Raw genomic sequence first — 139861 nt, forward strand, 5'->3', positions numbered from 1 at the left:
AGGATTGAAATTTTCTATTCTGAGTAGAAAATCCTAAGTATTTCATACCACATCTGCTTATTCTTATACTGATGAAGGTTATTACAGAACCACGTTTTGTGCGCAAGGAAACTATATCCTATGTGGTGTGGTACCACTTAATACTGCTGCCGATGAATCGCTTATTGGATTGCTATTTGTTTAAAGTGTAGTGGCAAATATTTCATGCCGTGATTTTCAGGGCTAGAAACAATTATCAATAAATCATTCAAATAGAAGTTTATGCTCAATACCTTGGGGGTAGAAAGTGTGTCTTTCATCATTTGGGTACCTACAGACCACTCAAAGAAATGTTGCAAGGATATGGTAATTAGCAGAGACTTAAATACATGGCTGCGTATATAAACATGCCGCAATAGCCAAACGGGTGCCAACTTTTAGCATCAGTTTTTCTGCAGATGGAAAAGTACAGAGATTAACATGTTTCTACACTCTGGTCAACTCTTGAGTTTCCAACAGTTTGGAGACATAGTCCTCGAGGGTAGTTTCCGCCCAGTAGCCAGTGCTTCAGTATTGACAGTATTCAAACATTTCATACCATAATTGATCAGAAAATTCGGATGTAAATCGTAGATATGGATCCCTTAACATTCATGTAACAACGATTGCAAAGTTTCATTTTCAAAAAGAAAACTCGCATTTTGAAACTTCGGTCAACAGACGTTTAAAACCCTTTTTTGATTGGATAAAACTAAACCGACATATACATGTAATTTGTACAGTTTTATATGCATTTTCCTATCTTTACAGCATTCAGAATAATAATTATAAAATCGTTTTCATTCTATATCAAGTAGGACCAGATACTAGCTTATTCTAGATTCAAGACGTAAACAATTACAGGTTAGATAAACGGAACCATATCTTAAACAAATACCTTCTCAAAACTAGAAACCTAGAAAATCGAAAATGATAAAGGCAATAAAATTGACAGAAGATTGTTCCATCATCAATAACTCTTATGAGTTAATGGCTCTATTATTTTTAAATAAAATGTCTTGAACGATATTATCGCTGACTACATAACTGTTTTTATAATCATTCCGTACAAGATATAAGCCACATGGCTCGTCTTCATGCTAACTCAGTATGACGTATTAGATGCACCAGTTAAGCTGAAAAGTTTGATTATAAGGAGAGATCCTCGAAAATAGACTTTCATATTAGCAGAACTGACAGTTTTTATCTGATCAATAATTTGTAAAATAATTTTAAGATGACAAGTTATTGATATGTAGAATGAAGCTGTGGTACCGAAATGATGAGCAGATACGAACCGTTCTCATTCGGTTAAGTAATTTTCACAACAATGCGTCTACTTTAAAAAAACTAAAAACGTTTTAGTACTACAAGATAGAACATAAATATTTCTGGAATAACAACTTTTTTGCAACTATTTTTTTTAAATTTAATAAATTGCGTAAAGCGGTGTTATGCACACATGTTACATTTAACACAATTGGCAATTTCCAATAAAGATAAACTTAAGTCAGTGAGTGCTTACATGTACGTGCTATTGATTCTGATAAGGATGCGGCGTAATGTCACTTAATCCATTAACGGACTTAGAAACCAAAGCAATGGACCAGTCCTTATACTGCGGTTCTTCATCCCAAAGTTACAGTGCAAATAATGCATACTATTAATGGCATCATTTAGATATTTAAAGGACTATCCTTTTATGAGTGGTAATATACACATCCTTACATCATATGATGTAAACATGAACTACCAGTTAAACAAAAGTCTACCGAAAACAAACAAAATAGACACCGGATATAGAAATGAGAAGATGCGGTATGATTGTCAATTAAACAACTCTCCACCAGAGACAAAATAATATAGAAGTTTACAGCTATAGGTCACCGTACAGCCTTCAACAATGAGCAAAACCCATACCGCATAGTCACCCATAAAAGTCCCCGAAATGACAAATGGAAAAACAATTCAAACGGAGCCTTGCATAGCTTACTATACGGTTTTTGGTTTTGCTCATTATTGAAGGCCGTACGATGACCTATTGTTGTTTACATCTACGTCGTTTGGTCTCTGATGGATAGTTGTCTCATTCACAAGCATATCACATCTCCTTATTTTTATATGTACAGGTCAACATACTGTCCCCAATAATAGACAAGTGTCAATATAATATGTTCAGTTCTAAGTGCTACAAATGTAAATACCAACGAGTTTAGAAAAATGTGAAATATTTAAAAAAGGACTATAAAAGATATGTTCCAACACCAGGTTCCCTAAATGAAAAAAAAAACCCAATACATTGAGATATACTGTATATACACTGAGATATACTTAATTGAGACAACCACTGACAAGTTTTTGATTATTGACCGACAGGTAAACAACACAAGCTATGTTTGCTTCCCCATTTTCTTCTAATCTCTATCAATGGAATAACCAAAGATGCATGGATGAATGTACAATAGCACTTATTCAAGAAAAGGCACTTAATTGTGGTGATATCGTTAAAATAGATAACTAAAACATCTATTAAACATAATAGCATATCAAAGAATTCCCCCATATTATTAAAGCTAGCTTCAATTGAAGTTATTAAAAGCAAGCTCCGATTGAAGTTATCAAAAGCAAGCTTTAATTGAAGTTATTAAAAGATACTCAAATCAAGCTAAACATAATGAGTAACCTGGTGATATAGAAAACTCTAATACCGGCAGTTATTTTCTGCAGAAAAAAATATAACTAAAGAAAGAAGATAAGACCTTGTGCAATACCCAGAATGCATTTGTTCTAAGTTGAAATGGAGCCATCCGTTATCAGGGCAAAATTGTATGAAATTTTGGCTGCCCAGGACAGCATCTTATGAAAGCATTTGTTTCCGTAAATATAACCGGAAGAAAAGTGACATTGGGAAATGCTAATCGATTGAAGAAGTATCTCGACCCTAAGAATCGCCCCACAAACCCACCCGATGAAGTTAATGAAGATCACGACCTAAACCCAGAGGAACTCATGGACATGCCTGAAATCCTTGACAGAGTCAATGACACAATTATCAATCATACACAAAATCAAGTAGGGAAAAATAATCAAAATGGTCAAGAACACTTAAACAAAGATAACCAACCGTCACAAAATACAAACAATCAACAGGACATGTATGATGTCGAAAGAATACTTAAGTGTAGAAAACGAGGCAACATTAAACAATATCTTATAAAATGGCGAGGTTATAGTAGTTCACAAAATACATGGGAACCATCAAACTACATACCCAATCATTTAATCCAACACTTTCATGCTCAGAGTCAAAGTAAAAATAAGCGAAAACGACATGGATAACTTTAAAAATAAACAAGACCAAAATTATTTTTTCAGTACATGTTTTTTTTTCGAGTCTTGTTAATCAACTGAATGAGAAAAGTCTATTTTTGTTTTCATTTTCACATTAAGAATCTATTCTATCAAGAACACTTCATTATTCTAAGATGAATATTATATTATTCTGAGATATTTTTCACTGGCAGTAAGAAACCACCAAGAAATCGAGCTAAAGTCTGTGTATCCTTGTTGTATCATAGAACCTAGTGTATTACACAAGTGAAGGTTGTAACTTTGAACAAAGATCACTGACTATAGTATACCAAATAACCACAATTATTGTTTAGTTGTCGTTATTATTTAGTTCATTTCACGCAACATGCTATAAGTAGTTGAATTTACACGTGTGAGCTGCCTTTTACATACATAGATTATCAGTGGTCTATCAAATCATTTTAGATTACCAATTTTGGTCCGAAACAGGAGTGCAGGATGGACTCGTCACCTGTCTTGTGATCTTGTTTCCAATGGGTGTAATGGAGTGACGACCTGTATACTACATGTCAGAAAATTACATTATGATGTTTGATCAAAACCTGTTTACAAGGTACAAATATAGCCACTGATAATCTGATAATCGGTTAAAATTCTGGATAGTGTTTTCGAAAACCTTCAAATATAGTGTAGTTTTTGTTAGAATCATAAACGGGCCAATGATCATTATTGCCCCCCCCCCCCCCCCCTTTTAAATCAATTCCTTGAATACTTAGTCCTACTTTTATGATTACGATAAAAGCACCCCATTTGTTGTTTATATATCTATACATATAATGGAGTCATGTACCTTTTGAATTATGAAGGTGAAATAGATATTTTAGTATATTTATGTCAGGAGTCCCCCTCCTCAGAATGTTTTAGTATATTTATGTTAGTCCCCTCCTCAGAATATTTCAGTGTATTTATGTTAGTCACCCTACTCAGAATGTTTTAGTATATATTTGTGTTAGTCCCCCTCCTCATACCCCTTTGTATATTTATTAAAGGTCCAAAATGTGCATTTTCTATGTTCGTGATGCTTTCAGTATGTACACACTTTCAGCAACCAGAAAGATGAGTTACCCAAAGACGAATTACCCACAGATGGATTAATATTACCAACACTAATACGAAACGTAATAATTTGTGCTCGGGACGAGCACTTCGGGGAAGTAGTGGAGAATATAACCGGAAGAAAAGTGACATTGGGAACTTTTACCATAATTCGAAAAGTGCTTTATATGAACTCTCGTTTTAGATGCAATATTTATATGAACTCTCGTTTTAGATTGGATATTTCTATGAACTCTCGTTTTAGTTTTAAATTGAACATTTCTTGTTTTAAAATGTTTCTTTATTCTTAAATATAATGTTTCTTTATTTCAAATACCCAAAGAGATTATAGATTTACTATTTTACAACTTAATCCGATGGCTGTCAAAAGTGCTAAAGATAATACATGTATCTAACACTCGAACTACAAAAGAAGCAATTATCGCTATTTTACCAAGTTTAGCCGGAGGACAATAATCCGATTTATGATTACATAAGATTAGACAATGACAGATATATTTCATGAGAACCTTTTATAATGTTTTTAAGATCCTTAACTTGAGATTAATGAATTATTGTGTGTTTTGTAAACTGTTGCTTGGGCAGTCTTCCCCTAGCTCCCAAGCTGTACACATGTGAATAAATTTGTATATATTGTATATGGTCTTGCGTTTAAAGCAGCCACAGTGTCGATTATAGACCTACAGACTTTAATGTAACCCGTGCCGAAATTCACGGAGTTATACCGAAATTCACGGGGTTATATATACAACTAGAGTTAATATCCATTTTAATAGTCATTGTCTGTTTTACTCATTTTGTTGTTTTTTCATATTCTTTCTTTTTTGAAGTTCCTGCTATTGGCGACCTGTAGATTTCTGTATCATTAAATAGAAATAATATTCTATTGAAAAAGATTACACTTTCTATTTACATTGAGAGATAAAAGGTATTGTATTAATAGCCCATGACATATAAATATGATCTTTCCTTAGGTATGTTTAATTGATGGAATTATTACGATCATCTGATGCATTGACATTTCAAGGTTTCATGTTTCCCAGTTTTTTTTTGCTTAAACAAAAATCGCGTTAAAATTCGCATGACAAAAAAAAATCGCATTGACACATATAAAAAATAAATGCATTTAAACTATTTTGTTTTTGTGTTCTTCCAAAAAGCATGCTTTTTGCGTACGGAAGCTTTCGCGAGTTGGTTGTCTATTTGTGTATTATTTAAGACCTTATTATGACCTCTGCATGGGTTTCTTTTGTTTACTCGTATCATTGACGCATATTTCACACCTCTGTTTATTTATTGTATCCAATTTTCAGAGTCAAGTATGACCACTTGTATACTCCATTTGTCGTAGCCACAGTCTTATTATCCTATTCTTAATTTTAGTTGTTAAAATCGTCTCAACGGGTGCCACTTAGAATAACTGTTATTTGGTTCTTTGCCTGGTGTTCTTTTTTTTCCCCTATAGTGTTGTCTATTCTTTGAGGTACGAGTCAGGATTCCCCCTTTATAGACAAAAACGAATACAACTTAAGCAAACAACTACATTTATAGCAAAGTTGATCGCGAAACCGGAAGAGGATGATACGTGTACCACTCCCCTTACAACTGAATGGGATTTGTACTATATTTTGTTGGCCAAAGTTCATTATCGCCACTTTACTTAGAATTGAGATAATATTTTGAAGGAAAATTGAAAGAACGAAAGTTTTATGATGGCAATGATAAAAAACCTTCAATCCTTTAAGCAATTTTGCAAACATACAATAAAAAATTAAATATTGTATTTGAAAATCGGTTTGGCAGTAAACAGACATTTCGAACTATAAAACCACATTGATGCTCGCAAAAATAAATATTGTTTTTCAAAAGCGATTTTGTAGTACATTGACATTTTGTACTACAAAACATACTTGATGCCCGCAAATGCAATACTGTTTCCATATTGTATCTCATTTCAAAGTTACTGAAAAAAACCACTTTTAATACGTATTCATTATAAAATTTGTCATATGATATCTGCACACACAGGAGCAACAGTCGTTGAATTGATGCCTTGGAACTTATCCAGTTAAATTGAACGTTTCAAACAGTGTTGCATAATACTTAGAGATGTAAAGCGCGAGAAGGAATTAACTTTTTACGTTAAATGAAGTTGAGTGTTTCGATAGTAAAACAATACAGAAGATGTAAGTAATTTCGAAAGTACACCAGAATGATTGAATATTGCAATCTTAGTATAAAACACATCATTATCAATAAGTAATACTAAATCATTTATAATTTCAAACTATTTTAAGAATATAAAAATAAGGAGATGTGGTATGATTGCCAATGAGACAACCATTCACCACAGTTCAAATGAAGTGGATGTAAGCAATTAAAGCCAACCGTACGGCCTTCAACAATGAAAAAAACCCATACTGTATAGTCGGCTTTAAAAGGCCCCTAGTTGAAAAATATGAAACAATTCAAATGAGAAAACTAACGGCCAAATTTATAACGAAACAAATTTGAAAAACAAACATGACAGACATGAACCAAAGACAACCACAAAAATACATACAGGCTCCTGACTTGGAACAGGCACATAAAGATTGTGGCAGGGTTAAACAGGTTTAAAGGCGCCACTTAAGTCATGCTGTGTTACATAATTTATCATTTGGAGACTTTATGCATATTTGGATGAATAGTTGTTAACCTTACAATCGTTTTAGCGAGTATGTCTTGCAAATTGCGTTTGTTTTAAGTAAAAAGACGGTAGAAATTTCGTAGAAATTGGCATAAAAGTCTCGTGTTTTCTGACTTTCTACTTTTTGTTATAAAAATGCGAACATTGTGCTAGTACAACAATATTATTCATTTTAAAAGAAATGAAGGCATAATCATCTTTCAATTAAGCTTTCTCATACTTCAAAAACGGATAAAAGCCCATAAAACAAAATATCGGAAAAAATGATGACTTTAAATTTTTACATTCATTTGCAATTTACATTTTAAAATTTTTTAAATTTGCAGTTTGAATCAACACAAGTGTTATACATTTGGCTTCTCACACTTTTTGCCTCGACGCCACCTGATAGAGTATGTAAAAACTACTTCAGAAAAACTGAATCATGTCTTCTCTCCGACTATTTCATTCTTACAATAAAACAGATGTAAGACATGACCTTTTCAGAAGAATAAATAAATAAGACTAGCTCTAAGTTCCATAGTTTGTTTAAATTAAGTCTATTCACTGGATTATTTAAAGTCTGATGTGTATGTTCATAGTATTTATTACTTGGACTTAAAATAAGTGACACCACTGAAATATATAGATCTGCGTTATACCTCGTCTTAACCCATTAAATTAAGGGTACGAGTCTTTTTAGAAGGTAACTGTCCACTTTGCTGCTTATTAAATCACAGAATTCGACATATCAGTGGTCATTGTCATAACGTAATAGCTGATGCTATTGTGTTGTGGTTCACGTTCATCAGTCTGTAGATTTGTGTGTAGTGTTTTATGCACTGTTGTCAATTTTTTGTCTTGTTTCTTTTGTTTAATGATGTCTTTCTCTCATCATCTTTTCTTAAGTATAAATGATGTCTTTCTCTCGTCATCTTTTGTTAAGTATAAATGATGTCTTTCTCTCGTCATCTTTTGTTAAGTATAAATGATGTCTTTCTCTCGTCATCTTTTGTTAAGTATAAATGATGTCTTTCTCTCGTCATTTTATGACTTTTACGAGACATATTCTATACAGGTCTCTACCTCTACACTTTCTGCAATACATATTGATTGTTGGTTGCTTAACGTCCAGTGGCAAATATTTCATACATGTTCAGGACGATTCTGCTATACAGATGATGTCCTCGAATTGAATAATTCAAAGTTTTAATATATGTGTTGATCTTAATATCTTTCCATTGGACTTGAAATAATAGATACCACAGAAACAAGTAAATCTGCTTCATATTGAATTTACATCTATACAAATCAGATGACTTTTAATTTTCCCATTTTATGTAGCAACATTACAGGAACATCTCCAATTGGATAAGATATTCCAGGTTTTGAGTTTCTGGTCATGATTGCCGTGATATATAGTTGTTTTTGGCTATAGAGCTATAGATAAATGGTTCAATGTTGAAGTCCACTCTTCTAACGTGTCACGGAAACCCTTACAATTAGATTGACCCTTTCCCACGATGATAACGAATTCTTTTTAATTCTAGTAATATCAATGCCGCTCTCAGTTCCTCATTTGTGACATCAAGTATAGCTGATTGTTGTTTAACATACATTGTTTTATTAAATATCAGACTAAATATAAAGTGGGGAAAAGAGAAGTAACTCTGTTTTACTATACGCGTAATATATAAAGCAACTGCTGCTGTTGCTAACGTTGCTTGAAGACTGATTCATACTATTTTTGTGACATACCCCGGACATTATGCCGAAGTTCGTGTTGTCATTATGAAGTTCATTAAATATGAAATATATATGTAACACTTTAACTAGAGGCTCTTAAGAGCCTGTGTCGCTCACCTGTATCTACTGTGGTTTTGGAAATCATGTAAAATAAGGTTAAAATCATAATAAATAGTATTAGATACACGATATAATGATTGAGACCAAGTTTGGTTTAATTTGGCCCAGTAGTTAAATTAAAAGCAGGTCATCCAATTGTAGTCTTACAATAGTTACTGAAATTTAAATTAGTTTTCAAGTTGTGACCATTTGAAATTGTTTTTTTACAATTTTCCCATAGACTTCTATAGTAAACCCCTATGTTCTATTTTTAGCCATGGCGGCCATTTTGGTTAATTGGTGGGGTCATCGGATACAATTTTTAAACTAGATACCCAAAGATAACTAAGGCCAAGTTTAGTTTAGTTTGGCCCAGTAGTTTCAGAGGAGAAGATTTTTGTAAAAGATTACAAAAATTTACAAAAAATTGTGAAAAATTGACCTTAAAGGGCAATAACTCCTTACGGTGTCAATTGACAATTTTAGTTATGTTAATTTATTTGTAGATCTTACTTTGCTGAACAATTTTGCTGTTTACAATTTATCTCTATCTATTATAATATTCAAGATAATAACCAAAAACTGCAAAATTTCCTTAAAATTACCAATTCAGGGGCAGCAACCCAACAACAGGTTGTCTGATGCGTATGAAAATTTCAGGGCAGATAGATCTTGACCTGATGAACATGTTTTGCGAAAATAATCAGCACAGAGGAAATGTTACTGAAAACAATCACAGGAAATGTTACCGGAAACAATCAGCACACAGGAAATGTTACTGAAAACCATCAGCACAGAGGAAATGTTACCGAAAACAATCACAGGAAATGTTACCGGAAACAATCAGCACACAGGAAATGTTACCGGTAACAATCAGCACACAGGAAATGTTACCGAAAACAATCAGCACACAGGAAATGTTACCGGAAACAATCAGCACAGTGGAAATGTTACCGAAAACAATCAGCACTCAGGAAATGTTACCGAAAACAATCAGCACAGAGGAAATGTTAAACAATCAGCACAGAGGAAATGTTACCGAAAACAATCAGCACACAAGAAATGTTACCGAAAACAATCAGCACACAGGAAATGTTACCGAAAACAATCAGCACACAGGAAATGTTACCGAAAACAATCAGCACACAGGAAATGTTACCGAAAACAATCAGCACACAGGAAATGTTACTGAAAACAATCAGCACAGAGGAAATGTTACCGAAAACAATCAGCACACAGGAAATGTTACCGAAAACAATCAGCACACAGGAAATGTTACCGAAAACAATCAGCACACAGGAAATGTTACCGAAAACAATCAGCACACAGGAAATGTTACCAAAAACCATCAGCACAGAGGAAATGTTACCGAAAACAATCAGCACACAGGAAATTTTACCGAAAACAATCAGCACAGAGGAAATATTAACGAGAACAATCAGCACACAGGAAATGTTACCGAAAACAATCAGCACAGTGGAAATGTTACCGAAAACAATCAGCACACAGGAAATTATATTTTTCATCTTAATTAGTATTGGAATGTATACTTTCGATACCTGGCAAATATTTTTAAAAATATTTATAGAGGGAGTTGAGAATAATGTATATGAGGCCCTTATTTACATTTTTATGTCATATAAGATGGCACTAAAAAGTAAAATCACAAAAATACTGAACTCCGAGGAAAATTCAAAAAGGAAAGTCCCCAATCAAATGGCAAAATGAAAAGCTCAAACACATCAAACGAATGGATCACAACTGTCATATTCTTGACCTGGTTCAGGCATTTCCTTATGTAGAAAATGGTGGATTGAACCTGGTTTTATAGCTAGCTAAACCTCTCACTTGTATAACAGTCGCATCAAATTCTACTAAATGCTCCCTCTTGTACGAATCCTGACACTAAATGATCCCTCTTGTACGAATCCCTGAGGTATTGTTTGTTACCTTGCTTTGCCTTCTTACTCGATTTATAAGATTTGAACATCATCATAAGACGGATGCCTTAATCTATTACAAGATTGCAACAGGTAAAACTGCATCATATAAATACTAGTATGGTTACATGAAATTGCTTTTACATGTAAAAAAAAATGTATAAAATATTTAAAGCCATATTACAAAATTGAAATAAATTTGATCAAGGTAAATTACTATTGAACTGTAAAAATGATGTTTAAGCAAGAAAATTGTGAATGGTTGCAAGAATTGCATAGTTAAAATAAACAACAGTGTTATACATATTTTAATCAATGAATTATTGATGCCATGACATATAACATTAAATGCATGACCAACATAGAGATGATGTTTATCAAATTCAGTACTAATGCTGCCTTTCTCGATAATAGTATTACTATGAAACCTATTATATATTAAGGCTTATAAGATTCTTACCTAAAACGATAATTTAGTTTTGAAAAGCTCTAGAATTCTATCTAATGCACATAAACATACATGTCATTTAGTTAGAAAACACTCATCTCGTTCCCATTTTTGCAATAAAAAGGTACGGCAAAATAACTGTAAAATATTTGCGTATCTGATCTAAGTATAAAAAAAATATAGATTTAGTGCTTAATTTGTAATAAATAAACAAAAATGAAATGCATGTAGACATTTACAAGTAAAATGTATTTAAAATATTCAGAGATACTCAAAGTATGACATGAGATAAAGCTATGTTAATAGTATCACGTATAAATCATTTAACGATAAAAGGACACGAAAGTAAAAACTTTGTTATCAAAAGCGATTTCAAACAATAAATCAACAAGTCATGTATATTCAGCTTAGTTTTTCTAATTTTCCGAACGATAATAAAAGATTTATTAAAATACTAGTATTAAAGTTCTAATGCAATTTAAGTGTTCTTAAGAATACAGTCATGTTACCCTTGATACAACGATACATAATGGATATTTACAATAATATTGCGATATTGTCTATGATAACTGTTAATCATGCTTAAATTTAATGATTGCATTTTGTCCCTGAGAGTTCTGATTCAATACATTCCATAGTATCATACGATATTTAATACTTCCAATGAAGGCCTATTTGACACATGCAGACACAGTAATTTTTGTTAAAGAATAACTTCAATATTTTCACCTCAATTCTGAAAACAAACAATTTCCGTCGTCTATCATACAATCTAACATTTAGAGACATGCCTTCATCAAATCTGTTTACAGTATATTATTGTTTCACTTCCATTCAATCAACTTTAAACCTTAGCAAACCATACACATAATGACTGTTACTATGTTAATTTAAACTGTATTCCTGACTAGCTCGTTTACTTCTCTCCCTCATCAGTAGGTAATTTAGTTGGTTTATGTGATCGCCTGTAATTTGCACTAAACTCCTCGTTTCCATCTGTAACCGGGTTAGAAGGCGATCCATATTTTCCTTTACTGGAATCATAACTAAAGAGAAACATATTTTAAATACGTTAAAAAAGACGCACACATTTTTTTCAAACTAGACATTTCAGTTTATAGAATATAACATGTTACGTGTATCCATTGCAGAAAGGGATTCATACATTGCAATCTATTTAAAAGTTTAAGATTTTGGAACTATAAATACAAATACATGCTTTTCTTAAAAAGTTTTCATAATGTCCTATTTTTAATTCCCTATTAATGAGTGTAGTGGGACATGAGCTTTCAATTGTTCATAGATTCACTTAGAAAATAAATTCTATACTTGAACTTATAATGAAGCAAACACATATGGAATTCGGAAAGAAGGTTCTGGTAGTTGTTGAAATAATACTCTTACAACCACTTCCAGAGGATCATTATTAAAAGATTCAATACTTTAATGAATAATGAAGCACACTCATTTGGAAAGGATTTTCTGGTAGGTGCTCAAGCTCAGCTCTTACAAACACTTCAGCACAATCAATTTTAGATGATTCCAAACGCAAAAGACATTTTACAAAATCAGATAAAATTTGTAAAAATTGAGTGATTTTTTGTTTGCTTCACGTTCAGTGGCAAATATTTCATATATGGTCGGACGAAAACAATTTACACAATTAATATAATAGGTAGAAGAGAGGCAAAAGATACCAAAGGGATATTCAAGCTCATAAGTTGAAAACAAACTGACAATGTCATGGCAAAAACAAAAACAAAGACGGAAAGACAAACAGCAGTCTACAAAACATAACAAAGAGAACTAAAGACTTAGCAACACTAACTCAACCAAAAACTGGGGGTGTTCTCAGGTGCTCCGGGAGGGAAAGAAGATTCTGCTCCACATTTGGCATCCGTCATGGTGCTCATGTAAGTGAAACCCCGATGATAAGTCTAATTCGGTAGGTCATATTCGAGGAAATGTAAGAGGACGGGATTGTTGTTACGACAAATGGAACATATCCGTCGTCATTTTTGAAACAGATATTCCATAACGGTCAACTAACTCCTACAATAGGGGTCACCCGGGAGGAAGGGCGGCTAATTTGGAATGCCACTGGACAATGAGGGTGTTGGATAGGGACAGAAAAGTAGCTTTGCAATAGAACATCAATCAATAAGTTGTTGAAAGGTTTTAAACATACAGGGGCGTTGAACTCTCTCTGCATAGGATTTTACGTCCCCATCCGGATCGGACGTATATCCGCAAATCTATATCCATATACAACTTATTAGACTGTTTAACACAGTTTATGTCTAGCAGAATATGGAAGCGAATAGTTTACATCTCTATTTTTAATTATGAACCAAGTGAAAGGCAGCAACGCATGCGTGTTGACAGTGACTTCAATGTATTTTAGAAGATACATAACATATTCCATCCTCATCCTGCATGGACTGTTGCATTAGAATTTCCGTATTTGCGTAAACATTTAAACAATTAATTTTATGATACAAGAAAGATAACTCATACAAAACTGTAACATAAATGTATAACACAACTGGCTGTACATCACATATGGACAGTGGTTAGTGTGCCTCCTATACATATATATGTATGTAAGACTTAAATATGTGTTACTATGTTATGATAGTTGGAGTTTAGATAATTTTTGATAGGATTTCCAGTCTTTGATTGAAATATATATTTATGTAAACAATAATGTATATTTCTACATTTGTAGAGACAATAACAACAAAACATGTCACTATATGTTTTTATTAGTACAAGTATGTTGCGTCAATAATAATCTATTCTATTAATATCAATGGTTTATTCCTTGAATGCCAACATCCTTTGATCTACCGAAAATTTACCTGTAAAATTATGTTGGCGTTCGAGGAATAGGTATAAGTAGTTATCACAACAAAAGTTCATGCTTATCAAAACAATCATACTAATAATTAAACAGATATGTAAATTGCAGGTAGTTAAATATAATTCATGTTTGTCAAGTTGTTGAAAATCATTTTTTGCTGTTACTGCTTGAACAAATATGAATTCTCTTAAAATGAAACTTTGAAAAGTGTTGCATCACAAAGTCAACATGTGCATATTGTCAGGGATTCCAGTTTTCACAAATTCTACAATAGCCTCTTTGGTCTTTGAAGCTTTTTTTCGATATTTCTATAGTTGTGTGTGCTGTAATATCCTCCAATATTACATGATGGAATTTCTTGAAACTTTGTATCTCATGTTAGATTACTATGTTTTATTTTATACAGTTTGTTCAGGATATTTTTCTTGGTTATGACTGGGACTATTATACTATGTTAGTATAATAGTCCCAGGTTATGATATCACATCTATTTTTATTGTAAGTGATTCATAAAATAATATTGTTTAGGTGTTTATTATGTTCGCAACTCATCGGAATTTTTGTTACCCTATTTTAAGGATTTTCTTGAAACTTTGTAGTGTTTCCAGCTTGGAAGTTATCAAATTTACTTATTTCTGATGCAAGGTTTTTTTAAAGTTTAATTAATTGTTCAATTGAAAACTTCATATAGTTCATATTAACTATATAATATTTAAAATGATATGGAATTTAATAAATCTCTAATATCCTTTTTTCAATTTGAAATAATTGTATTTAATTAAAATTTCTTTAATATTTCTAATATGTCTGATGTTAATAAACATTCCATTTCCAAATGTATCTTTTTTTTTAATAAAAAGTAATAAAAATGTTTTAGTTTTCTTTATTTCTTTAAAATTCATAATGATTTTAACCCTAAAGTCTTCTATTTTTTCTTAGCAAAAACTGATAAAATGTTGCATTTCTATCAAGTTCACTAATCATTTTTAACAGTTAAAAACTTATAAAAACACCTATTGTTATTATATAAACAAATATTGAATTATTTTTGTTGGCATTCAAGGAATAGGTAACATATAAAATGTTGGCATTCGAGGAAGACAACATATCAATTAATGTTTTTTTCTTTGTTTTTTTTGTGTGTTAATATTATATAAGCGCTGACACTGACAGGTGATAATTATAAAACATGTATTATATCCTTCTTTAAAAGAAAATATGCATATAATTATTGTATGAGATGAAGAAATACAAAATAAAGAATCATAAAAAAAAATGTAAAAAAAAAAACCAAACAAAAAAAACCCATACAAATTACATAGAATCCCTGTGTTGTTTAGTTCACAATACGAACACCTATAATAATCTATGTGATAAATATTGTATATTTTCACCGACACGTGTATTCATGCAAACTCTTCGTGTGACTACTTAACCGACATTCGCGATGAATTCTGGTGTTGTTACTATGTATAAACCCGACCACTTTAGTGCTTTTCCTGGTTCCTTATAATTAGCTTTTTCTGTCGTGCGAAACCGAATTAGAACTACACTTTGAGCAGAACGTTTCAATGTTTATGCGTCACCTACGTTTACAAATTTTTCAAAACATGTTCTCTCCTCTAAGTTGCAATGTGAAACACGTTTAAAATGTTTTTTTTCATCTGTTCAAACATTTTATTAATATTTTATTTATATCACTATCTCGCCTAAAGGAGGCTAAATAAAGATATATATAATCATTACATGACCATTGAAGACGAATTTTAAGGTGTCTACTGGAAAAATCACATTACACATACACGATAATCAACACAACAGGAACCCGAGAAAAGATAAAAATAGCTTCGACTGCAAATTAATTTAACGTCCGCAGATAAATCAATATACGATATTCTTGAGTAACAAAATGAAAAGTGAACTTACTCTCTAGTTCTACCAAACTTTTTGATAATAATAACAACAACTATGAGAATAACAATTACAGCAGCGACAGCAACAACAATTCCAATTATCATACCAGTATCGGCTGTTTCAACTGTATCTGTAATGCAATTAAAGACTGTCCATATATTTTTAAAGGAGGATGGTCATTGAGCCCACAATTTGGCTTCATAATTATCTAAGCTAAAGTTAAAACTACAATAAACATATTATGTGGATATTGATATACAGCGCAACTACTGGCTACAAAGATATTTCAACAATAAGTGTTTGGCAGTGCCTTCACTGTCATTAGAACTTGTCTCGGTCGGATGTAACGATATTGAGCAACTCGGCAAAACGCAGTTTGGCAATTTCTTGGGACCTGAACTTTTCTCTCTTTTGTGATATTTACATAAACTTAAAAGGTAATATTTTCCACACAATCTAACGGTGATTGGCAACTTTTTAATATTGTTGTAAAGACAAATTTCATGATCTAACAGTCTTTTTGGCATATTTCTTTCCTCATAAAGATAAACTGATACCAGGTATTAGTGTCACCACCTCAGATATATATTGTTTGTAATATAGTAGAATAATTAATAATTACCAGAACATTTGGCATTAACCGACGGAGACCATGTCTGAGAAGTCTCACTGGTTGCTGAACATCTGTATGTTTTGTCATCACCCTGTAAGTTTCCTACTCTACAACTCTTTATAGTAACTGTCTGTCCGAGTTTATAATTCGTGTCACTCTTAACACCTCGTGGAATATCTAGTAGTCCACAGGTCCTAACTACAATTTACAAATATTCAAAATGTAGCTGAACACTTACAATATATATTTTAATTGACATCAATTAATTAAAAATCAAACATTAGACTTTATCAACCAAACGAAATAAATTGAAAACAACTCTTACATTCCTGACTTGGAACTGGCATTTGCCGAGAAAATGGTAAGGGAAACCTGGTCTTAAACTAACTAACTAGCTAAACATTCCACTTCTATGACGGTTGTTTATAGTTAAATTGACAAAAATGAGTGCGCCACCCAAACAGACATAAAAGGTTAATGTGACAATAATTGGGATACAGCAGTCAAAAATGTGTGACACAGACATGCGATACAACTGACTAAACAAGTTCAAACAGCATACACATAAATCGAACAAAGACGCAAACAAAAAAGTTGTTGTAGTTGAACTCACTTTGACTGCTTTGTATTCTGACGTAAACATTATAATAGAACGTCTATGATATCCAGTTATTGCGGACAAATAGGGATCAGATGTATCACGACAACATTTAAAAAAAGTGTTCAATCCTGTTCATATTCCTAGTAAAGGGGAATTCTGATTGTGTTTAAGTCTCCTTCATTGTGTTTACGCGCTTGATCATAAGCTCTTTGGTTTTGAGCATTGCTGGCGATAATATATAAAAAAAAGGGTCCACCAAAATAAAGTATTATAATAATTGTTATTTGTAATTATAAACGGGGTATTCACACTTTATTTTATTATCTACATGAACCATGACAAATGACGTATATATATTTGGTTATTCAATAAATTAGATAAAAATAAAAAAAAATAACAGATATCATTTGAATATGATTAAAAATCACAAATTTACATATGATAACTGTTTTGCAATCAAACCAACTCAGGTGTTGCTATTCAAACTATCAGTCCGACTATTCTTTAATACAAGTAAAAATGAAAGAGGGAATATTTACCTGGAGTTAGAAAACGTCGAAGCTCATTTATTCTCATAGACTTTGATTTAGTTTTCATTGCTATTTCCTTGTCACCAGTAGCTTTATAGTCAAACATACACGGCTTATTATTGTTACATTCTTGTAGTGCTAGTCTCTTTGGTTGTTTCACTGAACAAATTGGTGGGTCATAACTTGGATCGACGTACATTGGTAATACACTGTCTTTCTTTTGTGCTGCCCCTATAAACGATATATATGAGCTAATCCGTAAAAATAAAGATACGCAACAACATAATTAATAAATACAACTGACATATCTAAATACAGGTCTCAGCTTAGAAATTGTTCATCCCTTAGTCTCTTTCGAATGTTGTGTTTTTATTATTCTTCTTAACATAGTTTCTACTTGTATCAGTGACATATCACGCTGCCTATATGCAGTTCTTTTTTTTATTTTGAATCGCCATATTAATTGAAGAAGTTAAACATCGAATAGGAGTAAGGAAAAATGAAACTAGGCATGTTAACTTTTTACACATTGTGACTTGGGTGGATAGTTGTCTCATTGGCACTCATATCACATCTTCTTATTTATATTTACTGGACACTTACATGGATATTTGAACATCTGATAAAGCGTTAAATCATCCAATGAGTTATTATCAATCTGTGCAGTAACTGTATAATTTACATTAAGTAGGTCATCTGTAGCATTTCCATTAAAGTTTCCTAGAAGACCTTGTACTTTTCCCTGCAATTATATCACATATCTGGATGTTATACAAAAAAAAAAACCAGACGTAAGTTTTCAAAATTGGTCTTCCTATCGGTTCAATGTGCTTTTCATTATTCCACTTGTTACTGTATCCAAGGACTAAAAGAGAGGCAAAAAATATCATAGGGACATTAAAACTCATAAGTCGAAAAAAACTGACAAGACCAAGGCATGAACTGTTAGTTCCAGCTGTGTTGTGTTGTGTTTTATTTGTTTTTAATTTTCCACATTTTATATTTGTATACAATTATATTTTTATGTTTACTCTGTGATAGAATCAGTCATCGTTTGGGGGTCTTTTTTTGTAGACAAAAATATTCGATCCATGGGTTGGTGTTTGGGTTACTTAAAAGAACACTTTTTAATATTTTTACACGAAATAATAAAATGTGCAATAACAAAGACCTCTCAGAGTCAAATTTTACGTTTTAAATGTAGTAGAAATCAATATGTTCTATTTTTCTATTTACATTTTAAAATGTTACTTTGACAAATCCGTTGAATTTACCTGAAGTGAAGGTGGTGCTATAACTACAACACATAATGTCCGGTCACAATCAGCTACTTGAATAGCTAGTCCATCCTTTAGATGAACAGTGAAGTTTGATTCCATACCTGTCTCATCCGTGTTCACCACCATGAAAGCTAAAAATTTGAATGGTAATATAATGACCAGCAGTCTAAAATATAATGATGCATATTCAATAGGTATTCTGATGCAAAAGACAATGTTTAGTATTTCATCTTTTCACAAGTTCAGTAATTCTCTACTTAAATTATTAATTTTAAGAAATGATTTACGATAGTATGATCAAGACATTAACGATATTCGGGAAAGGAGTCGGTTCGATTAGACCCTAAAATAGCCCCTATTTCTAGCTTAAATTTCAAATTCGGTTTAATTGAAAAATATTACAATAAATCATAGTTAAAGCAATGGCTAGGAAGGATATATACCCTTTTGTTAAATAAATTACGTATTAGCGTTCTTTTCATGATGTCACACAGCACTCATTTTGATTTTCCACGGAAATTACCATTGAATCATGGACTAGAACCATAAAGCGCATGCGAAGACAAGACAGATCTTTTAACATATAATGATTGTTACAACATTTTATGTTATTTTCGTTTACTAGCACTGCATGGATACCGCTGTTTGTGGATTGTAAGTCTGAGATGTTATACTCAGCTCTGTATTGAATGCTTCGGTAATGGCATGATGTATAGTAAACTGTTTATTATTTCTTTTTTCCGTATTAAAACCAATACTGACCTTGTAAAAATGAATTTGACTATACCTTTTTAGTAAAATAGCTCCTCATGCTTTTATGTATTTATCTATCCTTGGCTTTCACTTATTTGAATTTGAGCGTTCCTGATGAAGGTTAATCCAGAAAAGCGCTCCGGAAGCACGCCATTTATAAAGTGTTATTCTTTCTCGTGTACTACTTGAATCCGTTGATTCAAAGGTTTCTTGAATGCAGCAAACATCTATGCAAGAAATTCATCATTGGAAACACAATCGTATCAACGGGCATATATATACATACTATATGCAGATTCGGCCTGGAACTATTCAGTGAAAGGGCATACTCTATATACTAAAATGGGAAGAACACCCAGTTTTTTTTTCCATTATTCTTTCTATGAAGTGTGTCATAAAAAACAAGAGAAGTAGGCAAGAATAGTGGCATAGTTCGTTCTCCTTTAAATGTTGATTATCTGTTGAAAAATAACCTCCTTCAAACGTAACAAATATGTTGTCAGTATATCAAATCAAGCATGATCTGGTATGGGGATTTCCCTGCGGGGGAAACAACATATTTGTCATGGAGGTATGACAAATCCTTAATAACAATTGGAATTTTGAAGACAGAAGGATGCAGCACAAGTATTCACATACCCATTGAGGTTATCGATTTTGATATGTAACAGGTTTTAGCTTCCATGTCGTCCTAGAGATTTAGAAGAAGATTTGGAGTTAACAGTAATGATAATTAAAATATATAGCCAATAACGAATATTGGAAGTACAAATGTATCTTGTCGAAACAACTTCATTTAAGAATAATTCAGTATTCAGGGTCCCGAAAACAATACACACAAGATTAAGGCATAACACAAAAGAAAGATGAACCCTTTTTTGACAATGCAACTCCTATGTTTGACAGCATCGTTAAGGCTTAGTAGCTTAATATGTTAAGATGATCTGCTCGCACATAATTTGAATATTAGGTTTCCAACACGGCCTTTTATAATTTGACAAATGCAAGGTTTCTAATAGCACTGAACATATACTCACAGTTAAAGTCTTGCCAGTAAGATGGTTTATTATCAAAGAAATGATATTGCTGATTGACAAGGACATCAAGATAACGTTCACTTCTATCTGCTGTTGGTAATTTTAGTCTTATTTCTACAGTCTCTGTAGTACTACCACGAACAACACGAATGCCTACATTGGTTAACATGACGGAGGTATTTCCTCTTTCACCTTCATATAAAGAAACATATGGTAATTGGTATAACATATATATCGAAGATTTTTTGTTTACCATGAAAATAGAAAAATAGAATGGATTACAATCTTTAGTTCTTCTCTAAAGGTTTTTAATACTTCAATATCGGTGTCAACAATTGGTTAGTTTTGGCAATTAATGTGACTAACATACTTTGGTCAAGGTCGTGATTACGATGATAAGGGTATTTTTTAAATACTTTTTGGACTGTACTACCCTCGAACATTTTTAGGTTAGAACTGTTTTAAGGAAGAACTGTTCCAGAACTGTTTAGAATGGTCTTATGCCATTTAATTCTGGCAGTTCTAAAGAGTGGTTAGACTGATCCCACATGTACCCTCACATTATATATTTATGCACAACGGTTTTTCATGGTCCCATTTTTACCCTGAACTATCTGGAAAACGTGGTAAGGAACCTATACTTCTTTGGGTACTTCGGTCAGGACACTATGCGTTACATCATATTAAAAGAATCTCAACACGGATTGAATCTGGTAAAACTGTTCTTAAACAGCTAAAATTATAGTTTTGTTCGCTGTTATTGTTTATCGAATGACATTAAGCATGCTAGAGGGACAATTTAACACTTAGTACACAAATGTGTCTGGTTCATTTACCTTGGTGAAAATAATACAGTAAAACCTTATATAAATGTGTTTTAATATTGCACAATTTGTACATTGTCGGCTCTATATAGTAGTTTGGTCCGTCTTGTAGCTGTGGTGCTAAGCGTGAAGATTCATTTCACTTCTTTTTTGAATGTCCTAATTATACGAATATAAGAATCAAACTATCTAATAATCTGAACTGGTTACCAAAGAACTCTCTACTAAATTGGAACATCTTAACCTCTGGTGATTCGTCATTAACTAATGATGAAAATGAAAGAATTTTAAAGAATGTATATGAATTTATTTAAGAGCCAAAGAGGTTTCTAATTGTATAATACAGCACATTAAAGTGCATATACATGTATATTGTGTACAACCATTCACATCATCACACATCATCTTTTTACATATCCAATATATACAATGTATTGTTTGCATGCATGCTTTGTAAAAAAATATATTGTTATAAATTGTTCATGGGAGAAGACTTCATAAGTTTGATTAACTTGTGTCTCATCCTTTTTGCATATTTAAGCAAATGAAATATGTTTAAACTAAGTAGTTTGATAAAAGTTTCCATTGTGAACAATATGAATTATCACAGTTCATACAATCACACATCTATAATGAAGATAAGCTTTTGTTGCAAGATTCTCTACCTAAAATATCATAGATTTGAAGCTGACACTTTGAATGAAAGCTTGCCTAAAATATTCCATTTGGATCTATTACAATGAAACTAAAAAAAGCACTGTGTTGATTTTGTAAGTATACTATAATAGAAAAACAAAGGATATGGGGTATTCATCCATGACACAAAATCAGTACATGCGCAGCATATATGCTTACCAACAATTTTTGGGAAAACGTTTTCGTAAAATCGTCCTTGAACCGTGACAACACTAGTATCCGGTAACGTAGTATTCATCAACAGGAAATCACCATGACCACACATACGTTGATGTAACCCATCAAATGTTTCAATATGACCTTGACCAAACACCATCGCTGTTAATAAATATAAAATAATATTGATGAATAATTGGAATATCTTTTCTGTAACTTGATTGAATAAGTGCTTTATTAGTGAATTAAAAAAATGATTTTCACGCATTTAGACTCATATAATGAACTAAAATAATAGACAGACAGTAAATTCATATCATGTACATGTGATAAATTACTTAAATAGAAATGTTTTGAACTGAATAGAAAAAAAGCCAATGTTTGGGATTATGCGCAACGTTAAACATAACACTCTTAACTGTAAAATGTATGTAAAATGACGTCAAGGCGCGGAGATGCCTTTAAATATAAAAGAGATTAAAGCTAAAATTTCGACTCTACATTAAAGTTATATTCTATGCGGAAAAGCTTACATGGATTAGCAATGATAATTCTACGGATAATTTAATTGTAGCCAGTGAATGAAAATGAAACAATTTAAATATTTTTCAAGGTATAAGAAGAATCTGGGGAGACAGAATTTAAATAAGCCATTAAACAAAGCAATTGAAAAGATAAAAACAATAGCGGAAAATTATTTGTTCAAAAATATTTGCTTTTAAATTGAAATTAGAGCGTTTCTGTCTTTTAGAAAATTTAATTGGTTTTAATAATTTTTCGTAGAAATGTCAGCGTTGACATAACATGCAGTCGAGAAAGCATCATCGTTATTTGCACTTAATGAGAAAGGCAAAAATGTAATGGCCCCATCGTTATCTATACATTGAATATGAAATTAATTTCCTGTTTTTGTAAACCTAAATTGAGAAGCTTTCGATTTAAAACATTTAAAGCCAATCTCATTCAATCACATTCGTGCCAACCCTTGTTTCATATATAGAAAACAATACAAATTAGAAATATTCTTTGGCTTAATTGCACGCTGATTAATTGTCCATTTGACCCAATAATACGGTTTCATATCTAATTACAAGCAATATGACTTTACTTGATACTTTTTTATAGTAAAAAAGTGCCGGTAAATTGTTAACAAATAATTGCGCTATTATAACATTTAACTTTTTCCTGATAGAATTTTCACTGAAATACAGAAAAGGAAGCACCCCTTTTAGTGTAAAAATAAAGGCAACAGTAGTATACCGCTGTTCAATAGTCATAAATCGATTAAGCGAAAACATATTCGGGTTACAAACTAAAACCGAGGGAAACACAATATCTATAAGAGGAAAACAACAGAACAACAGAAACACTGAACTGCAACAAAACAAACGCCAACATACATAGAAACGGACTATTTGATAACAACTGCCATATTCCTGACTTGGTACAGGCCATTTTAAGAAAAAATGGTGGGTAAACCTGGTTTTACGGCTAGCCAAACCTCCCGCCCATATGACAACGTAAAAAAACACCGACAAAACGACAACACCATGTGACAGGAACACAGCACAAACAAACGCAAGAACACCCAGAACAGAGAAATACACAAATAAACAATATAATAGCACACTACAACATGCACACTACAGAACAACAACGGACACCTCCTACAAACCCACGACAGCACACCAGTACACCCAAAACGAAGCACAAACCGCGCGCCACACGAATGTATCAACGCCAAAATAAAGTGACGTATTTTTGTGACGTCCGCACCACTACAGGCAAATTTCCAAAAATAGATCAGACTTGTCGCACTGTAGACACGCAAAAGAATATAAAATTGGGACCCAGTTTGCAATGGTGCCACTTTATGTATCCTCCAACCATGACAAGAATATCAAAATGGAACTGTGTTTGTAATGGTGCTACTAGTTAGTCCGAGATTGCTCTGACGTGAAAACTGTCCAAATATGAGAAAATAAAGGGTGGCAGGTAGATGAAACTTACATAAATGAAAAGATAAATGAAAAAATAAACAAATTGAGACCCGATTTATATGGATCCAAGGCCGTCAGTCGGCTCCAGAAGCAACGAAGCGGCGCATCTATTTTCGACGGGCAAATATCCACTTTTTGATATTGGACGAGCTCTGACGTCCCACGGCCCCACTTTGTCTGGCAAAACAGCCGTCGGACGTCAGACCAATCTCGGACTATGGTGCCACTATCTGAATTTTCTAACCATGTCGGTTTTTCGTATAAATCAAAACTGTGTATAAACAAACAAATCCTGTGCATATAGTAGCTTTAAACCCAAAACCACACAAATAAAATAGCTGACTCATAACTTCAACCCCACACACATACAGAAAATAAAAACAAAACAACTGTAATATAAAGCAAGATGATGTAAGAACAAACAGTAAATACACTTGAAAACAAACGACATGAAACTGTAGACGAACTACGAGTAACTCGACTATACTGACAAAAAAGACATATGTAAAATGTATCGAAAATACAGAATGTATACCATAAACGATAAGACATAACACAATATCCGACAAGACTTACAAAAGAAACATCATAACTAAATACATGAATCTTGGATGTATAAATAACGAGACACGTCGTATAGCAATGCGAATTCACACTTGGCAAAACAGTCATATTCGGGAATAGGTCACGTTCGGTACTTAGCAGACCAGACAGTGTAGATGGTAAACCACAATCTAAGACGTGGTAAAAATGTCGTTAGTTAGTTTAGACACAGACACATCGTATATATCAACCAATTCGTGATGGTGTCCATAAAATTGTCATTTTTAATCTTTCCTCTTCATAACTCTGTTGGAGCAGTTTTTGCGTAAGGAGCACACTCCTGTATATGAAGTCAGTATAGTGTGAACATGCACAAGCATAACGTATCAATTGAGATATGTGAACATAATACGATGGGGCAGAGGGTATGTTACTGCTACGAAATGGGAAATTGATAATAGGGAAGTTGACATCATCCCGTCTGTCATAGATGTTAGTGTGAAGTCGAAAACAGAAAAACAGAATAATTATTTCAAGAGACATGACACGTGGTTTTTAGGTGTATTATTTTACATCAGGTTCAGCATGAACTTGTTTCATCTACAATTGGATTCAATGTGAGTAATCAGAAATAGACACTAAAACATTGAAATGGAAGTAGAAATCTACAGCCAAAAATGCTATAGTTGACATAATTTGCAATAATGTGGCCATAAAGGTTTCATTTATAATTCTGGTGCATATCTTGCTTGTAATTCTGATTTTGTGTTGGTCTTCGTTAAAATATCAGAATTTCGCCAGCATTAAATTGTTAAAATTGATAATATTCAATACAAAATTGAGTAACACGAACCTTACGAGAAAAAAAAACGAGAATGAAGGGTAAGGTTTCCCTTCCACACTAGTGATATATTTTGTCTTACTTCTATGGAAACAAATGGATGACCTTCTGTAAGACATCCAACAACAAAGGATTAAAGATCTTATCTAACCCTAAGACATCAGTATGTGCATTAAGAATAATAAAATATTAATATTCTACTTCTTTTAAATGGGATATGTGAAGGTTTGAAATGATAACACTGTTTTTCAGTGTATATGTAAAAAACAAAACGACAATTTATTTGATTGATAACAAACCAGGGGAATGATTAGTAAATTTTATTCATTATTGTGATAATATTTTAACATTTTTGTACCTGGTGTTGGTGGATTATATCCTTTACAGTCTCGGGTTGACCGCTGATCCATGTAATAATCACAATCCCTGTTTTCATTCCACAAACAGCATTGATAGAACGTAACAACATCTCTTACCCAGTGGGACATGTCGGGAACAAGTCCAGTTTTACCATAAGGATAAGCACCTCCAGCATGGCTTCTATCTGGTGTACTTCCTTGAAAGCTATCAGATGAATATCTGAGATTACCTTCGGCATCATAACAACACTGGTTTCCAGCACCGGTTTGTCTAACGGAAAACCAAAGAATAAGTTTAATTTCTATTATACATTAAAAGGAAAGAATTTAACAAAGAAAACGTTTCAAGAATTTTTTTCATATAAATGTCGGTGTATCAAGCTAGTAGACGCCGAATTTTGCTAGGCGTATAGTTTTTTTGTGTAATGCTGTGTTATTGTTGTTTGGATTTTTGTCATTTTATTTTTGTCAGTGATGTTGTCTGTTTTCAATGATAAAAAAACATTAGGCAGCAACAAACGAGTTTATCAAAAAGAGGATCACACATTGATCATTCCTTAATTTCAGTTTTTTCTAATTTGGTAGAGAGACTTCCATAACATACTATAACTATTAAACTATATACATACGAAGGTTGAACAGATCGCACACAATGAACAGATCCCTCGTGGTATCTACATTTACTGGTTCTATTATCATAAAGGTAACATCCAAAATCAGCAAAAAAATTTCCTATATCACTAAGTGCTTGTACCAGTGTGCAAGGACATCTCACTACTTTGTTCAGCCAACTCATATCCTGTCTGTCCTGATCATACCAAGTCTTACATTTTTGGCTCGGCCAATTGTCACCCAGATTCATGACCATGGCGTTGTTAACAAAAAATCCTAGGGCTATTACTTTACTGACTATAAATCTGAAAAAAATACAAAATTGTAATATAAGCCTTACAATGATTTCTTATAAAGTCATGGTTACATGTGTTATCGGGCAAGGAATGGACAAGACGGATCTTTGTAGGCTTACATACTTCCTTTAACCATAGTTTAGATGTAGACCGAGCGCATTTACTAATTCGTATATCAAAAAATCAAAACTGCCAGAACTACCTTCTCACTCGACCACATAGAATGATTCTGTTTAGCCGCTGCAACTTCCATGACAATACAGAGCAGTCGATCATCGAGAACGACATTGATAAGACAGAGTCATTTCCATAATCAATCGACTATCGAAACAGAATATTTAATGTATTGTAATTCATTAAAGAATCCTTCTACTTGGCTTAATTTATTTTGTTGAAAAAGTTATGTTTAGAACAGTGTACTCTAAAATTGCTTCATACCTGTAGAATGTTGCTTGTTTTATATCTTGTAGTTCAGCCATAACAATTCCAATTTCATACTCGTCACAAACAGGACCTATGCAACTTATATCATTGGTCTGAAATGTAAACTGCCCGGCTGATGCACGAACAGTTCCTATACTTCTTAGATTTGCCCAGGTTATCTGAAATTTTAAAAATATGGCATTAGGTGAAAAGGTGCTTGAAATTTCACTGAAATAACAAATATATTGCGATAACAAAACACACAGTATAGCCTGATTAGATAAGATAGAAGAAACCCGTTCGAGCTACATGTATAAACAATTTCATTTGAAAGTTATCTCGTTAAGTTAATAACATTATTAAGGGGCTCGTCATCATGTGAACAGATAAAACAAAAACCTAAAAATCTCGGTATCCAGGAGTACAAGCCTCCGTCCGATCATCAACAATAATATGATTTATGCATAACTACAATCTATTTAAACAGCTAGAATATGATATCGGAATACATTTGACTAAACTTTTCTAAGAATGTATAAACTTTTTTTTATTAAAAAAATGTTTGGACTTTCAAAAAAAAAAAAACAAAAAACCCGAGCTTTAACAAAGGAGTCAATAGGACTAATGTAATTCACGAAGTTTTAAGGAGATTTGACAACATCTTGTACACAAATGTAATCTCAATTCATTAAATCAGGACAACACATGTCATGACTCACCCCATTATTATTTTCCTTATAACCCATCAAAGAAATGTTAACATTTGCATTTTCATTATCTGTCAGCAAAGAACTGTTCCACTGCAAAGTTAACTGGGTTGTATGTGTCTCGTTCCATCCCTGTCCTTTTCCCATGTATGGTAAATGTAATTTCTCCCCCTTTGATACTCTGACAGGATGAACTGTAAAACAAATGTACGTTGAGTACTATCAACCGTGTAAATTCAAATAGCAAAACACCTACATGTATTATATATTGCAAACCTGATTAATGTGTAAGCAGAAAAGATATACGCTTCATTATATTAACCACAATATCCCTATATTAAAGAAACTTTCGCAAAGTTGACCTTAGATGGATTCGGCTATTTTTTATGTCCTTTTTAGCTCACCTGGCCCACAGAGCCAAGTGAGCTGTTCTCATCACTTGGCGTCCGTCGTCTGTCGTCCGTCGTCGTCGTCCGTTAACTTTTACAAAAATCTTCTCCTCTGAAACTACCAGGCCAAATTTAACCAAACTTGACCACAATCATCACTAGGGTATCTAGTTAAAAAAATATGTCTGATGACCCCGCTTGTCAAGATGGCCGACATGGCTAAAAATAGAACATAAGGGTAAAATGTGGTTTTTGGCTTATATCCCAGAAACTAAAGCATTTAGAGCAAATCTGACAGATGTAAAAATATTCATCAGGTTAAGATCTATCTGCCTGAAATTTTCAGATGAATCAGACAACCCGTTGTTAGGTTGCTGCCCCTGAATTGGTAATTTTAAGGAAATTTTGCAGTTTTTTGTTATTATCTTGAATATTATAAAAATAGAGATAAACTGTAAACAGCAATAATGTTCAGCAAAGTAAGATCTACAAATAAGTCAACATGACCAAAATGGCCAATTCACCCCTTTAGGAGTTATTGCCCTTTATAGTCAATTTTTAACAATTTTTCGTAAATTTTATTAATCTTTTACAAAAATCTTCTTTTCTGAAACTATTCGGCCAAATTTAACCAAATCTTGGTACACAGCATTATTGAGGTTACAAAATTTCTGACTTCATTTGTCGATTGTGACATCACGTCTTTTCGTTGTTTATATTTAATACCGTAGTGTTGTCTTTTTTATTAGACTTATTGCTTCCTTGGTGTCATTTCCCTCTTTTCCCAGTTAAATGTATGAATTGTAAGGTTTGGTTTATTTTGTTTTACTTTGTTAACGGTTTTATGTAATCAACTCCTTTTGTTTCCCCACTCCCATCTACTTCTCTAGAATACGTTTATATACATGTATATCAAAAATGTTTGTAAACACATATAATATATCGATTTGGGATATTTTAATGCAGATTATCCTGGATTGGTAAACTTAGTTACTTTTTAGAAGTTTTGGTAGTGAGAATACCTATTTTGTGTAATTAATTTTTACTATAGTTTTCAAAAGAATCATACTTTCAATAATTTTTGTATTTTAATCAAATTGAAGACTTGCGGCTCATATTGTGAATACTTAGTGATTAATTGTCAATCGCAACTTTCCTTTTTGTTTCCAATGATTTTGTCCGTTTGTCCGTTTTATCAAATATCCCCTGCGACACTAGACTTTCTTAGTTTTGCTAATTCATGAAATCATTAATGTTAATACAGCAATTTTTATTGCAATTCAGTTATTGTTTTTCTTATAACATACCTATCAATATTTTTGTTTTGTGTGAATATTGTTTGTTGTTGACTGACATTTCCACAGATATCCATCCACGTACGGACATTCTTGGTACAGAACATCGTGCTTTCATTGAATTAATCTTATAACCGTATGTGACCAAACTGTTGTCTTCTCCAAATCTACACTTAACATGTGTTCTGAGTTCGTTTAATTGCATGCATGGACCAGATATATCCAGCATTTTACCACCGAGCATTCCGGCAAATGTTGGATAAATGTTCAGGACACCTTCAAAGATAATATATGTAATATAAATTTCAAAATAGGAAATTATTCTTTTAAATGTTTATCACTTTTTATCCAAAGTGAACATGTTTTGAGCACACCTTACTTTTCTTTGTTGTTAAATTGCATGTTTTCTGTACTTTGACAACAGGAGCATATAAATAGGTATTTCACGATTTTAACAATCAAGACTTAATGTCTAAACTTCCTGATTGCATCATTGCACGTTTTCAACCTTAACGTATTTATACCAACCACTTTATAACTGATGGCCGTAAATTGTCAAAAAGAGTTAGCAAATAGTCCCAAATATCTTCATTCCTAAATTGAAATCCGTTTGAAATATGTCAATAATTATTTCGGAAAACTGACATAATATGTAAGGAAAACAAAATGATCATTCCGAATAAGTTTTAAGACTGCGATTTCTTTGCTAAATATATGGTAGGTATACCACAATGTCAAAAATCAACACTAGACGTATTTATACTTTTCGTACGCTTCACCACTTATTACAAATACTGTGTTTTAAATTCAGCCCAACAATGTTAAATCTGCAAAATTTTCGTAGGTTGTGCCTACCTAAGAGGGATTTAAATAAAGGCAACAGTAGTATACCGGTGTTCAAAAGTCTTAACCCATGCTTCTGTGACATCGTGACAAAACCGCCTGCTTTGTATCCAGCGGTCTAGAACACATGGCAAACTAGGCTATATTAAAATGTAATATAATTATAGATATATATATATTACCTCTTGTCTCGGGAGAGCATCCCCCGTGTTGTATTTTTTCCCTATCTATTCTGAAGATATACATCCCCTTCGAATCACTGCCGTAAGTATTCCAGCTATATTTCAATTTGTCAGCATTTAATGCAGTTGTATATCCCCGTCCCTCACCAGCATTAAAACCAGACTACAAAAGAATATCAAATTGTGTGATGTACTTCTATAATATGTTCTTACTCTTTCAGTAATTGTTACAGTCATCAATATTAAAAATGTACACCATACAAAAAGCATCACGCTTTTCAATCCCTTACTATTAATACAAGATAAAAGTATAGAAATCACACTATTTTACAAAAGAAAGAAAATACTTAAAGGCAGTCAAAAATACCCGAATCATAGTAAGACAGACAAAAAGAAACAACATTCTAAAACACTACATAGAAAAGTTTGAAAACATTTGAAAGGTTAGCAATTATAAGAATTCATTCAAAATATCCAAAAGCAGGAATGCACTCAAATAACTCACTATCTAGATATTACTGTAAACATTACGAGCGTATCGGACTTCATGATTCATTCCTTGCATTTTGAGATACACAATGCATGCGTTTGACGTAAAATTCTATCATCAGTAATCGACTTGATTGAACGGAATTGAAGTAACCCAGGATTAACACTTTATAAATTCTGGATAGCTGATTGATTGTACATACAAACCACCAACAGAAACGAAAAGGTAAGTCTTTTTTGTGTTGATACATGTCCTAATTTGTATGATTTACTAGAAATAAGGTGCAAAAATGTGCAGGAGGTCAGCAGATTACGAGAATAAAAAAAAACAATATCGATTTAGAAAAAGTGGTGACCACTCCCGAAGCACCTGGCGAGTGAAAAAGGTAAATAGTCTAACTATAATTAACAAATATTGCCTAATTATGCGAAAAAAAAACGGATGACGAGCATGGCAATTTTAGTTCTAGGTTGAAGTTTTGAATTTAAATAATCTAGACTGGTCTGCCTTTTCTCAGCTCTTCACCTGTAAAAAAAACTATAATGATGTCAACTTTTTGTTTTTGTCAACTTATTATGCTATGCTGACGTCACAACAACAGGCAACCATGCATCGATGTGTCATAAATATAACACATTTTTGCAGATCGTTGAAAGGAACGCTAACATCTGCCTACATATCTACATTTATTATATACTTAGTAGTAAATACAGATAAATTGTATATGTAATACAATCATTGGCAAGCGTGCTGTATCAGCCATCCGTGATGATATCGATATCAGCACGGTTGCAAAGGCTGTATCACACCTTTAATCTGTATGACGTCACGTCATCGATTGCAGTCACGGTTGCAAAGGCTTTATCAAACCCCTAATCTGTATGACGTCATGTCAAACCTATAATCTGTATGACGTCATTTCAAACCTCCTTTTCTGATTGACGTCATGTCACATAAAAAAACATCTACGTGAGATATATGTATATAGTAAAGTTTCTCTAATTCTTCGTCAATTTATCCCTTTCTGCACCCATTGTATAAAAAAAATTTAATCAACGTGTGGTTCGTTTGATCTCAGTTCTTCATTGGTTGAAATCCGATTATGACGTCGAATTTTCTTGCTTTCCTCTGAATTTCCTATTGTGACGGCATGAAAAAAGGCGACCATGCCTGATGACGTCACATAGAAAGAGCACATCTTTTTGCAGATCATTCGAAAAGAATGAATAAATTTGCCTGCGTATTGTTTGAAAATCATTAGAGAAACAGATTCCACCACCAAATCTCGTGTAATACGATATTTATCCACTCTCGACAGTTAAATTTTAAATATTTAAAACGCTCGGCGAGCCTCGCGTTTTTAAATTTGAAAATTTAACTGTCTCGAGTGGATAAATATCGTATCACACTCGATGCAGTGGTAGAATCTATATTTATATGATATGGCTTTTTCAATATCACACACCGTATCAACCCTCAACCAATATAATCCCTCGAGCAGAGCTCTTGGGATTATATTGGTGTCTCGGGTTGATACGGATGTGATATTGAAAAAGCCATATGATATTCTCTATTTATTGTACATAATATAACAGAAACAGTTTCCATCAATGAGTCTCGAGCGATATATTCTCCTTTCTCGGAAGTGTGAAATTTAAACGTTTGGAGTCGAGATATTTTTTATATATATATATAGACTCTACAGTTAATCGTTGTTAAATCTCACCTGAGTAAAACGGTCTGTTGTAATATCCATTTTCACATAATTAAATATAGCGAAACTCGAAGTACCATCGGTCAACATTGCCAATTGGAATGTATTATTCTGAAACGTAAATCGATCCGTTGCATACAAACTACATCCTCAATAATATAACATAAGATGCACTGCCAGTTTTATACTTTGGAAAAAATACAGTGTAAAGACGACTTAAAAATTCAAATTCGTGAATTTCCCGTTAATATCCATTGTCACAATGCTTAATGTTATTACGTCACAGTGAGAATGGATTGTTCAATGACGTTATTTACGCCGATTGACCTCGGGTCAACGGGTGTAAATCATTCATAACAAAGAACTCGAAATTGGTCAATTGGTTTTAAGATATAAAGACAAGCAAATATCAATTATATTTCATACAATTAAATGAAGTATCAAAAAGCTACAACATCATTTAACCGGCGTTTTTCTAAATAGTTAATGATCTTAGCTTCGATTTATTTCAGAAAAGATTGATTTTATTGCGTTTCTCTTTTCTTTTTTCTTTTACCTTTTCTGAATAAAACCAACTGTGTTTCCTGTCAACGCAAACCTATTGGAAAAGCATATTTTGTTGAACACCTAATTTTCATTCGATATCTAGCATTGTGCAACCCAACTTTACCATTAAATTGTGTGATGCACTTAAAAATCAAAATTACTGTCATATCCTGACAATAAATCATATAAGTTCAATTTACTTTTATATTTGTTCTATCTGCGAAAATTTTCCCTTGCCAAAACATATATAAAGTTGGAAACAAAGCCGGAGTTGTAACCTCGCATATTATTCATTTTTCTTGTTAGTATAAGAAGTGTTGCACATATAGGTTAAGATATGAATTACCTTGCATGGATTACAACTGTTCAAAACGTTCGTTTTAGAAATGACTTCCTTCCACGTGACCACCAAAGCATATGAAGCCTCGAACTGGTATTCTAACCCAACCATAGATTCCTGGATGATAGAGGAGTAGTTTGATAATTCCCCTAGCGGAACATCAGATCCTTCTCTATACAAAACTTGACCAGTGTATGGCTTGCCATTCAAGTTAGAACCAATGTCCTGTGCAGGAAAATAATATGGAGCAACAAAAGCCGGGTCACCTTGGGTAAGAGTGTCAGTAAATATTTCTGTTTGATGTAGAGTCCCTGGAGTAAATCCAACAAGACCATCCTTAGATACCTGCACATATACATAACATTAAATAATATAAGCAAATTCAATTCAATGTTTATCCGGTTACAAAGTATAAACTAGCACTATATATTGTGTATTTAAATTTTTTAATGATTGGCAGAAGGTGGAGGTTCGCACGTAAAACATGTTGAACCCAATCACATTTCGTTCATGTACCAAGTCAGACTTTCTGGACTATATGTTGTTCTTAATTATGTTTGTTGTTTTCGTTTGCACGTCTATTATAAGTAGGATTCAGACGCGCGTTTCCTCAACAAAAAACTCACCAGTGGCGCTCGATCGAATCAAAAAAGTTGAAAAGGCTAAAAGGCTAAAAGGCTACATACACATACACTTTGACAATAAAGTACAAACTAAGTGAAATATAATTACGAGGATATGCAAAATGATAACAACACTACGAAAACCTCATACGTCAGAATCACACCGGTACGCTGGAGGCACCCGTATCAAGAACGCCCAAAGCCAAAAACACGAAAGCTGGATCCACAAATACCGAGCCAAATCAAGGGTCATACGACCAAAATGAATATAACTAAAGGGGTAATCGTAAAGAAAACATAATGATACACAATGTCAGCACCTAGAATCTATAACTCAGAACTCTAATAATTGTGAAGTAGACACTGAATATTTATCTTTTAGGTCTTGGTACTTTCCGATGATATTTTTTTTTGAAAAAGGACAATAAGTTCTCTGACAAAACCCTGGCTCACTTTTTTTTTGCCCAGACACCGATGGCGTTTTACAAAGTCTGAGTAGCAGCTGCAAGCTCATGAATATCGTATGAAGTGAGAAATGTATACTCTATGAGCGGGTGAAATAGGAAAAGTTGCTGCTTTGGTGAGGAAAATTTCAATTTCAAAGTTTTAATCGTCTCATTTGTCGTAGATTCTGGTACTGAGATGACCGCTGTAGTCAAATTCGAGGTAAAAATGTATATGTCTAAACATGTAGCGAAGGAAACTGTATTTGTGTTTGTTTTAATGTCTAGTTTAGGACGATATATAGGTGGTACCCAATCAGAAAAAAAACTGGATTGTTAATGGAAAGAACATCATCAAAATACAGTATTAAAACCTGTACGTGAAATTAATTGTCTCGCTTCTTTGATCATCTGGTTGTTTATAATTGTCTGATGGAACGCCAACTTCTATGAAAATAAGAAAATAAGAAAAGATCGTCACGGAGAGGCACACAGGAGGTTCCCGTAGGAATGCTGACAACGAACTGGAAAATTTTACCTCCAAATTCATCAAATATGTTGTCATTGAGAAACACCAACATACTGATAATTGATCTTTGGTGTAGCTTTTTTTATGCTCGTGTTCATAATGACAAAATATGCCGAATAGTGTCCCAAAATAATAAATTTCTTGCGTATGGTACTCTTTTAGGGGGGAATCATAAAGATATTTATAATTATTTAATTAAAATTCAATACCAGCTTTTAATTTCATCAGACCTTTGTCACATATTTCTACATATAAAGGCTAATTAAAAAACAGGGATGTGCTGTACTTTCAAATTTGTTTTACAGTCCGATCTTTTAAAAGCCATGCTCCATAAAAATTGTGTATTTTACTTTTACGACATATGGCTTATATAGGCAAAAAGGATAGGTTTGGGTGCATGGTGAAATGTTTTACTTAACCACGTGACAGTACCACATCAGGCTATCTTGACCATGTGATGTTCGTTATTGTTTGTCTTTGTACGTCTTTTTGGAGGAATAATACCAAACATCCTGCCATAGCCTCTGAAATTATCTCTTAAAAAAGATGGTTTCTTTTCGAAAAAATCAGAGTATGCAATATTTTGTTATCTCCGTCCAAAACGTTTCAATACATGTTCCTACTATGGCAGAATAAGAAAAATCATATTTACCGTATTTACCGTAAAGGTACATATATCTTTAAAAATGGTAAAGTAATGAAACATACATAGAGTTTTTTGTAGATTGTTCCCATGAACGGAAACTTGATGTTAGACGGAAGTGTGACTTCGTGATTAGTGTTGTCTTCATTTCTAGTCACGTGTTGTCCAGTTTGTGGAAATATTTCTCCTTCGCCTTTAGAAACTGCAATAGAAGTAATATTGGCATCAACGAAATACATTTGACTTTAACTCGTGATATTTGTTTCTCTAATTCTAAGCCGATATATTCTTTTCCCGACCTGTTGATTATTTTTATTGAATCAATGTGTGGTTCGTTTAATACCAGTTCTAACTTCTTCATTGGTCAAAATTCAATGATAGCGTCAAATTTTCTTGCTTTCCTCTAAATTTCCTAATGTGACATCACGAAAAAAAGGCGACCATGCTTAATGACATTTCAAAGAAAGAGCACATCTTTTTGAAGACCATTGGAAAAAAAAGGATTAAGTTTGTCTGCATATCGTCTAAAATTTATTAGAGAAACATATTTTACAACAAAATCTTGTGCGATACGAAATTACTCTTCTATCTTTTAAATCTCTTTGGCAAATTTCAAACAATATAAAATTATGTAAAACATTTATTAGGCTTAGATCAGCATCTAGACAGTTTAATTTTAAATATTTAAAACGTTCTGCGAGCCTCGTGTTTTAATGCATCGAGAGTGATACGACATTTCTCCACTCGAGACAGTTAAATATGACCTGTTTAGAGAAAACTGATTGGAATAATGACCATACGAATATAATGATTTGAAAGGAAAACTTTACTGAGTAGAAATTACAAGCAGGACCAATTGAAATAGACCAGCTAGGTAAAATTCACTGAACCAATGAGACAAAAATGGATCACTCTAATCGTGCATACGATATTTCCCAACTCTCGACAGTTAGAGATCTAAATCTTAGATATTTAAAACACTCTGCGAGCCTCGAGTATTAAATTTGAAAATTTAACTGTCTCGAGTGGAGAAATGTCGTATCACACACGATGCATCGGTAGAATCTATATTTATCCGCTCCTTTTAATTCTGCTGAAAAGTGCAGTGACAAGTGAGATTTAATAAAAATAATAAATCACCCTATCTGCAGGCTAAATCATGACTCAATGTTATGGAATTCTAGTACCTAAGCATTATTTTGTACCGAGTCGTAGATTGCGGAGATGGTGCATAAAGTTTAAACATATTAAGTTGATAGCGTCTTTTGTCACTCCACTAGTACATTGTAGTAGTTGATAAACTCATATGTTGTATTGCCAATGTATCTGTCCGTCAACCCCAAAATAGTTAAACGTTTTTATCTTTACGTAAAAAATAAGGCGATGTGATGTGATTGCCAATGATACAACTACCCACAAGAGACCAAAGGACGAGGATAATTACAGGTCACCGCACGACCATCAACAATGAGCAGCAAACCAAAAATCGAATAGTAAGATTTAAAAGGCCCCAGCATGGCAAAATGGGAAAAAAATCAAAAGATAAAACCAACGGCCTTCCTTGTGATAAAACAATTAACAAAGAACAAGCATGGCAAACAGTTTTCAACGACACTCATTGAAATTGCTTCGGACTTGGCATGGTACAAGCATATAAAGAATGTGGTTTGATAAAATATGTTTGTGAGCGCCTAATGCCTAACGCCTAATGACAGTGATGTAATAGCACAACATAAGATCAAACCATACAAATCAGTCGTAAAGGCTTAAATCAAATCACATCGGTACCAAACATCTAGAACAGTTTTAGTGTTGATACATAACTTGAAATGTGTAACTCGTAATTTAACTGGAAAGCAGCAGTTAAGACAAAGTTTATAGCGATTTTCATACGCAAATGTATTAATTGTATTAATTAAACTCTATATAATGCTAATGAGTATATCAATAATTTATTCTTATATTTTACCTGCTTGTATTACATAAAACCGGAAAGGAATTTCTAACTTTTCCTATCGATAGTTACAGTTTAAAAATCGAGTTCAGGACTGAAACGGTATAGTATACTTTGAATTATTAATATCTTGTAAGAAAAAGTTTATAGCCATTTTTATACTATGCAAAATTCTGTCTAAATTAGATATACCCTCTTTTTCCGGCGGAAGTCCTCATATCACGAATTTCATCCCAATCAATCGAATTTGGATAGCGTACATTTTGTACCTATAAGATTAAAATTACTGTGTTTATTCGTCCTAAATGTGCATGAAATATTTGCCACTGGAGGGTAAGCTAAAAACAATCAATCAATCAATTGCATGCATTGTGCTGATAAATCTTTTTTTGTGACTCTGTAGAATAAAGGAGATGTGGTATGATTGCCAATGGGACAATTAATTTACAATAGCGACTTGGATTTCATGTATATGTTGTGTACAAGTTGTAATGTTGTACAAATTATAATTTGTACAGATTTTTTGTACAAGTTATCAGTTTTTTATAATCCACTTCATACAAATGGATGATGCAAGCACACAGTCTTTTGTTTCGCATATTTCTGTCACATTTCCACAACTACATGATACAGTCTAATACTGAGTATTAATACAAAAACATTATAAGAACACAAAAAGACTTTTTATGGATATGATTTTGGTATAAGGAGAAAAATAAAATTAGAATTTAAACCATTCAGGTATCCTCATTTCCAGTTTGAAGACAAAGAGAATAGCACTAAATGTTAGGTTGAAGTATATAAATTTGAATTTAAGACATTAAACTGATACATTCTAGAAGATAAACTTTTATCACCTGGTGCAAGAAGGTATGTGTCAAAAAACTTATAACTTGTACAAAAACCCTGTACAAATTATAATTTGTACAAACTTACATCTTGTACACAACATATATACTAATTCTTACATTAACATAAACCCGGAAATGAATGAGTATCTTATTATTACTTTCGATAGCAGTAGTTTAAAATCAAGTGTGAAAAGACATTGTAAAAAATCTTTTTCATTCGAAATGGTTTTGAAAGAAAATGTTTGCTTTGGACGAAAAATGAACCCAAATTATGCCACAGTTGTATAGGAATTGTTGCATTGTTTGTACAAGGAAAGTTATAACTCTTCGCGATATTAATTAAGTGCATAAATTGGTTTTATATCTGTATGTAAATTTTTTATATTGGGTGTTGTCAGGTATACATGCATTGTGATAAATTAGGGTTTTATAAAACAAAATATTAATAAACACATGTGTCTTCAGAAAAGTACCAGTATGAAATGCCAGCCATTGTGTGTATAATAGTTATATTTTGACACGTCTTATCCGACTATCAACAGATTACAATGTCTGACTGATAACCACCCATAACGGATCATTGATTTATAACACTTTGATCCATCTTACTAAACAAACACTTCTATTTATAGATAACTGGGGTAGACCATGATCTCTCATAACTCCCCCATACTTGCTCACCTTAGGATACAAGTCTAATTCTAATTTAATGATTATTAAGATAATAAAAGAGAATGTGTTTAAACAACTTAAGCTTAAGAAAATTCAAGTGATGAAATTGCATCAAGATGATTCGATTCCATTCTTATCATTTATCAGTATTCTAGTCCTGCAAATTAAAAACGTGATAGTATTGAAACTGATTAGAAATTACATCGTTAATGACCCCACTAGGACACCACGTGCCAGTAATGAACCTGATTAGAAAACATTGAATGAACATTATAAGCAATGAAGCTCATTAAGAATGTCCAAGTTATGAATCCGATGTCATGATGTCTGCTACCATTATTGATAAACGTCCAGTGACAAATAGTTCATGCATATTAAGGATGTATTCTTCTGATGTTTTAGTCTCGTTGAAATCTCGTTCGGGAATTATTTCCAAAACATGTGATACAAGTGGAAATATCAATGAATTTAAAAAATATTATAATCAAACTAAACTCTATGAAAAAAATGTGTACTTACAATAAGTAGTTTTTGAGTAATACGATTTTCAAATTTTATAACCAATCCGGTCAGTGTCATCAGCCAAAATGTTGAGAAAATAGATGAGGGGTACAATGAAATGATTTTACCAAAAGTATGTACATCCCATATCAGTTTTTTCTTTCAAAATTCTTAGATATGTATTTTTTCAATAATAAAGATGTTGAAATAATATGCTTTTTGTTCTAAAGAAAAAGAGAAAAATCCCAAATTTACAAAATTGACAGCATTGTCAATTTGACACGAAAAAGCAACATAATTTTCTAATATTAACACCAACCTTTTTTTAAGTTAAATTAATTCAGATTGGTCCACTTCATCTTTAGTGAAAGTATGAAAAAGAGTTTAATTGTAAAACTGAGATTTTTTTCATGATAATAGCCCAAAAATGGGTAAAAATTGATGAAAAATGGGAAAATCATTAAAAATGGAGTACTTTCAAGTGTCCGTAACAAAAAAAGAAGTGCACCACCATATGAATTACTTTCCTACAGTCATATAAACCCAAATATCAGGATAAGAAAACAAATTTAATTCTAGAAATGTTTGGCTCCTCAGAGGTGTACATCCTTAAGGACGAGAACAAATTAGCCGTATATTAAAATGTACGTTCCGCACAGTGGGTCGATCAGCATGAATTGTTGAATAACATTTACGATACAATTTTTTCTGCACCAGATACGCATTCCGACAATCAATGTCTCTGTAGTAATGCTCAAGGCCATTTATTTGAAAATCCAAACACTTTTTAAAAAAATGAAGAGTTTATAAACCAAATACGACAAAAAGTATAACCAAAGCCGGGCAAAGATTCAGAGCTTTGCGTGAGGGAGATATAGCCTAAGTAAGAATATTGATTGCTTAACATCCAGTGGCAAATACATCAGCCATGTTCAGGACAAGAACAAGTTAACAATAAATACAATAGGTAGGTGCTGTAATAGGGGCAGGCCGGGATGAAGATCACGAAATTTGGATTGCAACTAGAAAATTAGGGTATATTGAATAGGGACAGTAATTTTGTTTTGCAACAGGTCACCTACGGAGCCTTCACAGAATTGCTGCAAGGGTTCTTATTGTGCATAGAGCGTGACAATATCTTAACACGAGGCATCGGATTTAATGTCCCCATTCTGATTGGACGTGGATGCGTGTTTATACATCCCGCACAGCCAAACGGACGTCCCACTTCGACAAGAGTTTTACAGCCGGTCGGAAGAAGACCACGAGTGACCATTTCTAATCCCCAGTCACCCGTGGGGGTTTAATTTATAATAATTGCAAACATTTGGAAACAGCAAATGTTTATAACACAATATCCATTCTTTCATGCCAGTACCGAAATACTGGCTACTGGGCTAGTGATACCCTTGGGGACTAACAGTCCACCAGCAAAGGTATCAATCCAGTGGTACATATAGTAATAACATTAACGATACCAATTTTTCTGCACCAGATGCGCGCGTATTTCGACAATTAATGTCTCTTCATGGATGCTCGAGGTCAAAATATTTGAAAATACAAAAATGTAGGAAAATAGGTAAAAAGAGGATATGATGAATAGCATAAAATATTCACTTATAAGGACTTATCCATATTTGTTTACCTGGGTGTGTAGGAGGGAAAGGGGATCAAAATGTAGGAGGGGTGGGGTGGGTCATTTCCTTCCTGTATATAAAAAGGGGAATATTTTGTTCACAAGGTGAAATAGGAGAAATGGGAAAAGATAGAAAATTGTTTAATATGTAAAAGTGTTCATTTAATATAATAGGATAATTCAAAATATTTGTATAATGTCATATCCTGTTTTAGCATTCCTCTATGAAGTGTATCCAGTCATTTATCAACAAGACGGGCAATCCATTAATATAAGGGTTAATACGACAGGCAGAAAACGCCAGCTCGATGAGGGCAAGATACAATCGTCTCAGGCAATCTTTATTTTAAAGAATAAAGAAATGCTTAAAAATGACAGCTTAAGTAAATCATTCAAGTCACACCGGAGCAATACTGTGACATGCATTTCCTTGTTTCGTGTAAAAAGTATTTCATAATAAACAATGCTTTATTTACTATACCAATATACATTGTATTTTTATTTGAACAGAAAGAACATCAAGGGTGACCGGGGAATAGAAATATGGTCACTTTTGGTGTTCTTTCGACCAGCATTAAAAGCCTTGCCAAATTTTACCTTCTCTCTGGCTGAGCGGGATGTATAAGTTCGCAGTCACGTCCTTTCAGAATGGGAACATAAAATACAATGCCTCGTGTACAGCTAGTGCCACGCTCTCTACATTATAGGAACCCCTGCAACAACTCTTTGAAGGGTCTGTAGGTGGCATGTTACAAAGCTAAATGTCAGTCCATATCCAATATACCCTCATTTTCCGGTGGCAGTCCAAATTTCCCGACCTTCAACCTAGACGATCCTCACCATAGGACCTACGTATCGTATTAATGGTTAATGTGATCTCGTCCTGAACATGCATGAAATATTTGCCACTGGATGTTAAGCAACCAATATTTTAAATTAAAGAATATGTCTCCCTCATGCAAAACTCTGATTCTTTGCCAACTTTGGTTATACTCTTTGTCGTTTTGGATTTATAAACTTTTTAAAAGTCGTCATATCCATTATCGGAAAAAAATGGATTTAAAAAGGTAAAGGGGATAAAAAATTCCGAGGAACTTTATTGGATGATCAAATAATATCAAGACCGAATTTTCAAACCGACCACCTCCTCCCCTCCCAGGTAAAATATGGTGAATCCCAACTATCTATAGAAGTTAAATCACACTATTCATAGAAGTATATTAGGAATAAGAAGGAAAAAGTTGGGAGAAGAAGGAAAGAAAAATAATGTATGGAGGAAAGTACTTTACACAGCTAGTTCAATCTAGTTTTCTGTGTAGCGTTTTATTAACTTCGTTGTCTTTGGTCTGTGTTTAATTTTGGCAATGATGTCTGAACTAATTCGACTGAGGATGTTTGATTGCCACCTTTTTATGGTCGTTTATTGTTGGAAATTTACGAGTATCCATTATTCGCATAATTAAAAAGAGGCGATAAATACCAAACGGATAATGAATTTGAAATACAATTTTAGGATTTTATGCGAATTGGAAACATTCATACTTTTCTCTTCATTAATAACCTGAGAATTGATATTAATTGTAAAATAATTATATCAATGTTTCTTTTTTATTTGTATCTGTATTATGCACTGCCAGTTGGAATGCAACATTTCTTTGCATTATAAGTGCATCCTTCTTAACACGTACCGTAAAAACAAACCATGCACAACTAAAGTGGCGACATGCTGGTATTCGTAAACATATATATATATATATGATGAGTTTATTTACATATTATAATATTTCTGTAGCCTTTTAAAATATGACATACACCTTTGCAGAACGAGAAAATATAATATTCACAATAAACTTACATGATAAGAATAAAACAAATGCAAAAACAATCCAAGTCAAATAAATTTGAATAACCGTGGCTGTCGCCATTTTCCGGTCAAACACTAGACCGCGTCGTCATCGTGGTGATAGAAGAATTAGATAGTCCTATCTGTTTAGTTAGTGATAACAGATTGGTCACTTCACTTGGAATGTGATAAATTCAAACGTTGATTCAGACATATATGTTTTTAAGCGGGAAAGTGTTTGAATGTTTTTTTTTTTTTTTATCTTACGAAAAACATTTAATTCAAGACTGATCAAAATTTGTTAAAATGTATATTTCTGAGTAGATTTTAGATATGTAGATATTTTGCTGTAAAATTATGAAAATCAGACTGATTTAAAATCGGTTGTACTTTTACATTTCATACATTTAGCTTTAAATGCTTGATGCTTTTTTATAATTTTTATTAATATAATACTAAATCAGCTTGAATTAAATTCAAAATTCAAAATGTTTTTGATATATAATCATGACCATTTGTAATCTGCGAACTAAGATATAAAGATATCGAAGCTTAAGAATTATCTACCTTCACTTTATCTTATCTGACTTGTGAAGGTTACAACATGCCGTTAGTATGTTTACTTTATTCATTTTTTAAAATTTATAATACACCCAGAACTAATGTCGAATGACTAACTCATATGATCGATATACATTAAATCATATGTTTCAATTTAGTATCAAAATGTTCACTGGAGTGCAAACATTTTGTAAAGAGAGATTTAAATAAAAGTGTAAGGATAGAGTTGTAATTTTTTATTTCTTTCTTTATCTTTTTATATGAAAATTTTATAATAATGTATACAAAATATGTTCATATAATATAAGATTACATTCCCTAGTCTCAAATGGTGTACATAGATTTAATGTACGTTATAATTCTAAGTATGGTTATACATAATTGTCCTTACATATAATGAAACAGATAAAAATGTTAAAAGTAAAATGAAAAATAAATTTGATCAATGTACAATACAATAATAGTGAAAATATGATATTAAGAAAAAAAAGCTTTGTTAGTTGGCTACATGATGGTGGCAAGTAGTGTATGTTTAATTAAGTTTGGTTGAATATTTTAATCAATGGATCCTTGGTGCAATGATGTATTATCATGATTACATTAAATGTTTGACCAACATAGAAAAAAGTGTTTGATACAAATTCGTCACCAATGCTGCCTTTCTCGATAAAAGTATTAATTTGCAACCTATTTCAGGTTTAAAACTTCTTCTCTAAAACAATCATTGAGCCTCAAAAATATTAAATAACCGTAAATCTGTTCTTAACACATAAAAGTACATGCTATTGAGGTAGAAAATACTTGTCTTTTTTTCAAATTATTGCAATTAAAAGGATCGGAAAAATATAATTGTAAACTATTTTGCATTTTAAGAGTATAATACACTAGCTACATGAAAGTATAAAAACAACATGAAATGATAAACAAAATAAAAATGAAGTGTGTGTCAACATTTATAAGGAAGTGCAGTATGACTTATTGTACTGGAGAATATTCAGGCACACTCAAAGCTAAAATTCGATAAAGTTTTATTGATATTAACAAGTATAAATCATATAATAAAAGATAAGGAGAGAAATAATCCTAAAGAGAAGAAATTATTGTTGACAATTAACAATTCAAGTTTTCAAATACATCAAACGAAAAGAAGATTTATTAAAGGGTAAGTAATACACTGTATTGTAAATATCAAGTGTTTATTTTATCAACGTTCGTTTTTGAAGATCCGTAATTGACATTTACAATAATATATGATTTTACATAAATGCTTTCGTTTGAGAAGACATTGTGTGCATGTATTTTCTATACTACTAAATAAATGATAAGTTTGACGAACTAACGCTTACACATTGAGTTTTAGCATACATCGAACATTGTTTCATCATAATCTTGAAGTGTAATACCACCATTGATTTCCCCCTATTAGTCTTTGTTATATTTGCACTTTTCAAAAAATTGTGCAGAATTTATTTTTGTTTCAAATAAAGAAATACTTGGCATGAGTAAAGTTTAATCCTGTCCAGTGCTATGGACAAAATTTCACATAACATTTCATTGCATATAAGAAAATAACCATTTCCAAAATATTCAAAAGAAAAACCAAATAAAAAAAAATAATGGTGCTTTGAAATACCCAAGATATACGTTTGTGACCAAGAAATTTTTTACTGCAATGAAATGTAGGATTTATTACCTACAACTGTCAAATTCAAGGGAATATTTTTTTTCGACCCTTTTTCGTATGCAACCGGATGTGACGTACTATGATTTGGTGGTATTACACCTTGAAAGCAAACCATTGTTAACAACATTTAAGCAATTTAACATTTAAAGACATGCATATATAAAAGCTGTTATACTCTTTCGCTCCATTCATGCATTCAGTAGTTCATTCATTCATTCATTCATTCATTAAGCATAATGATAAAATATACAAAATAATTGTTCCTATCTCTATAAGCTGTCTTCTTGACTAGCTCGTTTTTTCTCTCCCTCACCAGTTAGTTCTGTACTTGGTTTATGTGGTCGACTATAACTTACAGTTTCCTCCTCTTTAGGAGCCCCATACTGTCCCTTACTGGAATCATACCTAAGGATGGAATTTTTTTTTTTAGATATATGATGAAAAGAAAGGTACCCATTCTTTTAAATTCGGTATTGCATTCTATATAACACAATCTTATGTTTTAACAAGTGAATTTCCGTGGCTGTCGCCATTTTCCGGTCAAACACTAGACCGCGTCGTCATCGTGGTGATAAAAGAATTAGATTTGTTTATGTCTATTCAAATGTTAAGGATTCTGGAACTTTAAATTAACTTTAATACTAATCACATGTTTTCCCCTAAATGTTCAAATCTTCTTTTCATCACTGCAAAAATAAATGGCCAAGAGGACATGTATAAATTCGTTCAGACAGGTCCATATTCTAATGATTTACAAATAATAAGGAATTCGGAAAGGAGTTGCTAGGGGTGGGTAAAACAACAACATAACAAACGCCTATAGATGATCCTTTCGTTTAATAATAAGATAGATGTCACATTTATTTTCTTTTGTCGATTTTATAGTTTTATTGTTGAATCTATTCTATCTATTGTTGGTGTTTCAGGGTTTGACATATGGGAAAACCATAAAATCATCAAAGATACCAGCATTATGTATATAGCTCATTCTATCTTTGATTGCTGTTTAATTATTTGCTGTATGAGGAAAACAATAAAGTCATCTAAGAAATCATATCCAGAAAATAGTAAGAAAGATGCGTGTTTTGTCAACAGAAGACTCATCAGAGGCTTTAATCAAGCAATTAGATAACTTTGTTTTCCAATATTTTGAACTCAGTGTGCAACGTTTAATTTTAACTATGCATTTTTCTCTCATGTGATTCATTGTGTATTTGTTTTTCTCTTCAGTGTCAATTTTTTAACTTTTAATCTCATGGAATAGAGAATGGAAATGGAGAATGTGTCAAACAGATAACAGCCCGACCAAAAAGCAGAAAACAGCACAAGGCCACCAATGGGTCTTAAAAGTAGCGAGAAAATCCCGCAACCGGAGTCGGGGCTCTGCTGGGTTTTGAAATGCCTTTTTGTGATTCTCAGTTTTGTTTTGTTTGTTTTTAACGAAACAGCAACCAAAAGGCAAACAAACACAATTCATACTAAATATACTCCGCTATAAGTATTTGTAAAACAGGAAGTGATTAATCGATGGACGATCAATGCCTGATATTTTGCCGTTTTTTGGCCACAATTTCATTTATGGGTTATAGTTATTAAAAATACTTTCGAATTCTTTGTAAAAATTACTTGTATGTTTGTTTGAATTTTTTAGTCAGTTAGTTGTTTGGCTGTGATGTCTGGTTACACAGTTATAGCTGCTGGATCCTAATAATAGTCACATTAAACGATTATGTCTGTTTGGGTTACTCATCCAGTTTTGTCAATATTATAGAACTACTGTCATATGAGCGGGAGGACTAACTAGCTATAAAACCAGGTTTAACCAACCATTTTGTTTTTGGAAAATGCCTGTACCAAGTCAGGATTATGACAGTTGTTTTCCTTTATTCCGTTGGTTGAAAAAAATCTAACGTTTGATTTTGTCAGTCTCTATAGACTTCCCCTTTTTAATTTACCTTAGAGTTCGGTATATTAATTATGTAATTAGGATGTCACATTTTGACAAATTCTGCCAATAACAAACCTCTTTATTTCTGATCTTTTAGTCTACGAAATGGCTAATAGTAAAACATACATGTTATAGTTGTAGTCATATGATGATAAAAATATCTGTATTGTTCATTACAAAATGAATAGATGACTTACTTCCTGTTCTTACGCCTTTTGACTACAACAACAATAATAGCAAGGATAATAATGAAAACAAGAACTGCAACAATAATACCCACTATCATACCAGTGTCGGCCGTCTCAACTGTATCTGTAATATAATGATACAGTTCATTCATTTTCAATGGAACAGGGGCATGAAAGACCCAATCAAAATCATACATACATGTAAAAATTAAGTAACAAATTAAATGAGCACATTATTACAATTTAGAAACGCAACGCAACTTACGACCATCAATATTTTTTTTTTGAAATTGAACTAAGTATGGCATTTCTCATACTGCCACACAAAATCGTAAACGTCAGAGGTTGCTATTTATAATTCTTATGGCATCAAATAATTTTCAATTGGTTGTGATCTTTGGCTGTTACATATCTAGTTAATCCTTCAAGGCCGAATCGAGTCCTTAATTGTTACCATCATTTTTCAATATAAACTACAGTCAACAGTTCAATACCGTTTGATGTTCTAAAATATTACATACAGAACAAAAAAATCATGGGAACGACAAAACGGAGGAAATTTGAAACACTAGGACTAAGTGATGAAATCAGTTTTAATATAAAGATTGTCATGATTCTTTTTATTTGCAATTTGTCTTAACTAGATGTTTTTTTTTATCTAGAATATGGAAATACAAGAAGAAGTTAGTAGAACTATTTTACGCGTACAAAGCGTTGTAGTAGTTGTTCGGTTCAATGAATGACGTTGCTGCATTGTTACGTGACGTTATTGTCTAATATTTTCGAGTATCAGAGCCTATCCTTTTTTATCTAAAAGATATTAAGAATAGGATCAAAGGAAAAGTGTACAGATTACAGATCACGTTTAATTATTAATATATACCTGAACATTTTGCAGTAATCGAAGGAGACCATGTCTGAGTAGTTTCACTTGTTGCAGAACATCTATATGTTGTGTCATCACCCTGTAAGTATCCCTGTCTACAACTCTCAACAGTTACTGTCTGTCCTAGTAAGTAATTCGTGTTACTCTTGAAACTACGCGGAACATTGAGAAGACCACACGACCTAACTATAGATAACAAATAAGAACAATGATAATATACATCTATAACGATATAAAAGAATTACTCATCAATAGTAAATCCTTATTTTACATGCAAGAGACTCTTACATGTATGAAATATTTGTTACGAAAACGTTTGGTTTTCCATACCGTATGATACGTAATAACCACCGATTTATCAGGATAAGTTTTCTACCTGGGTCAAATAATCGGTCATTTCTGCCACTAGAAAATAGCCGGTTTATTTGGCCTCTTTCAAATGACGTCATGAGCGTTCCTTACAACAATGGCGGACTAGGAAGATGTTTTTTTCAACGTCAAGCAAAATGACAGTGGATATAGTACATTTACATCAAACTAAAATCTGACATCAACATTAGAACATACAGAACTATAGTTTGACTAGCTTATTTATTAGATTTTGATTATGAATTCACCTTCTCTTAAGAACAACTGAACATTTTGGCACAATATACGCACTCTGGTAAAACATTCCACACAGAGGAACAAGTGATCAGTATGCTGGAGTTTCTTATTGACAACATATTTGTTGAATTTGGAGGTAGACTTTTTCAACAAATTGTCGACATTCCTATGGGAACGAACTGTGTGCCTCTTCTTGCCGATCTCTTTTTATTTTCATATGAGTAGGAGTTCCTTCAGACACTTGTCAAAAACAAGAAGATCGAAGAAGCCAGGTAATTTAATTTCACATTCAGATATATGGATGATGTTCTTTCCATTAACTTTTCTGATTGGGTTCCATTAATATATCCCCCAGAACTAAAAATTAAAGAAACAACAGACACTGCTTCCTCCACCTCATTTTTAGACTTTTACCTCGAATTTGACATACACGGTCATCTCAGTACCAGAATCCATGACAAAGGAAACGATTTTAATTTTGAAATTATCAATTTCCCCCACCTTAGTAGCAATATACCAACTTCACCTGCATATGGGATATACATTTCCCAACTTATTCGGTATTCAAGAGCTTGCAGCTGCTACTCAGACTTTGTAAAACTGTACTTATACATCCCGTTATTGTGCTATGGTAAATTTTTGTATTCTTGTCTTCCATTTTTGCTAATGTGCATTGTCTATATGCCTTTTTGTGTTTCTTTGTTAAATATGACGTGGCTCTGTACTTATACATCCCGTCATTGTGTTATTGTGCTATGGTAAAATTAGGTATTCATGTATTTCATTGTTGCTAATGTGCTTTGTCTATATGCTTTTTTGTGTTTCTTTGATACATATGACGTGGCTCTGAACTTGTACATCCCGTCATTGTGTTATTGTAATTTTTGTATTCTTGTCTTTCATTTTTGCTAATGCGCTTTGCCTATATGCCTTTTTGTGTTTCTTTGTTACATATTTATTTGTTTTTATAGTGATTAAGATTATAACACAATGTTTACTACTGTACCCCAATTGTTGACATTTTTACCTATTGTGTCTATTTGTTTTGTTCACACATCGTTGTCAATATGATGGAATTGCATGCAAATGTCATACAAGTGAGAGGTTTAGCTAGCTATAAAACCAGGTTTAATCCACCATTTTCTACATAAGAAAATGCCTGTACCAAGTCAGGAATATGACAGTTGCTATCCATTCGTTTGATGTGTTTGAGCTGTTGATTTTGCCATTTGATTAGAAACTTTCCGTTTTGAATTTTCCTCGGAGTTCAGTGTTTTTGTGATTTTACTTTTTTTCTGTCCTTATCTAATAAGTTAATAAGTTTGAATTTTGGAACAGATTGCTATTAAAAAAAAACTACTAAAGCTACAACTAGAAGATCTAGTCTTTACCTGGTGTAAGAAAATGTCGTAGTTCGTGAATTCTCATAGACATTGATTTAGTTCTTAATGCAATAGCCTTGCCACCAGTAGCACTATAGTCAAACAAACAAGGCTTATTATTGTTACATTCCTGAAGAGGTGTTCTATTAGGTTGATCTGCTGAACAAATGTGCGGGTCATAACTTGGAGAGACAAAGATTGGTAAAACGCTGTCTTTCTCCTGCGTTGCCCCTGTAAAACAATTTGAAATGTGTGGTAATGAATGAAGATTAAGCAACCTTACAAACAATTATATGTTATACACAAATGATAAATCAAAATCGATGTCATTTTTAGGATGCCAATAAGCATGTCTTTAAATTAGATTTTTTAAAAATATTTTATTTCATTTTCTTAATCCTGAGAATTGTATCTTGAGGAAGGCAAAACTAAATTAAGACTTATTCATGAGGACACATTTCATCCTATTATAAATCAGATAAAAAAAACTTGTTTGTTCAAATTTTAAGATAAAATTCATTCTTAAATGATTCTTACATGGATATTTGAAAAACTGATAAAGCGTTAAATCATCAACTTTGTCTTGTTTCATCTGTTCAGTAATTGTATAATTTACATGTAGCAAGTCATCTGTGGCATTCCCGTTAAAGTTCCCAAGCAGGCCTTGTACTTTTCCCTACAAATACAGTAAAGATCTTGACGACATATACTTGTAATTCTTCAAAATGGGATAACTAGCGGTTACGACTGATTCTGGCAATCAGTTATTCACAACTACCCATTGACATTTACAATTGTTCTGTATCTATATTATATTCAAGATATACAATTAAAAAATGCTGTTTACGTATAAACAAAATACATTTCTATCTTAGTCTGTTACTAATTCTGTTGTCTTCTGAGTACTTTTGCGGATGCACATCTTATATGAATTCATTGCATGTTTATGTTTACTGAGTATACGTAACAAAAGTTTGGTTTATACAAAAAGTCATCAAAGATACTAGGCTCATAATTAAAAACGCTAAAAGCGCGTTTTGTCTTTATCAGACTTAACAATGACACTTGGTTCAAAACATTTACATCGGCAAAAACCAATAAAAGGAGTTGATGGACTATTATTTGCTTAACATACAGCGGCAATGACATAAACGGTACCAATGTTAATACACCAGATGCACATTTCGACAATTAATGTCTCTTCAGTGATGCTCGATGCTAAAATATTTGAATATCCAAAATCTAATACAAATGTTGAATTATCTATATCTGTTTTCACTTAGGCAGACGAATAGCACTAAAAAAACGTGTGCCAACTCTTTAACGGCCATGAATGGCTAGCGGTAGGAAAAACTCACCAACGAATGCCCTGGATTTAGACTATTTATTCCTACGTTTTTAATGTAGCAGAAATAATACCTCGTTATTGAGCTAATATTTAACATTTTTGCGCTGTATAATTTATCAGACATCAAACATTCCATAATTAGTTGATATATATATATGCCTTATTGTTTGTTAAAAAAAGATATGTTTACCATGGTTTAAACATAGTATAGTCAAATCGTTTTTAACAAATCAAAAGAGTTACCTGAAATGAAGGCGGTGCCACAACTAAAACACACAATGTTTTGTCACAATCAGCAACCTGTATAGCTAGTCCATACTGCTTTAGAATAACTGTGAAGTTAGCTTCTTTACCCGTCTCGTCCGTGTTCACAACCGTAAATGCTTATTGAATGAAATAAACATATTTTGTTATCGTTTTAATTGTGTTAAATTGTGTTTTAAATCAGTCTCTCATAAGTCTTATTTTTTAGAATGGCTTATATATGCGCTGTTGTTTACCATTTGTATATGTCTATATTTTAAATATGTATACATGAGATGGGACTTTCATAAAGTATCTTGTCTGCATAGTATTTACAAATTCAGTAATCCCTTACTTAAGTAAACATTTGTTAGGAACGAAATCAATTCTTTCTATATATTTTCAGCAGTTGAATATGAAAAATAAACCTATTATTTCAGGTCGAAAATGACAAGCTTCTGCATTTTGAAACTAGATTGAAGCAGACAGCTGCCTAATTCAAGAATGGCCATGCCCAAGTCAATACGAACACAACAAAATAAAAAAAAACCCATCCACATAGAGGAAAAGATAAATACTTCTGTTTTGGTTACCTATTATACCATAATCATATAGTAACGTGCTATTCGATTACTTAGTTCCATTGCATTTCCCTTTAAATATCTTTATTTATTCCAATTTTTTTCGAAATAAAAATGGGGAGGGTTTTTAGAAGTGTCTATTTAAAAGAATATCTACTACTTCTCAGACATTGGGATATTTTGTAAAGACATCTGATTATGGTTGAATTTCATTTGTTTATCTAGACATCTTTATAGAATAAGAATGTGTGGTATAATTGCCAATGACACACCTATCCAACATATATAATCCGAATGAAGCGGATTGAAGCAATTTACGGCAATGAACAAAACCGATACCGTGTAGTCCGTCTTAAAAGGCACTGACATGATAAAATGTGAATCCATTCAAACGAAAAAAATAACAATTTATGCAAATAGGACAGACAGCAACCAACGACAAGCACTTAATTACAGGCTCTGTACTGAGACAGGCACATAACGAATGAGGCGGGGTTAACTAACAGTATATAAAGAACTTGATTGTCGTATAGAATAAACTGAAAATAACAAACATTTATACGTCCAAATCGATTTTCTGGATCAATCTTCATCAGGAACGCCAATAGCTGCTAAATATTCAAAAGTCAAGGATTTTTAAGTACCAAAAACACGTACAGATCAATATGAGGAATAGGGACCTAAATTTGTTTTGGCCAAATTCATCAATGGTCAACTTTGCCTTAGGCGGTTTGAACCTTAATTTCTTAAAAAAATTAAAGTTTATGAAAGCACAATTTTTGTTGGGTATGTTATTAATCATGCCAGTACCAAAGCACTGTCTACTGAACAAATAATACCCTCGAGAACTAATAGAACACCAGCAGCGGTATCAATAAAGAAAAAACCAAAATAAAATGCCTGGAGCGCGTTGTAACTCTATCTGTGACCTGTTTCTATGGTATTTACACCTTAAATCTGTTTCTATCTACTTTTTTTATGGCGACCATAATATGTTCGTATAGATAATATTACTTCTGGTGCACTATTACGACCAAAAATGTTTATAAGTGTTTTCTATGTTTTTTGGTAAATTATTTTGTTGTTATATAAACAGATAGATATCTGTGGACTAAATATTCTGCTATGTTAAGTCACAAGGATGTGCGAAACCTTTTCGAAGACATGGCTTTAAATTTTTGTAAGTATAAGTTGAAATGATACGTTTGATAAAAACTGTTAACACATGTTATGTAAACTACAATGAAACAACTTACAACAGTTCATATTCACAAAATACATGTATCTTAATGCACTAATACCTACACTTTATAGCAATATACATTTACTCACATTTAAAATCCTGCCAGTAGGATTGTTTAGACTCGAAAAAATGATAATGCTGATTGACGAGAACATCAAGATAACGTGCACTCCTATCTGTTGTTGGCAATTTTAGTCTTATTTCTACAGTCTCTGTAGAACCACCACGAACAACACGAATGCCTACATTGGTTAACACGACAGAGGTGTTTCCTCTTTCACCTGCATTACAAGAAACAAACTGGTTAAGTTGTATAACATCTGATTCAATAATAATGGTTTCCGCCAGAATTTCAAGAATATCATACATTTGGATATTCGCGTAACATTGGGTTTTTTTGTCGCGAATATACTAGTAGCTAAAATTAGACATATGATACATTAAAGATGTTGACATGCAATTGCGTACATTTAAAGATAGCTTTATAATCTGTGCGCATTATAGAAGATCGTGTACTCCTGTATTATTTATGGCGCTGCGGTATGTATGAAGTTCAACAGGCGATATCAGAGTGTACGGCAACATGATTTCTTTTCATATAAGCTGAGTTTTTCCAGTTTTTGAGGTCATTGTTCGACACGTTAAACTGTTGTTTATTCGTCATTTGTTTTTTTTTATTGTTTAGAGACATATTGTTTCATTAATTAAGAGTAAGTGCTTTCACAGAAATGATTTTTATAGAATGTTTAATGTGAGGTCCACAAATCCGGAGAAAATTGCGGAAGGCTGAGATCTTAATAAACTAAAATAACCACGCCACACGTGACTTTGTAAAATCAAAACCTCGTCAGTGGTTAACGTATGTCATGTCTTTTTTGTATTTCCTTTGAAAAAATGGTGGTGTTGATGGCGTCACAGTTATAATTGTACTGTTAATTAAATCAAATAGGTTTGATTTAACAGTAGAAAAACAATTTTGAAAAAGGAGGAAAATTACGACATCGTGAAATAATTTAAATCTTCACATGTGGTGCCAAAAGATTAGGCATAACAACTAATTATAAAAATAAGAAGACGTGGTATGATTGCCAATGAGACAACTCTCCACAAGAGACCAAATGACACAGAAATTAACAATTATAGGTCACCGTACGGCCCTCAACAATGAGCAAACCCCATACCGCATAGTCAGCTTCAGATCTAGACGTACTTATTTTTGACCTTTTCAAACTGGACCTGATCCCTACTTTACATACATGTAAAAATTACTCCAAATTGTTTATACATGACATTTCACCTCCCAATTCACTATTTTATGCATAAAATATAAAGAAATAAATTTGGAAGGTGCATGAACAAAATGTGCGCAAGTTATACAATGTCTGCACTAGGGACTCTATTTGTAGACAACGAAAATCAAAGGACGATAACTGTGTCCCCGGACCTAATAAAAGGCAAATACAGAATGATATAAGAATTCTTAGTAAAACCATAGAAGGGGGCAGGGATGAAATATAGAAAAAGAAATAGAACATTAGTATAATAGAATATGTAGCTATCTCACAAGGAAAAACCCTAACTGTAAAAATAAAAGGGGATAAACTACAAGCACGGGGACACACTCTACTACATCCACACATCAGAGCAGAAAAATCTATTTTCAAAATAATTCTCTGCCACAAACATGCACACGTGGCCAACGCGGACTGGAAACCAAACCTTGTGAATAAAACTAGCCCAAAATACTCCAATAAATGTATCTATTGTGATAATTATAATTAGATATGTATTATTAATGTGAATATAATAACTAAGCTTACCAACAATTTCAGGGAAAACATTTTCGTAAAATCGTCCTTGAACTGTGACAACACTATTATCCGGTAACGTAGTATTCATCAATAGGAAATCGCCATGACCACACATACGTTGATGCATCCCATCAAACGTTTCAATGTGACCTTGACCAAAAACCATCGCTGTAAATAGAAAAATTACACTAGTATATAGTTTGCTGATGTACAACACTAACAACTATGCAGACTTTGTAAAATACTCAGGAAAAGTGTATATTTAACAATATGTAGTTCCTAATTGACCATTTATCACAAAACTAATAATTGAGCAACACGAAACCAACTCGGACATGAACATACTAGGGTTCTCCAAAAGAGTAAGCTGTTAATGTAAGATGCTAAAAAGTGTTTGGTATGCTAAACACATAAAAATTGACATACAAGGGCTACAATTAACTTGATAATGTACACTTGTGGTAATAATAAGGCATATATAATACCACAACACCCCATTATACACCGCTTATTTACTACTGTAAACAGGATGTGCGTGTATACTTTTGTCAATTTAAAGATTAATGTTTGTATTTCAATTAACCGATGCCATAAACGTTAAAACTATACAAAAACCAAGAACAAAGAGTTTGGGCTCTTAAAGGACCAAACCCGGATGCATGGAGAGAGAAACGTCACACGTTGAGCATTAGATATTAACAATGCATAATGTTTGTACTGGAATTTCTGAAAAAAAAAGGCAATATAAAAACAAAAAAGCCTTAATGTGTTAATATTACTTTGTCTGTTTGTTTTGTACTTTTGATTAGTGACTGTTGACTTATGTTGTTGAAGTTTTGTCTGTTTGTTTTGTACTTTTGATTAGTGACTGTTGACTTATGATGTTGAAGTTTTCATGATTCAGAAGCCATAATATGTAATGTCACTTTGGACAATTTGAGAAATCCACTGTCCTGTATCGTGAGTTTGCATTTTATTTGACGACCTGGCAGAAACGCTATTACGGAGGCTATTTGTTGGAATGGTATCAAATATAGTTGTTCATTAGAAAAAAGTAAAATAACAAAAATACCGTCTCCTAGGAAAATTCAAAACGGAAAGTCCCTTATCAAATGGCAAAATCAAAAGCTCAAACACATCAAACGAATGGAAAACAACTGTCATATTCCTGACTTGGTACAGGCATTTCCTTATCTAGAAATGGTGGATTAAACCTGGTTTTATAGCTAGCTAAACCTCTCACTTGTATGACAGTCGCATAAAATTCCATTATATCGACAACAATGTGTGAACAAAACAAACAGACATAGTAGGTACAAATGTCAAAAATAGAGGTATAGCAGTCAACATTGTGTTATAATCTTAATCACTATAATAACAAAAAACAAATATGTCAACAACGAATAAAAAATGGCATATATACATAGCAGATAAGCAAAAACGAAAGACAAGAATACAAACAATGGCCATAGCACAATAATACAATGGCGGGATGTATAAGAACCGAGCCACGTAAAAGGATCTTACCAAAAATGGACTAAACAGTAAAGGTTAATAATGTGCAAAGACAAATACAGGAACACTATAGAAATTAAATTACATTTCCCTTAACACTGTACACCTTCAGCCTAAGAAAGCGCCGGAATAACAAAAAAAGTCTTGTAAATTATGCTCACGTTTGCTTTGATTGATAGCGTTTAATTTTGGAGTTCAGTATTTTTGTTATATTTTTCAGGAGTAAAATATTATCGTTTATCTACCTGGTGTTGGAGGATTATATCCTTTACAGTCGATGGTTGGTCGTTGGTCCATATAATAGTCACAGTCCTTGTAGTCAGTCCACATACAGCATTGAAAGAGTGAAGCAATATCTAATACCCAGTGAGACATGTCAGGAACAAGGTCAAGCCGACCAAAAGGAGCGGCACCTAAACCATGACTTTTATCTGGAGTACTTCCTCTAAAACTATCAGCTGCATACCTTAGATTACCTCTGTCATCATAGCAACACTGGTTTCCGGCACCGGATTTTCTACAGAAAAACAAAAGCAATATGTTTAAATGTGGTCCTATATTCATATAAATTTTATCAGAATTTGTAGTAAAATTTTAACGTTTTTGTAACTGGTTTTGGGGAATTATAGCATTTATAGTCCATCGTTGATCGCTGATCCATGTAATAATCACGTTCTCTGAGTTCAGTCGACAACCAGCATTGATAGTACGTCAACACATAAATAACTCAAATGGGACATGTGAGGAACACGTTCATTTCTACTCCGACAAAAAAACTTTTTTGCCTGAGTTTCAACTCGAGACTGACATATTTTGGTGTTCTCTTATATCTAAACACACGAAAATACTTCTTGTGTGACAAGGTTCAGTTTTTTGTCAAAAGTCTTGTTTCGCATTGCGAATATTGTATGTGTAGCTGATACCTAAAGATACCAAAAACACTCCATGCATTCGGTCTTGCTCTGTTTGATTGTAGTGTGGTTTCTTGGACATTTGCATCGGTTGATTATAAGTACCAAAATACTGGACAATTCAATATTCCACCCCAACACCCGTAAAACGTAAGTAAATATAAACCAAGGCAACAAACAACACATGGTCTTGATAACCTGAATTTATACAGGCGAAAATTATGGTGTGGTTTAACCAGTTTCACATGTGCACAACTGCCATGTGCTTTCAACTGTGGGTAGTATCTATAGGCTATACTCTCAATGAAATTATGAGTTCAGAACATAGATTAATTTGTGTCGACTCTTACAAAGCAGGCTATGCAACTGATTAAATGCAGTCGTGATCACATACCTGAATCCTTCATCTGATTAACAATCAGAGGTCATGCAGAGATGAATTATCAGACAATTATGGTACCGAGATATGGTGAAGTAACTACTGTTTTAATTTTGGTAATTAAGGTAATAACACTGATATATTTTGATAATACATAATTACCATTCTTACATCAACAAATATCTAATATCAATATTTTAAAATTTTTCATCCGTTTCTTCCGTAATTGATATCTACATTAGCTTTACATTTTTTCATAGACCGTTAAATTCTGGATTTTTATATGATCCTTTAGGCCATATGGTTACAGGTGAAATAAACATTGTTTTTGCAAAAAAAAGGCTATATTGGTTTTCCCGTTTGAATGGTTTTACACTAGTAATTTTTGGGACCCTTTATAGCTTGCTGTTCGGTGTGAGCCAAGGCTCCGTGTTGAAGACCGTACTTTGACCCATACTGGTTTACTTTTATAAATTTTGACTTGGATGGAGAGTTGTCTCATTGGCACTCATACCACATCTTCTTATATCTATATAAGCCTTCTACATAAAAATAAAGATACCGTTTTCGTTCTAAACTTAATTTGTAGTTATGTCATAAAATCCTCAGAAACTCTATAATTTGTTTGTAAAAGTAATTTTTAAGATCATGTTCAACATCTCATTTGATGCTAATAGATCATGAAAATGAGCATATTTGGTCTCTAATGTAAGCAACAGCTTATATATTTACGGCGTAGAACTACAATACATCAATTACATTTACTAGATGAGATATAAACGAACGTTAATAAGGAAGCAGCTAACTACTCAATGATGAAAACAACAACAAAATATCAATTAGATATAAGAAGATGTGGTATGAGTGCCATGAGACAACTCTCCATCCAAGTCAAAATTTATAAAAGTAAACCATTGTTTATTTTGTTTTATTTTGATTTCAATTTTAAACTTTAATGGAAAAGAAAGGTCAAATACACCTTAGTTCAAACATGCCTGAGGAATTGGAAATTTTAATGTAAGATTTCTAAATTTCTATAATTGTTTGTAAATTTACTTACGTAGGTTGAACAGAACGCACACAATGGACAGATCCTTCGTGGTATCTGCATTTACTGGTTCTTTTATCATACAGGTAACATCCAGCATCAGAGTAAAAACGTCCTACATCACTTAGAGCTTGTACTAGTGTACATGGACAACTCTCTACTTCATTAAGCCAGCCCATATCCTGTTTATCCTTATCATGCCACATCTTACATTTCTGACTTGGCCAATTATCACCTAGTTTCATGACCATTGCATTGTTTACAAAAAATCCTAGCGGTATTAACTTGCTTATTATGAATCTGAAATATGGCAAATATTTAATTAATATTTATTTATATATATATATAGCTCACAATAACCTTCGGAAGAAGATGAAACATTACTACCTAGACCAATCGGTCAATGCTAGCCTAATTGACATTGCTTTAATACCAAAAACACAATATCATGGTTAGAAAGAGACATTGCTATGATTTTATAAGGCTAGCCGAGCGTTTCGACTAATCCGTGACGCTGAATCAAATTAGTGAAAAGGCCCAAATAAAGTACGAAGTTTAAGAGCATTGAGGACCCAACATTTCGAAAATATTTGCCAAATACAGCTAAGGTAATCTATTCCTGAGGTTCATTCACACAATGTGGATTCTGCTATATCAAACTAATTACTATGATTATCTTTTACCAAATAACCAGCTTTAACCATGTCCTTAATATGAGTATCCAGACCTCTCAGATTAGACACCAGAGGAATAACTTGACTCTGCTACTAAAATTATTTAATGTATCACTTTATGCCTCTTTTACGTCATTACTGTATCAAGAAGCTGTCATAATTGATTTCTTGCACGTTATCTAAGTATCACTTTTCGCTACTTATAGGTCTACAACACCAACAATAAAAGCTAAAATCGTGAAAAAATCGAACTTGACCTTCATTTGGTCACAGGGAACAACATATCTAAATTTGAAAAGATTTCGACGAAGCGTTTTAAAGTTAATGCACGGACACTATTGGCCACCGCCAGCCCGGCCCCCGCCCGCCGTACATCACCAAATTAATAACCGATATTTTCCGTTAGAAATCCGGTTAAAAACCAGTTCGGATACCGAGGACCCTGCCGATACGTTGCAGTTAAAATAAAACCTAATGTACTCCGACCATCAAAGGCCCTGCATAGGCTCTTTAATTTAACGACTAATTTTTTACTATCGAAAACAAAGAAACCTCCTTAAGGCCACACCAATTTGATTAATAGTTCTTTGGATTTTCCCGCTCCTGTTTTGGAGAAATTGACTTTTCAATAAAAAAGAAAAAAAAAAAAAACACTACTGCAAATTTTTGGTCCGCATGCCGCTCCAAAATTAGTTTCTCCTTGACATTTGTTTTTACATAGACGCTTTTCTGTTGCATATAATGCTCTCATCGTTGTAAACGCACGTGTGATAAATCGATTTGTAAATAAAAGGTCAAAAATCGGGATGCCAACATGCAGTTGTGTCAGCTCATTGTCGTGGACAAGTAGTTACTGAACACAGAGTTATCCGAAATACTTATCGTTTTACCTTTAAAGACCTGTTCTAGGATGCACAAATTAAAAATATTTCACAAACACATCAATATTTGTTAGAACCATCGTCATCCCCGATGCTTGTTTCAACAGGCATAGACCTTTATATTTTTTGGATGAAATGAATAGTAAATTCCCATGAACTTTTTCAAAGAAGTATTTGATGTTGATGAAACCCCATATTCCCTTGTTAGTCTTTTGACATACAAGCAGAACTCTTCTTTTGTTAGGGGAATTTATCGTCTAATAAAGAGTTCAAACGAGACCAAGGTGATACCGTATTGTGATTGGCATGCTCATAATAATTAAGGGTGTGTAACTGATTCAACCACTTCTAGTCAAGCTAAAGAGTTTTAAATGCATTACAGCTTTTAGGAGCAAAAGGAAAGAGTATTTTGCTCAGTAAGAAAAAAGCATGTGAATGGAGTGACAGGTATTTTAAGGGAATATTTTAATACATTTGGATCTACATGTATAGCAATATACCTATCTTACTCAGGATGTTGTTTTAGTACAAAGCAAGAAATATTCATCTCACTCATTATTTTGATACTAATTATGCATAAATAGTTCCAACTGGATGACAAGCAGACAATAAATAAAGGCAACAGTAGTTTACCGCTGTTCAATAGTAATAATTCGATTAAGAAAAAACAAATCCGGGTAACAAAATAAAACCGAAGGAAACACATCAACTATAAGAGGAAAATAAAGGAACAACAGAAACACTGAATTACAACAATAAACAATCATTACCATATAATGAAAACTCAAATATCTTTCAGGGGCATTTTTTTGTGGATACATATACATATTTTAATTTTATTCAACATGTGTCATTTATCTAACCAACATACTTCTTCTTGTAAAACTGCATCTGCTATGCTTCCTAAATATATATATATGGATTTAAATGAACGATTAAATTGCCTCATACCTGTAGAACGTGGCCTGTTTTTGATCTTGTAGTTCAGCCATAACAACTCCAATTTCATACTCATCACAAATAGCACCTATACAATTTATATCACTTGTCTGAAATGTAAACTGCCCAGCTGATGCTCGAATACTTCCTATATTTCTTAGATTGTGCCAGGTTATCTAGTAAAGTAAACAAATATGAACAGATGCAGTTGTAATAATTAAAACCAAAATCTAACAAACAAATAAATCGTTGATCCTGTAAAGATTTTTTCATTACAAACAACTTAGAATATATTAATAACTTATTTGTTAAAGGTTTATAATTATATAAACTTTTTTTTTGCATTTTCTTGTATAGAGAAAAAAAAACAATTGCAAGGTAGTTGATCATTTCTAGAATAAAAATAGAAGAAATGTTAGACCGTATTTTTTGGGTTTAAAATGAACAATGATATCATGTCAGATAATGCAATTTTACGTGTAGCGGAAACATCTAATAGTTTTCAAAGAAAAATGCATTAAAATGCATTAAAATACCATAAATAACTTGATATCTGATATGTACCGAATATCAGGTTTTCTGCATATTGCTTCTGAAAAACATCAGCTGCAAGTCACAACACGAAGGTTTCAAAAAGGGATCACAGCGAACGAGTTGCAATAGACTGCATGTGTGTCCAGCAGTTGATATTCTACAGTACAAATTCGGGTCAAATGTATTTATGGCGGATCAATGTTGTTAATGCGGGGTCAAGCATATTTGACGTCACAAAGCTGTGATATGCCATTTGAATGAAGAGTAGGTTAGAAAAGAGTGGTATAGGCACAGGGAGGACCAGTAATGTAATATTATTCCGTCGTCCGTATACAAATTTCCCCATATGATTGTTTTGAAAACCTGCTCTTCTATGCGTTTATTATCTGGTTGTGATAGACATTGAAATACAAATTGCACAGTATGAAAAAACATTGTACCGAGTAAAGATATCATGACTCACCCCATTACTATTTTCCTTATACCCCATCAATGAAATATTGATGTTTGCATTTCCGTTATTTGTCAGCAAAGAACTGTTCCATTTCAAAGTTAACTGTGTTGTGACTGTCTCGTTCCAACCCTGTCCCTGTCCCATGTATGGTAACTGTAGTCTCTCCGCACCAGATACTTTGCCTGGATTAACTACAAAATTACTTTTGTTAATTTGAACTAGATTACAAATAGCAAAATGCCAGTCTAAAAGCCAATACGAGTGTCAGTAAAAATGCATATTTAAATGAGCACAATATGTCCCTGAAACTTTAGCAGATAAAACGGTTGTATGATATAACATTGTTCTAAGTCTGATAGCTTCTTAATGATGAAGTCCTTATCATCGACATAGATAAACATTTGTAAACGGCAAGTGCGCGAAGACCATTAATCGCGTGTCAATGTATGAAGTATAGTAAACTGCATACGTCAACGAGTGCTGACTACAAAACAACCCAAACAAATCGCGAAACACACACATTCATTGCAAACATGCACACAAACAAAACACATTTAAAGGTTCTCATATTTAGGTTTTACTAATTGTAATGGCTAAGTGTACTGATGTGTTATATTTTAGATAGTTTTTAAAAGTGTATGAAAATTATAAACTTAAATAAATTTTCAGTCGCTTTATTGACCCCTGGGAGTAAACGTTTTTGCTCATTCAAGTTTTATGACTTTGGAAACTGGAGTTATTCTTAATATTGCTAATTTGTCTAGATTATTAGATGTCAATTTCCTTAAATTGTGAAAGAGAGGCGGTAATACAACAGGGATATTCTGACTAATATACATTGTGAAAGAGAGGCGGTAATACAACAGGGATATTTTGACAAATATACATTGTGAAAGAGAGGCGGTAATACAACATGAATATTCTGACTAATATACATTGTGAAAGAGAGGCGGTAATACCACAGGGATATTTTGACTAATATACATTGTGAAAGAGAGGCGGTAATACAACAGGGATATTCTGACTAATATACATTGTGAAAGAGAGGCGGTAATACCACAGGGATATTTTGACTAATATACATTGTGAAAGAGAGACGGTAATACAACAGGGATATTCTGACTAATATACATTTGTACATTGTGAAAGAGAGGCGGTAATACCACAGGGATATTTTGACTAATATACATTGTGAAAGAGAGGCGGTAATACAACAGGGATATTTTGACTAATATACATTGTGAAAGAGAGGCGGTAATACAACAGGGATATTTTGACTAATATACATTGTGAAAGAGAGGCTGTAATACAACAGGAATATTTTGACTTATATACATTGTGAAAGAGAGGCGGTAATACAACAGGGATATTTTGACTAATATACATTGTGAAAGAGAGGGTGTAATACAACAGGGATATTCTGACTAATATACATTGTGAAAGAAAGGCGGTAATACAACAGAGATATTTTGACTAATATACATTGTGAAAGAGAGGCGGTAATACAACAGGGATATTCTGACTAATATACATTTTGAAAGAGAGGCGGTAATACAACAGGGATATTTTGACTAATATACATTGTGAAAGAGAGGCTGTAATACAACAGGGATATTTTGACTAATATACAAAATTCGATGGCAAACAGACAACCACACAACAGAAACAAAACAAACAACAGTATACAAAACAAAACATAATAAATTGCTTCGACGAGCGCAGCTGGATACGACCGCAGAGGTTGGGGCAAAAATGGACACAATATTCGCGCTTGATACAGGTCTGAATTTTGATTGTAATTCAATATTTGACACATTATAGGTTTCTGACACAGAATTACTGTAGTCAAAGAACTTAAATTTACCCCCCCTTTTTTCGTTTGCTTTTGTGCAATACAGTATGCTGTTGCGAATTGACCTCCCACCCCCCCCCCCCCCAAAAAAAAAAAATTTACCCTCCTTCTTTTTCAAAATAATTTTTTTTTATCCCCCCCTCCCCTTTTTTTCAAAAAAAAAAATTGAAGAAATTTTCTTTTTGATTTCTGAAATCTTGAGGAGAAAAAATTGTCCCCACCACCAATTTTTTTTCAACCTCCCCCCCTCCCCTTTTCCAAAAAAAGAATTCTTTCCTTCAAAATATGGTCAAAATCTCAATTAAAATTTCCAATGGAGTTTGCAACCATAATAACCAATTTAAATACATCATAAAAGTCCTAAAATAGAAAATGACATACATAATCATGGCTAAAATTAATATACCTTAATCAGCATTTTTAAAATTATTAAAATAGTAACTTCTAAAAATAAATTGACAGCTAATCACCTCAAGACAATACAACATTTCTTTATACATAATTTAAAATCAGTGTAAGGGAGGTAATTCAAATACAACATTGTCCATTAACCAGGACACCCTTGTTTTTTCTCACTTTTTTGCCCCTAATTACTAAACGGTTTGAGCCATAACACCCCAAAGCCAATCCTAACCATCCCTTTGTGGTATGGAAACTTGTGGTATAATTTCAGAGAGATCCATACACCGTTCCACAAGTTATTGTCTGGAAACTAGAAAAATGCTTATTTGGGCCCCTTTTTGGCCCCTAATTTTTAAACTGTTGGGATCATAACCCCCAAAATCAATCCCAAACTTCTTTTTGTGGTTATAAACTTTGTGTTTAAATTTCATAGATTTCTATTTACTAATACTAAAGTTATTGTCCGGAAACCAAATGTCTTCGGACGACGCGGACGACGTGATACCAATATACGACCGCAAACTTTTTTGCGGTCGTATAAAAACGACAGACTGAGCAACATGAACCCCATCTATTCCAGGTGCTCCTGAAGGTAAGCAGTTCCATATGGAACACCTGTTTCGTTAACAATGATCGCAAGTGAAATGTTGGGTGCACACATTTCTAATCTCCATGTTTTCAGTTATAAGCCCGGTATCGCAAATGAACGTTTTGGGTAGTCAATAAGATGCTCAAATTATTCTAACATATAAAGTACTAGTGGCAATATATATATATTTAAAACATGAACATATGTGAAGGTTTTATATACACCAATTAGACAACAACCCTGCAACACAAATACTAAAAGACATGTAGAGGGCAATACACGGTTTCAACAACAGAAATGTGCTATACTGAGGCAATACACGGTCTTCAACAACAGAAATGTGGTAAAGGCAATACACGGTCTTCAACAACAGAAATGTGCTATACTGAGGCAATACACGGTTTTCAACAACAGAAATGTGCTATACTGAGGCAATACACGGTCTTCAACGACAGAAATGTGCTAAAGGCAATACACGGTCTTCAACAACAGAAATGTGCTATACTGAGGCAATACACGGTCTTCAGCAACAGAAATGTGCTAAAGGCAATTCACGGTCTTCAACAACAGAAATGTGCTATACTGAGGCAATACACGGTCTTCAACAACAGAAATGTGCTATACTGAGGCAATACACGGTCTTCAACAACAGAAATGTGCTATAAAATATTTCAAGCGCATGTATTGAAATGGATTCTAATATGAAGTTCTACATTCGCTTTTGAAACAAAGCCATGTTCTTATTCGAATAAAACATGAGCTGCACGATATTGACGTCACAATTGAACTTGCAACGTCAGTAGTATTTTAAACAACGCCGGAGATCAAAATGGATATTTGTGTTGGTGTTGCTCGCTAGGAAATGAAATAAAATCATTCTAAAAGTAAGTTTACATGTATCTGTTCATTTTTTATCGTGAAACAGTTGATTTTCTATATCGCTTTTTGGCTTCATCAAATCAAAATGGCTGCCTTTCGAACGTGTATTATAGGTCCGCTTCAGATGATAAAAGTTCTAAATTTTCCTATTAGAATCGAAATAATTCAATGCTCTATTCTCATTTTAACATGGGTAGGCAATATACATGTCAACATTTTACACCTCGCTAACGCTCGGTTTAAAGATATTGACAAATATAATGCCTACCCATGTTCAAATAAGCATAGAGCATGGCATGACAGAATTTTTTCTTAAGTATTTCTTTTAATCTGTAAAACGTACCTATAAGTATTTGTGTACTGTGTGAATACTGTTTGTTGTCGATCGACATCTCCACAGTTATCCATCCCCGTATGGACATCCGTGGAACAGAACATCTTGCTTTCATAGAATTAACTTTATAGCCGTATGTAACTAAATCATCTTTGCCTCCAAATCTACACTTCACTATTGGTTGACGAGTGCTACGTTGCATACATGGACCAGATATATCCAGCATTTTACCACCAAGCATTCCAGCATATGTTGGGTAAATATTAAGAACACCTTAAAAGATATCAGAACATGAATACACTTCAAAGTATTATTTATTTGTTTTCAAAGGTTTAACAACTTTGATGGTAAGCTTTTTTTATTTTTAGTGAACTCGTGTGATAAATACATAAATATCGCCAAAATCTATCTCGATAGATATTTTATAATTGAATAATTTAACTATCTCGATTGGATAAATCCGATAATCCACTGGTACCAATGTAAGAATCTATATATATACAAATATTTATTTTAAATCTATATCAGATTGCTTCCGTTCACATATGATTGATCTACTGAGAAACTGAAGAAAATAACGTAATTACAAATGAACCAAACATGGGTTAAAAAAAGTAAAATAACAAAAATACCGAACTCTAAGGAAAATTCAAAACGGAAAGTCCCTTATCAAATAGCAAAATCAAAATCTCAAACACATCACACGAATGGAAAACAACTGTCATGTACCTGACTTAGTACAGGCATTTCCTTCTGTAGAAAACGGTGGATTAAATCTGGTTTTATTGCTAGCTAAACCTCTCACTTGTATGACAGTTATTTACAATTTAGTCATTTTAAAACTATACATGTTGATGAACTTTTGCTGTTTTGAGTTATATATTACCTCCACGTGTATCCATTGAGCATCCACCACGTTGTATTTGTTCTCCATCTATTTTGAAGATATACCTTCCCTTTGAATCACTTCCATAATAATTCAAGGCATATTGCAATTGTCTAGCGTTTAATGCGGTTGTGTATCCTCTCCCCTCACCAGCATTAAAACCGGACTACAAAAAAAAAGTATAAAAATTAATCTCATTATATAAAGGTTTCGTTATAAAAATAAGGAGGTGTGGTATGATTGCCAATGGGACAACTATTACCCTTGGAGCAACGAACGTGGTTAGAATGACCTATATGTAACGTGATTGCCAATGAGACAATTATTAACCATGGAGCAACGAAAGTGGGTAGAATTACCGATTTGTCACGTGATTGCCAATGAGACAACTATTAACCATGGAGCAGCGGACGTGTATAGAATGACCGATATGTCATGACGACTCATAAGATTTCTAGTATAATGGCACCCGATGTTCAAACGTTCATTTTGTACATACGAAGAAAGCATGTGGCTTCGACAAAGTAACATATTTGCGGTCGTCTGAGTCTCAGATATAAACCATGACAACGATCAATCAAATCCTTAGGTAGGATTACCGACTGTACATTAAAAAAAAACACATTACAAAAGTTTAGTATCTTTATGATTTCAGTTTCAGACAACATTTTAAAATCATGGTGTTTTGAAAAGTATTATTTGTCCCGTCCAATGCCAAATACATTTTTATCAACGTAGCTAAATTTAAATGCAGAAAATTGGACTTTTTCGTTCATTTAAATGTCAAGTCGTTATTGAAAATCTTTATCAAATTTAACAGCTGATACAGAAGACATGTTTTTAACTTTATGCCTATGAAACATATCTGATTCATTAAATGTAAATGTCTATCAAAATCATGCGTCATTTTGTTTTTAAACAAGTTTTAGGTAATTGTGACGCAAGATTTTTTTTATGGTCCTCTTATTTGCTGTTACATCAAAAGAAAAGACGTTCATATACCTATTGACATCACGTTGAAAGAAGAGAAATACTGGACCTAATTAATAACAGAACTTTGAAGTAAGCCTTCATATCGGGTTTACCCATAAAAGCAAGTCTTAGAGATTACACAAATGTATCTCACGCAATACGATATTTTATCCATTTTCGACAAATAAAAATTGTTATAAGAATGGCGACCCTCGCGATTTAAATAAATATATATGAACAATTTGAGTCTTGAGTCACTGAAATTCGTATCTCACTCGATGAAGTAAGTCTCTGTCTTAAGATATATCATGCATTAAACGAGTGAGACTATAAAAATTCTCACCTGAGTAAATTTGTCTGGTGTAATATCCATTTTAACATAGTTGAATATAGCAAAACTTGAAGTACCATCGGTCAGCATTGCTAATTGGAATGTATTAGTCTGAAAAAATGTATTCTTTGCATATAAGGTACATCTCCAACATTAAACAATAATTTGCACTGCACTATAAAAAAAGAGATGTGGTATGAGTGCCAATAAGTCAACTATCCACCAGAGTTCAAATGAAGTTTTATATAAAAAAAAAAATGATTTTATTTAAATGAGAGACAGTGGTCAGGTATTTTGTAAACAGTTGTATGTTTAATTAACATTTTCAAATATAGTGTATCATTTGTGTAACCAGAATCATGTCTACGTCTAAAAATAACTTAACTTTAAGCTATTCTAAAAATCACATTTCAAATTACCGACTTTTTTCCCTAGTTTAGTATTTTTGAAACCTTGCACTTATTTATTTAACAGTATCATAATAGAGGTACAAATATTGTTAAACAGCAGAAGTACCTTGCAGGAGCTACAACTTTTCAAAACATCAGTTTTAGATATGACTTCCTTCCACGTGACCACCAAAGCATACGAAGCCTCGAACTGGTACTCTAACCCCACCATAGACTCCTGAATGATAGAGGAGTAGTTTGATAACTCCCCTAAAGGTATATCAGATTCTCCTCTATACAAAACCTGACCAGTGTATGGCTTGCCATTCAAGTTAGAACCAATGTCCTGTGCAGAAAAATAATATGGAGCAGCAAATGCCGGGTCCTCTTTGGTTAGAGTTTCAGTAAATATTTCTGTTTGATGAAGAGTCCCTGGAGCAAATCCAACTAGACCGTCCTTAGATACCTGAATACAAAAGTATAAATACGAAAATAATAAACAATATGAACAAATTCGGTTCAATTCTAATTCGTTTACAGAGTACTAGTATAAGTTGCAACGAATTAGTCGAAATTTTATAAACCAAAGTTAATGCAGAGAGTTGAAATGGTGTTTTTAGATTCAAGCAATGTTTTTTGGAATAGGTATGTGCTTTTATTCGAAAATGAGATATTGATACTACATATGTTAATAATAACACTTGTTAACGGGATATTTTTAATTGATTTAAATAAAATTCATGCATTATTATACATTTTATAAGAAAAAATTGTTGATAACTAAAATTCTTTATTTTGGCACAGAGTTGATTTTGTTTTTCTCTCAAGGAAATCGTTTCCTTGTATGACAGTCAGGACAGCTGTTGTAAGAAGTATGCGTTGGATCCGGCAATCAATATGATGTTCGCGTGAGTAGGCGGATCTTAGCACAATATAAGTACAGCTGTTATAATTAGTATACTTTAAATCAGCCTCTTCTATTTTTGTAATAAAAATTATGTGTATATAATGAATGCAGAACATAGTTCGACAGTCAGCAAAATAATACAAAATCACCAGGAATCTAACAAACGAAATCAAAGTTACTCAATTTTGTTACGACACAATATATTGTAACAAAACATACAAACAAATATATTTCACAGAACAGGATATAAAGAATTTAACTAGGAAAAAAATGTTAGTCAGCAAATAAGCGACATACATTTGAGCTAGCCACCAAGCACTACTTTATTATATATACTTAAAATAAAAAAAAAAAAATAGTTGTAAACGGCGGGTGGGTGGGTAAATAATTCTCTCAACAATAAATTTCAAATGTGCCGCGAATCCCGAAACAAAGAAATATATAATGAGCGTCCTGCATCTAGGTAACATGCTGACCAATCAAAATAAAGAATATTCGGGATAATTTCTTTCGAGTAAATATGTACGTGGTAGTTATCATTCTTTATGATTTTAAATTTCACAAATTGACAAATATCCTTCTGATTTTATTTCAAAAATTCTTATCAGTGGAGATCAACAATCTGTGTTGTTTCTGTCCGAAAACGTTTTAATGAATGTAGATAAATTATTCTCTAGGTTTACGTTTCCCGCTATAATATAATAATAGAATATATGACATGGAATTAATTTCAATGTAAATGTATCTTTAAAAAATGGTAAGGTAATGAAACATACATAAAGATCTTCGTAGATGGTTCCCATGAACGGAAACTTGATGTTAGACGGAAGTGTGACTTTGTGATTTGTTTTGTCACCTCTAGTCACAGGTTGGCCGCCAGTTAATGGAAATATTTCTTCTCCTTTCACAACTGCAATAGAAGTAATACAATCATGAACAAGTTATATATAGCATTATTGCTGATGATGATAACTACATATGTCCACAAAAACACAGGAATGTAAACCACTACAGATATTCGTGCGGCCACGAGCATGATTTAACTCTTAACCTTTTGTCCTTTTGTTTTTTTTTCAATCCAACAGTTTTGGTCATGTGAGTTTTTTCTAAGTGCAGGCATCATGCGTCAATTTCAAGAGAAATATCTAAACTTGAAGTTTTACCCGGCCATAAATTGCAAAAATGATGCAGAACCTTTAATTTTAAGGTTAACATATTTTTTTCTTAATCTTTCAGTCTATTACTGTTGTCTTTTATGTGCTTTTATCTAATATCTGTTTGCGCCTTTTTTGAACCGGTTTAATCCACCATTTTCTACATAAGGAAATGCCTGTACCAAGTAAGGAATATGACAGTTGTTTTCCATTCGTTTGGTGTGTTTGAGCTTTTGATTTCGCCATTTGTTGAGGGACTTTCCGTTTTGAATTTTCCTTGGAGTTCGGTATTTTTGTTATTTTAATTTCGACTAGTTAGATAAATGTTGATAAGCCACACGTGTAATTACCCGCCATATTCAATCGGGATTTTGCACGCAGCATTACCAACCTTCTCTATATCATCTTTTTATCAATTCAAATTAGTTTTTAAGTTAATAGACAAAACGTGCAAAAAGCCTTTCACTCCCTAAACAATCATCTACTTGCGTGCAAATGTTCAACAATAATGTCTGTGCTATATAAATACATGCATGTATAGTAAACACTTGCCATTTAATACTGCAAAGAGAGAGACATCTTTTTGGAAAAGCTAATACTTGGTTGGTTAAAACTCGATATTAGCATTTAACTGTCATAATGCAGTCAAGTCAAGGAGAAATAAGGACGTTAAGTACGATCTAAAAATGATGCAAAATATTATCAGCATCTTATAAAACTTTTGAAACATCTTTTGTTTACATGTCCGTAGTCGGCCTGTTGCAATGGAAACCTCTGTCTCTCATTAACCAGTGGAAGTCCAAATTTTCAGCCCTGCATGAAAATCGACCTACTTTTCTGAAGCTTCATATTTGATTCAAGTTATTTGGCCTGAATATGTATTGTATATTTGCAGTTGAACGTTAAACAAACAACAATCAACCAAACAAACAAACGTGGATGTATAATTGTACTGATAACTTTTATCTAACAATGATAATGCTAAATGATCAATTTCTTCATTAAGCATAAACCCGGAAATAAATGAATATCTAAATCTATTTTTTTTTAGATCTACTGTCCTTTGGTTTTGCATTATAATTATACGTGTGAAATACGACGGGCGGATTAACAGTTAACAGTCATGCCTTTAAAAAAAAGAAATGTATTATTATTATTTTATGCAACTTTCTGTAGCTATAGTTTATAGTTATTAAAATGAAGCGAATGACGGAAACTGCATCGTTTTTGTTTTTAATTTAATCATTCATGTTTAAATGCCTCTCAAAGAAAATACATGTTTGAACCGAGAATAAAACAATATCATGCCACTGTTATATGGGATTTTTGGATTGCCTAACGTATTTCTCTTTCATGTTGTAGAATTTATTACATACAATTGATATTATGCTTGTATGCTTTTTAATATTGTGTTGTCAGGTATAATATAAGTTAGGTTTTGATAAAACACAATATTAATATTCACAATAGATATAGGAAGATGTCAGAAAATACCAATATGTAGTACCTGACATTGTTTGAACGCCGTAGCCGACTATCAACAGATTACAATATCTCAATGATAACCACCCATAACGGATCATTGATTAATAACACTTTAATCCATCTTACTAAACAAACACGCATATTTATAGATACCTGGGGTAAGCCATGATCTCTCATAACTCCCCCATACTTGCTCACCTTAGGATATATGTCTACTTTTAACATAGTGATCATTCAGAAAATTAAAGAGATTTTGTCGTTTAATTGACACAATTAAAAAGTTTATAACATGTAAGCAATGACATTGCTTTACCAGTATTGTAATCCATTCTTATTACTTTTCATTATTCAAGTCATTCTGTCAATTAAAAACGCAGAAGTAATGAAACTCGTTAGAAAATACGTTAATGAGACCACACCAGGACAGAATGTGCCAGTAATGAACCTGATTAGAAAACATAACATAGAAGGAGCAGCATCAGCAAAGAAGCTCGTTAAGAATGTGTCGATAATGAATCAGATGACGTGTTGTTGGGGACCAGCTTTGATGAACGTCCAGTGACAAATACTTCATGCATAATAATAACGAAAACAAATTAACCGGATATTCAAATTATACGTTCTGCAAAGTGGGTCGACCAGGATTAATTGTAGAAAAACAGGTAAAAAGAGGGTCACATATTTATTTTTAGGGACTTATCATTTTTAACCTGAGTATGTGTATAGGTAAAGGGGATCAAAATGGATAAGGATCAATTTGTTCTGTTAAATAAAAAAAGGAGATAGGTCTTTTTTTTAACAATATGCAATAGGATTGCCAAACTTTTGTTAATTTCAACCCAATGGAAAATGATAGAAAATTGTTAAACATGTAAACCTGTATATTTAGTATAGGATAATTTCAGATATTTGATTTATACCATATCCTGTATTTCTCAGCATCACACTAAGAATTGTTGCCCCAGTCATGTAACAGACAGTAAACGCCTGCTCGGTCAGGGCAAGATACAACTGTTTCCAGAATTTTTTTAAACTAAACTGAAGTTATAATGCAACATGCATTTTTTTTTATTCTTTAAGAAAGTATTTAATAATATAATTAACAATGCTTCATTTACTTTACTAATAACATTTTTATTGTTATATGATCGGCTGTCCGTACAGGAAAGGTTTTGAATATATTTCTTTAACTTTACAACAGTCTATGATGTTAATATCAAATAAGGAGATGTGGTATGATTCCCAAATGAGACACTTATCAAACAAAGTCAAAATGAAGAATTTAGGTTCCTGAAGGTCACCGTACGGCCTTCATCAATGAGCAAAACAATTACTGTTTAGTCAGCTATAAAAGGCCCCGACAAAACAAAATGTGAAACAATTCAAACGAGAAAACCAATGTATCAATGTTTGTAATCTGTTTCTAAAATAAACAGTGCCAATTGGAATGCAGCATTTATTTGTATTATAAATGCATCCTACTTATCAGCCGTACACAAACAATACACGATCAAAGTGCTGACATGCCGGTATGTGATTTTATATTATAATATTGGAAGTCAGAACTTTCTGTAGCATCTTAAAATATGAACTACTGATGTGCAAAATGGGAAAACAACATATTGACAATAAACTTACTTGGTAAGAATAAAACAAAAGCAAAAACAATCCTAGTCAAATAAATTTGAATTTCCGCCATTTTCCCGTCTAACCCAGGATCGCGTCTTCTTCGTGGTGATAAAAGAATGATATAGTCGTATGTTTAGTTAGTGATAACAGATCGGTCACTTCACTTGGAATGTGATAAATTCAAACGTTGACTCAGACCTTTATGTTTTTTAAGCGGGAAAGTATATGAGTGCTTAGGTTTATTTTAATTTTACGAAAACAATATTAATTTAAGACTGATCAAAAGTTGTTCAAATAGAGATTGCTGTTGTATATATATGAAAATCATAATGATGGAAAATAGTTTGTACCTTTCTATTGCATACATTCAGGTACAACTGTTTGATGATTGTATGATTTTGTTTATTAATACAATGCTAAACTGGTTTAAATTTTATTTATAATCCCAAATGTTTTTAGAATATGATCATGAACATTTATAACCTGCGAATCAATATACAAGGTAGATTAACATACCAGAGCTTAAGAATTACCTCCTTTTCTTTCTCTTATCATACTTTTAAAGGTGACGTGCAGTTATATGTTTACTTAATTCGTTGTATTTATTTGACTTTAATACACTCATATCTAATGTAGACTGACTAATTCATATTGATCGATATTAGCTAGATGACCCTGGTTTTAGATTGGGTTCGTGTTAATCAGACGTGTTTAGGTTTTTATGTTGTGTTTTGTAGACTGTTGATTATCTTTTCGTTGTTTTTCGTTTTTTGTCATGATTTTGCTAGTTTCATTGTATTGTTCAAACATACATGTTTTATTCATACCTTATAATTACGTTTAGATGTGTTCTCTATAATTATGCTTAGATGTGTTCTCTATAATTATGTTTAGATGTGTTGTCTATAATTATGTTTAGATGTGTTCTCTATAATTATGTTTAGATGTGTTCTCTGTAATTATGCTTAGATATGTTCTCTATAACTATGTATTATGTTTAGTTAAACCATTGTGGTGACGTCAGCCTATTCATTTACCGTGGATTCTTTTTGTAGAATCAACGCTTCCTAAATCTGCTGCTGAAATTGACTCACCAAATTATATTCAATTGTTTCCTTTGTGTGCCTAATTTCATTAAGTTTGAATTGGCTTATTTACTGATTTCTGTTCACTAATGGAATTAATTTAAAAACTTACCTTTAATTTTTGTAATTTTGATATGCCTTCACTGGGAATCGAACCCTTCCTCGAAATCTGTTATGTGTGACTGACATCAACACATCGACAAAACCTCTCGGCTACCAATGGGTTACACTATAGATGTCTATTTTATATATTTAAATGAACATCTGATATATATCGGTTCATCGGACACACAGGGCTTGTACCTTTATATAGACACAATAGGCAGTCGTATAGTATGAGTTGGTAGCCGCGAGGTTAGCATGGTTAAAATCAATGAGTTAAAGATAGGGATTTGTCGGTTTAGGTTCGAATCCCTGTATTCCCTATGTTGTTCCAATTCTTAAGTTATCCTGTTTTTTTTTCTAATTTTGCATGTTAAAGTGGATATTATTGTAATAATAGCGAGTTTTACCGGTTTTTTTTAATTATTATTGGCTATTTCACATGTTTGAAACAAAAATGATTACATTCTATTTGTCAATTTTTGTTTTATAAATATAGTATGATTTCATCTGTTTTACTACATAATTTTACACAGGTTTGTTCGCAAATCCCTATGCGAGAAAATCGTGATGTGCCTAGAATGCTAGAAAAATTTCGATAACATACTTATTATACCGGTATATACTTTATATATACTTTTTGGTCGGGTTGTTGTCTCTTTGACACGTTTCCCATTTCCATTTTCAATTTTATTAGAAATAATTTCGAATATGTCTTATTTTGTATAAACAGATAATATTCATATGCCTGGTAATATGAAGATCTTTAAAGGTAGAAGTGTTATATTTGTATTTTGTTAACCAATTAATTGTGATCTGAGATTTATCATAGCATCGTTTGGACACGATAACATGGTTATTTAAACTCACTAACAATACTTTCTAATTAAGAAAAGTCTATAATTTTGAAAAGAAATTAACACAATAGTTTAAGTTCTAGATACAATGGATAAGCGTAGATTCATGAAAAACAAACCATCCGCCCTCCAGGCTCATGGTTTCTTTTTCAAGAATCCACGCTTATCCATTGTATCTATAACATATGTTATCTATGATTATGTATTATGTTTAGATATGTTCTCTATAACTATGTTTAGATATGTTCTCTATAACTATGTTTTGATATGTTCTCTATAACTATGTTTAGATATGTTCTCTATAACTATGTTTAGATATGTTCTCTATAACCTTGTTAAGATATGTTCTCTGTAACTATGTTTAGATATGTTCTCTATAACTATGTTTAGAAATGTTCTCTATAACTATGTATTATGTGTAGATATGTTCTCTATAACTATGTTTGGATATGTTCTCTATAACTATGTTAAGATATGTTCTCTATAACTATGTTTAGATATGTTCTCTATAACTATGTTTGAATATGTTCTCTATAACTATGTATTATGTTTAGATATGTTCTCTATAACTATGTGTTATGTTTAGATATGTTCTTTATAACTATGTTTTATGTTTAGATGTGTTCTCTATAATTATGTTTATATATGTTCTCTATAACTATGTATTATGTTTAGATATGTTCTCTATAACTATGTGTTATGTTTAGATATGTTCTCTATAACTATGTTTTATGTTTAGATGTGTTCTCTATAACTATGTATTATGTTTAGATATGTTCTCTATAACTATGTTTTATGTTTAGATGTGTTCTCTATAACTATGTGTTATGTTTTGTCGCTATAACTATGTTTTATGTTTAGATGTGTTCTCTTTAACTATGTTTTATGTTTAGGTGTGTTCTCTATAACTATGTATTATGTTTAGATATGTTCTCTATAACTATGTTTAGATATGTTCTCTATAACTATGTTTAGATATGTTCTCTATAACTATGTATTATGTTTAGATATGTTCTCTATAACTATGTGTTATGTTTAGATATGTTCTTCATAACTATGTTTTATGTTTAGATGTGTTCTCTATAATTATGTTTATATATGTTCTCTATAACTATGTTTAGATGTGTTCTCTATAACTATGTATTATGTTCAGATATGTTCTCTATAACTATGTTTTATGTTTAGATGTGTTCTCTATAACTATGTATTATGTTGAGATATGGTCTCTATAACTATGTGTTATGTTTAGATATGTTCTCTATAACTATGTTTTATGTTAAGATGTGTTCTCTATAACTATGCATTATGTTTAGATATGTTCTCTATAACTATGTGTTATGTTTAGATATGTTCTCTATAACTATGTTTTATGTTTAGATGTGTTCTCTATAACTATGTGTTATGTTTTGTCTCTATAACTATGTTTTATGTTGAGATGTGTTCTCTTTAACTATGTTTTATGTTTAGGTGTGTTCTCTATGACTATGTTTTATGTTTAGATATGTTCTCTATAATTATGTTTATATATGTTCTCTATAACTATGTTTAGATGTGTTTTCTTTAACTATGTATTATGTTTAGATATGTTCTCTATAACTATGTGTTATGTTTAGATATGTTTTCTATAACTATGTTTTATGTTTAGATGTGTTCTCTATAACTATGTGTTATGTTTTGTCTCTATAACTATGTTTTATGTTTAGATGTGTTCTCTTTAACTATGTTTTATGTTTAGGTGTGGTCTGTATAACTATGTATTATGTTTAGATATGTTCTCTATAACTATGTTTAGATATGTTCTCTATAACTATGTTTAGATGTGTTCTCTATAACTATGAATTATGTTTAGATATGTTCTCTATAACTATGTTTAGATATGTTCTCTATAACTATGTTTAGATATGTTCTCTATAACTATGTATTATGTTTAGATATGTTCTCTATAACTATGTGTTATGTTTAGATATGTTCTTTATAACTATGTTTTATGTTTAGATGTGTTCTCTATAACTATGTTTAGATGTGTTCTCTATTAATATGTAATATGTTTAGATATGTTCTCTATAACTATGTTTAGATGTGTTCTCTATAACTATGTATCATGTTTAGATATGTTCTCTATAACTATGTTTAGATATGTTCTCTATAATTATGTTTAGGTGTGTTCTCTATAACTATGTTTTATGTTTAGATATGTTCTCTATAATTATGTTTATATATGTTCTCTATAACTATGTTTAGATGTGTTTTCTATAACTATGTATTATGTTTAGATATGTTCTCTATAACTATGTTTTATGTTTAGATGTGTTCTCTATAACTATGTGTTATGTTTTGTCTCTATAACTATGTTTTATGTTTAGATGTGTTCTCTTTAACTATGTTTTATGTTTAGGTGTGTTCTCTATAACTATGTTTTATGTTTATATATGTTCTCTATAACTATGTTTAGATATGTTCTCTATAACTTTGTTTAGATGTGTTCTCTATAACTATGTTTAGATGTGTTCTCTATAACTATGTATTATGTTTAGATATGTTCTCTATAACTATGTTTAGATGTGTTCTCTATAACTATGTTTAGATGTGTTCTCTATAACTATGTATTATTTTTAGATATGTTCTCTATAACTATGTATTATAAGAAATAAAGTCATTCATTTAATATTCATTTTTAGCCGGTATCTTTTGAATTAAGGAGTCTTGTTCCTCCCTTTGGTATCTTCCGTCTCTTTACTGAATCATAATTATATATAGAGACAGACTTTTTTAACCTTTATGTAATATGTATGTTTCGAGTTTTTTTTTCAATGTTTGAATGATTTCCTATGAAATACGAATAAACGTATGTATTAAGAATGTTTATAGATGATAACTATACTTTTTAATGTTAAACGATGGTATGACATACATTTTTGAAGTAGGTCAATTTATTGGTTTTCCAGCAAATTAGTAACCAATCTTATTGAATCTTTGTCTGCCTGTGGTTATATGGTTTATAACCCTCTTGTGCACTGTTGTAATCGTTGGGAGATTATTTGTACTCTACAGCGGCAAAGAGCATAACCTTTCAACTCTGACAGTTGTGATCGAGTAGTCCGGTCCGGTCCTAGGATTTCAAAAGAAGGTAGTCATTACAAAAACCACGTGTATAAGGTCGATTCCTACTCGTGTCAGTTTTGTTTTTACATTTAAGTAGAAAGCTAGAATGTAAATTGATCAAAACATCAACATATCTCCCTCGTGCAAAGCTCTGATTCTTGATCCAGATTTGGCTATACTTTAGGTTCCTTTTTGGTTGATCAGCTCTTCAACGTTTGTATAACTTTTGGTTTTTCATATATTTTGGCCTCGAGAATTACTGAAAAGACATGTCAACATCCGCATCTGGTGCAGTAAAATTGTTATTGTTAATGTTTTAGTCAACTAGATTCTTAAACAACAAAATTGGATTTAGACCTGATAAGTTAAGCCCTTTTCAATTGATTTTATAGTTTGTTCCTATGTTGTGCTGTTACACGTCACTGTCCGAGGTTAGGGAGATCATGTTTTGAAATAACCCCACCACATTCTGGGGGTGCCTCGTCCCAAGTCAGGAGCCTGCAATTCAATGATTGTCGTTTGTTGCTGTATATCATATTTGTTTTTCGTTTTTTGTTTTGTACAAAAACCAGTTCGTTGGCTTTCTCGTTTGAATTGTTTTACAGTTCTCATTTTGGGGTCTTTTATAGCTTGCTATGCGGTATGGGTTTGGGTCATAGTTGAAGGTCGTACGGTGACCTATCGTTGCTAACTTTTAATTTTGTCTCTTGTGGAGAATTGTCTCATTGACAATCATACCACATCTTCTTATTTTATTTATATTACATGTAGAATAATAGAATGACGTCAAAGAAATTGGTTTATTTGAAATAACTTCCTTTGAAGGAAATTAATAAGATACGATTGATTGCACTTAAGCTTATTACATATCAAATTCTGTTTAAAGTACTTTTTATAAACAGTATTTAGTGAGCTGTAATACGATATTCATACGCATAAAAACTAATTAAAAAAATTATATATATAAGTTAGCCCATTTTAAGAGATAATGGAACACAGATAATATCCGTCTCCCTCTGTCTAATGTTTTTATGATGCTGATATTTATTTATTTATATGATTTCATCCTCTCAAACTTGTCAATTGTAAGGCACATACCTTGAGAGTAAACACATATTGTTACTAGATGAAGGAATAGTTTCATGTTTAGTATTTGTTGCCTGGAAAACGATTTCTGAACCTGAAAAAATTATGTAATATTATACCGAGAAAACACAAAATTTGGAAGATATATGCAAATTTTGTTCACATGTAAATATACATTTTAGTGAGGACCATTTAATTTTAATGATATTATCAAATATGTTCCCTTTTCGTGTACATATATGTCTAGGTACTACGAAGACATCCCTCATGTTAGCAATTTTCAAAATATCCCACTGTTTACTGAGCCAAGCTTCATTATAAGGATTTCCTTCCCTTTATAAGTTACCATATATTTTAGTGTGGCTCCAATCTTATGTAAGGTCTTCGCAGTACAACATTGGAGAACCTCTTACATATGCACTTTGTTCGGTTTAATGATAATTACAATAACCTGCACTTTAGACAAAAAAAAAAATGTTAGACGTTGTGACCTCAAAATCGATAAAGATCTTCCGTCCATTTTATGTGATCATATCTTCGCCGTATTTGGCACAACTTTTTGGAATTTTGGTTCAATGCTCTTCAACTTTGTACTTGTTTGGCTTTATAACTATTTTGATATGAGCGTCACTGATGAGTCTTATGTAGACGAAACGCGCGTCTGGCGTATTAAATTATAATCCTGGTACCTTTGATAACTATATATTCGTATAAGATTACAATACCATTTAAGATTATAGACTTACATGTAATGTATGCAAATCCTTTTTTCTGCAATCATTTCACTCTAATCGTCTTCATAACTAGAAGAGACGCAGTGAACTTAAAATCAAAAAGGGTCTTCCTTTCATTATATGTGACCAAATTGATATCCGATATAAGTATATATGTATCATATGGAAGTCAAGAAGACAGACAGACAGACTGACTGTCGAACTAAGGAGAGGTAAAGAACTACATGTATGGTATATGATTACGACGAAGCGTGTGATATATCGATATATCGACATCAAGGTCTGACCAATACTTATTATAAATATAAATACGAAGATGTGGTATGAGTGCCAATGAGACAACTATCCATCCAAGTCACAATGTGTAAAAAGTAAACAATTATAGGTCAAATACGGCCTTCAACACAGAGCGATCGCTCACACCGAACAGAAAATATAAAGGAACCCAAAAAGACTAGTGTAAAACAATTTAAACAGGAAAACCAACGGTCTAATCTATACTTAAACGTTTTAACAGGCGCTAACCTTCACCCTAACCTGAAACAGTGGTATAACATTACAACATAAAAACACACACAATAAAATATCAATTGAAATGGCTTAACTTGATCAAAAAGAAAATTATACACAATAACAAGTAAATATACACTGAGAACGAATAAGTTTGATCTATGACACAATATAAATAAAAAAGATATTTCAATGTCAAAAAGACAACTTTAACCTAGGGCAAAGAATGGCAAACGACAAAACGTATTTTTTTTTCTATCATGTAAGTCATTGTTTTAATAGAAAGGTAACATGCTGATAAAACTTTGTTTACTGACGGACTTTAACACAGCAAACTCCATTATTTTTTTTAATTTTAATTTTCAATACGTTTGATTCATATCATTTCCATAACCAAAAAAACTATTTTGCTTTACGCTGATTGTTAACGTAATTATTTATAAGCTAACCTTGCATCTTTGAACAACAAAAAAAAGACATTGTAACTGCTTAACATTTGTCAAACACCCATCTGTATTATCATGTACATAATCCAACCCTGCCTAAAGAAATATATAAACTGTATCATTTAAAACATCTATCTAAGCAATGCCATAAGGACATTATCTCCATTAGAATATTCATCCCTCTGCTCAACGTACAGACCGTGCGCAGATCTTATGCTCAACAAACGCACACATGGTGTCAAATAACGTCACATTTTCTTCATTACTTCATCGTCTAAAAAACGTTTGCAGTTCGAAAGTTGAAATGATTACGTCACGTTTAATGTTTAAATCATGTAGTATGCACTGAAATCCTTGTTTTAGTCCTTTTAAGGGGGTACCCAACACTTTGACTAAAATAGATTTGGATCGTTTTATTTAATTTGACCTGTTAACAAAAATATAGAAATTTCAAGAAATTTGAACCGCACAATTTACAGGAATAATTTCATTGGATATATAGCATTTTGACAAACACTAATTTTGATCATAGAGAAGCTTGGTTTATCTTTAGGAAAAAACCTAAAAAAATCATGCATTGGTTTCAAATCTCGCCCCAAAAAGTTCATGCGAGGTCAATTACCTCAGGTACGTCAGTTACTAGTGTTGCATTTAAACAGAAGGATAATGGTAAGCATGGATAGTAATGATTTGAAGATAAATCATGCTTTCGTAATTAAGAATAACTTAAAATGTGTGTTACGTTTTTAAAGTACGTGTACAATGTACGCTCGTGTATGTAACAACGTATTAGATTTTAGCGAGAGAAATTTATATATTACTGAAAAATTATTACACCAGGGTTTTCGTTATCATAAACTAGTCAAAACATTTACTAAATTTTATCATCGGTATAAGGACATCATTCGTAAATATAACTCAACATGCAGACATCTTATACGTTCGGGTATTTCACATCCAATCTTTTATGGTAAATTCTTTACAAAGCACAAAAATGCCAGTATTCACCTCAAAAGCTAACAAAACCTTTAAACAGACTTGTTAAGAAGGGGTATAGTTACGATACTGTTGTCAGGTCATTAAAGATTGCATATTTTGGCTTTAATATTGATTCACTTATAGGGTCTTTGCATCGGAATTAAACATAATTATTCTAAAACCAGTTGTTGGCATGACACGGGTTGTGTTCTTCTCATATATTTTATGACGGTATAATACTAAACCCCTAACAGGAGGGATTGTGCCTGATATTCATATGATGAAGACATAATCTTTCAATCAGTTAAATTGAGGTCTGGAGCTGGCATGTCAGTAACTGCTAGTAGTCTGTTGTTATTTATGTATTATTGTCATTTTGTTTATTTTCTTTTGTTTCCTATTCTGACATCGGACTCTGACTTCTCTTAAATTGAGTTTTACTGTGCGTACTGTTGTACGTTTGTTTTTTCTACATTGGCTAGAGGTATAGGGGGAGGGTTGAGATCTCAAAAAACATGTTTAACCCCGCCGCATTTTTGCGCCTGTCCCAAGTCAGGAGCCTCTGGCCTTTGTTAGTCTTGTATCATTTTTAATTTTAGTTTCTTGTGTATAATTTGGAGTTTAGTATGACGTCCATTATCACTGAACTAGTAAACATATTTGTTTAGGGGCCAGCTGAAGGACGCCTCCGGGTGCGGGAGTTTCTCGCTGCATTGAACACCCATTGGTGGCCTTCGGCTGTTGTCTGCTCTATGGTCGGGTTGTTGTCTCTTTGACACATTCCCCATTTCCATTCTCAATTTTATTACATGTCAAGATTCATGTATGTAAATCGATTAATATTGAACGAGGAGTTGTGGTATGATTGCCAATGAAAAAAATATCAAAATGACTCCAAATAATGTAGATTTAAGCAATTATCGATTACCGCTCAACAATGAGCAAAACCCATACCGTATAGTGAGCTATAACTGGCCTCGACACGACAACATGTAAAACAATTAAAGCGAAAACACCAACAGCCTGATTTATGACAAAAATATAAACGAAAAACATATATAAAGAAAAAGCAACTGAATAACATGCTCCTGACATGGGACAGGCATATACTTAATGTGTTAAACATGTTTGTGAGCCTCCAACCCTATTCCTAATCTGGGACATTGGTGTAACAATAGACCATAAGTACAAACTCACTTGGAAATGTCTTGACGCATCAGATCGGGACGAAACACAAAAACAACTATTATAAAGACAAAAGACACATACATAGTACCGATCTATGAAACAATTATTATAAAGACAAGAGACACATACATAGTACAGATCTAAGAAACAACTATTATAAAGACAAAAGACACATACATATAGTACCGATCTAAGAAACAACTATTATAAAGACAAAAGACACGTACACAGTACCGATCTAAGAAACAACTATTATAAAGACAAAAGACACATACATAGTACCGATCTATGAAACAATTATTATAAAGACAAAAGACACATACATAGTACAGATCTAAGAAACAACTATTATAAAGACAAAAGACACATACATATAGTACCGATCTAAGAAACAACTATTATAAAGACAAAAGACACGTACACAGTACCGATCTAAGAAACAACTATTATAAAGACAAATGACACATACATAGTACCGATCTAAGAAACAACTATTATATAGACAAAAGACACATACATAGTACCGATCTAAGAAACAACTATTATAAAGACAAAAGACACATACATAGTACCGATCTAAGAAACAACTATTATAAAGACAAAAGACACATACATAGTACCGATCTAAGAAACAACTATTATAAAGACAAAAGACACATATATAGTACCGATCTAAGAAACAACGATTATAAAGACAAAAGACACATACATAGTACCGATCTAAGAAACAACTATTATAAAGACAAAAGACACATACATAGTACCGATCTAAGAAACAGCTATTATAAAGACAAAAGACACATACATAGTACCGATCTAAGAAACAATTATTATAAAGACAAAAGACACATATATAGTACTGATCTAAGAAACAGCTATTATAAAGACAAAAGACACATACATAGTACCGATCTAAGAAACAATTATTATAAAGACAAAAGACACATACATAATACCGATCTAAGAAACAACTATTATAAAGACAAAAGACACATACATATTACCGATCTAAGAAACAACTGTTATAAAGACAAAAGACACATACATATTACCGATCTAAGAAACAACTATTATAAAGACAAAAGACACATACATAGTACCGATCTAAGAAACAACTATTATAAAGACAAAAGACACATACATAATACCGATTTAAGAAACAACTATTATAAAGACAATAGACACATACATAATACCGATCTAAGAAACAATTATTATAAAGACAAAAGACACATACATAGTACCGATCTAAGAAACAATTTATAAAGACAAAAGACACATAAATAGTACCGATCTAAGAAACAACTATTGTAAAGACAAAAGACACGTACATAATACCGATCTATGAAACAACTATTGTAAAGACAAAAGACACATACATAATACCGATCTAAGAAACAACTATTGTAAAGACAAAAGACACATAAATAGTACCGATCTAAGAAACAACTGTTATAAAGACAAAAGACACATACACAGTACCGATCTAAGAGACAACTATTATAAAGACAAAAGACACATACATAGTACCGATCTTAGAAACATATATTATAAAGCAAAAGACACATACACAGTACCGATCTATGAAACAACTATTATAAAGACAAAAGACACATAAATAGTACCGATCTAAGAAACAACTATAATAAAGACAAAAGACACATAAATAGTACCGATCTAAGAAACAACTATTATAAAGACAAAAGACACATACATAGTACCGATCTAAGAAACAACTGTTATAAAGACAAAAGACACATACGTAATACCGATCTAAGAAACAACTGTTATAAAGACAAAAGACACATACATAGTACCGATCTTAGAAACAACTATTATAAAGACAAAAGACACATAAATAGTACCGATCTAAGAAACAACTATTATAAAGACAAAAGACACGTACATAGTACCGATCTATGAAACAACTATTGTAAAGACAAAAGACACATACATATTACCGATCTATGAAACAACTGTTATAAAGCAAAAGACACATACATAGTACCGATCTAAGAAACAACTATTATAAAGACAAAAGACACATATATAGTACCGATCTAAGAAACAACTATTATAAAGACAAAAGACACATACATAGTACCGATCTAAGAAACAGCTATTATAAAGACAAAAGACACATACATAGTACCGATCTAAGAAACAATTATTATAAAGACAAAAGACACATATATAGTACTGATCTAAGAAACAGCTATTATAAAGACAAAAGACACATACATAGTACCGATCTAAGAAACAACTATTATAAAGACAAAAGAGACATACATAATACCGATCTAAGAAACAACTATTATAAAGACAAAAGACACATACATATTACCGATCTAAGAAACAACTGTTATAAAGACAAAAGACACATACATATTACCGATCTAAGAAACAACTATTATAAAGACAAAAGACACATACATAGTACCGATCTAAGAAACAACTATTATAAAGACAAAAGACACATACATAATACCGATTTAAGAAACAACTATTATAAAGACAATAGACACATACATAATACCGATCTAAGAAACAACTATTATAAAGACAAAAGACACATACATAGTACTGATCTAAGGCACAACTGTTATAAAGACAAAAGACACATACATAATACCGATCTAAGAAACAATTATTATAAAGACAAAAGACACATACATAGTACCGATCTAAGAAACAATTTATAAAGACAAAAGACACATAAATAGTACCGATCTAAGAAACAACTATTGTAAAGACAAAAGACACGTACATAGTACCGATCTATGAAACAATTATTGTAAAGACAAAAGACACATACATAATACCGATCTAAGAAACAACTATTGTAAAGACAAAAGACACATAAATAGTACCGATCTAAGAAACAACTGTTATATAGACAAAAGACACATACACAGTACCGATCTAAGAGACAACTATTATAAAGACAAAAGACACATACATAGTACCGATCTTAGAAACAACTATTATAAAGCAAAAGACACATACACAGTACCGATCTATGAAACAACTATTATAAAGACAAAAGACACATAAATAGTACTGATCTAAGAAACAACCATTATAAAGACAAAAGACACATAAATAGTACCGATCTAAGAAACAACTATTATAAAGACAAAAGACTCATACATAATACCGATCTAAGAAACAACTATTATAAAGACAATAGACACGTACATAGTACCGATCTAAGAAACAACTGTGATAAAGACAAAAGACACATACATAATACCGATCTAAGAAACAACTATTATAAAGACAAAAGACACATACATAGTACCGATCTAAGAAACAACTGTGATAAAGACAAAAGACACATAAATAGTACCGATCTAAGAAACAACTATTATAAAGACAAAAGACACATAAATAGTACCGATCTAAGAAACAACCATTATAAAGACAAAAGACACATACATAGTACCGATCTAAGAAACAACTGTTATAAAGACAAAAGACACATACATAATACCGATCTAAGAAACAACTATTATAAAGACAAAAGACACATACATAGTACCGATCTTAGAAACAACTATTATAAAGACAAAAGACACATAAATAGTACCGATCTAAGAAAGAACTATTATAAAGACAAAAGACACGTACATAGTACCGATCTATGAAACAACTATTGTAAAGACAAAAGACACATACATATTACCGATCTATGAAACAACTGTTATAAAGCAAAAGACACATACATAGTACCGATCTAAGAAACAACTATTATAAAGACAAAAGACACATACACATTACCGATCTAAGAAACAACTATTATAAAGACAAAAGACACATACATAGTACCGATCTAAGAAACAACTATTATATAGACAAAAGACACATAAATAGTACCGATCTAAGAAACAACTATAATAAAGACAAAAGACACATACATAGTATCGATCTAAGAAACAACTATTATAAAGACAAAAGACACATACATAGTACCGATCTAAGAAACAACTATTATAAAGACAAAAGACACATACATAGTACCGATCTAAGAAACAACTATTATAAAGACAAACGACTCATGCATAGTACCGATCTAAGAAACAACGACTATAAAGACAAAAGACACATTCATAGTACCGATCTAAGAAACAACTATTATAAAGACAAAAGACACATACATATTACAGATCTAAGAAACAACTATTATAAAGACAAAAGACAAATACATAGTACCGATCTAAGAAACAACTATTATAAAGACAAAAGACACATACATAGTACCGATCTAAGAAACAACTGTTATAAAGACAAAAGACACATACATAATACCGATCTAAGAAACAACTGTTATAAAGACAAAAGACACATACATAGTACCGATCTAAGAAACAATTATTATAAAGACAAAAGACACATACATAGTACCGATCTAAGAAACAACTATTATAAAGACGAAAGACACATACATAGTACCGATCTAAGAAACAACTATTATAAAGACAAAAGACTCATGCATAGTACCGATCTAAGAAACAACTATTATAAAGACAAAAGACTCATGCATAGTACCGATCTAAGAAACAACTATAATAAAGACAAAAGACACATACATAGTACCGATCTAAGAAACAACTATTGTAAAGACAAAAGACACATACATAGTACCGATCTAAGAAACAACGATTATAAAGACAAAAGACACATACATAGTACCGATCTAAGAAACAACTATCATAAAGACAAAAGACACATACATAGTACCGATCTAAGAAACAACTATCATAAAGACAAAAGACACATACATAGTACCGATCTAAGAAACTACTATTATAAAGACAAAAGACACATACATAGTACCGATCTAAGAAACAACTATTATAAAGACAAAAGACTCATGCATAGTACCGATCTAAGAAACAACGATTATAAAGACAAAAGACACATACATAGTACCGATCTAAGAAACAACTATTATAAAGACAAAAGACACATACATAGTACCGATCTAAGAAACAACTGTTATAAAGACAAAAGACACATACATAGTACCGATCTAAGAAACAACTATCATAAAGACAAAAGACTCATGCATAGTACCGATCTAAGAAACAACTATCATAAAGACAAAAGACTCATGCATAGTACCGATCTAAGAAACAACGATTATAAAGACAAAAGACACATACATAGTACCGATCTAAGAAACAACTATTGTAAAGACAAAAGACACATACATAGTACCGATCTAAGAACACTCGCATTTACTGACATCTAATGAAAAGCCAATAACAAAAAAATAAATATATCATAGTCTCCCAGACTAATTACTTGTAGTAAAAGACATTAATTATCTATTTTGTTATAGATTCAGGTGCCGATTTAGACATCAATAAATCTGGAAGGAATCCTGTCGTAATCTAAACGTTGTGATAACAAAAACGATGAATTATATGCCATGAATGGTTTCAATAAATTAAACAAACCACATCTGTTTATTTTTATAAGTTATTCCATAAATCATATTACACAAACATGTATAACGAAGCCTATGAGAGAGGTTTAGGTCCGTATTAGTACATGCAGCTATTTGAAATAACATAACTTATTTTTTTCCAATCGGAAATAATGAAATAATTTATAAATGTATTACTAAGGCCATTAATTAATTTTACATAATGAAATGCCTGGCAAAAAGGTAATGCAAGCACACACTTAAATGTTGGTATTTGAGTAACAGGACAGCACCACTACATAATAAGTGAAATTAAAGAATTTGAAAAATGAGGTTTTTTTTTTGTCTTTGAGAAGGTTTTGCATTAATTTCCCTTCATTTGAATACAATAAAAAGCCAGAAGGGCAGCACAATTAGAACCCATTGCAGTATTGCGATATTTGTTTAAATATACAAAAATAAAGAAATAGGTTGACGATCAAAACGTGCAGCATTTTCATGATATCGTCCTCGGTGTCTTATTGTTGGAATCCGCTTGATTCATCGCAATTTATATCTACGATTTCCATATATGAAAAAAGAAAGGAAAAGAACTTTCTAATGAGAATATGTATTCGATCCTTTAGTTCAGCACGGGAAATAGTAGTGTAGAGCGTACAAAATAGTTTGATATTATTGCATAACTGTAATGTAGTGTTTGAAGATTGAAAATTGGTTGATGAATTTATATATAGAATAAAAAAAATCAGTTGTGATCAATCGTTGTTAATTTATATGTTATATCAAGTGGACGCCCACTTCCCAAAGAATATGTAACAAATACAATTGATCACAATATTGTTTTTGTGTTCCCATTTTCATTTATCTAGGTCGATTGAGAGCCCTTGTATTTGTCCTTAGTATATAATCAGTTGTAATGCTATCGTAATTCACATCAAATTTGGAAAGGTTCGATCTTGTTCAACTGAACTTTTCGATTTTATCATCGTTTCCTTAACGTCCAGTGACAAATATTTCATGAACTGCAATAAGCCATTCCAATAATGTAAACCTCCAAAAAATGGAGGGGAAATAATCTCTGTGGTTAGTTACATCCTCGTCTTATGTATAAAAAGAATGTCTTGTACTGAAACCAATACCTTCAATAATCAATCAGTGATTATTTGTATATTAACGACTTACATAACTCAGCCAGTGTGTTTAAATTTCGCTATTAATTTACATAATAACATGAAATTGATATGCACATGTTATTGAAGTGTATACCATTGTTAACCTACAATATATTTCATATAACAGTTGCAAAATAAGATCTTAATTCAATTTATGATTTTATTTTGTCGCTATTTAAAAAAAATATTATAGTTATATGGTGTACCTTTCATTGTGATAAATCTAATTCCGACTGGCCGTATATATATATATATATATATTCATATAGGTGAACTTTCGAGCAGGAGGCAATTGACCTATTACCTTAAACAATACTATCTTCGAAAGAAAGAACCGAAATGTTCTAACACGAATAAACGGAATGTTTTCACTGTGGGTTCCGTAAGGAAATTGATACACGTTCTGTTTCACCCACCAACACCCACCAAATAAGTAAAGGTCAATAGTGCACACATTTGTAACAATAATTTTGTAATTGAAAGAATGTAAATCATTTACGTACGTTGGTCTTATACTATATCATTGTGAATTTATCTCAATAAATATAGTCATTATCTTAGCAAATGAATTGTACCCATTATGCTTAATTTAAATGTATCTGCGTATTAATTCTGCAGAAACAATGCAAGCATAATAAACTTGAGGCTCTCAAGAGCCTATGTCGCTCATCTGATTCTACTTAGGTTTTGGAAATCATGTAAAAATAGATCAAAATCATAACAGATACCCTAATAATGATTGAGGCCAAATTTGGTTTAATATTGGTCCCTTAATTTAATCAAAAGCAGAAGAATTTTTTGTAAAGTTTACAGAAATTACCAATAAATTCATTGAAATTGTAGAAAACGACTTTATAAGGACAATAACTCAAACAAGATGTCATTTGACAATTTTGCTTATTTTGATTATGTGTAGATCTTCTTTTCTTGATATTTTTGCAGTTTACAGTATATCTCAATCTATAAAGATACATGTATTAAGGTCTTCATCAAGGAACATTTATGCCATGTTTGGTTTCATTCCATTCAGTGCTTCTCAAGAAGAAGCATTTGTATGTATTTCCCATAGGGTCTTATGTTAAACTAAGTCCCCCTGCCTGCGGCCATCTTGGATGATGGTTCGGCTACAAAGTAACAACACTTGGTCAGAACCTCGTTAGGAACATTCATGCCATGTTTGGTTTCATTTTATTCAGTGCTTCTCTAGAAGAAAGCATGTGTATGTATTTCCCTTAGGGTCCTATATTAAACTTACTCCCCCTGCTGGCAGCCATCTTGGATGACAAATCAGCTACAAAGTAACAACACTTGGTCAGCAATTCAAAAGAAACATTCATACCATGTTTGGTTTCAATCCATTAAGCGGTTTTCACGAAGAAGACATTTGTATATATTTCCCATAGGGTCCTTTGTAAAACTAAGTCCCCCGATGCAGCCATCTTGGTTGATGGATTTGCTACAAAGTAACAACACTTGGTCAGCACCTCATAAGGGACATTCGTGTCATGTTTGGTTTCATTCCATTCAGTGATTTTTCAAAAGAAGACTTTTGTATGTATTTCACATAGGGTCCTTTGTTAAACTAAGTTCCCCGCTGGCAGTAATCTTGGATGATTGATTGGCTACAAAGTAACAACACTTGGTCAGTACCTCATAAGGAACATTCATGCCATGTTTGGTTTCATTCCATTCAGTGGTTCTATAAAAGAAGACATTTGTATGTATTGTCCATAGGGTACTTTGTGAAACTAAGTTCCCCGCTGGCAGCCATCTTGGATGATTGATTGGCTACAAAGTAACAACACTTGGTCAGCACCTCATAAGGAACATTCATACCATGTTTGGTTTTATTCCATTTAGTGGTTCTCTAGAAGAAGTTCAAAATGTAAAAAGTTAACGACGCCGACGACGCTAAAAAGAAGGAACACTTACTCACAAACCAGCACAACTACAAAATGCATTTTTACCAGCATAATATCATTTCCTCAGAAAACAGCACAATTCAAGCATTTATTTGTAAATAATTCGAGCAAAAACGCACACTCAAATAATTCGGGCAAAAATGCAAACTCATCAAGCAAAGAAATATCATAACGAAACTGCAAACAAGTGTCTATAATATATATATCGGGCCAACAGCACAATAGGAAGTATAAGAATAACATTATACAGTTAACTTCATCGTAGAACAAAATGTACTAATAACATCAGCCATGTGTAGATGTATCAACCCAAGAAAGTACGAGCACGCTATACCGTTTTTATTCCCAAAGGGAAGAACACAAAGTCCTGTTTAATTCCCCAGGAAACAACACATTATTTCAACTTTTGGTAGCACGAACCTAACCAAACACCGGGGCTGATTTTAAGTGCACATAAATGGAAATTAGATATTGCTTATATTAACAAGTGGCACCAGTCTTGTTGGTCTAAAACAAGCAAAATCGTAAAGGTCTTATTAACAGCCCAAAAGCATCTTCATGTATCTACAGAATATTCAAACTGATATTAACGCGCACTTATATCTTATGGTACCAGTAAGCATTTGTATATGAATACATTGTTTCCAGAAGAAACAAACACATATCTGCAGGCATATGACTACGATGTCGCGTTTGCTAGTTGTTCAAAAGAATCGTTAAAGAGATTGTCTTTACCTTAGCCAGTGTTTATCGGCATTGAGTTTTGTTATGACACATTTAAAATTAGAATATTTGCTGCACTGAATTCCTAACGCACAGTCATTGCATGATTCACCCTCGTACGTATATAAAACTAACAGAATGATTCACTCCTTACATGTACACCCATAAACACTTAAAAGTATAATTTACCCCTTACGAGCACACAAATTATAGATGGATTCAACCCCTAATTACATGCATACAAAAAATATTTCACCCCAAATGCGCATAAAAACTTATAGAATGATTCATCTCCTCAAATACACAATTGAACGATTCACCCACTAACGTAAGTGTAATGATATATACACAATCGTATATGTAGGCACTATATTTATTTCCAGGACGAAACTAGTTAAACACCGTTTGAAAAAAATATTTGAATGAAAGTTACTTACTGTTTTGTGCTATTCTCGCCGTCAGGAACCTAATTCCCGAAAAAAGATTTTAAAACGGCAAATATGTATAACGACGACGAGTCTTGTAAGCAACATACACTAGCCATTTGTTATGAAGCCTGTGTATGGTGTTATTATTTAGTCATATATAAATTGAATGATCATTATTTCGGAAAAGTTATAATTAAAAAAATAGGAAGTTGCTCTGTAGTTTTACAAAGATCCTCCCTTGGTGTTTATTATACACTTATTTTGTATTTAGTTATAATGTCCTTCACAAATGTATATGAGCTCCAACATTATTACTAAGTACAAAATAAGTGACAATACTGACATTTAAACGCTACACTTATTTTGCATTCATTATGTAATATTGGCATTAACAAATAGATGGTAATTTCAGATAATTTTACAAAAAATATGTTAATTTTGATTATTAGCATATTTATTATATTATGAATTAGTATACTGGTATTTGTATATACCATGCTGGGTACTTTTAATCCTTTATAGGCTATTTATGTATTGTATAGGTTGTATTGAGATATATAGTTTGCAAAAGAGAGGTGAACGATTCTCAAGGGAAATTCGAACTCATTAGTTGAAAACAAACTGACAATGCTATGGAAAAAAACGAAAAACGACCAAAAGACAAACAACCGGATACAAAATACAACATAAAAAGACTGTGCAACACGAACCCGACCAAAAACAAAAAGTGATCTCAGGTGTTCCGGAAAGGTAAGCTGATCCGGCTCTAGAATTGGCACCCATCGTGTTGCTCATGTAAGTGAATACCCGGTGATAATTCTAATTCGGTAGGTCACATTCATTGTACCAATAGGCTTAACCGTATTTGGCACAAGTTATCGAAATGTTAGGTTTTCATATCTCTTCACCTTGAATTAGAGTTTCAACTGTTTTGATTTGAGAGCCACTGATACGTATGTCAATGCTGGTTGGCTGTATTGTCATCTGTAAATTGCTTTAATCGTGGTATAAACGCGATTTTCTGAATTGATTCGAGTATGTTTAAAATGGTGCTGATCTTTTGATGGATAAATACAAAATAAATAGTCCAACCCTACAAACCTCATTAATGGTTTAATATCTGTTTTTGTCACTTAAAGACCATCGCGGTTCGTGATAGATCTTTCGCCATCCATGTAAAATATTTTTTAACCTGTCTGCACACTGATCGATTTAGATATTCACAGATTTTAAAACACTTTGCTTGCATTAAAATTGTTTTTGTTGACCTCTGTATATTTAGTATGAATTCACGTGTACAAGTATTGTTGTCTAAAGCCTCGGATCTGGATGTATTGATAATTAGTGAATGGATACTCATCTCTCAAAATACCAGATACTCATCTCTCAAAATATCAGATGCAATTATTAAACAACGACGACATGAAAAGTTTCTCAATTAATCTATCAATACAACTTATAACAAGCCTTATTTAAACCGTTCCATGATAGATCATTATAAATCTATATATAATATTTATGTAATATTGTTTGACGATAAATGAAAAATATGTACGAAAAAGGCTTTTGGTAAAAACCACTGAGGATATACATAACATGTCGTTATAGAGAATTTTGCATCTGTTCCAGACCATATGAGTATTTGGACCATACACTTTTTTCGTTCGTAAGTGAAACCACCGTCATTTTGTTCTTTGTTTAGTTCCCTAAGTGTCTGTGGGTAAAACAGTTGACCTCTAGATCTTGTTCAATAGTTCAATAAGATATTTCTTATTAGTGAACTATAAATTTAGAAACTCTTAATTTATGACATTTTGAAAGGTCACACGTTATGTCATTTACATTAAAAGTAACTTTTCAACCTTCATCGTGTTTTAAATTTACCTGAACCATACGCGTATGTTATTACCATACGAATATTATTAGTTTCATAGTGTGCTAGTGACCTAATACGGTATATATGGGGTCAGTAAATTCCATATGGGGTGAGAGCGAAGCTCGAATCCCCATATGGAATTTACTGACCCCATATATACCGTATTACATCACTAGTAGACTATGTAACGAATTTATCTTACCGACTATCTTAACGTGTGAAATTTAGACTAGTGACCTATCAAAATGAGCAAGTCTTCAATACCGTTAGCATTAAGAACTTACTTCCATTGATCCTACAAACACAGATGCCAACAATAACAACTTGTTAGGTTTTAATGTGTTTTATGAATTTATTTCAATCTTCATCATCAATTTTTTCGTCTGTTGAAACCTTTAAGATTTTTTCTCAGTACCGTTTTGTTTTTATAAAGGGACGTAACACCACTAATAACTGTGTATGAAATAAGCCCCGCCTCCCTTCTTACCTAATATGGAATATACACGGTCTCCACGCGGACGCTTTTAACCAATCATATTCCTAGAAATGTATAGGAGGTAAGATAAATACGCATATGGTCATGACCATACACGTATTGTTCAAATACTCGTATGGTCCGGAACGCATCCATTATTAGTAATTGTATGTTTTTGACTTAATTGAGTAACCAAAGTAGCGATACTGTTATAAAATATGAGTTGTATTTTTGTATCAAGGTACATTTGTTACTGTCAAATCTATTTAAAGCCTGCATGATATTTTCGTGTTCAATTCTGTGTTACCTTTAAGTAACAATTGTCCTGGATGCTTACTTTTACTGAAATACAGAGTGCTGTGACATCTTAATACAACTGAAATGCTGGAAACCTTTAATGATTGGCTTTTGTATGCTATTTTTTTCTTGATGCGTGTATTACATTGTTAATCTTCAATGGATGTTGGAGATTCTTGCATTCTGAGTTGTCTGGATACTGACCTCCCGAAATGTTAAGGAGCTGACAGCCCGACATATCAAGGTGTTGGCAACCCAAATGTGAAGATCAGTATATCCAACATGATATTTGATGCCGAACCTCGACACTTTAATGGTTATATAACACACATTTCGGGTTAACCATGCATGAATTGGTTTTAAGAAAACATAAATTGTAAAATAAAGTCAAATTGATTTTCTGTTGAAAAGATCACTGTCGGGGTGCCTTTTTGTTTTCTTTCTTATATTTGGTCACAATAATGGCTCCATATTAATAAAACTTGTCTGGTTTTTCCCTGCATTACATTACTAAAAAACTTTTGATGACTTCAGGGAGGTTGTGACTTTAGATGAGATTTGTAATTGTGCAGAGATATTCAAAGACAGCAAGCATGATGAGTACGGACTTATTCGAATTACCTAAACCAATATTCATAAAATATAATATTCGGTCAGTTAATGTATATAAATAAAGGCAACAGTAGTATACCGCTGTTCGAAACTCATAAATCGATAGAGATAAAAACAAATCCGGGTTACAAACTTAAACTGAGGGAAACGCATCAAATATAAGAGGAGAACAACGACACAACAAAAACACAACATTAAAATGTAACACACACAGAAAAATCTATAATATAACAATGGCCATTTTCCTGACTTGGTACAGGACATTTTAAGAAAAAAATGGTGGGTTGAACCTGGTTTTGTGGCATGCCAAACCTCCCGCTTTTATGGCAACGTCAAACACAACACCAAAACGACAACATCACATGACAGGACCACAATACAAATAAATATATACACTGCGGTATGTTCTATAACTAATCAAAGGTTGATGATAGCGGTTTGTCTTATTCCGATTGGGACATTTTCAGTGAGTGTTGATTCTCATGGCGTGGGTGATGTATGTTCTATAACTAATCAAAGGTTGATGATAGAGTTTTGTCTTATTCCGATTGGGACATTTTCAGTGAGTGTTGATTCTCATGACGTGGGTGATGCATGCATAGTTGGAGACATTTGCTGTGTCGACACATCCGGTCTCACTCCGTCTGGAGTTCATGCGAATCCCTCAGTTTATTCCTATGTATGTAAATGCCAGTACCAAGTAATGCATATGACAGTTGTTTGCCATTCGTTCCGTTGGTTGATATAGTTGAGAGTTTAATTTTGTCTGGTGTTATAGACTTCCTTCTTTTAAAATTTACCTTGGAGCTCGGTATTTTTGTTAATAAATTGTATTAGTAGTTTGGATGCCAGCATATAACCAAAAGGTATGTTAAAGAAAATTAATATTAATATACTTACATTCATATGCTGATATGTCAATATGGAACTTGATAAAGTTAAATTAGCATCCATAAAAGACGATGATGCAATTGCAAATAGCTTTCTTCATTGTCCGATATCACCTTTTACAATAAACATTTACTACATACAGAAATAAAAAGTGACATTTGAATAAAACAATTAAAAAGTTTAAACTATTTGAGAACCAATACCATTTGTTAATCAGAATCTCTTAACACAAGAGATGAAAAATATAAAGACGTTTGGTGTAAGATAAGCAAATGTTGACACTATAATAAAGACGTTTAGTGTAAGATAAGCATATGTTGGCACACTAAAAATGACGTTTAGTGTAAGATTAGCATATGCTGACACTATAAAAAAACGTTGGAGTAAGCTAAGCATATGTTGACACTATGAAAAAGACGTTTGGTGTAAGATAAGCATAATTATGTTGACACTATAAAAAAGACGTTTGGTGTAAGATTAGCATAGGTTGAAAAACATAGAAAAACCAACATGGTTAGAATATACATATAATAACATAATTACAAACACAATTCCATTTTAATACTCTTTTCATGGTTAGAAAATAATAAAATGACACCATTACAAACTCAATTCCAATTTTATATTCTTGTACGTGTCTACAATAAAACAAATTTGTTATATTTTTAGAAATTAATCTGTGATAATACAAACGTCATAAAAATACGTCACTTTTTGTGGCGTTGATATATTCGTGTGACGCGCAGTTTATACTTCGTTTGTTGTGTACTGGTGTAATGTCGTAAATTCATGGGGGGGTGTCCGTTGTTATTCTGTGGTTTACATGTTGTTATGTACTATTATATTATTTATTTATGTATTTCTCTGTTCTGGGTGTTCTTGCCGGTGTTCTTGCATTTTCTTGTATTGTATTCCTGTCAAGTAATGTCATTTTAGTGGTATTTTTAACATTGCAATATAAGCGGGAGGTTAGGCTAGCCATGAAACTAGGTTCAACCCACCATTTTTTCTTAAAATGTCCTGTACCAAGTCAGGAATATGGCAGTTGTTATCAAATAGTCCGTTTCTATGTATGTTGGCGTTTGTTTTTGTTGCAGTTCAGTGTTTCTGTTGTTCCGTTGTTTTCCTCTTATAGTAGATGTGTTTCCCTCGGTGTTCGTTTGTAACCCTGATTTTTTTCTTATAATCGATTTATGACTATTGAACAGCGGTATACTACTGTTGTCTTTATTTGACACTATAAAAAAGACGTTTGTGTAAGATAAGTATATGTTGACATTATAAAAAAGAAGTTTGGTGTAAGATAAGCATATGTTGACACTATAAAAAAAGACGTTTGGAATTTGATGCGACTGTCATACAAGTGAGAGGTTTAGCGCTATAAAACCAGGTTCAATCCACCATTTTCTACATTTGAAAATGCCTGTACCAAGTCAGGAATATGACAGTTGTTGTCCATTCGTTTGATGTGTTTTATCATTTAATTTTGCCATTTGATTAGGGACTTTCCGTTTTGAAATTTCCTCGGAGTTCAATATTTTTGTGATTTTACTTTTTGGTGTAAGGTAAGCATATGTTGACACTATAAAAAAGACGTTTGGTGTAAGATTAGCATATGTTGACACTAAAAGAAAAGACAATATAATGAACTATGGAATAAAATGTTAATATTTTTAATTAAAGTTGCAAAATTTCAAATAAAGAAAAACAGAATGATTATAAAAATTCGAATGAGGCAAATAGCGGTCTAATAGCATATGAGTATTTTAAAATGCAATTGTGAACCCATTATTCCGTGATTATTTCTGTAAGACGGGTTTTTTTTAGGTATGTGGTATGGTTGTGTAAATGGTGGAAAAATTGAAGGTTTTGATGGAATTTTTTTGAGAGAATGACCGAGATTTTAAATTTTCCAGAAATTCTTTTGAGTTTTTTAGAATCCTCATATGGTTAATGCCACTACGCGAGTTAATGGTGTCGCAATATTTTTGTAATCTCTCTTTCACTGCGGACAAAATTTTGGTTAATCTAACGGACAATTCATTTGTAGAGCAAACAGATGAGATAGCAATGTACCGTTGTTTGTACGGGGCTTTGTGAAGGTTAGGTATCCAATACAAATCATGGTAACAATAAAAAAAAAAAACAAGAGGGAATCGTATGAACTGTAACAAAAGAAAGACTGGGTGGGTTGATATGACCAACATTTCCTGCTATGCATGTATCAACCGCATTAAATTTGGTTTAATAAAAATCAACCTCTTATCTCTAATCAAGATCATTTGATTCAGAAATACTGTCTTTCATAACGACCATCACAGAAACAATCGAATATGTCCTGACATGGTTCTGATTAATTAAGGAAAAAGGGGCGGGGGATGTTGCTTTTATAATTTTCCTTATAAAGTATTGTTTCGAATTGTTCAGTTTTTCGTTTATTTCCTTTTTGATTATAAGATGACAAGGTTGAATTTGATTATACTGCCATCTCCGGCTGTATGTATTTTGCTGAACGGTCATGAACTGTGAGTACGTTGTCCCCATTTAATAGAAAAATATAAGATTATCGGTCTTTAATTATCAATAACTTGTATAAAATTAAAGGCTTTATAAATAATGCTGTTTATTTTTGCCGACTATCTTATATCTCAATAGTATAAAACTAGTTATTTTAGCTTTGCTTTCTTTAATGACCATACCAGTGTTAACGATCTTCTTCTTGTCAGTGTTTTTTACGGATTAATTACTAAGTAGATAGAGTTACAGAACATATATCTTCTCTATGGCAATGAGACGTGAACATACATACATCTATACTATTAAACTAACGATGACTTTGAGGTCCTTTGTTTACTATACAAATTTCAGATACTTTGTATTCCTTATAATTAATTAAAAATATAAAAACATCCAGCTTCTTTGAAATACCATACATGTATGTTATTGATCGGTCAGTTTACGGATCTGTAGAAACGTGAAGGCGTGTGCTACAAAATTTGGCATACTTTTAATTGCAGATTACAGCTAATTGGTTGTCGGAAGTTTGGTAGTACAAAAACGCATATTTATGATCTGTGAAACGAGCAAATTATGTCCTCCTATTTCAATTTCATATTCATTTTATTTTGTTTTGGAATTTCAATAAAAGATGAAAAACAAGATCTACCGTCACATTCCTTTTTACGTTGTTTATCGTCTTAATTACTTGTTATAGTGTTCTTTGTATTTGTCTTTGTATATATTTAACCTTTACTATTTATAGATACAAGAAGATGTGGTATGAGTGCCAATGAGACAACTCTCCATCCAAGTCACAATTTGTAAAAGTAAACAATTATAGGTCAAAGTACGGCCTTCAACACTGAGCCTTGGCTCTCACCGAACAGCAAGCTATAAAGGGCCCCAAAAATGACAAGTGTAAAACCATTCAAACAGGAAAACCAACGGTTTAATTTATGTAAAAAAACGAGAAACGAGAACCACATCAACAAACGACAACCACTGAACATCAGGTTCCTGACTTAGGACAGGTGCAAACAAATGCAGCGGGTTTAAACGTTTTAATAGGCGCCAACCTTCACCCTACCTGAAACAATAGTGTAACATCACAACATAGAAAGACACACTATAAAATATCAATTGAAATGGCTTAACTCAATCAAAAGACATATTAACAAAAACAAGTGAACATACACTGAACGAATATATTTGATCTATGACACAATGTATATACAAAATTAATAAAACAAAAGGGTTAGATGTAAAACAATATCAGAAAGACAACCATATCCTTGGACAAAATGCCGTCAAATTAAATAACGTACACAGGTAAATAAAAATAATTGTGTTGTCAGGTATACATGGAGTACGGAAATAATTTTTACAAAATAAATAATTTTGTTGTTCCTAGTACGAGAACAAAAGTGAAAATTAATCGTCATACTGAACACTTATCAAAGGTGTTACATATTAAAAATAGTGAGACTAGATATAACACAGAAGTTAACCTGTTAATAAATATGTATAATGTAATATATAGATAGAGTAATCTCTATATAGAAAATGAACGTGGATGTGTATTTATAAATCCCAAAAAACTTTTTGAAAAGAATACAAATTTAGGTATGTTTAAATCTACTGATGACAAAATCGATATTTACGCCAATGTAAACTATACTCAAAGATCTAATTACAACATTGGTAAGATAACCTTCACTAATAAATTTGTTTAAGGGTTCGATGAGTTTACACGAATCACATAGTGATTTCCGCGCTTTTAGTACAATATTACCGTAAAATTTAGGATGTGAAATACCGATTTTGATAAGTTTTCTACAGGTACAGCCAAATTTACTAATCAAAGCTTTGTATCTATGAAAGAATTTAGTAAAAGGTTTTAGCAATTTATGGTAACGAAATCCCTGACTTAATAATTTACAAGTGATGCATTGATTACTTTCGTTAAAATCTATGACTTCACTACACACAAGGGCATAACGAACGAGTTGGGATATATAAACACCGTATGATGGAGCCAAAGGAACATCGCCGTCTAAAAAGGCAAAATTAACAATAGGGAATGAAAAATCGTCTCTTTTGTCGTAAATTTTAGTATGGAGTCCATTTTTGGTAATATCCTTTTGACGTGGCTTAGAATTAATACATCCTGTCATTGTGTTATTGTACTATGGTCATTTTTTGTATTCTAGACTTTCATTTTTGCTTATGTGCTTTGTTTATAGAGTGTCTATGTGCCATTTGGTTTCCTTTGATGACATAGTTGTTTGTTTCATAGTGATTAAGATCATAACACAATGTTGACTGCTTTATCCCAATTTTTGACATTTTTACATATCATGTCTGTTTGTTTTGCTCACGCATTGTTGTCAATATAATGGAATACTATGCGAGGTTTAGCTAGCTATGAAACCAGATTTAATCAACCATTGTCTACACAAGGAAATGCCTGTACCAAGTCGGAATATGACAGTTGTTTTCCATTCTTTTGATGTGTTTGAGATTTTGATTTTGCCATTTGATAAAGGATTTTCCGTTTTGAATTTTACTTGAAGTTCGGTACTTTTGATATTTTACTTTTTACCCATATTACATATTAGCGTCCTTACATACAACGTTAGATTGCTGGGTCTGCAAAATGTTCCACAAAATCTCTTTTTTAAATCATAAACATTTATTTTATCATCAATCAAAGCCGAGCTTTGGATTGACCGTAAAATACCTACTCCATGGGTTGTGTGAATCAGATGTGGATACTAAACAATTACAAAGATCCTTTGGGTTTCTTCTCTGGCAATTTTTGTAACGCATTTGACTTTTCTACGCTTGACACTCTTATTCCTCAGTGTAAACTTTAATACAGAATAAAAGAACCAACCTTGTTTCAAAAAGAATAGCCAACGAAAATTCAAATATCATCTTTGAGGAAGGGATAAATCATACTCCACACACAAAAAAATCACTCTGAAGCTGACATCAATGAGATGCTTAATTTATTCTATTGTCAACATATTTGTTACGTTTGTATGATGTGTTTTGAACCAGATATTCGGAGTTCCTATGTGAAATGACTGTGCTCTTCTTCTTGCAAACTTGTTCTTTTATTCAAACGAGGCAGACTTTATATCAGAGTATCTCACGAAAAATGATGAAAAGAATATAGCATTATCCTTTACATCACGTTCGGCTATGCAGATGACGTACTTTCACTAAATAATTCATATTTTAATGGACATGAAAAAAAAGGAATGTATTCCATGAAATAAAGGATATCACATATCAGTTAAGTCTGACTCATATCTTGACTGCTATCTTGGAACTGGCAAGAGTTGACTGGAAACAAAACATTACGACAAAAGAGATGATTTTAGTTCGCAAATTGTGAATTACCCACACTATGTAACAACAATCGAGCAGCACCTGTGTTTGTAGTATATATCTCCCAGTTGAAACGATATTCCAGAGGTTGCATTTGCTTTTTTTATTTCCTTGATAGACGATTGCTGCATCCAAGGAAGCCAATAAATCAAAGGTTCATCGTGAAGAAGTTAAAGTCATCCTTTCTAAAGTTTTTTGGTGACTTTATGATTTGCTGATCGTTATGTAATGTATATGTCATACGTCACCACGGATATGTTCTAATTGTCGTACTCACAATCCTTTCATCTCAATTTCGACATCAAAATCTGAAGCAGGATGTGCTAAAACTGTCAGATTACCTGAGATCAACACCGGATTCTGAAAGGGTTCGCGTCGCTTAACCTTTAGTTATCTACGAAATATAGTGTTTTTTAGACTGTTTTGTCTTTTTTCGTGTTTTACCATAGTTTTGTAGGTTTTTAGTCGACTCATTAATTTTGATTGTCCCTGTGGTATTCTTCAGATAATTATTTCCTAACAATAGATTGAGCTATTTTATGATTTCTTAATCACCAAATTACGAGAGAGAGTATAGACCCCATTACAAAAATCTATCAGTTATATGTTCTTCGTTCACATAATTGAGTTTTCGTATGGATACTGTTATTCCTAATTATATGAAAGAAATGTGCATAATCCACGCGTTAAGAAAGATTTAAAAAGGCATGATAAAACACTACTAAACCTCCCATTTCATTTTATTTATACTGCAATTTTACCTCAGGCATTTGTGGATTTCAAATCGTGTTGATGAATTGTTTGATTGATCCCCTTAAGTTACGAAAATAAGTCTCTTTGTTATTCCTACAAGAGAAACTTAATTTTATTGCTTAGAAAATATTTAAATAATACTAAACTAATGATTTGACTTACCAGTACCTATTGCATACCGCATGAATCGGTCGACTATCACACGATATACCCTTCTTATAAGACAAAAATATCACTATAAACGTACAATAAAAAAATTATAAAAAATGAAAATAACATTTGTATGTACTGAATATTTATGACACAATTTAGCATAAAAAGAAATAAGTAATATGAACTTAAGGTACATTTGAACAGAACTTTGACAAACTTTTTACCATTTTTCCGGTGATGTCAATAACATACACAAGGGGTGGGAGTGGAATAACTGATAGTGTAAAACAGATGAAATACTGACTGAGGCAAAATAAGCTGTACTGCAAAAATATATATGAATAACTACATTTAGTTTTACCCCGTGTCCCTTCACATACAGTGTAGAATTTAAAATTTCATTTTGAAATTAAATATTCTCATCCTGAGATTACCACAGAATTCCGGTAGGGTTCGTCTTGCTCAACCTTTAGTGTTCTATGTAATGTAGTGTTTTGAAGACATTTTTGTGTCTTGTTTTTTCATTTTTCGTGTTCTGCAATAGTTTTATCGGCTTTTCGTCGACTCTTGAATTTTGATTGTTCCTATAATATTCCATCCTCATGTTGCTTTTGTCAATAGAACTTACTAACATCTATCATTACTTTGTTCTTCGGTCACATAATTGTATTTTCCTATGATTTTAATAGGCATCAACAATTTAAAAGAAATGTGCAATTCGCGCGAAAGATTTCAAAAGGCATGATAGAAACTACTGTTGTCATAAGAAAGATTCTATTCCATATGGTTTATACTGCAAGTTTACTTAACATCACCTCAAGCATGTGTAGATTTTGATTGTATTTATAAATTGTTTGATTGGTCCCCTGTTTATTTTTCTAAACAGTTCGTTGAGAGTTTTACATATGCTTTCTCGATTGAATTATTTTTACATTTGTCATTTCGGGGCCTTTTATAGCTGACTATGGGGTATGGGCTCATTGTTGAAGGCCATACGGTGACCTATAATTGTTAATTCCTGTGCCATTTGGTCTCTTGTGGAGAGTTGTCTTATTGGCAATCATACCACATCTTCTTATTTTTATTTTTACACGAATAAGGCCGTGTTTGCATGGGCTAAACTCGGAGTGGTGTTAGAGTAAAATAAACTTTTCTACGTTCCAATTGATAAAAAATAAAGTTTACATGTATGTAAATCAAGTTTGGTTACATGCAGTCGCAAGTGAATTTGGGCTTTGTTTTGGTTAAGTGTAAATGGAACCAGAAAGTGGATTTAATTATGGATATATATGAAATAAACATCTCTGAAATAAAAATTATAAATAAAAGAAGTTACCAGTATCCTTAAAATTTATTTACGCTATAAAGATGATGTTCTCTCACTAAATGATTCAAAATTTGATGACTATGTTGAACGCATCAATCCAATCTAACTTGAGATAAAGGATACAACAAATACAGTTAAGTCTACCTCATATCTTTACTTACATCTAGAAATTGACAATGAAGGTCGGTTGAAAACAAAACTTGTTTCCCAGTTGATACGATATTTCAGCGCTTGTTTTTCCTATCATGATTTCCTTGATAGAGGGTTGCTGCTCACAAGGAAGCTATTAAACTAAGAGTTCTAAGTGGTGAAATTGAAATCATCCCTTCGTAAATTTTATGGACGCCATCGCGAGTTGGTTGACCGTTATGGAATATCCGTGTCACAGATGATAGCGGATATGTTCCTAATGTAGTAACTACAATCCCGTCCCCTTTTCCCCGAATGTGACCTACCGAATTAGACTTATTACCGAGTTTGTACTAACACGAGCAACACGACAGGTACATGTGGAGCAGGATCTGCTTACCCTCCCGGAGCAACTGAGATCACCCCCAGTTTTTGGTGGGGTTCGTGTTGCTCAGTCTTTAGTTTTCTATGTTGTGTTTTGGGTACTATTGTTTGTTTGTTGGTCTTTTTCTTTTTTAGCCATAGCCTTTGTTAGTCTTGTAATTTTATTTTAATTTTAGTTCATATATATGTTTTGGAGTTTAGTGTGACGTCCATTTGTACTGAACTAGTACACATTTTTTTAAGGGGCAAGCTGAAACCCGCCTGCGGGTGCGGGATTTTCTCGCTGTGTTGTAGACCCATTGGTGGCCTTCGGCTGTTTTCTGCTCTTTGTTCGGGTTTTTGTCCCTTTCACACACTCTCCATTTACATTCTCAATTTGATTGTTATTTGCTTTACGTACAGTGACAAATATTTCATGAATATTCATGACGAGAACGAATAAACAATTAATGCAATAGATATGACTGCTATAAGGAGTCGACCTGGATAAAATTAAAGTAGGGGATTTAGAATGCTACTGGAAAATAAGGACATATTTGATAGAGACAGAATGTAAGACTTGCAACAGGCTACCTACGCATCCCTCACAGAGTTGTTGCAAAAATTTCTTTACGGCGGAGAGCGTAGTACTTTCTCTACACGATGAAACTGATTTAACTCTCATTATGACCAGACGTGATGGTGGATGTATACATATCATGCCCAGCCTAAGTCAACCATTGAGGTTAATAAATTGATGGCAACAGGACCATGTGCAGAACCAATTTAATAGTATGTACAGGAAAAAAAAAAGTTCAGGCATTGGAGGATGCAAAGGTTTGAAATGCAGTAACCCTAAGTTGCTGAACATTTCATTCTTTTTTGCCTATTGCTACGCTGTTGTTGTTTGTTGTTTGTTTTTGTTAATACGTAATCATGACGTCCGTAGAACTCTCAAAATATACTCCAAATTAGAAGAACAGTTTTCATAAGATATTGACCTTTCACCTTTTTCTGTGTGAAGAGGAGGGGGACCAAACAATTTTTCGATTTTATGCAAGACCTAAAAACAAATATATTGTTTTCAATAACATCTTGCATTTCAGTGGCATTTTGTTGCGGTTTATCATATTTATTCATTGTTTGTTGTTATTGTAAATTTTGTCTTTGTGTTGTGCTGTAGCACCACTGTCCCGGCTTATTAGAGAGTATTTTGTCTTTGTGTTGTGCTGTAGCACCACTGTCCTGGCTAATGAGAGGGTTCGGTACCTACTATTGTTTTGTACATTACTCAGGCCGTTATTTTTCTGGTTAGAATTGTTTTACATTTGTCATTTCTGGGCATTTTATAGCTTGCTATGCGGTATAAGCTTTCTCATTGTTACCTATAGTTGCTAACTTTTACGTTATTTGTTCTCTGGTGGAAAGCTGTCTCATTGGCAATTTAATCAAGTTTTCTGCGTCAAACTACTATAGAGATTAACAGAAACATTTCTAATTAAATTCTATGTAATGACCATTCACACAAAAAAATAATAGTATTATAAATTAAGTGACATGTGTATATACATATTTATTTTATTTGTCCCAAAATATTGACACGCAATCTAATACACATTATTCACTTGAAATCGTCTTCCCGAATTGAGAGGACTCATCCAGAAACTGAACAAGAAATGAAAAATTCTAATGCAATTTTTATGTAACAATTTTTTTCATTGGCTAACATTTAGCATCAAATCCACGGTTGAAATGTCGTAACTAAGGAGTGAGCCGCCATATTGAATTGCTTGGATCAACAAATGTTTGATTACTACAATATAATCGAAAATAAAACAACACCTATCCAAAAAACGCCGTTTTGATATGATTTAATCCAAAATTGAATCGTAGAAGTAACTTAATAACCTTCAGTTTGAACGTTGTCTTTTGTATGACGTCACCTTTAGCCATGATGTTTATGCGCAAAAATCATTCTTGAATTTTCGCGGAATTTTATTTTATTTCAAATTTAAAGATATGCTTCAAGTTCTATTTGCAACGTTGTCTTCAAGCCTATGTGTTTTTCTTTTTTTTTTCCTCATTCACCTAAGACGAAATAAAACCCCAGGAAAAGTAATAAGAGAGGACTACATTTTGAAATATATATAAAACTTGCCATTAGTAGCTGCTAAAAGTTATAATTTTATCCTCCTCGTTGTCCGCACAGAAATCGGATATATCTGAATACACATTTGATTTTAAACCAAAGTTTAAAACAACACAATCACTATTTACGACATCACTTTCTTCTTTTCTTGCATTAAGAATATACTTTCATCGTCTTTATCCATTTTGAAACACCAAACGCACGTAAAGGTATTCACGGAAAGTATATAAAGTAGTCCTAGCGCACGCAAAAAGCATGATACACATGCACTGTGTCTTCGTGTATCTGTAGTTATACATGTTGTTTACCATCAACTGTACTTTAATTTTGTCTTTTGTTTATTTTTGTCTATTGTTTAGTGGAGCTTCTGTTTAAAGGGGACAACATGTAGGATAATATTAATAAAGTTAATCCACAAAACGATTTACACACTTGACGACAATAAAAGTTTGTATTTGTTTCCTTTTTTTCACCTTTTTTGACATGTTAAACAATGCTTTAAGATATAAGCCTCTATTAGTTCAATCTGTCCAATATTTTATAGAATGGACTGTTATCGGCTTATATCCTCTACAGAAAATCGTTTCATATGACTTTAAGTTTCTTTTATCGTAATTTGTATCAAAAGCCTTACAACTTCATCAACTCGGAAAGAGTATCAACGTCTTTCATTTTACGTTTTCCCATTGTCTTGCATAATCCTCGACTGAATTCATCCATTAGTATAATTTTAAAGTTGTTTTAAAAGTTTATCGATTTTGGTTCAGTTTATGGAACTTGGTTTGATGGATTTTTAAGTAAAGAATTAGTTTGTTTTTATCTGGTTTCTTTCACATTCATAAGATTATGTACAAAGCTAGGAGAAAACTTTCATTTCTGTGGGTAAAATAATGAGAGCTAAAATAAGCAAACCGTCTGCCGTCAAGTTCTTTGGAATATTGTGGAAGACGAAAAACTATTCTCACTAGATGGTGATTCTATGTTTGAACACCTTAATCTTTTCTCTTCAGCATTCATTTAAAGTTATATATAACTCATTAATAGATGAAAACTTATTTAATGCAAAAGTCAGGATAATGCATTCGGTACACAAAAGGTTTATGAAGCTTGAATACTATATCTAAAATGGTTGGAATTTTTATGGAATATTGTATTGGAATAATATTGTTTTTTAAGTATACGTAAGAGTTCGACAGACATTTAGCAAATAGTTAAAAAGATCAGAACAAGCCTGGTATCACATTGATACCTTGATAAAACATGTAAAAATGTAATCCTAGTCAATAACAATATCTTTCTACTAAATGAAGGTTTTTGTTCTTTTTACGATCCCGTGATCAAGTTGACACTTTTCCGTGATTTTCTAATAGAAATACAAATTGCAATGTTTTGCTTTTATTTTTGCTACCTTTTTTAATGATATAGTTCTGTTACATGTTTAATATTATTCTCTATCTTTGTAAGTCTGTTTCAGTCTTCAGACAATTGATAACGACTTTATCTTCTATCAAATTCTAATTAATATGTTGGCGATGAGTATTTTCTATTTTGAGTCTGTTATATCTTTCTGTCCTGTTTTCCCTATAAAAGATCACGATTAAATTTAAGATGTGATTATTAGAAGTTGGGAAATGTCGTATTGTCCGAGATTATGCTGTAGGACCATTTTATTTCATGATTATAGACAATAAAGACCACATTACAATGTAAAAGTCTAGGAATATATTTTGGATACAATTATCAAAAATGTCGGGGGCCTCGGTGGCCGGGTGGTCTAAGTAGTTACTATTTAATCACTAGCCAGTCAACACTGAGGTTGTGAGTTCGAACCCCACTCGTGCGGGTGCACTCGACTCCAATCTTAATTGACTAGGATTGTCAGTTTTCCTATCGAAGGTCGGTGGTTTTCTCCGGGCACTCCGGCTTCCTCCACCAATAAAAACTGGCCGCCACGAAATAGCCCAAAAGCGGTGCTTTAAAGTGGCGTTAAAACACCAAAAATCAAATCAAATCAAAAATGTCATAAATTAGACACAGAGAAACAAATAGTTAAATGTGAAAAATTAATTCAAGATTGGAACAAACGAAACTTAACATTTATAGGAAAGTAACTGTAGTAAAGTCTTTTATTTTACCAAACCTAACATACATTGCATCAACACTAAATGAAATGAAGCAAAAGTTCAAAAATTTGATATATAATTGTATATGGAGTGGAAATAAAGATAAAGTTAAACGTACTACAATGTACATTATGTAAACCATATCTTGATGGAGGATTACAAATGATTGATTTAGATTGCTATCTAAAATCATAACAAATCAGATGGGTTTTAAAACTTAAAAAAAAGGAAAATGACAACTGGAAAATTATCTCAAGATTTTACCTTAATAAATTTGGGAAGGACTTTCTTTTTTTGTTCAGAATGAATTTAACAAATGTTAACATGCTTAACAAAATAAATTTTAAATATTTACCAGAATTCTATTAACAATTAATTAAAACATGGGTAGAAGTAAAAGGAGGTCAAACAATCATACCAAGAAACTTTCTTGAGGTGAGAAAACAACTTATATTGGGAAACTATCTTATCAAAGAAAATGGGAAATGTCTGTTCTTTAAAAACTGGATTGATAGTAATATTTTGTACAATAATAATATAATAGATGAAAACGGATACATCTCATCAGATAAACCCATAGGAGTTTTAATGTGGAAAAGAATCTTCATATTAAGATGGCTACAAATTTTAATTCCACTTTTAACTTTATTCTTAACTTCTTTGAAAACAACAAATTTAAAAAGTTTAAATGGAAAAAAATACATTATATATTACCCTGTAATGAATTACTTCATAAATTGTAAATAGTACCATGTAATTCGTGCTTCCATTGTAAGCAACATGATGATAATAAACACTTCTTATTTTCCTGTTCATATAATGGTCATTATTGGCATAAAATTGACCAACTATAAGCTTTTCTAAAAATTGATAAGCATATACTAAGTCTTGAAAGTTTAGTAACAGGCTATACAATTGAAGATGAAGCTTATTTAGTTATGAACTATTTATTGACTATAATTTTCTTTTCCATCTATAAATCATATTATATGTCTGACAAGAAAGAGAAGGTCATTGATATCTTTTAAATCTTCAAAAATGAAATCTGGGACATTATTAACATTAATTAAATCAGAAACAAAAAAACCAAGAGAATAATACTTAAAAATGGGAATATTTCGAATTCCTTTAGTGTAAGTTAGTGATAGTTATTAGATACAGTATGTATGCTGACTTCGTTTATACACGACTGCACATGTGTCCAGTCAGTTTCGTGTATTAACTGAAATCCGCAATTTTATTGCGATCTCTTTTACAATTTAATATAGCTTCACTGAATCAGTATCGTATTAAATATGTCTATTCCTGTTTACGGTGCAAACTTATTATACGCAGGTTATCAAGTTGATTACACAACATAATGCAACGTTACTGCATACATGTATTGAAGACCACGTGTATTTTCGATCCTTGATCATAGAAATTAACATTACTAATAATAAAAAATGAAGTAGTATACATAATGTGTGAAAACAAAAACATTCTCACCTCATCAATTTAGACTTCTTTTACACTTTAGTCGTTTAAACAAAACAAAAAAGTTCAAAATTAGCTATCGTCGACAATAATCAACTGATGAAGAGTCATGCTACCAAAAGATCATCATCATTTTAGCGGTTCAGTGAAGCTTTAATAGAATCGTATACTATATAAGTGAAGAAACGTAGCGTATTCCAGTAAACATTTGATTATGTAAAACTGTTCTAATAATATTGAGAATGGAAATGGGGAATATGTCAAAGAGACAACAACCCGACCAAAGAGCAGACAACAGCCGAAGGCCACCAATGGGTCTTCAACGCAGCGAGAAAATTCCGCACCCGGAAGTGGTCCTCAGCTGGCCCCTAAATAAAATTGTGTACTAGTTCAGTGAAAATGGACGTCACACTAAACTCCAAAACATATAAATGAACTAAAATTTAAAAACATACAAGACTAACAAAGGCCAGAGGCTCCTGACTTGTGACAGGCGCAAAAATGCGGCGGGGTTTTGTGAGATCTCAATCCTCCCCCTATACCTCTAGCCAATGTAGATTAAAGAAACGCATAGCAATACGCACAGTAAAACTCAGTGTATATTTTAATATATCTAACTTTATAGATCTACTTTATTGAATATTTAATAACTAATATATAGGGATAATTAATTGAAGCTGTAGATTTAGTAAATTGTTAACATTAAAGGTGCAATAAAATTGTTTAATTTGTGTAAAAAAAAAATGATGTCGGATTAACTCATCTTAGATACCAGGATTCAAATGTGTGTTGCGCCAGACGCGCGTTTCGTCTACAAAAGACTAATCAATGACGTTTGAATCCAAAAAAGGGTAAAGAAGGCCCAAATGAAGTACGAAGTTGAAGAGCATTGTGGACCAAAAATCCCCAAAGGTGAAAAATGCAAGCATTGTTGTTTATTTGAACAGTTTCAATATGTTTAATTTATACGGGCAAAGATGTTTGTTGACAGGAACATCCTTGTTGGTTGTATGTTTCTGAATGTATTTGTTTTTTTATGTTGGTATCAGCACTTTGATCACCTTTACAAAAAATATTTATCTTTGATAACACACATTTCTATTTGCAATTGTTTGTTTAAAAATCCGTTTATAGTAGGATTAATCAAACTAATTGACAGCGCCAGGAATATAACATCAATGCGATCAACATCAAAACTTTTCCCGCTAGCTTGCTATGTGGTATAGGCTTTGCTCATTGTTGAGGGCTGAACAGTTACTAACTCACTAAAATTGTCCGTTTATAAATTTTGAAATTATTAAGAAACTAAGGTTTCAACTCTCTCAGGCAAAGTTGACTTTAGATGAATTTGGCTATTTATTTTACGTATTTTTGACATATAGCTCTTCAACGGTTTCGGTACTTATACATGCTCGGATTTCAAATGTTTGGCTTTGAGCGTTCTTGATGGAGGTAAATCCAGAAAAGCGCTTCGGACGCATGAAATTATTAAACGTGTTGTTTTCAATTTTTTACCTAAAGTTGCAAAATTTTACGTCATTTTGTCTCTGGTGGTGAGTTGTCTCATTAGCAATCAAACCACATGTTGTTTTCTAGGTAAAAGATTTGTTTTTGAAACTTAATTTTACTCCTCTTTTTTAAATGGACCAAATATGTTTTACTTCCGTCTTTTAAACATTTTTTTTGTCTCATGGAATTAGTAATCATAAACTAATTTAGAACAAAGGTCCGCTCCAATCTCACACAAAAGATGAATTGCGTCTAACTACTAAAGAGATAAACATTAACAATTTCAATTTAATTTAATGTAATGAACACTTAAATTACTCCTACATGTAATTTACTCCTGTGAACAAATTTCATGTACATGTAATTAAAACGAAATTGATGTAAAAACTGAGTTCATTACATGGCAAACAATGCGACGTTTGGTGTGAATACGGCCTAAATTCATTTACAAAATGTTTTCATTTCAAGGCAATACAAAGTGTGGATTTAAACTGTAGGTTCTAATCAGCATACTCGTTTAATCAAATACGTGGTATTAATGGATAAGTATCTTCGTATATATAACGTAAAATTATAAAAATTGCTAATTAATTAGTACCTTTTGACCATTATGGTGTTGAACTTTATAAATCAATGCTTTTAAACATTAAAAAGAAGTCATTAGTTGAAATTAAAGAGAAAAACAACCGTTTCAGTTACCATGGCTATTACGTGTTATCTTTATATAATATCTTTATTCTGTCAAACCTTTGCAATTACAATACAAAAGTAGAAAGTTTTCTCAATTTAGATTTTTTTGTTAAATTCATAACTTCCTTAAACATAAATATATTTGGGCGAGATACATACTTTTGATTAATACATATGTTTCTTTTTTCTGACATCTCTTTACACTTCATAATATAATGAAACTCATCTCCAAGATCTTTTGAATTACACAATTTACAAGTTCGTCTATCTCTTTGAATATTTGTCCATCTCCCTATCTCAATAGGTAATTTATGGTTAATGGTTCTAAATTTGCATAAAGTATAAATATCACGAAATTCTTAAATGTCAAAATAGTTCTCAAAGCCAAAATTATCCTTAAAAAATCGACAATTTCATGTCTTCGAACATGCTTGCACATTTGAAAACCATGTTTGTTGAAACTGATCTTGAAGTGATTTTCGAATTGTATTCTTTAACCAAAAGTCACTAAAACATGTTTGAGATAACCACACAAAAGATAATCCCGTTTCATTAAAAATAGATTTAACATAATTTAACCAACTAAAATTTACATCATTTTCATTTGACAGCTTATACAGTAGTTTATAAATGGTAGCTGATAATTTAGTCTGTTTACCACATACTAATTTCACCCAAAATGATATCATACGGACTTTTATATCTAAATTTATGAGATATCGTCCAAGTTCACTATATATTACACAATTTGGGGTAGAAGACTTTAAGTAGAGAAGAAGCTTACAGAATTTTAATTGAACTGTCTCCAGAATGTCGCTATTCCCAAACCTACAAATTTCACAACCGTACAATAAGGCCGGTTTCACTAATTTGTCAAATAAATCTAATTGGCAACTAATAAATAAGCCATGTTTTCTCACCTTTTTGATCACCTCATACATTGCCGTTGTAGCTTTTTCTGCTATGTGTTTTCTACAGTATCTAAATGTGCCATTTCGGGAAAAATATATCCCAAGATAGTTAAATTCTTGAACGATATCTATGACAGAGTTATTATATGTAAAACTAAGATTTTTGGGTTGTCTACCATTACTAAAAATTACAATTTTGTTTTTTCTACATTAACTTTCATTTTCCAGACATCAGAATATGAGTGAAATTTATCTAACAACAATTGAAGGTTCTTGGTCTATTAGAGCTACACGGTTTCCTTTTTAGATATAAGTATTACAGAATGATTTGTTCGTCTGTGAGTACTATTTTACTCATTTTTGTTTTTGTCGTTGTTTGGTTTAATACGTAAAATATAACCAAAACTATTGGACAGTTGCACAGACCACATCTTCAGCTGGATAGTAGAAATACAATTAAATTTTAGTACGCAGGGTTAGGAAAGTACAAAAATAATGAACGTCTAGGTAAATTCAAAAATGGGGAAGTCCATAAATCTTACATCAAACGCTCAACTTTATCAACAAATGGAAACAAACTGTCATATTCCTGACGAATATGTTCTTATTTCATGTATCCTTGTTTTTGCAACGGTTGTAATAATGCTGAATTTATCGCGATGCTTATGTCGAATAAAATTACCACTGTGTATCATCGCCAGCGGAAATCGGGTACCATCGAAGCGGAAAGAATGGACAAAAAAAAAAAAACAAGTTAAGATTTTCTTTCATTTAAACCATTTCTATCGATTTTCTGAAGGTAACGCTTATGAAAAGATTTCTTATATATGCTGCTTTAATTCTTATGCCAACCAGTACCACACAAAGACAAGAATTTGTGTTATAATAAACAAACAATGTGTTCCTAGTACATGAAAATGTCGAGATCGATCGTCTACCGTCGCCCCGCATGCCCGCTATTAAACTGTTCACTGTTTTCATTCTTTTCTCCCATATTGAATATGAGAGTATGACTTCATATTGTCTGAAATTTTCTTTCAAAACGAAGTTTTTAACGGGTCACTGATCAAAATCATTTTTGTTAATTGTACGGCGTATTGCAGAACAACAACTTTTTTCTTTAAGGTTTCTTGCAAATGTCTGCAATGTAAAAATAAGATTAATCACTATTAGAAATAATGATAAGGGGAGATCTGGGGTAAACAGCTTTCAAAAATACGAAATATACGACATTGCAAATACTATTCACTGTAGTGACTCCTATAAGATCATATAGTAACTGTATAGCATCTTTACTATAACAGGCAATACTCTACTTCTACTTCACTAGAATTGTGTCGTCTTTTAACAAATGTTGTTTTTTTATCAAGAAAAAAGGTAGCCAGCAATAGATGACACGCTGTCATAGTAGCTGCTGGAAACCATTAATATTGTTAGTTTAAACAATATTTCGAGTATTCAGATAAATTATCACATAAGACTTTTATATAATACAACCACTGGGTTAAATGATTAAAATTCAAGTGCACAGTTTTGCAATTTTTTGCATGATTTTGCAACGATAGAAATTCAAGTGCACAGTTTTACATGGTAAAGCCTCGTCCAAGCCGATGTATTATTGATAAACTCCAACTATAGATTCAACTTTCATGTAGACTTCCTCTTCCAAGCCGACAGAATGTAGTTTTGCTATACCACAACCGTAGATTCAACTTTCATGTTGACTTCCTCTTCCAAGCCGACTGAATATAGTATTGATATACTTCAACCATATATTCCACCTTCATATTGACTTCCTCTTCCAGGGCAACAGAATGTTGTATTGATATACTTTAACCATATATTCAACTTTCATGTTGTCTTGACTTCCTCTTCTAATCCGACAGAATCTAGTATTGATATGTTTCATTTACGCAACAAAATATCGCTGATCGACAATAAATGAAAAGAAAAAGTCTGCAAGCATAGAGGCACAGTTTTGCTTTTTACAATGTACGGTTTCTACCTAAATGATTCATAAGATTTGAACATCGGAGAATTTCTGTCGCCTTAATTGTTTCATTCAAAGCAAGATATTTTTCACACCGATCCTAGAGTAGGTTGTTTCACAATAACTCTAAGCCCGATTTTGACCGCAGATACAATGGATGTTAATCATTTGGACAGAGGTTTAATAATGTATTTGACAAACACGGTAATATAACTATGTTTTAAGGAAATGTATGTCATTTGGGTTGCTGAAAGAGTGAGGGATGCTTCATTCGCTATCTTTGGTTAAGATTCCAATGGACAATTAAACTGACGCATGTTTGTTCATGATTTCATCTTTAGTAAGTATTGATGTAGTATATGTTGTCAACACATAATTCTTTTATCAACTAGTTAAGATAATGTAATAGATAAACAAAACTATATTGTTTGAAGATTTGTCTTAGGGACAACAAATTATACGTCACGGAGGTAGGACAAGTGCTTAGGAAAATTTGGATTTTTGAATTTAGATGTAGATCAAGTGATAATATAGTCATTAAGTTCTTTTAACGTGGTTTTTATCAAAGGCCTCACAACCTTATCCACTGAGAAAGAGTATTAACGTCTTCTTTTTTACGCTTTTCCCATTGTCTTGCATACTCCTCGACTGAATTTATCCATTAGTATTTTAAATTTGTTTAAAAAGTTTATCGATTTTGACTCAGTTTATGGAATGTAGTGTGATGGATTTTTAAAAAAACAATTAGATTGTTTTCATTTGTTTTGTTTTGTTTTCATTTGTTTTGTTTTGTTTTCCAAAGCTAGGAGAAAGCATTCATGTCTATGGGTTAAATAATAATAGCTTAAGTAAGCAAGCCTTCTGTCATCAACTTCTATGTACATTAGTTGAAACCACTGGATATTGTTTCTTTGTTTAAACTCCTTAATTTTTTCGCTTCAGCATTCATTTAAAGTTATTTCTTACTTTAATGAAATCTCATTTAGTTCAAAATTCAGGATGCATTTCGTACACAATTGTTTTATGAATTTTGAATTCTATACTGTAAATTGTTTGCATTTTGCTTGAAAATTATACTAGAATAATATTGTTTTCTAAATATACGTTTGAGTTAGGCAGACATTATGCAAACAGTCAACAGGATCAACACAAGCCTGGTATCATATTGATACTTGATTAAAATGCAATAATAGTCAATTGAAATATCCGCTTACAAAAAGAACCATTATGATACTTTTCCGTAATTTTTTTTAGCATAATATATGTATAACAAATAACATGAATACACATCTATAGAACACACATACTTTTAAAAGGACAGGTAAACTTTTTCTCAAACAAATAATGAAAAAGCTGACAGAAAGCATATAATAGGTTTATACCAAACTACAATTAATTGATGCATTTTCTATAAATTCTAAAAATGATATAATAGTTCTGTAGTATGTTTAATATTATTGTCTTTTTTTGTAAGTATGATTCAATTTTCAGACAATTGTTAAAGACGAGATTATCTTCTATCAAATTTCAATTACTATGTTGGCGATTAGTATTTTCTATTTCGAGTCTGTTATATCATTCTGTCCAGTTTTACCTACAAAAGATCACGATAAAATTTAAGATGTGATTATTAGAAGTTGGGAAATGTCGTATTGTCCGAGATTATGCTGTAGGATCATTTTACCTCATGATTATAGACAATAAATGTTTGACAGTCAGTCTTAAATTTCGTGTTATATGTTGATGTTAAGTACTGTTATAAGTCCACTGATTGATGTTTATAGAGAAAGACGTAACTCGTCAGTGGTTATATATGTAATTTTCTTAATCGTTTTAAGAATTTGGTGCTGATGTTCAGATCTTTTATAGAAGAGGGACGAAAAATACCAGAGGGACAGTCAAACTCATAGATCGAAAACAAACTGACAACGTCATGGTCAATAATAAAAAAACAAACAGACAAATAATAGTACAGATAACACAACATAGAAAACTAAAGACTAAGCAACACGAACCCCACAAAAAACTGGGGGTGGTCTCAGGTGCTCCGGAAGGGTAAGCAGATCCTGCTCCACATGTGGCACCCGTAGTGTTGCTTATGTTATTACAAATCCGGTAAATAATCTAGTCCGGTAGGTCACATTATAGATTATCTAAACTTATTTCACAACTTTAACAAGTTTGACAAATCAAATATGAACTTTTAATTAAAAAATGTGGCCCTTTATATACCTACGTCAATTTGTTGTCGTTACGTTCCTGTCTATTCGACAATTTGGAAGCTTTTTTGAAAGCTAATATTTATTATTTAGACCCCTTACTTAGCCGTTGGTAACTACTGCGTTTGATTAATATGTGATAGTCCATAAACTTTCTACTTTTATTTTAAAACATTAATCAGCGTTTGAAAAAATGAAAGTTTGAAGTGTTTAAGAGTTTCAACATATTTTCATGACTTGAATTCAGTATTTTTGTTTTCAGTCGCCCACATTGATAAGACTAAGGAAAAACTATTTGTATCGTATCGATGTTCAAGTCTTTTGAAGCCAATTGGAATATGCAAATCAACATTTAAAATAAAATGTCTGATTCGCACATGCTCTTAACGAAGCGAAAATCGATGTGTCGAATCGGTAAGCATCTCTTGCTTTGAATGCATTACCAGTCATGCCTTTACACATTCCATATCAAAATGTCACAATAAGGAATAAGACGCAATCGGCATATTTACAGATCAGACGACTATTCTTCTACACAAAGATATATGACCGCAAAAACATGTCGCTTGTGAAAAACGACATGCACAAACACATGTACATCGTATCAGTTAAACATTCGTTAAGATGGATACCGTAAAACTTGTGTTCCTGGATTTTTTTGTTCAGTCTGGAGCACACGGCTGTTGTTAATGAGGTCCGTATAATGTAAACCTGCACGCTACTAAAGTTATAGTTGAGATATGTAAACTCCAGACGTTGGGCCAAACGGTAGCTTACTTCTTGGAAAAAGGAAGCTGATAATTGGAAAGGTAAACGCGTCATGTTTGGTATAGATCCTTGTTTTTTGAATTACCAAATATGTGTCAATATCATGAAATGAAAATGTAGATGATCTTGCAGTTGAGCATAGGGAATAGTTATGTATTGTATAGAAAACTAAATATTTTGATATTGCAAAACTGTAATAATTGTGATTGTGAATTGTTGATATTATCTATGATCAAATGAGTCTGAAAAACATAGTAAGAAAGATGTAACGTCAAAAGATTTGAGGGAGTTTCGCCTCAAGTTTGTTTATGAGTTCTACATAAACTCATCATAGATACCAGGCTTAATATTTTGTATTATAGATGCGCGTGTTGTCTATAAAAAAATCATTAGTGACACTCGAATCAAAAACATTTAAAAGGCCAAAAAAACTGAGAAGGTTGTAGAGCATTTAGGACCCGACATTCCGACAGGTTTTTGCCAAATGTATCTCAGGTAATCTATACCTGGGGTGGAACATTACAGTAGATTTGAGCAATATGTTTTTAATCATGTCAGTGTTCTGCTGTGGTTAAATTCCTTTCACTGACTATGTTTTTAGACTGTGTTGTTTGAATCTTTATTGTATTGTATTTCAAGTATCAGATTTAATATTGTACACTTACTCCTAGGTATGCTTCATTTGTAGAACTTCATAGGATGAATTTTATAATATCAACACCAACAACAACAATAAGGATATGATTTTCAATTCTCTTTATTAACATTTCCTTTTATAACGTTCATGTAGCTGTATTCTATCAGCACCAGTATATTAAATAGTATTTGTCTCCTACAAATCAAATTTGAAAAGCTTACGTTTTTTACTGGAATATTGTTCTTTTGATAAGGAATTGCTGATAATGAGGAATCACGGGTGTTCCTAATAGAAAATATTGTTATCAAGAAAAAGAGGGAAATTTGTCGATTTTGAACTCTTTCTATGGCTAGTTGACATACAATCAAATGCATGGGTTCGTGTCCTGGATAACTCATCTAATGTGTAACACAGACACAAATGATGACAAAACATAAAGGATTGCCATTACCTGATTTATCAAAAGATAACATTTGTTCAAAGAGTAGTGTCAGGTTTCTGTCGAGGATTTACATTATATCTTTTACTTAAAATTATTTCAGAGGCAAACATTGTTGTTTATTTGAACATTTACACTGTTCTATTTATACAGGCAATGCTGTTTGTTGACTGGAACATCCTTGGTTGTTGAATATTCCTAAATGACTGTGTGAGTTGATGTTGTTATCAGCAATTTGGTTACCTTTGCAAAAATATTTATTTTTGATAACACACATTTCTCTTTGAAATTGTTTGTTTAAAAACCCGTATATGATGGGATTAATCAGACTATTTGACAGCGCAAGGAATATAACAACAATGCGAGCAACATCATAACCTTTCCCGCCAACTTCATCTCCCGTGATAATCTCAATACTGTCATGAATTATGTCTAGAAGATAAAATGGTAACCAGCATATTAGAAATGATGTAACACAGACGACCGATGATCGAATTACCTTTCGTTTACGTATGGTGGATGAAGTGGTTAAAATGGTTGGCGACCACAATGTCTTTATAATACGATAGTACATAATTACCATCGCTATCACAGGGAGCATGAAAAGCAACACGAAATCTAAAATTCTAAACCATAAATCGGAAGACTCATCTTCTGTTAGGATATTACACATGTTGCTGGACTCATGGTTGCTTTCGTTAGAACTGTCAATTTTGTCGTTATTTTCACTGTTAAAGGATTTGCTAATTCCATACTGGATAAATACCTGCACACTATAAACCAATGCTCCAACCGTTAACATGACCAAGACTGCAACTGTTTTCTTTATTGTTGGTTTGTACGAAATTGGATGTAGAATAGCCCGGTCTCTATCTACTGTCAATCCAACTAGGTAAAATATTCCAGCAGAAAACGCAAAAAGTTCAAAAAATGGCGCAGTTATACACCAAGCCGTCGGTGTGCTAATAAGGTTAACTCCAAAAATTGTAGAAAGAATGACGAATGTTCCAATAAACAGCTGGGAAAAAGACAAAGCAACAATATACAAATTCGGTATATTTCGGAGGCGTTTCCGTAGAATTAATATGCCAGCCACAGTGCCGTTAGATATAACTATTCCAACCATCCATATCAGTAAGAAAATAGTAATTACCACGGCATTATCAAAGTTCTCCTTCTTTTCAGGTGCCATCATTAATTGGTTATGAATCTAAAAGATATAATGTACAGTAAATAACACAAGTTTTCCAATAATGTTATCCGAATGTAGCATCGGTTTAAGAGATTTGAACATCGCTAAACTACTGTCGCCTCAATTAATGTCAAATATGTCGTTGTTCCAGCAGATAAAGCCTCCAATAATATTGTCTTCATATGTAAAAACCATTACTTGGAATGTCCCGCAAAAGAGCTTGGAATAAACAGCAGAACTGGTCATCCTACATATTCTTTAACATCATTTACAAAGGATGAAATTTTACAAAGTCACAAATCTGTCCTTCTTTCTTTTGGTATTAACATCAAAGAAAACGAAGAAAATATACCGTCATTATACTGGATACCAAAACTTCACAAAACTCCTTATAAAGAACGATACATAGCTCGATCATCAAGATGTTCAACTAATCTTTCTAAAGTGTTGACTTATATTCTTTCTACAGTAAAAAGTGGCCTTCAAAAATATTGTGATGAAATATATTCAACCAGTGGTGTCAATCAGATGTGGATTCTTAAAAATTCTAAAGATCTACTGCCAAATCTTAGATCACAGTCTCTGCAATTTTCAGCAACATTAAAACTTTAGATTTTTCTACGCTTTACACTACTACTCCCCATGCTCAATTGAAAGATCGACTTCACCATCTCATCAAACAGAGCTATTTCTATAAAAATGGGATTCGTGGATATGAATTTCTTGTATTGGGTTATAATCATTCTTATTTTGTGAAGAACCACACTGATTCAATCAGAAAATATACTGAAGATGATATTATCAAAATGCTGGACTTTTTGATCGATAATATATTTGTTGAGTTTGGAGGATTGATATTTCAACAGACAGTTGGTTTTCCAATAAATACTAACTGTGCACCCCTACTGGCCGATTTGTTTTTGTACTCGTATGAAGAAGAATTCATTCAGAACATTCTAAAAGACAAAAAGAAAAAGCACCTTGCGAAATGTTTTAATTTTACTTTCAGATATATTAATGATGTCCTATCACTGAATAACCCATATTTCAGTCAGTACTTCAAATTAAGGATACTACTGATACTAGAAGGACTGCTTCATACCTTAATATTTTCCTCAATATTGACACAGATAGACGACTTCACACTAAAATCTATGACAAACGGGATGATTTCAACTTCCCAATTATCAATTTCCCATTTCTCAGCAGTAACATACCCTCTGTCCCATCGTATGGTTTTTACATATCTCAATTGATACGTTATGCTCATGCATGTTTACACTATAAGGACTTCATATACAGGAGTGTGCTCCTTACGCAGAAACTGCTCAAACAGAGTTATGAGGAGGAAAGATTAAAAATGACATTCCATAAATTGTATGGACTCCATCACGAATTGGTTGATCTATACGATGTGTCTGTGTCTAAACTTACTAACGACATTGTTATCACGTCTTAGATTGTGGTTTACCATCTACGTCGTCTAGTCAGCCAAGTACCGAACGTGACTATTCCCGAATATGACTGTTTTCCCGAGTGTGAATTCGCATTACTATTAGACGTGGCTCGGTATTTATACATCCAACATTCATGTATTTAGTATGATGTTTCGTTTGTAAGTCTTGTTAGATATTGTGTTATGTCTTATCGTTTGTGGTTTAAATTCTAATTTTATTTTCTATATGTATGTATAAGTTAAGATAATTAATCAGCTAGTTCATTTATATGATTTTTAGTTTAAAGCAACTATATGCACAGGATTTATTTGTTTTTACACAGTTTTCATTTAGAAGAAAACCGACATGGTTGGAAAATACAAATAATTACACCATTACTAATACAATTCTATATTAATATTCTTGTAATGGTTAGAAAATACATAAAATGACACCATTACAAACTTAATCCCAAGTTTATATTCTATTTTTAGAAATTTACCAGTGACGTCACTTTTTGTGGCGTTGAAACATTCGTGTGACGCACAGATCATAATTCTATTGTGGTGTACATGGGAGGTGTCCGTTGTTATTCTGTGGTTTACATGTTGTAATGTACAATTATATTATTTATTTATGTATTGCTCTGTCCTGAGTGTTCTTGCGTTTATTTGTACTGTATTCCTGTCACGCAATGTTGACATTTTTTGCGGAATATTTTTCGCCGGGATTCGAACTCATGCAATTGGGATATCGAGACAACATCGACTGCACTGTGTCCATCGCTCCAGACCACACGACCACCTAGACTGAACTAATAATTCAGTTTCGGTGGCCTAGTGTTACCTTTCCTCGTCAGTAGAATCTAGATTTGTAACACAGTACATGATCTATTAGGCAGCATGAAGATGGAGTTGATTGCAGATTAGCTAAATGTACAGGCGGTGTTGTCTCGATATCCCAATAGCGGGAGTTCGAATCCCGGCGAGGGATGGACAAAAATTTGCTTCCGCAAATTTGCAGATCTAACATTGTTGTGCTTATATTTAGAGTAATTATGAATATATTATGTGTTTTCAGCCGTGTATCACCTTCACTGGTGATCCAAAGGATGGATCTGTCGTAGGTCGAGCATGGTTCAGACTCGTATAAAATGGTTAAGTACTGGTCGAGTACAAGTTCAGACTGTTAAGTATGGTTCAGACTACAGTCGAGTATTATCAAGTAAATTTCAGACCAATTCAGACTGGTCGAGTAAAAATCAGTACAGTCGAGTACAGATATAGGCCATTTCAGACTTTTACTGGTTTGAAGTGAGAGTTGTCACTTGTGTAGATGTACTTATGTTTTATGATATGTATGTAAACCTAAAAAAAAAGACGTTCGTACGCAACAAATTATTAAAGTTTTGTTTTATTTTCGTTTGATAATTCTACCGTCGTAAGCCCACTTTCAACATATCGACGAGATGAGTTTTCTTCATTAACAGCGGTCTTCTCAATAACAACAAATAGGGCTATGAGAATGAACAACCTAAACTTTGATTATCGGATACACAAATTGAAAATATAGTTGTCTCACCTTTTCACCGCAATGTTTTCATAATGCAAATAGAAGTTTTATATTTATGTTAAGAAATGAATTACAGGAATCATCGTCAATCAGTACCTCTGGACGTCAGATATGTTTTGCCGGATTTGTTTTCGCTTAATCGATTTATGACTATTGAACAGCGGTATACTACTGTTGCCTTTATGTTGTTGTGTCAATAAATCTGTATTGATAGTCCTACAATATATGTTATAAAATAGAATTCAAGTGATTAAAGTTTGTTATAATTTTTAGCTCAATTATCAACTGTTCTCGTTGTCTAATAATTGATAGCTTTGTCTTCAGCACTGCCTGCCTCAAATTGGACTAATATGGGCTGAGCACTGCCTGCCAAAAGTTGACTTGTATGTTCTAAGCACGGCTTGCAACTGGACTTATATGTTCTAAGCTACGCCTTCCGATACTGAACATTTATGACATAAGCACGCTGGTTGTGCTTTTATTTTCAAGTTTACCAATGTTCAACTCTCGAAAATCGATGGAAAAAAAAAATCAAGGTATCAAACAAAATCTCAAGGAATTACATGAACTCCAAAAAAGTGCAAAACCGATGTGTCGCCAGGGTAAGCGTCTAATGTGTACACGCACCACCCGTCATTCGAATTCACACTCAGTCAAAAAGTCACAAACGCGAATAGCACACAATAGGATAAATTACAGATTTGACGAATACACTGGTTTCCTAAGATCTAAGATAGCAAAAAAATGTCACTAGTGAGTCGAAATGTCGACACATCGTTTCGGTTGACAAATAGGTTATGATGACTGTAAAAATGAGTATCGACTTGGTTTTCAGTTGCCTAATGTGTGGTTTTGGAAGGCGAATGCCGAGAACATGCTTAATAAAGGCAACAGTAGTATACCGCTTTTCATAAATCGATTTAAGACATTCTAAGAAAAATGGTGGGTTAAACCTGGTTTTAATTCTAGCTAAACCTCCCGCTTATATGGCAATGTTAAAAATACCGCTAAAATGACAATACTACGTGATAGGAATACAGTACAAACAAACGCTAGAACAATCAGCAAAGAGAAATACATAAATGAAAAAAATAATAGTACATTACAATATGTAAACCGCAGAATAACAACGGACACCTCCCATGATTTTACGACAGCACACCGGGACACCACAAACGAAATATAAACCGCGCGTCAAATGAATGGATCAACGTCACAAAAAGTGACGTATTTTTGTGACGTCTATATTATCACAGGTAAATTTCTAAAAATAAAATTGATTTGTTTTATTTATAGACACGTACAAGAATATAAAATTGGGATTGAGTTTGTAATGGTGGTAATATATGTATTTTCTAACCATGACAAGAATATTAAAATGGAATTGTATTTGTAATGGTGTTAGTATTTGTATTTTCTAACCATGTCGTTTTTCTTCTAAATCAAAACTGTGTATAAACAAAAAAATCCTGTGCATATAGTTGCTTTCAACTTAAATTCATATAAAAAAAAAATAGTAGCTGATTTTTTTTTTATCTTAACTTTTATGAGGAGGAAAGATTAAAAATGACACTCCGCAAATTCTATGGACACCATCACGAATTGGTTGATCCATACGATGTGTCTTTGTCCAAACTAACTAAGGAAATTTTTACCACGTCTTTGATTGTGGTTTGCCATTACGTCGTCTGATCTTTTAAGTACCGAACGTGACCTATTCCCGATTGTGACTGTTTTGCTGAGTGTGAATTCACATTGCTATCAGACGTGTCACGGTATTTTTCTATCCAAAATTTATGTATTTAGTTTCGATGTTATATTTGTTATTGTGAAATGTCTTATCGTTTGTAGTTGTAATTCTTACTTTTTTCTGTTCTATTCGTGTGTGAGGGTAAAGATAATTTATCGCCCAGTTCATTTATAGATTTCAGTTTATGTCAACTAAACTGACACTATGTATTTGGTTTTCAGTTTGATTTAGAAAAAATACCGACATAGCTAGATAATACAATTAATTATCTAATTACTAACACAATTTTATATTAGTAAGTTTTGTTTTAATCTTGAATTCTATCCTATTTTTTGGAATTGTTGAGAAATTTATCTGTGACGTCACTTTTGTGCGTCGATCAATTCGGCTAACATACAATGCGTTGTTCGGCTTTACTGTTTTTATGTGCTGATCTAGGTTGTTTTACGTATACGTTTTTATTAAGTTAGTCACCACTTCGGTGTTAACATATATATCTATTATATGGTCATTTTTATAAATTTACTGTTTGCAAAAATATGAATTATTCTAAATACTAAGGATTTTCTTATCCCATGCAGATAACCTTAGCCATATTTGGCGCAATTTTTGGGAATTTTGGGTCATCAATGCTCTTCATCTTTGTTTGGCTTTCTTTGCTGTTTTGACCTGAGCGTCACTGGTGAGTCTTGTGTAGACGAAACACGCGTCTGGCGTATTAAATTATAAGCCTGGTACCTTTAATAACTATTAGCTTGTCGTAATGTTCTATCGTATTGTTTATTTGTGTGTTTCTCTGTCCTGTATGTTCTTGCATTTATTTGTATTGTAGTCATGTCATATAATGTTGCCATTTTAGTGTTATATTTAACCTTGTCATTAAAGCGGGAGGTTTGGCTAGCCACAAAACCAGGTTCAACACACCATTTTTTCTTAAAATTTCCTCTACCAAGTCAGGAAAATGGCCATTGTTATAGTTCGTTTCTGTTGTGTTGCATTTTAGTGTTTCTGTTGTGTCGTTGTTCTCCTCTTATAGTTGATGTGTTTCCCTCAGTTTTAGTTTGTAACCCGGATTTGTTTTTTCTCTATCGATTTATGAATTTCGAACAGCTGTATACTACTGTTGCCTTTATTTACATACATTTAGGAAATCAAAATAAAATGACTGTAATATAAGGAAAGATCATGTAAGACCAAATGGTAAACATTCGTGAAAACAAACAACATAAAACAAAAACACTGTAGACGAACCACGAGTAACTCGACTATACTGACAAATAAGACATATGTGAAATGTACCGAAAATACAGAATTCAAACCCCAAACGAAATAAAAAAAAACTACAACTCAGCACAAAATGACTCACCGGACCCACACGTATAAGAAAGTAACAGAAAAATGCGCGAAAGCGGAATATATAAATACCGAACCACGTCTTCTCCAACAGCAAACATAAGACATAACAAAATATCCAAGTGGACTTACAAAAGAAACATCATAACTAAATACATGAATGTTGGGTATATAAATACCGAGACATGTCGTATAGCAATGCGAATTCACATTAAACAATATATAACAAGGATGGCACGCACACTATTAACTATGAAATTGTCGTTTCCTACCTGCAAAATATTACGATGTCAATGCTACCATAGTCGATGTTTTTCTGTAACTATCTAGAACTATATATATATTGTATATAACTTATGCTACGCGGTCATCAGAAATCCAGGTAGATCTTTTAGCATTGGCTTATCCTCTAATAAGAAATAATCTCATAAATAATGTGATATAGAAAAACGACACTAAACAGACAGCTACAATTAAAAAAAATATAAAACGCATTTATTATCTTTAGCCATAATGTATTGATCATAGATGTCATGAGATCGGTTCGAAAAGGGAGTGTGATTTATTGTAAAAAACGTCCGACTTTATACTGCAGAAAGAAAAAAGGAAGAAATAACGATTAAAAAAGAAGTGACGCTTTGTGTTTTTAATGAAATAAGTAGTAGAGGCTTTGTTTTAGGTAAATCATACTGGTATTTCAAATATTCGTATGTAGACGACACGCACGTCTGACGTACCAAATGATAATGAAAAATAAAAAGGTGTGGTATGATTGCCAATGAGACAACTCTCCACCAGAGACCAAATGTCATATGAGTTATTAATCATAGATCATCGTACGGCCTTCAACAATTAGCAAACCCCATACCTCATAGTCAGCTATGAAAGACCCCGGAATGACAAATGTAAAACAATTCAAAACTAACGGCCTGATTTATGTAAAAAAAAACAATGAACGAAAAACAAATATGATATACAGCAACACACGACAACCACTGAATTCCAGGCTCCTGACTTGGGACAGGCAAATACAGAATGTTGTGGTTTTAAAATAGTTTGCTGGCGACAAACCATCCCCCTAACCTGGGACAGTGGTGTTACAGTACAACATAAGAACAAACTATAAAAATCAGTTGAAAAGGGCTTAACTCATCAGATCGATACAAAGCAGCAAAACATCTAACAAAAACACAGACCGGACGTGGCAGAGTATTTATATATCCCCACACCAAAATAAGACATTAAGTACAGATCTGAGAGTATTTGCAGTTACTGACAGCTAGTTCAAAGCCAATAACAACTAATAAAAAAATCATGCATCTTAGACTAAAATATCAATCAGTACATATCCAACATTCAATGGATTTAGTATAAAGACGTCTTTAACAGTCCCAGAAAAACAATACCTTCTGCAATGCACAGAAACAGGTACAAACAGATTGTAGAGCCATGAATATGCACATGTATATAAAAATAATATTTAGCTTGATTTTTATTTACTGATAACAGAACCAATTTCTAAACCAATAAAAACAATATTCAAAGATCTAATTACAATGTTGATTTGGTAACCTTTTAGTATAAGTTTATTTTAAGGATCGATAAGTTTACCCGGATCGTATCTAAATACCAGGCTCGGTAAACAGCATCTCCGTAAAAATTAGAATGTGCTATCCCGTTTGAATAAGTTTTTTTCTACAGGTACAACCAAACTTCCAAACCAAATCTGTGTAGCTATGGAAGAATGACGTAAAGGTTTTAAGTAATTTCTGGTAAAGAAATCGCTGACTTAATAATTTACCAGTAATGCATAGATTACGTTTATTGTAATCCAAAATGGTTAAGCTCAGTCACTTGTTCTTTTTTAGAGAATTAGATAATTTTAGTTTTCGTATTGTTTTTGAGTACCTCACTTTGATGTGCATTAGGGATATTGATCCAGGTATAGATTGCTTTAGCTGTTTGTTGCCCAAAATACTTTTGGGATTTTTCTGTTATTATTTGATAGAGGGTTACTGCTGTCAGGGAACAATCGCACAGGGTTCCCAATATTAAATTGAGGTCATTCTTGGGGATTTAACTTTTCGAAACACTAGAACTTACCTCTATTCTACCGAGTAATAGTCATATCTGTCTTTTGTCTTTTACGACAAGTAAATCAGGACATCTTTTCTTGAAATATGCCTTAAATTGTAAATTATATGTTACCACAGTGCGCTTGTATGACAAAACATTGATTGGTTTGATGGAAAACGATACTTTGCAGCACTGAAACACATTTATGTCTCCCTAAAATTGACTTCTCGGTATTAGTCAATTTTGCGTATATTAGCTGCAGTTGAAAAGATCTTCAGCATGGGAAAGAAAAAACCGAAGCGATGGTGTCTGAATGATTTAAAAAAATAAATATAAATGATTGTTAAATTAAATTTAAAATGATAAAGATGTTTGATCTACAAGTAAATACTTGCTATATTTCATTCCAATATGCAATATGCTTATTTGTATCATGATTTCACGCTGCTGTGTTGTATCATTTTCAATCAAAAGTGATACTGAAATACTGATTTGATTAATCCTTTTAGTAAAGCTATTGGTATCGATAACATTGTTTAAGCTATTGGTATCGATAACATTGTTTAAGCTATTGGTATCGATAACATTGTTTAAGCTATTGGTATCGATAACATTGTTTAAGCTATTGGTATCGATAACATTGTTTAAGCTATTGGTATCGATAACAATGTTTAATGCTATCACCAGCCCAGCAATTGAATGAACGTTTCTGTAACGTACGTGTAGTTTAATAAATTACATTACAAAGTTATTGACCCTAGTTGTGTAACAGATATATTTTCAACCAGATAAAACTGGTACCGGCATTGTTATTATTACAATTCAGTTGAATGCACGTTTCTGTAATGTATGTCATGTATGTGTAAAATAATTAATTAAATTTCAAAGTTTTTGACCTAAGTTGTGCTTCAGATATATTTTTAACCAACACGATTTATCACAAATATTAATAAAGCGAGATGTGGGTATAAATAGTTCAATGAAACAGCAACAGACAACGAAACAAATTTCAAAAGGATATAAAGAGGGCAGCAAAAAGTTGTTAACATTTACTGTCTCCTATGCATCATACATATACCAAGCTCCAACTCCTTCTGGGTCATTTATACTAACAAATCAAACAAAGCTATCAACAATCTGCTTTTTAAACAAAATAAATAAAACACAATGAGAACAAATGTTAAAGAAAAACAAGTAAAGGAAACAAGACAGATAAAAGAATGAAATATAACAAATATGATTTAAGAAAACCACTTACTCAAATTCATGCAAAAGTTTCAAAGATCTGAAATCAACACCAATATTTTCGAATAAAATAAAACGTTTGAGAAAATATTAAGATAATTGACATCTGGCAGTTACCCCCGAGGTTTTTGAACTGGGATGGGCACATGCATATGTGGTGGGGCTGAATTGGGTTTTGAGATCTGAACCAATCAGTTGTGCCAATGCTTGTTTTTCGTTTTCTGTCATGGCATTGTCAGTTCGTGTTCGACTTATGAATTTGACACTCCCTTAGTTATCTTCCGCTTCTCTTTTGATGCAGCGTGTTTTATTATTAATCACAGTTCCAGGTCAATCTTGGTAAAGATCCATCTAAATTCTATTAAATTGACATTTGATTATTATTACCTTTACCTTCATAATATTTCTGCTGAAAATATTAAAAGCTATACTGTTGAAAATTAATCCAAGGGTACTGACTTTAAAATGATTTTATGAATACAACTTACAATAATTGTCCTTTTCTTGATTTGAATATATCGGTTTCACGCGGGAAACTCTTTACGATTTACTTGATAGAGGGCTGCTGCTATCGTGGCAGCTAATAAACCAAGCTTTCCAATGGTGAAGATGAAACTGTCCGTTCACAAGTTTTACGGGTTGGTTGGCCGTGACTGAATATCTGTTTCACAGATGATGTCGGATATAAATTCCACACTAATATAACCACTATTCCGTCCTCTTTTCCTCGAATGTGACGTTTGTAATCTTTCGTTTCTTTTTCTCCCAACCTTTATGACAATAGAGACGATTTCATCATTGGGCGGTGATGTTCTTGGTTGGTTCCTTTTGACGGTGCTTATGTTTCCAAACGTTTTCGCTATGCCGGTGTGTGTAGTGATGCTTAAGATTTCAATAAACGTAATTTATGTCTTACTGATAAAGTATTACGTCAGGAATTTCGTTGCCACAAATTACTTAACACTTTTATTTCATAGATTTTGTTTCAAAGATTGACTTTACCGGTAGAATTCCTATACCAATAAGGGATAGCATGTCCTTATGTTAACACTGATGTTAATAATAGAAGTCCTAAATTAAGATACTATCAACTCATTGATCCTTTGAATTAAGTTACTATATTTTGCTGCAAAGATTGACTTTACCTGTAGAATTCCTATACCAATAAGGGATAGCATATCTTAATTTTTACACAGATGTTAATTATAGGACCCCTAAATAAAGATATCGATCCAGGAAAACTCGTTGATCCTTTGAATAAAGTTATTCTTTTACCTTAATATCAATTTAATAACTTATCATAGATACCAAATATAATTGGCTTCGCCAGAAACGCTTTGGGTCTACATTAGTCATTAGTGGCGCTCGAGGGTCTACATTAGTCATTAGTGGCGCTCGAGGGTCTACATTAGTCATTAGTGGCGCTCGAATCAAAACAATTGGAATGCCAAATCAAATACAAGCTTTAAAAACTGAAAATTCTCAAAAAAGTGTTCCTTTACGGATAAGGCATATATATGCATGGGGTAGAAATACCTTTGTGTTTCGAATTATTTAATATTACATAATCAGTAGTTCAGAATACAGTCCTACATCCTGTCTATACACTGTACTTAATGACACAAGGTAGTGCTTTTCTTAAACCTTTTTTATGAACATAACGTCTTTACACTAAATCCGTTGGATGTCTTTTGATTAATGTTTTATTTTGCGAGAACATGAATTATGTATTAGTTTTTGTTTGTTTAGATATTCAACATGTTAAAGTATTCTTAGATTTGTACAGTGTGTCTTTTGTCTCATGGATAGTTGTGTTGTGCTTTGTTCAAATCGGATGAGTTAAGACATTTCTTTGATTGATTTTAGGTTGAAGGTTTAGTGCTCAAAACATATGTCTAACACCGTCATATTCTGTATATATGCCTGTCCATAGTCAAGAACCAGTGTTTCAGAGGTTGTCGTTGGTTTCTGTCTGTCATAGTTTTTTCGTTGATTGTGATGTCATAAATCAAATCATATAAATCAAGCCGTTGGTTTCTTGTTTTACATTTTGTCATGTCGGACCCTTTTATAGTTGACTATAGGTACGGGTTTCGTGCATTGTTGACGGCCATATGGTGACCTATAATTGTTTACATCCACTTCAATTAGATTCATGTGAATAGTAGTCCCAATGAGAATCATACCACATTTCCTATTCGTATGTAGCACGTAATACATAAAACAACAACAGCATTATAGGTGTGTATGCCGGCAGTACAAGAGGATTTTTCAGTTCAAGACGACGCACCAGCTGTGGTAATGACTACGGATGTGACAACAAAGCAGATCAATCCTTAATATGCGAGTTTCCATCATTGATAAAATATACAAAAGTATAAATCCTCACCTTAAACAACTTTAATATAGACACTATGTTCAGTAATCGTTATCTCCTACGCAAGCAAAACTTATTATTCACCATCCGTTTTTAATCTAATTCATGCTTTTTATCATTCATATTACAAAACTTTAGTTACAAACTATGTCTTAATTAAAGCAAAATTACAGATTTATACTCGGAAATTACTCATCACAGACTTGCATTAAAGATGACAATGAGAAACGACCTTTTCTAAGATTGTCTATTGCCAACTAAGATGCCATTTATGTAAGCAACACCCTTTATCATAGATCAGTCAGTTTTTTTTTTAATTTTGAGATCCCCAGTAATGATATTTTACTTTAAATAAAAATATCATTACTGGGGATCTCAAATGTTTCAAAACCGCTTCTCTACAAAATTTGTTCACATCAAATAAAAACATCAACGATCCCAATTTTATTGCAACAGATGCACATTTCGTCAAATAATGTCTCGTTAGAGATGCTCGAGGCCAAAATCACTGAAACTCTAAAACATAATGCAAACGCTGAAGAACTAAAAAGGACTAACAATAAAGCCAAACTTGTAAAAGGAATAGAAAATTAAGCTATGCACGATTGAGATAATTTTTCTAATTTTTAAATGATTTCGAAATTTTATTACAACTACACTCATTATATATACAGTGTTTTACGTTTAATAAATTTCAACCAATGCTGAAAAACACGATTTCTATTTACTCTGTGAATACCGAAATAAAATTTGTCTTGACAAATGTTGTATTGTTTGTACACCATACTCAAAAATCAAAACCGGTGTTCAAAGATCCGTATCCTTAGACACTACCAACCATAGAAAGAGTAGGTGTGACGCATACTGTGTTACTTTTAAAATGCATGGATATATACAACCCCTTTCCTTGTGAAATAGTGTAACTCTAACACATTTCAATTATCATCCCCTTATACTACAACTTGAAAACTATTAAGCTTTGTTTCGTAAAAAATTTCCAACGTACAAAAATATGTTTTAGGAAATTCAATGAACAAAACTGACTGGTGTTAGTGTTGGTCTTTTACATGTTTTAGTGTATTTTTTTTTTAATTGTTGGTAAATTTTCCTTAGAAATGTATTGCATGCTCTATTTCAACTTATGGTTGCTGATCGGTTCCATGGTATGCTGTTTAAATATTAATTCGAAGGTGTATATTTATATGAAAACATTAAGTTAATTCTATAGAAAAAAATCTTGAACCTTTAATTAGCACTTCCATTTAGTAATCTTTCATCCAAACAAAACTTCCTGTAAACTTTTTAAAGTTTCACCTTCTTGTATGTTGTTTATTCGAGCAATAACATTCACTGAACCTCTTTTACTGCACCAAATGCGCAATTCGACAATGTAAGTATTTTCGGTGATGCTCAAGGTAAAAATATGTGGAAAAAAAACAAAAATCATAAAAACGCTGAAGAGCTGATAAGTAAAAAAAATCGAAAAGGGTTCCGCGGAACCCTGTGTCTCGCCTATGATTGCTGCTGTCAGTGTAAAAGTGTAGTGTTGACTTAAAAAGTGAGTCCATTTATCAGTAAAAAATACAGAATTTAAAAACTTTCTCTTGAGATGCTATTTCTTGGTCTCGAAGATTAGCTTCTGTCCAAGTTCATAACAATCCATGAAGCTAACAAACTTATAATGTCAACAAAATTTAATCCCAGACTGTCTGTAAATTTTAACTGTAAAAAAACTATGTCTGTAAATTTTAACTGTAAAAAAACTAAGTCTATCTATCAGAAAAATACTGAAAATGAAAATATATTTTCAAAAGTTTGCTTCAGACATTATCTCTTAATAAAAAAAAAAAGGTTCATAACATTCTATGACCGTTTGACAAAGTATTTGATGTGTAACAAACTTTAACCTCAGACTGTATCTACTTGTTAAATGTTAAAAAAACTAAGTCTATTTATCAGTAAAATACGGAAAAATGAAAATAAATTCTATGAAGGTTTGACAAAGTTATTGATGTCTAAAAAAACTTTAACCACAGACTGAACCTAAATGTTGACGCCGCCGACGACGGAATCTAGGATCGCTATGTCTCGCTTTCGCGACATAAATGTCGCAGGCTCTACAAAAAGGATTATAAGTAAAGTCAAAGCAGGAAGAAGACATGTACATTGTATGTGAAGTTAACGGCTGGTTCGTTTATCGTTATTTGATATTCATTATCTAACCGGCTGTCAGCAGTCGGTTCAAAATTCAACTTTTCCGAGTCAAAATTAATAAAAGTTTGAAAATCAAATTACATAAAAAAAAATGCTAGTCAAAGGTCAAAAGAGTAAACAAACATGTAAGAAATTTTGTTCTGTGACTTTAACAAGTTACCGTGAATTCTCGATGTCCTACAAAAAAAATAAAGCCTGACATCAATAACAATTTCCGCTTTGTGAATAATAATTTTTTTTCTGATGAAAAATACAATCAAAGACGTACTTTTAAAACTTGATATTGTAAATGTAAAAATCAAACAGGCGCTCTAGTATCATTTGAAAATATAAATGGAAACAACGGTTGTTACCGGCCTGTTTCTTTGTTACCTTTGTATTGTATTTAATACAAAGCCAAAAAAAAAGGTATTTTCGATTGACTTGATATAAGGTAAATGAGCCCAGAGCGTTTAAAAGCTAGACCTTCCTGATCTTTAAATCTCCATAGTATTATGCATGTAGTTAGCTAGATAACATATAGATACAAATAACATCAACAGTATTTGTGGAAACTACATGTCTTTGATGTTTACAGACAGTTTGATATTCAAAATATATACATTTTCAGGATGTACTTAGGTGAAATTAAAAAAAACTAGATTTTAAAATTGATACTATAAGTCAGAAGAGCATTAGTTAAGGAACAAAATAAGCTAAAAATATTGATAGGTTATGGAGCTCCTTTTCGAGATATTTAATTTGTTTTAAATGGCGAGAAAAGGCTGACTCGGACTTTTACCTTATATTTGCATTGGTATTATTTGGGTCTCAAATCGAAGGAAAAGAAATCTAGAATCTGCCTAAATTTTGGTAAATGACCTTTTATGAGCTATTGAAGTCTTATATGAAAAGAAAAATGCGTGTTATGGGGCATAATATTTTACCCTGTATCGTAAGAAAAAAACCAAGGAGTCTGAACATCTGACAAAAATTCCTAAACCTGACCTAAGTACATCCTTAATATCTAGCAATCGAAAATATCTTTATTTGGCTTACCATAGTTATCTCTATTTATATTTTCAAATGTTACTAAAGTGTATGTTAGTTTTAGCATATTTTAAAATTAAATCTTTGATTGCATTAATCATAAAAGGGAAATTTTGATTTACGTAAGGGTTAACAATTTACAACAAGAATTTGCGATAACTTGCAGGGGCCACAAAATGATTTTCTACATGTTTTTATACTCCTACTACCATTTTGTATACAATCTAATATTCAAACTTTAATTACTTTTGACTAAGAAATTTTGAAATATCGAAGCGGCTACTTGCAGCCAGTAGGATATTGAATGTCGAATAACGAATAACAAACCAGCTGCTAACTTCACATATATAAATTTGAGCTTTGCAGGAGGCAGAGATATTCTGTCATTTGAAATTTAATGAATATATTCCTTCATGCATAGCTGTTATTCCTTTTTCAAGTTTGGCTTTACTTTTGGTCATTTTTTATTTAACTATCTATTCAAAACTCTAGGATATCTGAAATACTGTGGCATTGTTTTCTCCACAAGAAGAGATGAGTCTTCTTTTGTAAAAAATATTACAAAGATTTTTGGAATGTTTAAAATCTCAAAATCTCTAATTTTGAAGTGAAGTTCATCCTTTACACTTACCCCTTCATCCTTAATGAGGAATAAAA

General features: G+C 32.4%; 2 protein-coding genes across 2 annotated transcripts; both read right to left on the minus strand.

Moving 5' to 3' along the window:
* Positions 1-11190: 11190 nt before the first annotated feature.
* Positions 11191-44583, minus strand: LOC127726282 (sushi domain-containing protein 2-like). Its single transcript, XM_052233596.1, has 18 exons — positions 43902-44583; positions 36498-36634; positions 34201-34539; positions 33321-33419; positions 31105-31267; positions 30092-30355; positions 28408-28589; positions 27704-27867; positions 26987-27274; positions 26357-26628; positions 22618-22776; positions 20939-21130; positions 19143-19279; positions 18472-18610; positions 17878-18099; positions 16747-16935; positions 16137-16254; positions 11191-12393 (listed from the first exon to the last, which is right to left on the minus strand). The coding sequence occupies exons 1-18, from the start codon at positions 43969-43971 to the stop codon at positions 12264-12266; spliced, it is 3264 nt and encodes a 1087-aa protein (XP_052089556.1). The 5' UTR covers positions 43972-44583; the 3' UTR covers positions 11191-12263.
* Positions 44584-44671: 88 nt separating this feature from the next.
* LOC127726283 (sushi domain-containing protein 2-like) lies at positions 44672-95528 on the minus strand. The gene is made up of 19 exons (XM_052233597.1): positions 95288-95528; positions 81759-81840; positions 72023-72156; positions 70467-70805; positions 69963-70061; positions 68648-68813; positions 67771-68034; positions 63715-63896; positions 62730-62893; positions 60236-60523; positions 58131-58402; positions 56380-56538; positions 54649-54840; positions 52736-52875; positions 51682-51820; positions 51154-51375; positions 49154-49342; positions 48280-48394; positions 44672-46539 (listed from the first exon to the last, which is right to left on the minus strand). Exons 2-19 carry the CDS (start codon positions 81802-81804, stop codon positions 46404-46406), a joined length of 3246 nt encoding a protein of 1081 aa, XP_052089557.1. The 5' UTR covers positions 81805-81840; positions 95288-95528; the 3' UTR covers positions 44672-46403.
* Positions 95529-139861: the final 44333 nt, after the last annotated feature.

The sequence above is a fragment of the Mytilus californianus genome, unplaced genomic scaffold, assembly GCF_021869535.1.
Source record: "Mytilus californianus isolate M0D057914Y unplaced genomic scaffold, xbMytCali1.0.p SCAF_17, whole genome shotgun sequence".
Lineage (NCBI taxonomy): Eukaryota > Metazoa > Mollusca > Bivalvia > Mytilida > Mytilidae > Mytilus > Mytilus californianus.

What these genes read in the sequence shown, in the direction of transcription:
- LOC127726283 (XM_052233597.1), bottom strand. Translation starts at nt 81,804, where the DNA reads ATGAAACTATTCCTTCATCTAGTAACAATATGTGTTTACTCTCAAG. An exon ending in AAACAGGCCACGTTCTACAG is followed by an intron (nt 60,524 to 62,729) that starts GTATGAGGCAAT and finishes GCCATATTTCAG; the next exon opens with ATTCATAATAAGCAAGTTAA. An exon ending in TGTTTTCCCTGAAATTGTTG is followed by an intron (nt 54,841 to 56,379) that starts GTAAGCTTAGTT and finishes CTTGTAATGCAG; the next exon opens with GTGAAAGAGGAAACACCTCT.
- LOC127726282 (XM_052233596.1), bottom strand. Translation starts at nt 43,971, where the DNA reads ATGGCGACAGCCACGGTTATTCAAATTTATTTGACTTGGATTGTTTTT. An exon ending in TTACTGGCAAGACTTTAACT is followed by an intron (nt 19,280 to 20,938) that starts GTGAGTATATGT and finishes TCAAATTTTTAG; the next exon opens with CTTTCATGGTGGTGAACACG. An exon ending in AAGTTTGGTAGAACTAGAGA is followed by an intron (nt 12,394 to 16,136) that starts GTAAGTTCACTT and finishes GTTTCTCTTTAG; the next exon opens with TTATGATTCCAGTAAAGGAA.